The sequence below is a fragment of the Labrus bergylta genome, chromosome 13 (genome assembly GCF_963930695.1).
Source record: "Labrus bergylta chromosome 13, fLabBer1.1, whole genome shotgun sequence".
In the NCBI taxonomy this organism is placed as follows: Eukaryota; Metazoa; Chordata; class Actinopteri; order Labriformes; family Labridae; genus Labrus; species Labrus bergylta.
Genome location: NC_089207.1, coordinates 17,231,186 through 17,353,081, shown reverse-complemented (window position 1 = coordinate 17,353,081; position 121,896 = coordinate 17,231,186). Strand labels below are relative to the sequence as shown.

The 121,896-nt window shown below is 39.5% G+C and overlaps 3 protein-coding genes across 3 annotated transcripts; 2 read left to right on the top strand and 1 right to left on the bottom strand.

The window, feature by feature from the left end:
- Positions 1–433: 433 nt before the first annotated feature.
- tfpia (tissue factor pathway inhibitor a) lies at positions 434–38,065 on the top strand. Its single transcript, XM_020636580.3, has 7 exons — positions 434–613; positions 22,236–22,436; positions 32,659–32,835; positions 33,665–33,736; positions 34,555–34,614; positions 36,756–36,944; positions 37,152–38,065. The coding sequence occupies exons 1-7, from the start codon at positions 451–453 to the stop codon at positions 37,214–37,216; spliced, it is 927 nt and encodes a 308-aa protein (XP_020492236.1). The 5' UTR covers positions 434–450; the 3' UTR covers positions 37,217–38,065.
- A 910-nt stretch (positions 38,066–38,975) lies between these two features.
- Positions 38,976–72,592, top strand: calcrla (calcitonin receptor-like a). Its single transcript, XM_020636552.3, has 13 exons — positions 38,976–39,220; positions 59,493–59,601; positions 60,032–60,185; positions 60,308–60,418; positions 61,174–61,286; positions 62,084–62,175; positions 62,264–62,390; positions 62,663–62,816; positions 63,109–63,169; positions 64,344–64,410; positions 64,999–65,217; positions 65,872–65,913; positions 67,887–72,592. The coding sequence occupies exons 2-13, from the start codon at positions 59,527–59,529 to the stop codon at positions 68,106–68,108; spliced, it is 1,437 nt and encodes a 478-aa protein (XP_020492208.1). The 5' UTR covers positions 38,976–39,220; positions 59,493–59,526; the 3' UTR covers positions 68,109–72,592.
- A 43,178-nt stretch (positions 72,593–115,770) lies between these two features.
- si:dkey-10c21.1 (uncharacterized) lies at positions 115,771–118,752 on the bottom strand. The gene is made up of 6 exons (XM_065962593.1): positions 118,595–118,752; positions 117,863–117,899; positions 117,518–117,622; positions 116,558–116,686; positions 116,435–116,469; positions 115,771–116,306 (listed from the first exon to the last, which is right to left on the bottom strand). Exons 2-6 carry the CDS (start codon positions 117,894–117,896, stop codon positions 116,019–116,021), a joined length of 591 nt encoding a protein of 196 aa, XP_065818665.1. The 5' UTR covers positions 117,897–117,899; positions 118,595–118,752; the 3' UTR covers positions 115,771–116,018.
- Between the last annotated feature and the right edge of the window lie 3,144 nt (positions 118,753–121,896).

Below are 121,896 nucleotides of genomic sequence, written 5' to 3'. Positions count from 1 at the left end.
GGCTCCACAAGAACATTTCTCATCACTGTGAGATGAATTGCTGCAGATTAAAGTGTCATTGAAGGGGCTGAAATAAAAAGCTAACAGCAGGTTCAAGTTTTCTGCTGGGATGCGGTTGAACCTTTTTGTCTACAATCCCGTTATAAAAATAAAATAAAAAAGAAATAGGTTACTTATTCCATGTAAAAGGGGATAAGAAAATGAAACCGACCAGTAAGATAATACATTTAAAAAAAAACATGGTCTTTCTGTTTCAGTGTAATTCCTTGGAAAACTTAATGAGTCAAGGGAAAGATTATTTTTTATCGTTGATTAAAAGGTCCCTCCAGGAAATGTTAAGGAATTTCAATTTCATTGCGCCGGCAGACTGTCATAGTGTTATCAAAAACGGAAGTACGTACCCACGCACACACTCACACACACTCCTACACACTTCAGCTCTTCAACTTTATGAAGTTTCCCTCTAAACTTTACACACACACAGCGCGGACCAGCCCCCCGTTAAGCAGCAGCAGCAGCAGCAGCATGGCTCTCTTCAACAAGTGGTGGATTTTGTGCGCAGTTTCTCTCTCCTGTTTCGCCCGTTTTGGGTCTTGCAGACAACATAGGGCAGGTAAGATGATTGAAAAAGTTCGACATGTGTTGTTTTATTTTTACAGAGTTCACTCGTCCTCAAAGCTCGCTTTTCCGTTGAGAAGGGGGAAAAGTTTTCATCACGGAATTCGTGCGTAAAGTTGAAACAAATTATATCTCTTTTTATATTCTGCCTCTTGATTGTTATAATTTGGACGTATGCGTCATCTCTATAAAGTGTTATGTTAGATGTGTTATTCATATGATATTTACTTTTTTTGCTGTTATTATTGCTTTGATTTAACATTGTGTAAAATTAGTTTGGACGCGTAACATTTGCGCTTTGGAGGGACTCTTTTTAGACTATACAGACATTAGGTATTGCATTTTTGTTCAAAAAACACGATCTAATGTATAGAGCTCTGTAATAACACCGCAGTTTACGAAACACTGCGTTTGTTTTGTTGTGTTGGAATCCTGTTTAAATCCTTTATTAGTGAACAGAGTGTGTGGCGTCAGGCTGGGCCAAAGTCCAAACCAACAGTAGTTCTCACACGGGCCAAGACCCACACCTGAACCGCCTGGCACCTCCTCCAGTCCTGTCATGTCGCAACCGCTTCTCTTGGGCGGTAATGAGGCTGTGGGGATTGGATGTCAGATAGTCAGCAAGCTGAGAAAGGTCTTAGAAGAGGCAGTTTCTGGGGAGAGACTGTATTAGTGCTCTTTTACTCCTCATATCCTGAGAGCAAAGGAAGAGTTGGTTTGACTTCACTAATGAAAGCTCCACAGTTCAGAGGGAAGTCCAGCAAGATCAACCTAAGTGTGTCAGGTCAGATATTGGCTGAAGGCAGTTGAGAGGTTCAGTGATGAACTAAAACATTTAATGTCAATGTCAGCCTTCTCTTATCTTTAGGAGACATACAGCCGCTTCTATGCATCATTTCCCCTCATTGGTGGAACATTTAGAGTCTGTGAGCAAAGTTTGTACAAAAGCTGGAAACTTTATGTTGCCAGAGTGTTATCTATGTGTTTCATACTTTCCTGACATTTCAGCTGGGACAACCATATATGACTGTATTTGTCTGAGAAAGCCATTGTCTAGTCTGTACGGTGTTCAATATGTGACTAGCCCTATGTACACAAGTCTTGTTGGGTATGGCCCACAGCATAATAAATCTCCCATTTCTATAGGCTTTTACTTTAAGGATATTGGACACTTCTGACCTTGACAGATATTAGTCCTTCATTCACAGCCAGTTCTTGGCAGGTGTATGAGAGGTGTATTAGCCCAAGCTGCTGTATATGCTGTGCAAATGGTTCAGAGACGGACACTTATATGCAACATGGAAGTATCTGTTATCTTGCTTATTGTTATCTTCAAAGGCTATATTTGGTTAGGTTACAGAAGACTGTGTGTCTTTCGTTAGGAAAGTACATGGGGTAGGTTACTTCAAGGTTACTTTTGGTTTCACATTCACACATTTTTGCTTTATTAAATCAGCCAAATTTAACAAGGTTTTTGACCTATGATTGATATGTGTGCATGCTTTTTAGAGACTATCTTACCTGATGTTTAAAACATTAATGCTATGTCACTGAGCACTGGGTGTGCCTGTGGCCGAGCGATGTAGAGAAAAGACCATCTCTTTATCATCAGACGATTTGATATCATATAAAACCCCCAACCCAGTAACATTAGGCTTTGGAAGCTGCCAGGAATGGTCATCTTAAGTTACCAGCGAGAGACTCTTCTTGAACTTCCTCACGTTTTGTAAGCATGCAGCGGAGTGTGACTGACGATATCAGTAGAACTTTAATTGCCTAATTATTTCGCTGCAGTTTTGTTTTCATCAGAAATTAAATCTTGACATAATGCTCTCATCCTTAGATGAAACTGCAAAAGAGCAGCAGTAAGAGTAGTTTGAAAGTGTTTCTTTTATAGACCCTTGAAATCATTTTAATATTGCAGTGCATTGGGTTGTAAGAGGACGCATCACACGTTAAGTTATTGTAAGTTATAATATACTTTATTTTCCAAACTTTCCAAACTCCATTCGAGTCCCTCTGCACCTTTAAAAAAAAAACAATAGACCCAGCTCTTTCATGAATACCTACTAACTTAATGATGATGGTCTCGATATCATTGATGATGATGATGGTTGTGACGATGGTTTTTGTTTGATAACGATGACTTATAAGATGGTTTCTATACTGATTAGAGCTCTCAAGAACTGCCGTGAATGTTGTGCTTTGCCTCTGTGCAATGCCTGTCAGCACCTGTGTGTCCAATCGGACTCAAAGCTGATCGTTTGCTCTTACTGACATTGTTCCCTTTTTTTTTCTAGGTCCTTGCTTGTGTTGTACTTACTCTCTGATGTACGTCGCTTTGTATAAAAGCATCTGCTAAGTGAATTGTAGAATTGTAGAATTTTAATCTGCTTCAGCATTTATTTTTCAAGATTTCGTATATTTTCCTTTTAACTAAACAGTTAACAAAGTTTGCATTTAAGATGCTCAGGTTCACAATAAGCCATTTTCTCACATGTATTGATGCTTCACATTTGCAAAACACATTTAGCCTTTAAACCTTAAAAGAAAATGAGGACAAATATGCTGAGTATTTTAATGCTCTTGTACAATAATCAAGCCTCCAGGCAGTTTTCAAAACCACATTACTATTTGGAAATTAAACTGTGGATCCGTCAAAGATGCTTCCAGACAATCCATGGGTAAATACAAAGAGGCAATTTAAGCTACTCCACAGCGGCCTTTCAATTGGTTTTTATCCACAAAAGAACATTAGATCTTAGCATTTGCATTTCGTTTAGGTATGGGTGAGAAGGAAAACAATAAGGGACTCCCTAAGCCTCTGTGAAACCTAGCACCAGTATCAGTATTACACGGCCTTGCTAGCTTCACTAATCGTGTCGCAGAGGCGTAAACATTGTGTCTCATTAATTTGCGGAGAAATTTAATTAGATGCTCACTTGCTGTTTGAAGTGGTCCTTTTATTAGGGAGCCTCGGGCCATAGATAGAGAGGAGAGTGTGGAGCGTGTGCCATCTTAATTAGCAGTTGCAATGAAGAGAAGACTTAAGAATAGTATTCTCCTAAACTGTCACTAAAAACCATTTGAGTCCATTAGATCAATACACCTCTAAATGGAAGGTGTAGACACTTCCCTTCCTTCGTAATTAGATGTTTCCTAAAGTTTTCTGCACCGCTATGGAGGCCTTTGGTTTTTTAATGATAATGTCTGTTCGGTCTAAACATGAATCTCAACTTGAAGAAGTTTCACTGCAGCAAAAGTAGCAGCTTTTGCTTGAGGCAACACAAGCATAATAATACAGATAATTAATGATCTAACTATGTAACAATGTTTCGTTAATGATGTAATTCCTACCAAGTGTTTTTGCCGTTCTTGAAGTAGTCAGTAGTTGGAAGTATATTTCATGGCTGTATCAGGAAAGCCTTTTTTCATGAGAGTCAGCACTAATTATTTCTTCAGGGCCTCCACCAGAAATCTCTCTTTCTCACACCAAACAAGGAATAATCAATGGCACATTATTTAAGGTCAAACCATGATCTTTTCTTCAAACAAGCTGCATTTCTGTGCCGTAAACAAAGAAAACAAGGCTGCACTTTAAGGCACCAGAAAAGAAAGATTGTGTTAGTTAAAAAAAGTTATACTAAAGGAACTATAAAAGAAGGAAGTGCACAGTAAATGTACATCTGTTGTCACTAGAGTGTGTGAATACTGCTGTTTGTTTGTGTTCTTTTCTTTTTATTAGATAAATTGGTAGGCTGTAAACAGAGTTCCCCGTTTGAAGTTGTCTGAATCTGATGCTACATCCCTGACGCTAAGCATGTGGGGTAGTCTACTTGTGTCACTATATATGTGATGCTATGTTGTGAAGCTAAGCAGATAATGCTGCACATTTGACACATATGCCAAGTACATATGTGATGCTAAGTACGTGATGCTAAGTACGTGATGCTACGTAAATGACGTTACATATGTGACACTATGTAAGTAACGCTATGCATGTGACCAGCATGTGATGCTATGCACATTTAAGGTTCTGTATGTATTGCAAAAAAATAAATGACATTTACAGCAAAATAATAACTTTCAAAATCTGGGTAGTCATATGTCTCTGTCTTCACTCTTGTTTATCATTCTCTCAGACACGTGTTAAAGAATCCTGCTAGTTCTGGCTCTGATCGTAGACTGCATGGATTAAATAAAAATTGTGAGCGATGAACACGAGTTGTTTCTGTGAGTCATATAAGCAACAAGAAACACATAATCTTCACTTCAACAAAGCTTCAAATGTGGCCACAAATTAGGGCCTTCAAAGTGGCTCTTCAGTCGTCGTCTTTCTCATCATTACAGCCTTGCACGTTACTTAGAAGCTCAACATGTGACACTGTTTTGAAATAAAAAAGCAGAACTTCATTGAATCCCATAGTTGCATGTGGCCTTGTATTGACATCCCCAGCTTGCTTCCAACACAGCACGCCTGTAGCTAATGGGCGTCTTGTCTCGTTATCTTGTGTTTTTGTCACTGTCTTTTCTGCCCACTGTCTCATTTAATTACAGGGAAAGTACAATGGTTGCTCCACTGATGTAGCTGATATAGAATAAGTGCGCTGACACTGTACTGAGTAAGGATGCCCCCCAGCTGAGTGGGATCCATGAACTCATTATGACTCTCCTTCTCATTATGTAATGTGAGTGACTGTGAACAACTTGGGATTTCGTGCGACTTAAACAATTATAGAGTGCTCCAGAGTTCAAAAGTCCAAGCTGAATCATCTGCCACCGAGTATGAAACAAGAGTCACCGTCGTACATAACGTGACAGAGGGAGTGCTGCTTTAGGGTTGTAATGTTTTTTGGGGCGTGAGTGCTGAAACAAAGACAGGAATATGAAGCCTGCTAATTTAGCCAGTGAACTCCCAGCTATTTTCTGAACAATACAGAATAAACAATAGACGGTGACACGCACTTTCCACATGTTAACAGTATTATAATGTAGAACAAAGATGCTCAACCCAAAGACTTTTCTCTGGGGAAATTGATCTTGTTGAACCTCTGAATCACTACAGTTCAAGATAAGGAGATGATTACGTAGCAGTATGGTGAAGCTATCCGCCTAGTGTGAGTAAACGCCTGTCCAATCGAGGTCGACACAGCACTTGAGATGACAAATGTGTACGTAGGAGCATGAGCCATATAGGTTAATATGTGTGTCTTGTGCACTTCCGCCAAAGGAAACATCCCTGGCTCTAAACTTAAAGAAAAAGGATTCTTCCCCAGTTCATTTTGACTCTAACTTGATATGATGGTTGAGTTAGCGTTTTTCGTGCTGCTAGAGCAGTGTAGCCACAGAAATCAAGGCAGTTCAAGAGCAAACTTGTTTCCAATACAGACAACCGAGAAATCTTTGTGCTATCTTATTTGCTCACTAGTAGAAGAAGATAGCACAGCAGGCCATCGGCTAATATGTTCACATTTGATGGTACTGTTGGAATAATGTGGCTGTACACCGAATTGTTATTTTTCTACATCTAAAATGTCAGAAAAAAAAACATTTTGCATTTTCATCCCTAGCTTAAATTACTGTCACATTCATTGGAAGTAACATCTCCTAAAATAGGAACTCTGCATTGACATTTGTTTGCTTTAGCAGCATGCCAAAAGACTACAAGAATCTAATGGAAAGTTGTGTTTGGCAGATGTTTGAAGAAACTTGTGCATTGTTAAAGCTCCTACCCTGCTCACTAATCAAATGTTCTCTTCATGAGAAAACTTTTTGGTAGCTCTGACGTGAGCGGTAAGTTACATTTTTTTTGGCTGCCTCATTTTCATTATTATGTTGGGCCTTCATCAGTTTTTTTAATACCTCCTTGCTGGTGATGATCACAGCTTATTTTTTGGTAGAGAGAAAGAGACACCGGCTTATCACAAACTGATAAGGTTTATGGAGGGATATAACCTTTAAGACAGTCGTTATAAATGTCTCTTATCATTGTTAATTTGATATCTTTGGGTTTCTGGCCATTGGACTATTGAGGAAACACTTTTGATTATACATTGCCATTTTTTGACAGTGTCTGGCACTTTTTTTTATTAATAATTCATACTTGAAAGTAGTTGATTGAAAAAACTTTTGTTAATTATGAGATATGTGGCAAATACCCCTGGATTGACCCTTTGGTTCACATTGCGGAACGAGGCCTCCACACGGTCGAGAAAATGTCAAGATCTACTTTCTTTTCCTTGTATGTCAGTGTGTTGATTATACTGCCTGTCTGTTACTTGATGTTGGTTTTATTGCTGTAATCTTGACCAGGTCTCTCTTGAGAATGAAATCCTCTGGTCCCAATTAGAAACCTACAGGTTTGAAAAAAAACAAGAATTAGATTTGAATCAATGAACCCTTTATTGCCCATAGGGGAATTTGCCTTGCATCGAAAGCGTAAAAAAAAACCACAATATAAGTGACAAAAGATGTCGAAACCATACAGGACAGCACATAACAAAAAAATAGTTTAAAGCGTCACATGATGGGATTTCAAGTAGCTAGTTCAGTAAAGTGCACTGAACTTAAGATCAGAACTGGTTGAGCAGCTGAATGTTGTGTGGTACAAAAGATGTCATTGGTACCTGAAGTCAAGAGTTCTAACTCTTAATATACACTTTCTCACACAGAGAAGAGACTTTATTCTTTTTACAAATCCATGTCAGTCTTTGTCAGATGCATGTGTGGTACCCACAAGTCTATCTTTTTGAAAAAAGGATGGCTTGGTTAGTAACATTACAGAAAGGCCAAACAGACGGTAAAAACAAGCCAAAGTGTGTTAATGGAGTTTCTTCTTATTTCCATCGACTCATTGAGCAATGAAGATTTCCTAAAGTGATTTGTGTTATACTGGCAACACATTTTTTTCTATTTTTTTGCTGTAGACTTTGGTTCTTTTTTTTCATGTTTTAGTTGGGAAGATTTGCACTTTTGTCTAATATTACACTGATACTGATATTACTGATACTACTGATATTACGGTTTGGGTGGATGAAAGCACTATTATAAAGTTTCACATTTTAATGAACTTGAACTGTTGGTTGTGTTTTGTTGGGTGCATTGTATCCTGTGGAGCCTGTGTGACTTATATACTGTCTGTTTTTTTTAGTTATATTGCTTCATTATTCCAGCAGCACAAACAGACCAAAGTGTTGAGCACAGATGTCCCTGCATGCACAGTGTGTTGTATCTTAATGGACAGTGTTTGGACATGGGAGTCTGCAGCTAATGAAACATTGTTAGTGTGTTTACAGGAAACTCTAATCTCTCTGTGACACCACATAATTGTATAAATATTTCACATTTTGTACAGAGTTGAATGATATGACAAGGAAACTAATTAGGGATACAGTCTTGTGTTATACTTTCCTTAGTAACTGAGAAAAGATACTGATATCTTTTCTGAGCCTGGGAAATTCAACCGTCCGTCTGCAGATGGATAAGGCTATGTTAGTTTTTCCTGTTTGAGTCACACTTGTGATAATTGTAAGGTTCATTTAAGGAGGAGAGTTCAGGAAGTGATGTTTCGTACAGGATACTGAACTTGTTGAAGATAACTGTGAGTCACTTGGAAATGAGTGATGTTTATATGCTTAAAATAAAAATAAAGGAATAAATAAAGAAAGGTTTCTTTGCTTATGTTATCATTTTATATGTATATTTAAGCTTAGGAAAAAAACAAAAAAAATGAAGGATTGCTGATGAAATTGAGCGGAATAATTCTTGATTTCATCCAGCAGAAATCACCTACCTCCCGTCAGAAGAGGGTGTGCAGACTAATTGTAAGCTTTGCACTCAACAGTGGCAGCTACTGTCAGCGTAGTGAACAAAAGGTTTAGGGAAGAAAAGAAAGAGGTGAACTAAGTCTGAACTTGTTGAAGGAGCGCTCAAAGAAAGTGTGATGAAAGAGTGATCATTTTGTCTTAAGCTTCGTGCCAGTTCAGAAGAGGTGGGAGTGGATGGCTTCTTGTTTTTAACAGCTTGCTGTTGATTGACCTTGACGTTGGGATTTCTGCAATTCTGTGCTCCAGAATGAGTTGATTTGCTGAAAGTGACGCATAAAGGCCTCGGGCTGGTGTATGAAACCCAACACGTTGAGGTTGATTTAACATAATGCGTAACTGAATGAGACAACTTCTATACGGGCTGCAGATGCTTTGATAATTGATTTTTATCATTTTTTGTTTACTTTCAGCTCTATGATTTATGAGTGGGTTCAGGTTCAATGCAAGTCACAAAAAAGACATATTGCACCACTCATTTCCTGTGCACAATCTTTAAATACACAAAATACACTTTACCATGTTTTTCTAACTCTGATATGTGTCCCTAATCTGTCTACAAACCACCCAACTATGAGAAAAGTCCACCCTCTCCATCTTTTGACTGCTCCACTTTTCAGAAAATGTGCTCAAGATGCTAGACATGAATAAAGCACAGGCCTACCTGCCTACCTAATTTGAGCACCTAGCTGAAAGTTATGTAAGTACAGCTTACAAAGTTGCCACTACATGTGGTCAACATGTGTTGCGGCAGACAGCATGTCAAATACCAGCCATGTCTTGTTAACAACCAGTACAACCAGCTGTCAGCTAGCTTGAAACGGACATTAACGACCATTTTTGTGAGAATGCATCTTGCTGTTTTTTTTCACTCTCCATTAGTCTGACCCAACTTTGAACTTATATGAACTTTACTGTTTTCCTTTCGCCTTCATCTCAGCTTCGAAGCAGATTGATACGTTTCTAGCAGCTCTGCAAACTCTATACTTTTGTTGAAACATTTTTCAACTCGCACTCACGCGTCTCCCCGTCAATTTGCGGCACCTCTGGCAAATTATCATCCTTCCACTGAAGTTTCAAGCAATCGCACCACCAATAAAATTCACATCTTGTACTGTCAGAGCACATGGTAAGTCCTTTTTTTTTAATCTGTAATAATAATGTGCCGCTCAGCTGTGATCCAAGCAGCAGCAGACGCATGAAAGCCCACTCTCAAGCTCAACATTCACTCTTACCAAACCTCACCGATTGAGAGTGAAAGGAACACACACTTTTTCTCATTTATATTGTTTGAAAGATAGCCTGCATTGCAGAAAAGGACCGCTGTATTGATCTGCTCATCTAATCAAGAGTGCATCTATAGCACAATCGGCAGAGGATGACATTTGCACAGACGGGAAATGAGCCACTTGCTCTTGCATTCTCTCTGTATCTCATTGATTCAGCAGTGTAATCACATCCACAGCACGGGGGAGGAGGATAAGACACTAACATCCATGTCTGCAGCCTGTAGAGTCCTTGAGGGTCCATTCAATGCTTGACAATTGATGGCTTTATTGTATGCGAGGTATTGATGATGTCTTTTAAAGAATATCTTGGCCTCTCAGGCTGCACAGAATAGCAAACTGCCACCCTGCACTGTGCAATACAACAAGTAACATTTGTCCACATGGTAAAAGCATATTAGGTATTTCAAAAGCCAGTGGCATGGTCTCATCCTGTGGGAGTTATTGACTTGCAAAAGTGTAGTCTTTGGCGTATTTTCTGAAAGCAAATAATGACTACTCGGGGGAAAACAGAGTTCTCTGGAAACACTGCTCACACTCATCACAGTGGTGTGATAGTGTAGATAGTGAGAGAGCCTTCATCAAATTCAAGATGTTGCAATATGTGATAACCCAATATCCAAGCATTGCAGTCCATATTGCAAAGGCTGCAAAATATATGCTTTGAAATTCCTGTTTCAATGAATCTTGATGAAAAACTTAAAACCTCGGGTAGAAAAGATCTGCGGATGTGTCTCACTGGGAGCATAATAGCCTTTATGGCACACCTCTCTTTGTGTTGCTGTCCCACAATCTTATTAAGTCAACAATCACTGTATTTTGTGTTGTTTGCCTGCATTTCAAGTACTGCTTATAAGTTTGTTTTGGCTCCAGGGAAAATGAGACGGCAAGCATTTGTTTTGGGATTATATCTTCAGTTTTTCTTTTTTTTCTTTTTTTTACCCTGAACAGCTCTTTGAAACTGACTTCTTTACTGTGTTTGTGCAGTGTTAATAATGTATGCGAGTTAGTTCAAACCAAGCCATCTGATTGGATAAAAGGCAATCCCTCCTCCTTATCCAGGAGTTCTGGCTACTGTTAATTGACATTCACAGTTGAAAGAGTTTTTTTATTTATTAATTGATTTCATACCTCAGGATCACATAAGACAATTATTTTCTTTTAACATACAAGTAAAGGTTCATACTACACTCATACTGCTCTGTGGTATTGCTTTAATATCACACAAGAGGGAGGGATGTTATACTGAATATCAGCACTGAATCACAGCAGGGCTGATATTCAGAACAACATCACTCCCTCTTGTGTGATATTTTTTCTGATTAACATCTAAAGGCTAGAGGATAAGTTGGGGCTGCTTGATTAAGCATTTTTTTTTTTTAAATCAGGATTATTTTGATTGATATTGGGATCATGATCAATAAACACAAATACTCAATGGTTACACAACACCTGGAAAAGGTGTTGTGAAATCATCAAAATAGAGAAGTGAACATTTAAATATATACACATTTTTACATATGATACTACATAACTGAATACACACATATTTACTGTGTTTGTGAGGTAGTGGTGATGTTCTCTTGTGGTCAAAATGTAACAACAAACTTGTGTTTTGAATGAGTGGACTTAATTGAGATTGTTTAGTGTGTGGATATTTGTATCTTTAAGGCTTGTATACTAATTTATAGTGTTGGATTTTTTTTTACAATATATATTTAACTTTTGGAGTAACTTGAGCTCAATAGTCCAATTATTGTCATAATTAGAATAATAGAGAATACTTTTACATTTCAGAGTACAAAGGTAGCAACTTCCTTTAAATACATTTGTAACAGGTTTTTGTAACAGCTGCAAGTGATTTAGTTGCCACATAGCAAACTAATTTGCTGAGTTTGCATACACATCTTGACAAATGTGCTTTCACCTCTGCATCTGATCCCTGATCTCTTAGGGAGTTACAGAGGGCATGGTCGTTGTGGTATCGCTCCTAATGACACAGTGGTACATGGAGGTGAGCCGCCTGCAATGCTTTAAGGTTAACTGGAGATCAGAAAGGGGCATTTCCTTGACATCCCTTCTTTGAAAGCTTTAAATTCCGCAATTAAAATTTACAAGGAGTTTTATGTGACTAAAGTCTTACAGTTTGAAGGATTTGGGACATATAGGTAAGCAGGGCTAAGAAACCTGAACAGAAGCCAGTAGCCTAACCCCCCTGTATATGGAGAAATATCCCAAATGATCAAGAAGCAGATATTACTGGAAGGCTTCATAGACCCTGTAAGAAAACCAGAGTACAATATTTTAGAAACTGTCAAAGATTTTACTGCCTGAAGTGTTGAAAGTATAGTCCTTAAAAAGTCTGTCAGCCTGGCTGGCCAGGGACTGAATCCCATTGGGGCTTTTCTCTCGACTGTTTCATCTATTCCTCATCGCTCTCGTTTGTGCCGTTTAAAATAGTTCTTTGTTTTGTGGGACCAGGATTTGTTTAACATATTCTGCTGGCCTACATTTCTAAATGTGACACTAATTATATTAACAACTGAATTGTAAAGCTGCTTTAAAAAGACACTACTGTGCTGACAGAACACATTCCTTGATACATATGATTTGAATCTTGGGGTTTAAAAGACGTTCCTGCTTCATTGCTTCAACTTACAAACAAGCAGCTGCTCACAAATTGTTACTTTCCCGTAGTGTGTAGGAATTGAAATCATGTAGTTAGATTGCATGCAACACTGGAATTTCTTAATTAAAATCACAGTTGTTCAGAGCCCTTGTTGCACTTCAGGCAGCTGCTGAAATATTAATTTAATCACATTGCAATATACTTACACTCTTTGTATTCAAAGCCTTTTTTTCCACCCTTGAACATTTTCTATTAGTGGTTTGAACACCTCTACTCTTGTGAATCATTGCACTGTTATTGCATGTGACGTGATGAATAATTCACTGAGTGTTTTGTAATTGGGATCTTCCCAAATTGGCAGATGGTGCCTTGGTACTTTCTCCCCCTTCAGGCTTGTGCAACTTATGGCAAACTTATGCCCACATCATTGCTTGCCATATGCTCCTTCTGGGCTGACAAATCGCCATCTTTCGACGAATCATAGGGCTTAAACATTTTGCTACTACAGATGCATGCTTGATTTCTTGTGAAGGCATGGCTGGTTTTTAGGATACGTGTCGCCAACCTGCAGCTTAGCTAGTCTGATACACACTGCCATTAACGTGCAGCCTGGAAACGAGTTTCGTCTAATCGATTGTCTGAGAAGCAGTCGAGACAAACTTTAATTGGCACTGAGTAGGATTGTTCGGTTCACCAGCTCCCGGACTTTGCAAATGTCAGAGCCGGATTTGGCAGAATCACTGAAGCGAGAGGGATTGCAGGTTCCCACTGTTGTTTTGTTATCCAGACCGGATGGGAAACAGGTAGGGGCTCAACTTAGATATTGCCAGGAAAAGATAATGCCATCATAAGGGGAGAGTGTGGAGATTTCCTTCACTGAGCAGAAATAAAGTCAGTTGATGAAAGCAGCTACTCAAGTTTGCAGCCGCTGGGAAGGCGAGTCGAAGCCATGAAAAGGCAGACTGAAAATTAGATTTATTTTTGTTCAAACATCCAGAGCCTCCTGTTTGAAGGAGCAAAGTGAGAAAAGCTTCAGCGGTATGTGTTGGAAAGAGAAAGTTGAGACAAATGTTTAATCAATTTTAGCAAGGACAAATAGGTCTACAAAAGCTATCGAGTTGTGGAGCCACAATTAACTCGCTCATTGCATCGCTCCACCTCACCACCTGCCATACCAACATGCAGGAGCTGATTAAAAATGCATTGGTCTCACAAGCCTTTTATATAATTAAGAAGGTTTCTCTGCAGTGCTACAAAACAACAACAGAAACACAGTCAGTAATGGCTTGAGTTTAAGACCTGAAAGCTCATTTTATGGTACAAGCTGGTTATCATTAATGGAACTGTACAACAAGTGCAAAGTTTTTTTTTCCATTTTGCTGGCTCCAGCAGCAATCAAACCACTGGTCATGGCATAGTTTGTTTCATGATTTATGTACTGAGCTATACAACACCAGGCTTAGATTTTTCCCAAACTCAAATACATCCACTAACCACCCCAGTCTTCAGGGTAACCCCCAGTCTGTTTCCGGACACTATGAGCTCCCATTGCTCTTATTGTGAAGTGGCAACAGATTTCCCCCAGCCGGCACAGTTGCTCAGTGTTTCAGGGGGATTTCTTTGATCTGTTGGAGAAAGTGCTTTGGCAAGTGCTTGAAGCCCACTTTGATCTGCCATCTTCCAGCGCTATAGGAAGTGCTGTCCTTGTTTGCAATAATTCTACAGGAATGAGGTCTATCCCGTTAACTTGCCTTAATGAGCTGCATTTAAGGGTGTACTGGATTCAGGGTCATCCTTGTTAAGCTGATCCTCACATTTGTCTCTCTCGCATAAAGAGACCAAACGTCCCAAGTCTAAAAAATGTGTGTGAATGTAGAGGGACTTAGGTTTGAGAGGGTTCTTACTCACTTACTCCCTAATGCCGCTTCGTTAAGTACCCTGCAATGAGAATGCTGCATTTATTGTATCCATGGTGTTGGAAAAGGTGCTTTGAGGGAGGTTAAGCACTCACTTAAATGTCCTGCACAAAATTCCTGCACTGAGTCCATGAGCACATAGATGGGCACATGCAAGAACATCAAGGGTCCTAGCATAGGTAACGCCTAGAACAGTTTCCAACAGATGCAGTTTTCATGTTTATGCCCACAGTAGCTTATTAATAAAAGTACTTGCTGCCAACTTTGCCCTAATGGATCTGATAGTCTTGTATAAATGGTGGGCTCAGATGAATGGGTGGTGAATCCCTATCTTGAGGTATCAGAAAAAGATGATGTCATTGTCCAACAAAAACCTTGGCCAAACCCAATGATGCAGTATTCTCCTGCCATTAAAATGGCACAGTATTAGGCTAGTCCTCAAAGCAGTTCAATTCTGCTTGTTTAACATGTTGCTCATTTTCCTTAGATAAATATTAAGGATGCAGGATTCGTCGACTAAACGATAAAAACATGTCACCCTTCCTAGTCACCTGCAGAATTATTAGTAGGTTAAGCAGATTGTGAATAATTGTGTAGGCCTGAAATGCCAGTAAATCTTGTGTGTAAACTGTAACAGCCTCCTGCAACTAACCGGGGCCGTAGACTTGATTGATGGTCCCACTCGCCTCCGCTTTACTGTCCCAGATGTAAACCAGCACAGTGACTGGATGGTATCTGAAGGGTGCAGATGGGTCAGGTTAAACTGGCATATAAACACTCACGTGCTCACGCTCTGAAGCCGCTCGGTTTAAAGAGATAACACAGCTTATCATGACAATGGCTACTCGTGATATATGTTGTTTTCTCACTATAGTGAACTAGTCTGAATTTAAATTGCTGTTTAATCGACCATGACATTAGTGGTGTGGCACATCCCTAATGGATATTAGTGTATCTTCTGATGTTAAGTTAAATAGACAGAAGGCTTTTGTTTCACCCATCTCCTGAGATCAGTTTACTTTTGTTCTTTTGATGCCAAAGTATGACATGCTCCCCGCCTCCTCTTTCCTCACCTGGTTCACCACAGGAAGATCCTACTCTCTACTCCAGCCCTGCATGGCTAAAAACATCTGAGACCGAGACCAAGCACTCCCTCATGAGAACTCTCTCTGATGCTTTGTCTCTGCTACACACACAAAAGAAAACACATTTTTTAACACATTGTTGTTGTTGGGTTTTTGAAGATAGTTTTTTGTGCCTCCGCCAGAGAGAGAGAATGGGGGATGGAGTCGGAAATCGGTAAGACAGAGAGTGGGGAATGACACGGGGAAAAGAAGCGACAATTCAGATTCAAACCCAGGCAGCCCGAGTCCAGGACTTCAGCCTCTGTACACGGGGTGTGCAGACCAACCCCTTGTCCACAGGCACCCCTTATCACATTGTTTCTAAGTAAAGTGAATGTGAGAAATCTAGTGGTGGTCATTCTTGCCGCGGTTCATTTTTTCCAGTCACATACTGTACTTGCTCTCCTGACCACTCTTAATCATTTCTGGAGCAGAGGAAAGATCTGACAGACTTCCCGAGTGGGCCTGCCAACCTCTAACATGATATACAGTGACACAGTATTGGGACTCTTGACAGGTGACTGTGTCCACTAAATATCTGAAGTAATAAGGTTGGGACACTATCCAGTTTTATAGATGCTTTAGTTTTTCCTTCACTGGACCTTCACTTTTTGTAAAGACTAGAAACAGTCACACATTAGTGCACAAACAGATGGAAACTAGTGAGCAGGGCAACATTAAGGCTATAAATAACTTTTATTCCAGCTCTATTTTAAAGGAAGGTCACTCAATAACACAGGAGTTTCTTGTACTTTCTTAATTAAAGATTTTGTACAGAGAAATATCTCGTCCTTGAATTCAATAAAAGCCTTGTCTTTTCAACTCGTCCATGAATAAAGAAAGAGAAAAGAGAAATAGTGTGTTCCATTTAGAGTTCTTTCTGTGTTCTACAAAACAGATCATAACCCTTTTGAGTCCTTCATACAAATACATTTAATAAAGCAGCAGATTCAAAGTGTGCACAGAAATAACAAGCCCACACTCAAACACTCAAATTCATATAATAAGGGTGGCCTCGTGTTCAGCTGTTAAACTTGGGACAGGCTGTGACTCACTCTCAGCCCTTGGTCCGCTCAGGGCTCGTCTCTGATAAACACGCACAGCATTTCTTACATTTCAGGACTATCTACTCTGACATGGACGATGCACTCTCGGGGACACGCGAACTGTCCTTAACAAGTTTTGCAACCCAGCTTACTTTTATTTGGTGTAGTTTGTACCCCTTGTTTCATAAACCATTTAGTGAAGTGACTAAAGAAATTCCAGTAGCGGTGACTAACCTAACTATTAATATATAACTAAGGGATACTCCTTTATCTTGGAGTTATTCAATTTCAGTGTATTGGCAAATACAAGCGGAACACCACTTCTGGATTAATCAAGAAAAAAAAAACTTCCATGTTTCTATTGTCTCACTTCTTGACATGTCAATGATGTCATTGATTTGGGATTTTTGAATAATGATGTTTAAAATGTTGGTGATGTTAAAATTAAATCAAATTTAAATTTAAGAGCTTAACTTGTCCTCCTGCGTGATCATTCCCATCGCTTTTGGGAAAGTTAACAATGTGCAGTTTCTGTTCGCCTGTGTAGCTCTTTCTAGTACCATCTGTGGAGTTTGCAGTCCTGCTAGCTACTCAAAAGAGTGCCACCATTTCCTTCAAACACATGTTTACGAGCTAACGAGGTAGGAAAATATTTTCCAAAGTGGCACCCCCGCATAGTCTGTGTCGCTATGTATCCAAGCAAGTTTTCTGCAGCCATGACGGCACTTGCAATACACAATGAATGTTGGAAAAGTTTCTACCTTGGCAGCACATCTCAGCTTTTTATACTTGTATATATGTCACAGCAGTATTTAAGACGCAGCCAACTTAAAAAGTAAAAGTGCATCTTACACCAGAGTTTACTTTTCATTTACTTTTTTTTTTATACTTCTTCAACATCGTCAGCATTTAATTTTTGCTAACGTGCACTTTTTTTCCATAGTGTTTTGTGCTCAGTTTTTCCCTTTCACTTACACAGCATGGGGAATGGAGAGAAGGACACCCTTAAAAAGCAAAAAAAGAATGTTCTCTTATGGAGTTTGAAGTCGTAAAGTTCAGACTGCAGATGACAAGAGCACTTTGAGCCGTCAGACTCTGGCATTTCTCTATTATTTTCCTCTGGTTCTGTCTGAATGTGTCTCACTTTCTCTGGCCGTTGTATCACGCTTATCTGTCAATCTGATAACAGTGTGCGCTCTTTGGTGTTTTGTTTTTCCCTGAGTCCTACATAATAGGTTTGTTTTTTTTGTTCTCTGCTGATCCCTGGCTGCTGTACATTTATCTTTTTAATTCCCTTTTACTAAAATACCTAGAAATGGAGCTACGGGATTATCCTCTGGTGCAACAAACGTGCCAGGACTGGGCCTCGGTCTGACTCAACCTGCCCATCTCGGGAATTACAGAGAGGTTTGGCACGGTTCACATGTTGAGCAACTCAGATCTTTATCCAAATGTGTGAGTTTGTGTGCAAAAGTTGCCACAGCCGAGCCCGTCAGCAATACTCTGATTTTAGGTGCGTCACATTTCCATTGGCAGGTAGCCTCCTGTTTCCCCATTCAGCAGAGCCCGTATTTTAAGGGAGCTGGCTGATTTGTTGATCTGCTTCCAGGGCTTTTACTGATGCATTGTCTGAGTAGGAATACATTTATTTACCCTGCATTCACCAACATACAGGAGTGCTGTTGTCGGGTCTTAAGATTTGGCTTGCTTTGACTCAGCATGGTGGTTTGGGTTCAGAGATATTGCAGAGGTCATGCATACCTCTATTTTATTTTTAACTTCAAAGAGTAATTTCTGGTTTGCAAACCTCATTATGCTCGACTCCCTCATGCCCTTTTCACTATTTGAAAAAGCTGTGGTTCATGCAGAAGAACTTCACTGGGAATAAAGTGTTTTAGCTTAAACGTCTCTCCTTTCCTGGAGAAGAGAATGCATTATTAAAAGTGTACTTTAGAATTAAAAATGTGTGGGTGCAACATTTCTTTGAGGGTGTACATGTTGGCATTGATTATTTCTACAAGGTCCATTTCCATGCTTTAATTTGGCTCCTTTATTGTCTGATTTTGTGTGTCTTTCAGACTTGCCTCAGTACAATGCCTTTGTGGGGATATTGGACACACAAGAGGTCGGTCTTAATAAAGACAAGCAGAAATCAATAGAGAGAACATTTTTTTCTTCTCTTTCCTAGGTTGGCCCAGCTATGGCTTATTAAACTGTGTTATTGAGAAGATCCACATAAAAGAACTGAACAACATGTCTGTATGTTTTATCCACAAGGGGGATGGCTCTGTTTGTTGCCATGGTAGCTCCAGGCATCCATTAACAAAGAAAAGAGAGATCTCAACTTGTCAATATTACTCGCTGAACTTTGTTCATTAAGCTTAACAAAAGGAGCTTGTGTGTTTGGAGGGTCGGTTACTAGTTGCAGACCCAGATTGACTGTGTCGCTGTGTAATATCTCCCCTGCTAGACAACCCAATCTCCTTCTGCTTATCAGACACGGCAGGAAGAACATAAATAAAAATACCGCAAGTCTCTGCAGGGACGACCTGCGGCCCTCACCTTACCTCCCACATGCAATAGCAAAAGCACAGATTGGCTGGAAGGAAGGAGATTGGGAGTATTTGATTGGTGTCCCCAATCCCTGAGTGTGGAGGAGGTCGAGGTAATGGAGAGCTGCTGCCCTTATTACCTCGCCTGGCACTGGGAGTGTTAACTGTTTGCTGTGCTGATAGAACAGTTCAGGGTGGTTCCCATCAGAACATGTGCTTTACTGAACTTTGAACCTTACTGGAAAGGGACAAGTCATTTGTTTTACATGATGTCCAATCACACCAGAAAAAAACAAATAGCATTAGATAATGATTGAACTGCCTCCAAGCAAATGATAAAAAACAACAAGCTATCAAAATAGTGTTTCCTAGTGCACAAAAGCTCATTAGGTATAATGAAAATTGGTAATTCAGAAGGTAATTCACACCGGTATATAAGAAGCTATCTGTTTTTGAAGGGCTAATAGAGGGTGGAAAAAGGTTTAAACTGTCCACAAAGTCCACAACGTACAGTTTCTGTGCATGTGTAGCTAGTTCAATTTGTTATCACCATGTAGAGTTTGTAATCGTGCTAACTACCCGCTCAGTCTATAACGTTGAGGTTACAACAAGACGCTAATTTGCTTAGAGTCGCGCTGCCCACCTCTGCTGGTCTTTAACTGAGATCTCTCTCTCCACCAGCTTTATTTGCAAAACACAATGAATGGGAGTCCGTTTTGTGTTGTGTCAGCTCCAGTAAAGGGAGTGATGGTGGCAGCTGAATTTGCAACTATGATGGCGCAGTCTCAGCGTTTTAGACTGGTACAATGGTCACACCGGTATATATTGTAAGACGCAGCGCACATTTTGAAAAATGAATGAAAAATTAGGTATTAAAAGTGCATCTTATACGCCGTATTTTATGGTAAGTCAGCACAAATGGAAGAGATTTTTCCATATATCATGTACCCATTAAAACTCATGTGGTTGATGGATTGATTGATGGACAACCGCTGCTTTTCATAGATTCATTAACAGTGCTAAAAAAAGACCGAAGTAACAGTCATCTCATCACATTGATAAGCCATCCCTTCTAAACTCCTTTTCTGTGCTTTTTCACTAAGTGCTGTGAAGTCAAAATCTTGAAACATTTGATGGCTGGAATGGAATTGAAATCGATGGTATTAAATATTTACTAGTGCCATGCAGGAAGACATGTTTAAACACTGTCGCTCAGTGTTCTGGCCATCTGCAAATCCCGGTAGAGAGAGAGCCCCTCTCTTCTCAGTGGATTTTGAAGTAACTGCACTGCCACAGGCGGACACAACAGAGACCTGACCCTGACAGCAGGGATGGGGGCAGAGAAAGCCATTTCCCAGCAGCACACTGAGACAGTAATGTAATACTGGCAACTGTAGCAAGAAGAACTCAAAGATTTTTTTTTGTCACCTCTTTCCTGGATTTCACCAAGGCAGCTTTTGTGAATGATAATGACAGTGAAGAGTCTTTATGTGAAGCTGATGCTTTGTCCACGGTGGTATACAATGGTGGGACTACTGTCTTTGTCCTGCAGAAAAATAACTATACAACCATGCATCAAACATGACTCCACTACAGGGCAAACTATTAAAAAAAAAACTCTCTGATTTTCGAGACACAGTGTGCAGTTTGAGCCGGCTCTCCCAGGATGTCAAATACAGCTTGGTCAGTGGCCCAGCATGTCAAAATATGACTCTTGGTACCCCTCCAGGGTTAATTCTGAATCGTATATTAGCTTCTAGTTTTGATGTGTCATAAAAATCTGGTGATGTAAGAGCACAGAAGTTCATATGAAGTTGAGGTCTTGGGTGGTGTGTTTTATTCAGGATACTGCCATTTGATTTGATGTGAAACAACAGTTATCACTGACTTTTTAGAGAAGATGATGAAATTAAAGTTACAGGTGCTTAGTTATACCTGTAGCCTTGTTAATTGCCTCATTTGTACCAGGCTGTAAACATGTTCATTTATGCAGGCTTTTTTTTGAATAGGGTGTCTTCTGTCTATGTCTCTAGTCGGGTGTGAATGTAACCCCAAGAGGACACTCGACGAACTGCAGGATTTTGACATTCTGCATTGGCTTCATTTTTCAACACCGGAGGTTCCCGCTTGTTTCTGGCCTATGTATGTGAAGTGTGCCTCACAAAGTATATAGAATAAAATAAATAAATCCAAGTGACTGCATAGTTTAATCAATCAATCAATCAATCAATTTTTATTTGTATTGTGTCAACTCATAACAAGTGTTATCTCGAGACACTGTTCAAAAAGCAGGTAAAAGACCTTACTCTTTGTCTTTTAACATTACAAAAGAGCAGGAAAAAAGACCTTACTTATTGTTATATTACAAAGACCCGGTCTATCCATCATGAGCACTTTAGCAAAGCAGCAAAAGTTACAGTGGTAAGAAAAAACTGCCTTATTAAAAGGCAGAAATCTTCGGCCGGATCCCCGGCTCATGACGACACAGCCTAGTTTAAGTGGATGTATAAATATTTTTAAAAGCTAAACTTGACTACTGAGCCCTGCATGTGCCTTATTGATATTAGAGATGTACTAAGACCGTGATATTTTGAAGCTTTGGGCCACAGACAGCTGCTCCATTTGAAGAGCTGAGAGTGAAAATGTGTTGACTTTATATTTCCTTATCTTGCTTAGGTTCAAACTATTGCTGTGTGCTGCATCCTGTGAGTTTTCCCCTGCTTTCACTCGCTCTTCTCCTGCCTGCTGCCACCTACCTGCATCTGCTTTTGTGTACCGAGGGGATTTAGGAGCTCCCTGAAGGTTCCTTATGCTCGGCGCAAGAACAAAAACACACCTGTAGGCCTAAAACAGAATCGAGCTATTTTAGTTAAAAGTTATTTTATAAAAATGGGTAAATAAAAGTTGAAAATCTTGACTTTCAAAATGTCATATTTGTAACTTAACATGTAAAGGTTCAGGCAGGTCACAGAGTTCCTCATACTTTGCAGCTAACAAATCCATCACAGTCTTCCTCTGTAGTGGAGTCACTCAAAACAGTGGGTTGTCAAACTTTTCACTAAAGTCTTATGGAAATTATACAGCCATGCAACTTTACCTTATCGCAAAGCCCTGGGTTAGAGTTTGATGCTGTGACCTAATTTCTCCCACTCACACACACACAAGCCAAAAAAATCCCTTTGAACAAATGCCAGAAAAAGCACGGCACTAAGACTTGTCTCTTTCTCTTCGACCTCCACAGATGGAGCACAATCCCAGCTCTTAATCTTCAACGAGCTGTGCGCCCAGAAGGACGATCCGGGGCCCTGCAAGGCCATTAAGGGGCGATTCTTCTTCAATGTTGACGCAGGACTCTGTGAGCTGTTTGAATATGGAGGATGTGGGGGAAACGCCAACAATTTCAAGACCCTCGAGGCTTGTGAGGAGGCGTGCGTCGTCTCAGGTGGGTGTCGATCTTTGGCCGACGCACACAAAGCACACACACTTGGAGAAGTTCCCCTTGACATCCCCACTTGAAGTTAACAGCAAAAGTGCACAAAGTCTTGACTTTTTCATGAAAAAAGCTCAAGACATAGATGTATTTTTTATCGGTTTACATTGTTATGTTGTTAGCAAATGATAAGTTTGGTTTTCAAGGACGGCTGTTCCTCATTAGACTTTATTGCCACCTTGGGCATAAAATCCTATTACAAAGTCATTCTGTTGTTGTGCAGCTAAAATGGAACAATGCCAACACATTAATTCTCGACAGTTTTCCTGGAGGCATCTACTTAATGGAAAAATATGGCTCTTCTAAGGAGGGAGGCCACTATTGTATTATTTATCAGCTACATTTACTAAACTGATGATAAACTGAAGTTATGAAATTAGCTGATAATGATGAATAACAGAGTCTTCAAACAATTTGATTTCCCATTTCTCATGTCCCAGCCTAAGAATGGAATTTTAAATCATAAAACAAAGCTAACAAGATATCGTATAATGTGAAATTCTAAGTGAATCAAAACTACTCATAATAGATTTGGATTTGTGGCGCCCTGTGGACACCATCAGTGTTGTTGAAGCTCATTTGAATGATCTCTTTTGTCTAAGCTAAACGTCCCTCTGTGAGAAGTAGAATCAGTGATGCCCCCACTGGGGAAAGACGGTAGTTTGGCAAAATTAAACTACTTTGTAAAAGTACTTAAAACTTCAATTATTGCCCTTCATTACCAAAAAAATGATCTACCTCACTATTCATAGGAGAATGCAAGAAATGTAGGCTTGATTTTGTGCACTTTGTTCATTATTTAGGCTGGCTACACACTACACAATTTTCAAATCTCAACCAATTTTAAAAACATGGGAGACCCAACGACACAAGGACAATTTAAATCAATTTTTAACATAGCTGGAATAGTAAGTAACGTCTGGATGGTGATTCTTCACAATCCGCTCGCTCTCATTGGCTGTGGTAGGTATTCCGAGGCTACTTGATGAGGCTCAACGATCATAACTTGCTTCATAGGTTATCTTTCTCCTTCCAAGCAGATCAAAGCTGAATACCTCAGTTAAGTTCAAGCATGTCAAGTGGCAGCTGTAAACGTTTCTTTGCTGTTTTGTTGAGACTGATGTATAAAGTTTCAGCCAAAGAAAGCTAAATCCTAGACTACACCCCTCGTTAAAATGTGATGTTTTTAACAACACAAAAGCCCCTTGAACATAACTGACAGAGTCCTGACAGAGTGTTTGTCAGTATGATGTAAAGACAGACTTTAAAAGAAGACTTTGCAACATCTTATGGGTCATGTCTGCTTTGTGTAGTGTGGAGTGTATGTGACTCACTATGCAGCACTTCACTTTTGTTTTGCAGGATTTCAGTAACATATAATAGAAATGCTACTCCTTGAAAAACAATCAAAAAAGCAACAATTTGATCTTTTAGCGCTGGTACCGTATCAGTATATCCAAAGTCAGAGGACTGACTCGACTGTCAGTTCAAAAGCACTTCAGGTGAGCCGAGAGGAGCAACAAGATGAATATGGAGGAGAAAAAATAGACAACATGTCTACAGCAGGAAACCAAACCATAGTAGAAAAAAAACACCTTTCATATTGCGTAACAGCTGCACAGATGCTGTAATGGGATCTGTCATCCGGAGCAGGAAAACAATACATCTTTAATTTTCTGTGCAACATGAAATATGCCCTCACATATAGAACCATAACACATCGATCAATGTATCTAACATGGCGTGGTATTCTGTGCTGTGACTAAGTGCTTTCTCCCACTGGCAAAGAATAACCTTCACCTCTTTATTGCATGCCATGGGATACATTACGCAGTCAGACAAGAAGATCATAAATAAATTTGCATCCTGAAGGCACTGTCATATACAGTGGATGCATCCATTTTTTTAAGTCACTATTCTGTTTGCACACAAGGAAATCTGCAATTCAAAGAGAAGAGGTGTTTCCTCTCACCCATCCAAAGAGGACTGAAAGTGAATTCTAACAGTGTCACGTTTTAAAGATGCTCTGTTTGAAGTTTTTCTGTGTGGAAAATCGTACTCATTATGTAAACTTGCTGCTTTTTAATTGCTTGTATCCACATGAATCACACTTCCATCTGTATATCTTTTTTTTTGCAGCATTAGGTGGTGACTGGCTTAATGGCTACGATAAGAATCCCAAGGGAAAAAAAAAAAAAAAAAACTCCATAGTTACCCCAAAACACAGCTGAGTGTGTTCAAATTGAAGGTAACTAAATTGAACATGCCATGTGGAGCTCTGGCCACTTTGAGAGCTATTGAACATTTTTTTAATGAGCCAGTGCCTTTTTGTTTTATGCTCACACTGTATGTGAACGTGCAGCTGCATGCACATGGGCATGTGAGGAACACAATAAATCTTCCTTCTAGCTGCTGCTGATTTGATTCAACATAACAGTCTGTGGTCTTGTAGGGAGGTGTTGAAATAAGCCAGCAAAGGGAAGATATGAAAAAAATGTTGTTAAAAAATGATGTTTGCAAGGGTAAGGGTACACACAGTGTCTTTTCCAGGAATCACTGAATATAACCTCATTGGACAACATTGTTCACAAAGCACAAAGAATTAAGGGCTTCGCACAGTTATAAAAAATCATACAGAATGTAGAAGGTATGGACATCTGCCTTAAAGGAACACAACTCGGTTGTGTATAATGACCTTCTGGCTTAATGAAGTATGATTGATTTATTATATTTACTTCTCGCGAGACAAAGTGCCCAACCCTCATTGGGTTGCAGGACACCAGAAATATAGTTTCAGTGGTCCAACTATTCAATTCAGAAATGTTTCGTCTTTGAAAGCACAACTCTTTTTTTTCATAATCATCCAACCTGAAGAAATCAACATTAACGTAAGACATCTTCCTAGAGTGCATCCCTTATGTCATCATAAGTAGGACAGTTGAACAAGAAAATCAATCTTATTCTCAAATTCCCCTCACTCCCACATTAAACAAACTCTGCCCTCCTCTGGAGCGGCATTAAACCTGCTGATCGCTAAACTAAAAGAACTAATGGAACTTCTGGATTAATCACATTATGCACACTGGCACAAATTGTGACAGTGCCAATCATTTAAAAAAGGAAGCAGCTATAAAATGGTGTAAAACATTTTCTGATCATCCCATGCACCCTAAAGTAACCCCTTTCATCAGAATGTAATGCATTTGCTCCAAAACATTTAGAAAGTCTAGAGGAGTTGTATAATTTAGTTATTTTATTCCATTCCTGCGTACAGGGAGCCCACAGAAAGTCAGCCAGTTCTGCCAGTGGAGTCTTGGGTGTGCATGCTCTAAATTGGGTCTGCAGGAAAGGGAGCTACATAATACACCCATGGGTGATAGATAGTGAAACAAAGATCTTTGGAGAAATATAGTGTATGATGTATTTATCTTTATATATATATCATAGATAAGCGTAAAGCACAACACATGTTAACTTCTTGCTATCTTGATATGTGCCTTAAATGGTTAACTGTATGATTCAGTGTACTCACACTGAATAGAAAGTGAACCCGACTTTTTGAAGAAGGATTTTTATTTAACAGGTACAGACATTTCAAAATGTCACCACATTTCTAACTGACAGAGAGAACGGATCTTTTGCAGCAGGGCTGATTAAATCAGTGACATTTTAATTTTTAAAAACGGACAAAGAAAAATATCTGCTTGTTATTACACACCCTTATTTGATATATGCCACCAATCTTTAGTTGTATCCGTCCATGTTTTGTACACATGATGTCACGACCTCTGAAAACGTAACACCAATGTTCTTGTAAAGGTCACCAACCAATGTGAGAAAAAGGGATGTGTCAGGGATGCTTTCGATCTCTGAGACTGTAGACTGTAGACCAGTGAGTCATAACTTCTGTATCCCAAACTCCTTCTCTGATGTCCACTCTTACAGCTCGGCCTGCAGAGGTCTGAGACAAACACAGTGCTCTGAAAAAGACAGTTGGGGCAGAAGTGCAAACTTTTTGCTTCAACCAGCTCAGTTGGGAAATTTGCCGTTTTCCCTTCCAAAAAAAAAGTTAATGTTTACTGAATTACTTTAAGGTTGTGTTGGAACAGAAAAAAAACGTCTATTCCTGTCCATAATTATCAGCATTGCAGTGATTAACCCCATTAAGTGTATAATATGCAGCTTTCAGAGTAGATGCCAACGTCCCACTTCAGCATCAGTTTCTCCGACCAAAACAAAACTTCTCTTTGGCTGTACCTCCAACAGTTGACTTTGTCGATAAAAAACCTCTTCTCTGAATCAGTCGTTTGGACATTCTGTAACAGATACTGTACACATTGGCTACCGACTTTGGTTCGTGCAGTTACTTGCCAGCTGGCCAATTTTTGTCAACAGGGCCAGAATCTGCCCATCTGGATGTTTAATCAATGCATCGGTGAATCCCTGCTTACAATATGGAATACAGCAGTGCTGCATTTTATGACAGTTTGAGTGTGAAGTCAGTGAAACATGGACACAGTGTGATTCAATCAGTGACCTTTCAAGACAAATGAAGACAAATGGAACATAATTCTGTGATATTTCACAGTTGTGGTTTAGTTACAGCCATGATAACGTATAAGAATGCGTTCAATAAATATGCCCTCAACTTATCCTTTTGAGAACTGGAATAATGGAGAACATGACAAAAAGAAAAATACAATCATAATTCTCAACCTTTAAATTGCTGTTTAGCACCCACCAGAGGGAAGAGGGTACAATCTGGAAAAGGTAGCACAGTAATCTGAAATAAAATGGTCCTTTTTTATACCTGCTTGGGCTGAGATTACTTCTTGGGTCAGTTTCTTTCTAAGTTATTGGATACCATCTGTCTCCATCCAGTGGCAACATCTATTTTTACGCCTGAGTTCTCTTATGTTGTTGAAATTTATATTCCATCTGGAGTAGGTTGTCTTTTTCTTCCACTGGAGGCCTGACCAAGTTGGTGTCAGTGCATTTGGAAAAAGAACAACCAAACTGAAAAACATGTTGACATATATTAAAGACAACTAGCCAGAAAAGCGTAGGACAAGATGGGGAATGGTTGATACAGAGTGTAGTCTAAACATTGGCTGTTTTCAAACGGTGCATTATTGTACATCATCCTAAAATCTCATCTCTCCCATCTGTTGCATGTATGACCTGTTGAGTGTATGACACTCACAAGGGCCAAACAACATAAAAGAAGGGTTTTATCACACCCACAAAGAAGTTATCTGAGGACATCTTAAATGTTCACTTCTGTTTTGCTGAAAAATTGAGTTTCTCTCTGGAAAGCAGCCAAAGCTTTCTGGAACGATGCACTCTATGATTCTGGGGCTTGAAAAACAATTGACCGATATCTCTCCTTAAAGCACAGATCAGCTCTTCCACCTTCACAGCTTTGACGGAGAACTGTGTTCCTGAATTATTCATCATTGTATTGGTCTAGAGAGAGTGCTATGGACTAGCCTTTGACATGTGTTTGCCCAAACTTTTGAGTCAAAGTCACCCCTTTAAAATGTATTCAGATGGTACCATGATAACGTTAAATTGTGGTCACCCTTCTGTGGATTGTGGTTACTCAAAGACTTAACAGATAAACCAAACAGAGCGTGTGAAGCAGGTGTGAAACCTCCTCATGCAACCCCATTAATTTCCCAGATGTTTGCATTTAGACAGGTAGCAGCATTTCTGTGAACACAAGTCAGAGGTCCCATCACAATTCTTATTTAGCTTCTTACACTTTGGATTGATTTTGTCTTTTGTCATCTTGTAAGCCAGTAAATCAAGCTCTCTGGTCACACGTTTTAAAGAAGCTAGTGGATGAAAGTGACAGTTTAAAGCAATGATTGATCATTCGGGAGAACATGCTATTCACTGACTTGTCAAGAGTTAGTTGAGAAGATGTATACCACTCTGACATGGGTCTATTATACATACGACTAAAGCGAGCAGGTTACCTTAGCTTCGTTCAAGGACTGGAAACTGTTTATCTCATTAAACTTAAGTATTTCCCAAAGGAGGAACTATTAATTTGTTTAATTATGCTAGTGGGCCAGTTATGTAGAGGCTCTATGTATAATGAATCATCAATATAGCAACAGAGACCTTTTTTTTGGTACATTTGATTTTGAGCAATGGAAACTTGAGCATAGCTTCCAGTTTTTCCCAGTATATAAAGTATTGCAGTAAACAAAACCAATCCAAAAAAAAAAATCCTTTCTCCCGAAGACAACCGCAATAAGAGAGTCACCTGTAAAGAGTGTTGACAAGATGATTTTGGAATTTGTGTTGCATGCACCTCTTGCATGTCTGAGAAAAGATGGATGCCCCCCATTGTGCCTTGGCATCAGGTGCAGGTGCAGTAGAGAGGAAATGATGTGGGGTCGAGAGGGCATCATCAAAGTGTAAGTGATTTCTCCTGAGGCAATCTGAAAAACACTCCAGACAGCACACAAAACAATCTTGTCAAATCTTTGACTGCATACTGCATAACCTTTAAATCCCGAAGCATGGTGGTGGTTTTCGATTGTTGTAAATTGTCAAGGCCCTAGTCAGAAAAGTCATAATTATTTAAGAACTCACAACTTCAACTGTGCCCAATCTAGAAAGTGGTAATGCAGCCAGATAAAGTTTTGTGTGTTAATATCAATTTCTGCTGCATTTAACAGCCTTAAACCATTCGGCAGAGAAAAGGTTTGCGGTGCATTCCACTCTGTGAACACACATTTAAAAACCTCAGTCTCTGACAGCCAAAGACGGTCTGTTTAAAGAAGCTAGCAGAACTAAGCCCTCCCTTACACAATAAAGATGAGAAAATCAAGCATCTCTTAACTTAAAAATGACTGTGATCGCAGGGCATATTCTGTTTTCCCCTTCATGGCAACTCTCATTATGTGTTAGCATCAAGCTAACAAACTAAGATGTATGTCCTGGTCCATCTGGACTCCGATCTCCATCTGGAATAATGCACCAGCAGCCACTGAGTGAAAGCCATCTTGTAAGAAACGGCTTTAGTTTTGGGTATAACATGATTACGCTCACGTAATTCAAGGAGATGTGTGACACATTTATGACTTTTTTTTTCTTCAAAATATTCATTCTTGTCTCCAGCTTAATGCCCCATTGGCAAGAAAGCTATTAGCACACCTCACTATCAGACAGGTGTTAAAACTGAGGAACACAGCGCTGCTCAGATATCCCCTGGCAAGTGGTTTCTAAGACGATTGGGAACAGCACTGTTTGTCCCTGTTATGTTTTAACGTGGCACACCTGCATTGGGTAATGACTGCATCATTTCTTTCTGAAGCTGTTGTTGTCATTTTGTTCTGAAAGTTCTGCAAAAGTTTCCAAAAATGCCTGCTTGAGGCCTTAACGGAGAAATGAACAACAATGTAAGTGCTTAAATTTCCAAAAGTTGGCTGACATTGTTTAGAAGTCTGATTTGTGTTGTGTTCCTTTTCAAGATTTATTTGAGACTCAAACTTATAGCTGGTAATGCTTGGCCTTTGTGTGACCATGACAGATGTTCTGAGCTGTTTTCGGAATCCTTGAAGATTTCCTTTTTCAATCATTCTCTGTGTGCTGTTGACCTTTGGCTAAGGGCCAGTGATTTATTTTTCTTCCTGTGTTTTATGACTCAATATGAATTTTTGAACCTGTGTCAGTCGCCATCTGGATGTGGCAACAACAACAAAAATGTGTCTACTTTACCAGAAAAAAACTGAGATATTATGATAGACCGCCAGATTTGGGCACTTGCGACCCTTATACCCTTATATTTCAATCACATAAAATAGCAAAGTCATTACCAGAACTAAACCTAGTGGGTAATGTAGTAATAACAATGTGAGGTTCAAAATGTTGTATTTTTAATCAAACTACATATTAACAGAAAGAAAGCCTTACTGTTGTGTTTTTAAAATGTGAAAATCCAAACTTCAACTGTTACATATCACAATGTCCACATTGTAGGCATTGAAAGAATTTCATAACTTTCATGCTATCCTTTTTGATGAATAAATCATTTTCCATCTGTGTGGGGGACCATCGAAGCCATTACACTCTCTGTGGTTGGACGCACTCTGATGTTGTTGATCATGCAGTCACGGCCTGTCAGGTTGCACCTGTCTACTGAAAATGAAGTCTGTTCAAAACAGGGCCAGTCCACTGGAAGTGATGCATTTCACACCGATGCTGTGATTGTGACAGAGTCAAATCAAGCAGGAGCCTGTCACTAGCTTTATTTATTTGTCATTAGTTTTCGAAATGGCTCATTCAAATAAACAGCAGGGTTTCCTGACAACCCTCGACAACAACTCTGCTGTCTTTGCTGTCAAGTGTTTCAAAAATAAAAAGGAAAACCCCTAAAACAACCTTTCCCCTTCCATTTTCATGCCAAAAATATATTTTTTGTTTATATTTGAAGCTGCTGCTTTACGCAATGAGGTACACCTGGCCTCAGTGCTGAGATCAGGAGGAGAGAGGATTTTGGAGTTGGGAGTTAGGCAGCGATCGTGTGTTGTGGTGTTTTGTTAAATTAGTTTGAGTTATGTGGTTTAGTTGTTTGTCAGTAGGTGGATGTAGCCCCATAGGTCCGCCCTAGTGTTAATGGTAAATGGACTTGAGCTTGTACAGCACTTTTCGAGTCTTCTGACTACTCAAAGCAATTTTACACCGCAGGTCACATCTACGCATTCACACACTGATGGCCGAGGCTGCAGTGTAAAGTTACCATCAGTATTAACTAATCCCATTCATACACACTCACAAGCGGCTGACAAAGCAGCGGGAGCAATTTGGGGTTAAGTGTCTTCTCTAAGGACACATCCTTGAGATACGACTGAACCGACTCTACCAGTGAGCCACAGTTTTGATTGTGTTACGGTGTTTGATGTGACGTATTGGTTCTTGTTAGCCCATTAGTGTCACCTTAGGGTAAAGCGTAACACATGTGAATACATAACACCACTTTCTTATCAAACTATTTCCTCACAATTACCATCCCATTGCCGTGCTGTACTGTAAAGTGCTGAAAATGTCAAATGTACATTACATTTTCCTTTCAAATGCATAGAGATTGGATTGCCTGATAATAACATTTACCTTCAAGGAAAGGCAGACAAGCTGCAGGAAAAGTGGTGCTATTACACAATGTTACAGTAATCATACATAATGTAAGATGCACAATGTAGATGAGGACCACACACAGAGCCCTGATCCCAATGCTGCAAAACCCGAGGGTTATAATGAATGCAACGACTGGAAAGAAGTGAAACAGGGGGGGTGAGGTTAGAGAAAGCAGAGAAAAGAAAGCAGAGAAGAACATTTCAGAGGAGGGGATGTGTTTGACTGGGGACAAGATAAGAGAATAAAGATGTTCTAGCTGGAAGTGTTGACTTTTTGCTCTGGAGAGGATGTCAGAAGCTGAAATGTCACAGTACTGCTGTGGACATGAGTGGGCTGGCTGTGACCAAGTGGCCAGAGATTGTAATGTCATGGTCTGACCTGATACTGTTCAATGGACAGTCGCTCCCTTTGTCTTTTTTTTGGTGCATTTTATGTCTTTTTTAGAGAGATAGGACAGTTGGGACAGTAACCCATGGAAAGAGAGCGATTTGGGAATAACATGAGGAAAGAAGCCACAGGGTTTGCCCACTTTGAGGACATTCTTTCAAATGTGACATTCAAGCTTAAAGCCATGAGTCATATACATATATAAACCAAAAACTTCACAGGCTTTGTTTCAAACTTTGAAAATACATTTTATTGATGGGAATAAAGAGTCAATCATGGCCAAACTGAAAACTTAGTCAGGGTGGTGAAAGTACATCATCCGTTTTTTTTTCTTCTGTTCGTTTTAATTTCACTTTCTACAGGAACGTCAATGTTAAGGTCACTGGTGCTTAAGTTTAGAAAAGACAAAGACAAAAACCGAAAAGCATCATTAATCCAATACAAAGGGAACAAGGAAAGTGTATTATGAGGAATTTAGAGCCCAGCTTCACTAATCTGACTCTCATTCAGATTTTTAAAGAAGTAGATCTATTTTTAGTAGCAGAAGTATTGAAGTCAAATTTAAGAAAAACATCTATTTTTAATTCAAGGCAGCTTATAGTCTTTCATACCATTGTTCTCCTTCTACCTTTCTTAGAGTCCAAGAACCCGTGTCATCTGGCTGAAGCTCCTGGACCCTGCCGAGGCCTGGCCACACGTTACTTCTTCGACACAGCGAGTCAGCAGTGCAGGCATTTCTTTTACGGCGGCTGCTTCGGCAACGCAAACAACTTCAGAAGCATGGCGGATTGCCAGGCAAAGTGTCAGAACCCAGGTAAGCCAGGTACAGCTTTAGTTCTTTTACAGACTGCAGACTGCAGCTCTGTTAGTTAGTAAGAAAGCTGTGAATGTTGAAAAGATGTCTTCATTTGGTGGACATTTTAATGCACAGTTTTTAAAGAGCCAACACACATTTGCACTTTAACAGTAAAATCAGCAACACATGCCTGAACAAAGAACTTTGCCAGTTTTACCCAGTAATGTAGGTTTTTTAATTATCCCAAACATATGTAATTACTTTTCCTGCCTTTAACTCAGAGCAGTATCCAAAGACTAATTTATATACCTCTGGGTTCATGGACAGCCAATGCAAAGGTGATTACAGTGAAAACTAATTTCAGAGCAGGGACATAATCAAAATAGTTCCACCTCTAGAAAATTAACTTTCTGATGAATTTTTAGCTGACCATGAAATCACATCCCAGCATGCTTTAGCATTTAAATCGCTTTAAAGTGACCAAAGCATACCCAATTATGCCTGACTTAGGCACGCCTTAGAAGCCATTCAGATATTGAAATTGTCAAAGAAAATAAGGCGGAGTCGCTCAGCTGTGAACAAGTCGGCCCGCGGTGCATTTTGAAGTGAAAATCAATTGGAAAAGCTTTGTGTGATTTCTCTTTTATGGATAACAACTTCAGATGGATGACTGTGTCTGCTTTCATTAGTGGGTAATAATTGTTTGCAGACCAACACCCTCTCTGGTCCGATACTAATGATATTAAAGCTAGTTTAATTATGATAGATCACTGGGATTTTAATGAGATCTGTTTCTACATGTAGGTCGATCAATCTGTGAGTCCCTTTTTCTTCCTTTTCTTCATAGTTAATCCCACTATGGCACCAGAAGTCCACACTGCTAGAAGAGTCTCAATGGTGCAGCCAACCATCGTAGCTGGTAAGACTGAATGCACACTACACTTTACCTTAATTATAATATATATCTATATACTGTAGAATCATATGAATTATCACACATTACATCAACTACTTTCAAAAGTGTACATTTGTTTACTTGCTAAATAAGCAAACAACTACATAGTCATTTTTGCATTACTATGTGTCATTCAGGTTTGAATTTTGTCCTTTCAAACAGAATGTGAAACCTTTGTTTGAGGTTTTTCTGAATGGAGGATGACATGTTTATCCCCACTCTCATGTTTAAGTGTGGCACCAATCTTCCTATCACCCTCATGGACCGGAATTTAAAAAGTGGATAGCCACTAGGCTTCAGTATTGGAGGTCAAAGCACAGGAGCCTTAGACCTGCATTGTTCCTTTTCAACCAGCAGGGGGCAACCATAATGGTTACGAACAGAAACTTTCCTGCTATACTTGTTTGGTGTACTGACTCTGTGAAAATGCTCCCAATGATTTATTTTTTTGTCTCAGTTGCGTGTTTTCAAGTCTTCAACACAGCACAATGATCAATATCAGATTTTCAGTCAAATATACAAAAATCAAGGTATGACTTTTTTGCATGTCTGTCCAGTATTTTCCCTCTCATCCAAATATGGTCATTCCAGCTCAAAAAAATAAAATAAATATGGCGACAGCAAAGATGCCAAACTCAAGACCTCATGCTGTTGTCACACTTGTGTTTACACAGTCTTTAATTTACTTTAATTTGGGAATCAGAGTAATTAAACACATTTTTTTGTCAATTTTAACTGATTCTGAAAACTGCTGATCCCTTGCAATGTATTTTTTTTCTCAGAGCGATTGACTGCAGGTGAACCTGAGATACAAAGGAATGAAACCAATCAAGCGCTAAAAGGTAAGGATACATGACTTTGTTTCGATGCAATCTCTGAACCTACTGGCTAAGCTCTGAAATAACAAATATCTCAGAGTTCAAGTGTGGCAACGGGATACTCAGGTAGTGGATTTAAGATGTTCAGAACAAGCCCTCCACTTCTGTCTGCTACACATTAACCTCAGACTGACTAACTTTTTAAGACCAGAGAATGGAGTTTTTGTTGAGAAAGGACATTAATAACCAGATTTTTTTCTTCACCCATAAGCAGATGTCCGTTTATGAAAGCAAATAAAACAAAACATGTTTATTGTCAGATGACAGCAGATGGGTTCCAGGATTGTATCATGGCAAATGCATTCTGTCTCTTTTTTCATATTGACTGCTTTCCTGCATACAACCAAAGCCAGTTTAAAACTGAGGGCTCAATCCTACACTGATTTCAATCACAAGGCCTGTCTTAGAGGTAGTGTGATTGCATACTCAGCCAGTGGAGACATACAGTATGTGGGCAAGAATGAACCTAAAATGTACTGGTCAGTAATTCACTGGTGTTTTTTCTAACTGAATGACACAGAGGTATAGCCATCTTTGATCCTGTTGTCCTGATTCAATGATTTTGTCGTTCAGTAACCTTGTTCAGTGAAGAAAATAAATGTTTTTCTCTCAAAATGAGACAGAACATCCTTTTTTTTTGCCCCTATTAATAAATTGCAAACAAATAGGCAGAAAGCCAGAAGAAAAGCATGCAGTGTTTGTTCAGTGAAGAAAGAACAGAGCACCAGGCATGATTAAATCAATCATCCTGTCCTCAGAGGAACAACCAGACCAAGCTGGAGGCTGAATTATGCCTAAACTCTGAAGTAAGCAAATTGAGTTCAGTTATTGAAACAGTGTGAGTTGCCAATAACTTGAGCGTGATAAAACAAAAATAAAATGTCAAATGCAGTGATGCATTGAACAGTTCGGGAAATTGCTTCTGTTTTGTGAGACAAAGAGCAGGAACAGAGTGCCACAGTGTCGCCCCCCCCTCCCCCCCCCCCCCCCCCCCCCCACAGCCCATTTGTCACAAAGTCCCACTTAGTAGTTTTGGGTGTATTGGGATCGATGGGTCATATATCACATTAGTTCTGTTCCAAGGTTCCTTTGTGCAGCGGCAGGAGAGCAGAGGGAGAGCTTCAACTGCTTTCCTCAACTCTTTCAAGAAGTTATCATTTTAAGAATTCAATTTCACTCTTTTTTTCACACAGAGAAGGAACGATTGCACTCGAGTTAGCTTCAACAGTACTGCCTCCATATCGATCATTTTTTTAAATTTCCCTTATAAGATCTTGAGAATGTGACAAAACAACCCACGGGAACAATGCTGGCACAGAAGTAATCCCCCTCAGTGTAAGAATAAATAATCCAGATCTAACATTAGACAGTTACTGAGGATGATATCTGGAAATGATTCACTGATAATAAATATCAGGTTGGATCTGTTTCTCCCTACTGACGATAAAAGGTGCAGTTTCAAAGTCACAAAATTGTGAAAAATGACCATAATAAAAATGTCATGGACATATACGTATGATGTCATTCTAACTAAGTTTGTGTTGACATTTTAATATCAAAGAGGGACATCTTGTGGCCAAAAATGGATAAACACCTATAATGTCACTGGGAGAAGTTTGTATTGACAACCCATTTGCTTTGTAGGCAGTAGGTAATACATACGTTGCATAATCGTGGTGGTGCAGAGAAAGTGAGGAGGGCATGGACCAAAACAGACAGAAGTAACCAATGGGTGACGTGAATGAGACTATGTCCATATTTTAGACAGCTGACGATTTTTTTTACTGAATTTATAGACACACAAAATGCTTAAATTCTAATAAAAGCTTTTTGTTACTTAATAAGTTAGTGGTTGAGTTAATTAGTAAGTTAGTTGGTTTGTAGGTATAGTATAAGACCTTTAAAGTCATAGTTTGTAATGATGGAAATCAATGTCCTACAGCCTTCAGTACACTCATGATAGTTACAGTAACAAGCTTTCTTACACCACCACAGCTGAGTATCCAAACAATGGGACTTTATAATTTAAAGAGGGAATAATTAAAGACACACCGGTGATAAAAATGCAGTCAAACTTTGACCTCTAATCTCCCTGTGTTTTACAGACATGAGGCCCACAGATCCATGCTCCCGGCCCGTAGAGATAGGAAACTGTGAGGATGCGGAGAAGAGGTTCGCGTACAGCCCACAGAGCAGGAGGTGCCACATTTTTCGCTACAGCGGCTGCGGCGGAAACGAGAACAACTTCACAAGTCGGAAAGAATGCAGTATCAAGTGTGCTCGACGCAGAAAGGGTAAGAGTATCTCACGATGTCATATTTGAAATACACACTGTCAACAAATGTGCAATTCATTGCTTAGCTTTGCTAAACTGTACAAACATTTTAAGATATTGTCCACAGTAAAGGCTAGACATCATTTTCATCGTAGGTTTCTTTTGTAACTTTTGCTTTAGCAGAAAGTCTCTGAAATCAACTCGTGTCTTTTGATTTCTGTTGCAGCTCATGGGAAGAAGATGATCAGGATAAGGAAGAAAAACCTGGACATCATTCAACGCTCAGTCTGAACACGCTGCATTAGATCCTGCTCTGCTGTGGAGCCACCTTGTATTTATGTCCATACTTTATTTGTAGCTTCCCTAAAATCTGACGTTTGTCATGCTATTGTGGAAAAAAAAAGATGATTTGCTGTAAGGGGGAATTAGCATTTCAGTGGCTGAATGAATATATCATTATCTACAATGTGCCATGTATTAATTTCTCATTGACAACAAACAAAATTGTTAGGCTGATGTCTATAACCTCCATAATGATGCTTTTGTATAAACAATGTCTTTGTATGCTAACGTTTTAAGGCTATGATGTCATAATCAAACTTTTGTTGTTAAGTGAAAAACACCAAAGTTGCAGCACCTTTTTCTTTAAAAATTAAATGAATGCTTCACCTTCATATTTGTTGTGTATATACAGTAACTGATGATATTCTGGTATAGCTCCAATCGTATTAATCAATGTAAGCTGCAGCATTAGCAGATTAAACATCTGGACAATCTATCTCCCAATGAAACAGTATACAGAGTGTTTTCACAGTAAACACATTCATCAGGGTGACCCCTGTCCTCATGACTATAAATCAATGTTTACAAGGCACTGACTGCTTTATTTCTGTCAGATTAAACATGAACACTCACTTCTTACTCTTTTTAATCCATTGTATGCAGTTCTATAAATCACTTGAACTGCAACACTGACCCGTGTTGTCGGTGTGGAGGAGGAACACAAGGGGGCAGTGTTGTGTCATGGAAAAGGTTGTGTGCTCTGCAAAGGATTTTTGCTTTGAAGTATTTTCTGTTTTATAACCACGGCTGTGATGTATTAAACTGTAAGAGTTATATAATAAAGCTCAACAATCATAATCTCTAACTCCCATCGGTCTGATTTAACAGTTTTGCAAAGCAAGTAAAAAAAAAAAAAAGAAGTGAGAAAGTCTGAACAAAGAAAGATCTTTGTTCACACACTGAAATGTGATTACAAAGATCACCAAGTCTCCAAATTCAATTTATAGCGTACGTGTAGGGAAACTAATGAATGAGAATAACTGTATAATTCTTAAAACTGTAAACAATGGGGATTACTAGATGTAGGATCAACTCATAAAAAGATATGACAGACAGATAGATAGATAGAAAACTTGCTTTTTCACACACTTTTTCATTAAAACTTTTTTTTCTCCCAAGAGTTACTAATGACATGATTTTTAATGTATGGGGAAAATTTGGTTTTAAATGTGTGCTGGACATTATAGGCTCGGAAATTGCTGTGCTAGTGGTGTTGTTATTGCTGCTTATGATGTGTTGGTTGAGAACGAGCAGACTCTATGTGCTGACTCTTTTATGTGGACGATGGGAGCTCCTGGCTCCTGTGTGAGAGCCTTTTTATTTGATTTCCCTCTTTGTTCAATCCACGATAGAGTAAAGGGCTGATCTTTTCTCCACATCACTCGGCCCAAGGAACAACCAGTTTTTTTTTTTAACAAACATCATGTAACATTAAATGGTTTTATTCTGGGAGTTATACTGTGTACAGTAATACAATATCAATGTCAGTAAAATACAATCAGCCAAAATTATACCAAATAAAGATTCGTTTGGGAGCCGAAAGAGTTGGCTCTTTTTACTGAGCTGAGCCAAATGATCCGGATCAATAAAAAGAGCCGGAATTCCCATCACTAATCTACATATTGTACTGTAGGCTTTTTCCACTAAAGTTTCCATGAGAGTGTGGGAGTTCATCGGCCACCTCTCCCTGCACACTGCAGACTGCAGTGTGTGTATGTGACCACAGCTCGTCGGTCCTCAGCTGGAGCTCTCGCGCTGTGATGTAACAGGAAGTAGTGGGTTGCCTTCCAACGTCAACCTGACAGCCGCTTCAGCCGCGCTCTCATTCAGCGCCGGAGATCCGCCGTGTTCGCTGCCCCTGTGCCGAAGCCGAAGACTCAACACACTCTGGGGATTGCCTTGAGACTTTATTCCCGTTCCAAGCTCCGCGCTGCTGGTGGATTTTATTCTCTGGTAAGACCGAGTGTGAATGTGTGCCAAAGCGCTGTGTTAGTTCGGTCCACTTTGAGCTCCAAGCAGCGTCGACTAGAATTAACGCACTCAGTTGACAATGCATTTTGTCCATGAGTGTATGTTTAACGAGGTCAGTTGACTTGTATCTGCGTGGATTACAGAGTCGTGGCATGTGCATTAACAGACTAGGCTGTAATGTCCTGAAGCCATTCAAAAAAAAAGAAATCGCAGGAATAACCGGTGTGAGCATCCATAACTGAGTCCAGATAATCTGCAGCGTCCTTCTGCCAAGAGCTGCATGTAAAATATGGATTTTATATGAAAACACAGGGAAGCAGCAGTGTTTTGTGGGTTTTAGACATCATCATGCCATTAAGAGCGTAGGTGCATGATCATAGACTATATCCATAGTTGTCAGAGATATTTGGACTCATCTTCATCTGTTTCACGGAGCTTTTATTCAAGATGTGTTTGAATGCAGCCATGGGTCTACTCAGAGTTCACTCAGCTGCTACCTGTGCATGCATGCCCGATGGCAATGTGTAAATAATCTATTTAATGTTTCAAATACACCAGCATTTGCCTTTTTAAAACACAGAAAAAATAATATTGTAGATATTTGAACTTCAGCTCCCGTGCATGGCTGACTCAGCCGAATATTGCTCAAAAATACAACCTTGCACAGAACTGCAATCCATCCTGTGTAGAAAAGGATCATTATTAGATTGGAGTGTGGGGCTTTTCAGGCTGACTGAGCGGGACAGCAGCAGTGATTCAGCTCCATTCAGCTCTGAGGCTTTGATGAAGCGGTGTTCACTCTCTGCTAAATCATCTGCAGGGTTACATAAGCGGCATATTTGGACATGCTGGAAGTTTGTGGGCTGGGCAGTAAAAAATGATAACGGTGGTGATGATGAGGATGGCGTGTAGGTGGAGGATGTGAAAGCGGCGGTCACTGTGGTGCAGAGTAGACAGCATACAGTGCTGCTGAAAGATGCAGAGAGCAGGAGGAGGATTCACAGCCAAGTTTGTGGACTTTTTTTTTTTTTTTTTCTGTCAGCACCACAAATAAGGTTGTGCTGCAAGCTGTTGATTTTTTTTTTTGGGGGAGTTTTACAATCATGACATCGTTTCCGGGAAGATTTGATGAACTACATGTTAATTGTTCACCTTTCAGATGAATAAGTTGGGAAACTGTTCAGTCTGAAAGAATCGAATAGATATCATTAGATGGACTTTCTTCCAAATAGTTCAAAACCAAAGAAGAAATTATAAAAAAAATGTTGTGGGCTACTGTGCCTCAGCTGGTCGAGTCGTTCGTCTCCTAACGGTTAAGGCCGCGGGTTCGATGCCGAGCTCCTGCAGCCACATGTCCGATGTGTCCTTGGGCAAGACACTCCTGCTGCTGTGTCTGCTGCGTATGAATGTGTATGAATGTGATTAATTACTTCTGATGGTCACTTTACACAGCAGCCCTTCAGGGTGTGAATGTGTAGTTGTGACCTGTGGTGTAAATGTGCTTTGAGTAGTTAGAAGACTGGAAAAGTGCTAAAAAAAACCCATTTACCATACTTAAATATGTTATTTATATATATCTATCTATATATTTCCTGACTATGATTAATGATGGCACAAAAATAAACCTTTAACAAGAGATCGTGTTCATTGTTAAGTATTGAAAAAAGGACTAACTGTATTTGACCCTTACACTTGGTGTCAAATGTTTCTTCTAGGAAAACATCGTGTCGGCTTAATAAACAGCAATCAAGAGTTTTAATAATACAAAACCACACATTGTAACTTATCTGCTGCACTGCTTTATCAGAGCGTGCGTGGGTGTGGTTTGATCAGATTTAATTAACTGTTGCCTGGCAACACTAATGTTCCCAAGACTGTCATCATCGTTAGAATTAAACCATTGGATACCAAAGGACATGACATCACCTCATGATTCAAACTAAGAAATAAACAAGTTTCACAAATAAGGACACCTCATGAGAAGTAAGCAATACGGTTTCTACCCTTGGCATTCACTTATTTAAAGAGATTTTTTTTCTTTCCAAGCCTTTAACCCTTTGTACCCTGTAATCTAAATGATCTGAAGTATCATCAATTACTGTGCGAGCCTGTAATCTTCACAACCTAAAGCTTGTCCCTCTTTTGTAAGTGATACTAAAGCTATTTATTTATTCTTTGCATAGATCTGAACAGGATTCAGCAAACATGTCCTGCAGCCAAATTGGAGTCGCCTCCGCTGACTGCACATTTCTTAACATGTTTGCGTTGCTCACATTAGCTTTGGCACGTTAGCGTTTTCTGCAGAAGGAATGAAGGCGCTATAGCTTCAACAGTTTTATCATCATTTTGATCAATTAAGAGCCAGTAGCAGAAAAGGAGATTGTGTTAATTGAGTTGGAGTGATGCAGCTTCGCCCTGCAACCTCCATCACTCGCTGCAAATGGAACCGAGAGGTCTGCAGTTACATTGAATTCGTTTTTAGAGGCCTGAAGAGGGGTAATTATCGGGTAATTGACAAAATAAGAAACAACTTTTAGAAGACGGTCCGGAAGAATAAAGCTTCTTTAACTATAATCCGTTGATCATTGCAGGAATCAATGGAACCAATCTGCAGCTTTACCTTTCCCTTTCACGGTATGTGATGTTCAAAGGTCATGCCTCTTCACTGACACACAATGCTGTCAGTGAATAATAATAATTTAATAAATGTTTAACCACTTGCTTGTGATTTGTAAGTTGCAAAGTGACACAATTATTCATCAAAATCAAACAGCCCAGTTAAACTGTTTTCACTTTACTGTCCATGCATGTCATCCGACAGGACACTTTGGACCGCAAACAAGCTGAAGCTGCCAGTTGGCAGCACTGTCAGATGAGTCTGTGAGGCTTTTTCCTCTCCCTCTCTCTGACATCTTCCAGTGGCTCAGGCCTTTTCTGAGCACATGAGCCGATTGTGCAGTGAGAAAGTCATGACGCAACCCGTCAGATCCAGCCCCAAAACTATCACGCTGTGTTTACAGCCCGAGTCCTGAAAACAGCTTTTAAATGCGGGATAGACAAAGGTCTTGGCAGCACAGCTCCCAGAGCTCTGCCACCTCCATGGTATGGTGGGTCTGCTCCTATAAAGTGATGGCATTTCGACAGTTGTGCCAGAGGAATCTCATTCACACTGAAGATGATACTGTCACACTGTCTCTCTGAGCTGTATTGGGGCTAAATTCAGGAGCAGTTCTGTGCAGCTAAGGGGGGTGTTGTCATTTTACTTTCCACTTAGCAGTTTATGTGATATTAAAAAAAGCTGTGGTGACACCGTGGTGGAAATTGAGCAGTGATTGCATTTGTATTTATTGCGACTGTGAGGGATTTGCCTTCCCACAAACACCACTGGCAACAAACTGCCGAAGCGCAAAGGGCACCTGATTCAAAGCCACAAGAGTTATGAAGATTCTGATGAAAGTCAACCCCTCATAAATCACAGAGGCATGCTGGGCTTTTGTAGCCTGCGTCTTATTGATTTATCTCCTACACTCCTTGTCCTGTGGTAAAAGCTCTCACCCATGTTTATTGATGGGTGCCATTGCCAATTCCACACTCTCCTATCATCTTTAACCCTTTGAGACTGACCCATGAGGATCCGGTTTAAAGCAATCAGTAACAAGTTTGAAGCTTTAGCCTTTAGTCTTTTATGCAGCTGTGACCTGAGACTTCCATCTGTTGCATCATCATATTGGACACATTTTATTAACCATGCACGGACGGTTGCAAACAGAACGGCAAAGCTCCTCCCTGTGGTCATGTTGTACGTTTCTCGATGATGTCGCCGCATTATGTTACATAATGCGAGATACAAACAGACACGCACGGGTTGTGAGAATTAGGGCTGATACCGATAGCAGTCTTTAAAATAATAATTTAGCCAATGCTGACGTTTTAATGGTTTATTATGTGTAAGACTCCCAAAACTGCCAAGATATGTCCTCATATTTTTAAAGATTTATTTTAGGCTTTTTATGCCTTTTTGTGGAAATAGGACAGTGGATAAAGTTGGAATTCAGGGAGAGAGAAAGTGGGGAATGACATGCAGAAAAGGAGCCACAGGCCAGATTCTAACAAAGCAGCCCGCTTGTAGGACTACAGCCTCTGTACATGTTACAGAGTTCAGTCCTACAGGTGACTTCCGATGCCCAATTAAAAAAAAGCCCTATTTTCCAAGTCAGCATTTAGGAACAAAAGCTCGCCAGCTTAAAATTGATAGGACACAACAAAGACACACGGCTACTGACAACTGTTCATGCTACTTTTTTTGCAGATGGGTCGATGTCTGTCAACATGGCTGATATCTGCTAATATGTGAAACCGATGCATCTGTGTATCCACAATAAAAGCCAGGAATGTGAAGCATTTCACAATAAGAAATGACATCACAATGGGCAAGGACAATAATGTTGGACCTCTCATTGAATCACAGATAAAAAATATGAAAACAACTCAAAATTCTGCTCTTAAAATATTTTTGGGATTATTTAGGTTTCTTTAGCAAAAGCTGATTAAAAAAACATATATTTTATGCATGAGAAAATGTCATCATTTTGTCCATAATAAATGGCTTTATGGCTAACATACATTATCTTTTAGCTTAATTGCTCAGATTCTCGTGTTATAAAGTGACATCGACTAAATGCTTCCCCTCTAAGCTCATATAAAACATGTATCCCCTGGCAGACTCATTCATACTGCATAGTTTGAAGTTATCTTCTAACTCATTCGAGTTGATCCCTCATTGTGTTTCCGCTCTGATGAAATCATCAACCTATATATACATTATGTATTTATTTTCCCCATTTGCTTCCCTTAGGCTGAACTTATCATATTACACAAAAGCACAATGATGTACACACGCACCGGCCTCAGAGGCTCCCCTCGAGGTTCTGGGTTCAGTTTCGGGGTTGTGAAACCCTTTGAGGTGATTTTTTTTTTCCGCTCATACATTATGGAGGGTCATTTTTCTCCACTTTAATCTCAACACACAGGGTGGCTGACAAAGCTGTCATGGGTAAGCCTCTTGAGAAGCAGTATCTGAGGAGCGCTGTGTGGTGTGTGGTGTGTGTGTGTGGCAGTGTGAGCTGCAGTGTGAGCTACAGTGCTTTCCGGAGGATAGAGGACAGTGGAAAGAGGGCTGTATGGTTTCTAAGGGTGTTCCATGTTTGTGTGAGCTAAACAAACCGTCAGTGACACAGGCTTCCTGATTTACTGTGTGGGAGGGGGCCTCTGACACACGGAATTAGGAAATGGTCCCTGGGAAGATCTGGGTGTCTTTGTCTTCCAAAAGGTGAACATGCAGTGCTGGATAGTCTTCTCGTCATTTTCACATGTTGTTTGAATCTTTTTTTTGTGCTGGGAAGAAATAAGTGTAGCATCTCTTTTTTTTTTTTTTTTTTTTCTAAAACAATTATATCCATTCAAATGTAAAACTGCTGTTGAATAGCTCATTTGCAGGCTGCTCTTCCAAGCTGCATTTTCTGCTGCGATGAGCAAATGTCTGCTGCAAACATTTCTGTCGGATCTCCAATTAGCTAAGTTACTCTACTGTGAAAATGGGACTATTATTATTGTCAAACTGGAGCTGCCGTGAGCCGTGCCAAAATCCTCTCCATATGATTGCAGTTAATTGGTTTCCAAGGTTAATTAATGTGCCAAATTACTTTGTACCCTTTAAAAACCACATTGTGTTATTGTCCTCTCCATGCCAGTCATTAACACAAATCATTGCGTGACTTGGATGTATACTCCATTTTTACTGCTATGAGGGTCCCTCTTATTATTGTATTTAAGTCAGAAAACTCTTGCAGGTTTATCTTTTGCCATAATAACACTTAATATCTTTGTTATAATGCCTTTAAATATGTTGTCATTGCACTCATGCAATGTAAGACGATCTGAGGTAGAAGAATGAAAGATGAAAGTCACATTTGTAAAGAAAAAATGATATTGCATTTTTTATTTCTACTGCAGAAAAACTTCTGAAAGTCACAGATCTGTGTGCAATTTATCACATTTTGGCAGTAGCTCACTTATGTTTGCAGCTAAATGTTTTCGTTAGACAAACTCAACCGAGCAACTCGAGCCTGTTAGTCATGACGTGAATAGCTCCCTTGGAGGTCAAGTCTAGGGCCCTCAGCGAGCACATGGAGGATATTCCCTCGCTTCCTCGGGGGGCCGTCTTAAAGCGGCTGTGAACTTGACCACGTTCCAGGGGTTATTTTAGTCACGGCAATTCCAGTGGGGAACCTCTCATGTCAGTCCCGGAAGACCCTGTGTGTACTCTGTGGTCACAATAAGCATACAACCAAAAAGAAAATCCTTATCCTTTCGAGTATAGTTTTTATATTCATGATTACAGCTCGTTAGATGACTCTCTAAATGCTCTTAAATTGAAGTTTAAGGTTCAGATTGGTGTCTGTATGGAAGCTGCAATGATCAATTAATTCCAAGACAAAATTTAGTCGGGAACCATGTAGAATATTGAACAATTTAGCCATTTTTCAAGCAGATATGTCCAACATTTGCCAACTACAACTCACTGAATGCGTGGATTTGCCACTTTTGCTCATCAGGTATGACAGTAGATGAAGAGATTTTAGATTGTTGGTTTGGACAAACAAAGTGATTTGAATATGACACACTAAGGTCTTGCAAATTGTGGTGAACATTTTTCACAATTTTTGGGTGTTTTAAAGACCAAAAGAACTATCGATTACTCGACATGATTAATGGATAATAAATTTAGTTAGAGATGCACCAATTGTGAAAATCAGGGACGTAACAATACCGATGTTTGAAATAACAATTTAGCTGATCGCCTATTCTGATGCCAATGTTTGTGTCATGACTTCTTTAGGAATACGACTCCAACAATGCCACCATTTTCACTCATGTTTGACAATAAAAACAAGTCAGAGTTCATTCAGCAGGTGAATTCCTCTGCCAAAGAACTCTTCTCTGAAGCAGTAGTTAGATGTACTGGATGCCAGCATTAAATTGATTTGGCACAACAAATAAACATTGGCTAGTGACATTGGTTCCTGCCACTTTATTTGCGGCTGTGCGGATGTTTGTCAGCAGGCCGATTTCGGCAGATACCGATATTAAACCGACGGATCAATGCATCCCTAAAAGGAATCGTTATAGTTACAGTGAAAGAAAGTATTCCCACATACCTGGCTGAAAGATCCATGAGTATAATTTAGCTTTTAAATGTTTCCAAAGCCAAGGGGAGATAGCTGATATAATAGAATATCAGAATAGTACCTGTTCGAACTCTCAGGGCAGGTTTCACCTTAAAACCCCTTACAGACCACTAATCTGTGAAACAAATAGAGCCATGACAATATAACAGAGTGGAACAGATACCCTCCTGAGGGAGCTTTTGTGAGGCCGGCAGCCTGTCAGTGCCCCTCATACCCTTAACAAAGAAAGTTGGGTGACCTGTGAAAATGTGGATCCTTGTAATGGAAAGAATTGGTGGAATTAGCCACACTTTCCCACCAGACTGTACAGTACGCCCCAAAGTAGTCCAAAGCAGCAAGCACATACTCAGGAGGTTACGCTATTTTAATCACTGCCCGGAAAAGGTCTATAGCTCCATCAAAACATTTACAAGGAGAATCACTCACAGCTATGCAGGTGCAACGCAGGATGGAGCCTGCTTTATTTTTAACCTGTGTATATTTATCAAAGTATTTGTGCTATTTTTTCCTTTGCGTAGACTAGAGGCCTCTGGAATAGGATCCTTGTCCTACCGTAAGACCTTTAGCACTCTTAACCTGCTTATAGCGTAACCAGAGAGGGCCATGCCGTTCGCAATGTTTGTGTCCTGCTAAAATAATGATGATGCATTGAATCTAATGCAATCTAAGATTAACAGGGAACACTTTCTGCACCTTTGCCCTTTGTCATAGAGCAGCACACTCAACAGAAACAGTTAAAGATGAAGGATAATGCATCTTTACATTACATTTGAACATGCAGTGTGGAGACAGTTATCTTAGCATTAAGACTGGAAACACGGGAAAACATTCAAACTCTGATCAAAAAGTAGAGCAGCCGTATCTGCCAACCCGAGCTTCTAAAGCTGATAAGCAGGTAAAAGTGTATAAACATTCACCTTTGGCTTCATGGAGGGTCATGTGCTGGACTATAATTGTTGTTTTTGGTCTTTTAATTTGATTGGATTTAACAGTTAGAAACAACATGCTGATAAGTCTGCAATAGAGAGGCTGACAGGGAACATTTGGAGCCTCATGGACACAACAGAAAGAGATGTATTCATATTCTTTACTCAAGTACAAATACAAGATATAAATGCACATATATACAGTATACATAATATATATATATATATATCAGAGAGGTACATTTAAAACCTTAATAAAGTGAAAGAACAAAAGTATTGTCAGCAAATTGTACTTCTGTATCAAAAGTTAAAATATAGCAGAAACTCTGTGAATGATAAATAAAACTGTTGTTTTACTGTAGCCAGTCCTAGTGAAACTAATTTTTCAGTACTTTATGTCAGGCCCCCTCCAAAGGATCATAAAATAAACCTCTGGATCTTTAGTTGCTAAATGGGTGTTAGAGAAAAGAAAAAGAAAAAAACACCAAGTTCAGAATTTCCTCCACTCTGCTTTTTCTGTAATTGAATGAAGTTATTTTTTTTTTTTTTACTCTTTGGCCTGAAACCAGTCATTTAAAAAAAAAAAAAAAAAACTATCTGAGAATTAGGGAGGCTGCAACAAACATGAGACCTGTGACAAGTTCCAAGAGGACACAGTTTGTTTACTTTTATTAAAGTAACCCATTAATGATGACAACCCTATTTGTTTCTCCAATGATTAAATATGAAGCTTGTTAATAAGGAATCCTCGTTAATTTTGACAAATAAACACGCTTACAGTCTGGCTACAACAAACTACGGTATCAATAGCTTGTTTCTTGTTTCTAAATTATTTTTTATTCAGCAAAGTGTATTTATAAATTTGCATAATTTGGGGGAGTGGCTGAGTTGACTGGCAGGTGGATGTGTTGTAGCTGTTTTCCAGGAGGCTTAAGGCACCGCCATAGCTCCACCTCTTTGCCTGTGTCTAGATCAATCAAAAGTTAAGCTGAGATAGCTTTTCAAATTTGGCTGCCATTGTTGGGCTTCAAAACGTCTCTTAAGAAACCAGAAAAAGGTGACGTTCTTACAGATGCCACGTGTAGGTAGAAGAGTATCATTTCTCCCAAATGTACGATGTAGTGAAACAATACAAACTTTGAATAATGTGCTATACTTCAGAAGGTGTACTTGTTTTCATACAGTGCAAGGCTAGCTCTTTTACCTTGTTTTCGGTCCTTATGCTAAGCTAAGATGACAAGCCGTTGGCTCCAGCAACTCGTGTAAATATCTGCAAGAATGTGGATAAGTGTCAAACTGTTTCCTCGGGAAATGTTTGTGGTTGGAGGTAAGTTGAAAGCTGGAAGAAGATGAAAGCGTTTGGATGGTGTAGGGATAAAAGTGAGGAAATGAGCCCATACTCGGGCTTTACAGGGGCTACTTTTTTCTTCTAGCATTTCGGATTCCATACCAGTGAGCTGTGACCGCTGTCCACTGTTCCTCCTTGATGCTTTGTTTGGCAGCTTTCCACACTCTCTCCCCTTAGAGCATGAAATAGATTCAGGTTTTTTTATGACTCACCTACTGTTGAGATCAGACACTGAATACCTGGCATTATTGGGACATTGTTAGCTGATCCATGATGTTTTCAGATCTCTCATTGAACAGGGGGAACAAGTGTAAAGCTGAAGGATGCTTGACATTCAGCAAAGGATGACTCACCTGTGTTTGGGCCTTTTTTTTAAGGATACTTGAGAGGGTCCTATTTAGTATTTTGGACAACTTCATTTCCAATGTTCTTGCTTCTGTAGTTGGTGTAACAGTGTTAAACATTGTTTAAAGCATACATGTGCATCACTTACTTCCACCTTTATTTTGCTTGTTGTGTTATCGCGAGACGCTTTACAAAAGAGCATAATGGGGTAATATGCAGGAAGGATTTCTCCTTTGTATTCCTTGCATTCCTGTTGTCCACACTTCCTTGTTGCTGAGGTGGAGGTCGGAGCATGAATGAGGACGGTGGTGGTTGTGGGGACGACACAGTCCGATGTTGGTGGCTGAGCCTCAGGTACGTCAGGTGGTAGTAGTGCCAGAACACCTCATGAAGTATAAACTTCACATACTTCCACATTGTTAAAAAAAACTAAACCGGGAGGTGCAAGCAGTTATGGGCAGGCATGCGTTTCTCTGCATATTACTGTCATACTGAAAACATGTTTCTCGATTGGCTGAACAGGACAGTGAAACATGCAAAAGAAGTTCATGCTCTGTTGAAATGAGTGCACATAAAGTATTTTGTGCATTTATTTTGGAGAGGCGGGAGGTCAGGTAACGTATGGGAGCAGAAAAACTGCATGTGCATGCAGACTTTGAGTGTCATCGCCAAAGTTGTCACATTTCCAGTGAAATATAAGAATCCAACGCTGCAGATTTATTAACTGATGGAAACGTTTCCTCCCTGTAGCATCATCTCTAACGTCAGGCGTAAAGAGCACACAGTTCCCCTGTAACAGCTCTCCAGCTGGTTTGAAGCTTTCCAAAAACACCTTTTTTTTCTCATAAAACTTTATTACTAACAAACTAAGCTCAAGTTTTTAAATGTCACAGCTTTTTACAGAATGAGACAACATCAATAGAAGGGGTTAGATTTTTGCTATGAATCAGGGAAATACAAGAGATGTCTTTAAGGTTAACCATAAGGTTACATAAACAGAAAGACGTATATGATACCGTATCAGTTTTGTGTTTTGGGCTTGTTTCACTCTGTGCACAAAGCAGCCTCACCAATGTAAGGGCAGATATTCTGAGTCACTGTCACAGTATTATGAAGGTTCAGGCCACAAAGGAAAAATGTGCTGACCACAGTCCAACCTTTCTTCAGACGGTGCATCGATATTTGATGATTCAGTGAAACCAAGATGTCATTCCATTCCTGCATTCAATGTGAATAAAATCTCTACGAATCATGAGATGGCTAATGTTACAAAATCTTTTAAAAAATAAAGTTGTCATTATTAACTAGGGTATAAATGGACAAGAACTTCATTGACGCATGTTATCGTCCATCCACCAAACCCACCCTCCACACATTTATCATGTACTTAATTACTGAAAAGGGCACACTATGTTCTGCTCTGGCATGGGAAGAAAACCGAGTGTAACAGAATCTTTCAATATTCATAAGTCCTGCAGACATCAGGCCGCATCATCCGTCCTTTAAGCGTACAGCCTCAAGGCCTTGACTGACCACTGCGAAAAGGCTGTATCTAAATATCTCACGTCTTCCATGTTTACCACCAGAATGAGCTCTCTTCTTTCTCCTTTCATTACAATCCTGCAGCCTTTGACTCATCCGAGCACCATTGTTGTAAGCAGATCCATGTGCTTGCCCTGAGAACGTTGGCATGACGGCAATGAGGGCGTGAATGCAGTGACATGAATTGTCAGGCATCTGGGTTGATTTCTGCACTGAAGCACAGCCGTGTTTAATGCACAGAATATTGCGTGCGTGGGTCAGAGTGGTGGTAGGGGAGAGGAGGGGAGGGATTCAGAGTTGAGGAGGTCTTTTCATGCAACAAAGAGGACTCCTCCCTCACATCTGTGTGGGATTGTTATTGTTTTCCCTGACATCTGGATGTGCCCTTGGCAACTTGGAGGCCAGCATGAGGTCTGCTCTAATGTCCTGGGCCTTTTGGTAACATCTGGGCCTGACATGTACGACACTAATTCAGCTGATTTTTCAGTCACATGGGAAACGATTTGTATTTTAAATGTACCGCTGGCCCCACGGCGAATATGCACATGCTATATTTGGTCTTGTTGGTCTTGTTGATTGAGGAAGGAAGCTTCAGAGGGGCCATGTTTCCACACTATTCTTAAAGAAAATGTTCTCCTTGTGTTGCTTGGGTTCACATGGCCAACATCTCTCTTTGCAGACAGCGATGGGTTTGTTTCTAAGAATTTCCTGTTCCATAGATTCTCTTCTTTCTTATTAGTTCAATCTTGGGCTCTCTTGTTTTCACAGAATGACAGAAAACAGTGGGAGACCAAGCAGGCGGGAAACAGAACTCGTTCTTTCCTCCCTCCTCCCTCTCATGTGCAGACTTCCTCACTTATAAATCTCCCAGAATTTATATTTTTTTTTTTTTTAAAAAAACAAAAAAAACATCATAACTGGAGAGAACTTTTGTATCTTTTATATGACGTCTTCTATCTTTAACACTTGTGCATGTGCAGACAGTTGTGTCAGGTGCAGGATGTTGTTTCCTCATTACTTTGAGGTGATACTGCACTAACACCTGCTCTCATCATTGCTGTTTCCCAGTAAACCGTGTGGATAAGGTCCCGTTACCTTCCCTGATAATAGAAGGACTCAGAACATGTGCTGCATGTCAAGCGAAACGAGGCCTGTTGGTGTCAGAGCAAACCTTATGATACAGACTTTGATAGCCTGTGGCTTTAGAAGTGAAAGGACAGTCTGACTATTTGTATAGGTTGTCGATTATTATTTCGACACATAGAAATCAACATAATTAGACGCAGCATACACATACAGAGTGTTGAAACCCCCTCAGTTGGAGCGGATTAGGATACTGCCAAAAGGGTGGTGTACATTCTTACATCAACACATTTTGTCCAGTTCAGATATTTTCTTCTATAGATTTTTTTTTTTTTTTTCTCAAACTTGTTTTGTCACATGTTTCTGTATCTTAAATCACCAAGCCAGGTCAAAGCCCTGCTCTCTGAAGCTTTTATTCCCCCTTCATTCATTCACCTGTTGGAGGCCTGATCCTGGACACTTTCCCTGCTACTGAACCGCTCACTGTGACCTCTTACTATTTATAAAGGCACAATCAAAGCTGGATTTTGACTGATCTAGACTCATACAAGTCTTTGAATGTGAACACATAAGCAGCACAAACAAGAGTCTTGGTAAGAAATATCAGCTTGTGAGTCTCTGGTTGACAAACTTTGTAAAAGTGACATTGTTGTAAGATTACCTCAAACTTTTATCGGCAGGTCTGTCCTGCATCTCAGGCTCCGTGTCCACCTAGCGTTTTTTTTTTCTTTTTCTGAGCGCCAGCGTCTTTTTCAATTGTTTTCAATGAAAAGAGAGCGTTCTCAGCAGAAAGCGGCTGCCTGGAGAAGAAGGATTCTTTTCTGACCACTCCCGTCTTTTTTGTTGAAAATCGTTCAACCTTTAAGAAAGGCACTTTTGACATCACTTGGGCTCTTTTCCAAATGCATGATATTCCCCGTAGGGGGTAGCAGAGAGAATCACTCCCATGATACCCCGCCAGCATTGATGTTACCTTTTGTTATTGTTTTGATTGAGAGCCTGAAATTTACTGTACATACCGTGTATATATCTTGATACCATGTATCAGGATATTTTTCTTTGAGGTTCTGCCTGCCCTGGAAAATGTGAGGTGCTATTTTCATCTGCTTATATGAATCAAACTGTACACGTGACCTGACCCTGAACCAGAAGGTTTCCTGACTCCCACTCTTTGTCTCTTTATGATATAAGACTGCAGGTCATCTGCACCACAAAGCACAACTGCACTACTTATTCTCAGAACCAAGTTTTTTTATTCTCTTGTTTATACAACAAGCTCAAGATACTCCAGTGACCAGTATTTGATGGTCTGGCTTTCTGGCTTATAAGAGAATCAAGTAAACACTGCGGTGCAAAAGTGTCGTGTTTATGTTTTGCCTCCTCGCCAAGAGCTGCTTGATGGATCAGAGGAATTTAAGATCAGCTGAGAATATCTTAGCTTTTAAGGGAAGAGGAATATTTTCACAATGAAAAATAGGATTTTAAAATTCAACTGTTGGAATGCATGGCCAGAATTACGAGATCATGAATATGAGAAATCAAGGTTATTAGAAATGTTGATACTGTTCGATACTTTTGATACAGCATGTTTTAAAGATACAATAAGATACAAGAAATGTTGAATTCTATCTTAACAGAAAAGTGTTCGAATATAGAAGGAAATAATGCAATCTTTGTTTGAGAACTAAAATCATTTTACTGGCTAGATGAAATATGTAAGTCTGTATCTCGATGGGGGCCTTATCGGTTCCCCTGGCTCCTCCCGTCTTTAGTTAGGCTCCCGTCCTGTTATAGAATGTGGGCAGTAATGTTACGTTATGTTGTTTAGGCCTTCACCAGCCTAATGGACATCCGAATGCCACTGAGCAGAACTTGGAGAATGGGGCGCCAAACATCCTGTGAGGGCTGAAGGATGTTTACAGCTCAGACGCAGCACAAGATCTCTCTGGGGCAGCGATTAGTACAGGCTGATCTCTGGCTCTGCAGGGCGAGAACACACCAGCTGTTACAGACAGGCTGTTATGGGGTTTTTCTTTCCCAGGTATCTTTTCTTGCACGCTGACCGACGTAATCGATGATGTCAGCTCTTGAGCAAAGTCGACATGACTAACCACTTATGTGAAACACTCTGAGGCACTACACATAATAGTGGACCACCCACAGTTCACGCTGCATTGTGGTTGGGTGAAGTTGACCCAAACAGACCAATCATCAAGTGTTACGCCTTTGTTGAGGTTGCTGGATTAGCTCTGAGTTGAAAGTAGCAAAGGATTTTATTTTTTTTTATTTTTTTTACCATCATGGGCTTTTGTTTCCAGAGTCTTTGGTTTGTGGACCATCGTCTTTTAATTTGCTCTTTTTTTTTCCTTTACATATGGACTCCAGCTGATGAAGATACACGCTTACTTACGCAAAGTGTTAGAAGAAAAAGGTTACATTTGGTTAACTTGTGTTTGTATTTATTATGGCTGCTTAAAGCTTAAACTAAGTTTGGTTTGATGAGACATTCAGATGTATTTCTTCCAATAATTGAAAGTCATAGAAATGTTTTATTTATTTAATTGTATTTGTAAAGAGACCATGTACTGTTAAACATAAATGTTGCCGTATGATGCATTCTACCAGAGTTACCTTACATCTGCAGCTCCATGGCACGTCAAAATTAAAACATCATATAGTAAATATTATGTCCTCTTCCAAAAGACTTTTACAGTCATCTGCAGAAGGTCAGGGGAAGCAGTAAAGCTTAGGATATGTAGCTGTGTGCAATACATGCAACAAATAGTGTTCTGTTTTCACAAGATTTTAACAGCAACATTTCTACTTTTTAAACTTCAAAACAGGAACGTATCACAGATAAGAGAAGTCATGTATGTGCATTTAAAAGTGGCAGTAAATGCAGCATGACCGCATATTCTATAAAGGAAAAACCATCAGTCTATACAATGTCTCCAAAGTCACTGAAAATAGCTTTAAATGTATTCCATTTCCTGCAACTTTTATCTTAAAGACAAGAACCTTTCAATAAGCCAATAGTTCATAAAGTAATAATGTTTTTTTTAATCGTTCTGAATATCTATGTAAAATATCTCCTGTTAACCTTTTTTTAAACCCATTGCATGCAAACATTGAACATGCAAAATGTCAACATGACTGAAGTCTACTGTTAGCAAAACTGGTAAAAAAAAATTACATTTCATTTGTAGCGCATGTTTCTTTAAAACACATCTCAAAGTGCTGAAGAATTAAGAAGACACAAGTAATACAAAAGTAAGGGCTAGAAGAGAGTAACAAACAGGTGGCAGAGAAACATGAGTATCAAAATGAGGAGTGAAGCAAACATACAGTAAGTTACTACATTTTATAGCAACATGATACATCCTGTCTGTATGTCGGTCAGCTAGTTTTGGAGTTCTTCCACCTCTGAGTCGCCAAAAAGTATTTTAATGCAGCTCTGAGGTAAAATAAATATTATTCCGTTGTTTTAAAACTTTACAAAAATATGTTAAGGTTGGACTAGGACATCCAACGGCTTGCTTTTCTGGGACTTAGTGTTGTGTCTATATGAACATTCACAATAAGTGCTGGCAACATTGAGCACAGGTTGCTTTAGGACACAGATAATTGAAACCACTTCTCTAATGTAAGGCAGAGAGTCAACTAATACAACTATTCCAAACATGATTTCAAGAGAAAAGAAGACTGTGAGAGTATCTCTGACTAACGTTCTCCCATTCTTTATCGCTCTTTCAAAGACACTGTTCTGCTCTTGTTTGATACCAACAATTATGTCCAAGCTGTTTATCTACATGTGTATTTGTGCTCTACACTGACAGTAAGAGTGACAGTTCCATCATAAACAAAAGAGGAAGTGATGACAAGGTCATGCTGGAAATCCCCACCATGACAGATGGGTCAGGGTGTTTTCTTCACCACTAGGTTTAAGATGAGTTAAATGTAACTCCATTGTTCCTCATGTAAAGACAAGAAACAAAGCGAGACGACACAACTCAATTTGAGCAGGATTCAAGCAGCTATTGGGATGGAAATTTGTAACTAGGTCCTTCTTCTAGAAGACAAGATATACTCTGTGTGTAGCGGACTGCTGATGTATGACAAACAGCCTTTGCCAAGAAACAGCTGGGGGACTTGGCAACAGAGCACTGTGTGTGTGTGTGTGTGTGTGTGTGTGTGTGTGTGTGTGTGTGTGTATGTGTGTGTGTGTGTGTGTGTGTGTGTGTGTGTGTGTGTGTGTGTGTGTGTGTGTGTGTGTGTGTGTGTGTGTGTGTGTGTGTGTGTGTGTGTGCGCATTTTGCATATGTGACAGAGCAGCTGATCTTTCTCCAGCTGTTTCTAATTTGCACATCGCCATAATGTTTTACAACCCCACTTTCAGTATGCACCCACCCCCTCCCCCTCCCCCTCCTCCCCCCTCCCCAGTGTGATGCCGTTTTAACTGTGAGCACACTGGATGACACATGTTAGGGATCTGCCGGGTCAAATCTCTATCAGCAATGAACAGACTGATGCCCACCCCCCGCGTCCACTTTGTCTGTGTTTTGACTGAACTACAGTTTTGTAAGTGATTTGTTTTGGCACCCAAAACAATGGGTATTCAGGGCTTCGGCAAAGCTTATGAAGCTGCAGCTTGTGCACAATTAGTAGCTTTGGAAGTAGGCCTGCACAAAACAATTCATATCAAGTTGATGGGCAATTACAAAAAATGTCTTCTGTTCTGCACGTTTTACCCGTGTTGGACATTCATTTCCAAGGAAACAACATGTGTCTAAGAGAGCAAGGGCTGTGTATTATCACAACAAAGCCTTCATCAACTTCATATTTTTTTTATCTGACCCGCAATTTTCATAATATAGTCCCTGAATGCTGCATTCCATTAGCAAATTGCTCCCTATCTAGCACGCGCAGCGGTCGGTCTCTGAAGCGTGCCAGCAGCACCACTTCACTCCACTTCGCTCCACTTCGCTCCACTCTGTTTCTAATAAGAGCCGATTCTAGTTTCTAAGTAGCCCATTGCAGGCATGTGTCAAGCTGAACAGAGTAGATCGACTGAAACAAGAAGTCAGACAAGGGAGCGCTCAGAGCATTCGGTCAATTTCAAAATAAAACACAGTAGAGAATTCTGATGGTAGCCCACATTATTGGCCTTTTTTTTTTTTTTTTTTAAATGCAGGTCCCATGTATTCAGGGCACCATTTTATAGGTCAAATCTTATCCATTCTGATCCAGTCAGTCTTTTGCAGTGTGTGCCTCTAGGAGTATATTAACCATATTTACATAATCTACTTTAAAAAAAAGGCAGACTTTTTTTCTTGGGATATTAAAAATTTCCCCCCTGATCTTCATACTTTAGATTCAAAGGCACATAGAGCTCCTTGACAGAACTAATAAAAAACAATTTATGATGTCATTTTTGATTGCATCCTGTTCACTCTGCAGCACCAACAACAACTTGCATAGATACACCCCTCGGTTTCTCTTTTTTTTTTTCTCAGTTCTTCATTTAGAGGATGATTGAAAAGATTTGACAGACAAATAGCTGTGCAGCTAAAGTGAGCACACAGTGCATTATGTCTACAGCAAATGAAGCAATTTTTGTGACCTTTTTCTCACAATATCCCTGTTTTCTTTTACAACAATATTTTTTGTTGAATAACTAGATTCTAAAAACAGAACTAAATACATAAAGTGTTCAAAAAGCAAGAACCATATGAAGGATGTGCATAAATGCTTACACCAGTGCTTCTATACTTGCACATACATTGGGGGCTACAATCCTCACAACATAACAGAGTTTCCATTCGTCTTTTACAAGCAGATGATCTATTAAGTGCTTAAGAACTGTTTGAAAATTGCTATCCACAGTGGCCACCAATTGCAGGGTCAAAGATGACCTTTCCATTTTGTCAGAAAGCTAACTGGTTACGAATTATTAGATAACATTTAACGCTGCACCTAAAATCACATCTACTTCCATATACTTCTACGTGTACAAGCTTCAAATATTATATGCTTTAGTCACCGCTCCTTCTGAATGCTTGCCTCGTAAGTGCCTTTTAACATTTTCCCTTTGCAGTGCACGTTAAGCCGTTCCATTCCACTAAATTTAATTAGACTTTGGATGATGCAAATACACGCATGACCCGGTTCCTTTGAGATATGAGACACCTTATAAACAGTCACTTCTGAATGAGGTGTAATCCTCTCCTGAATACTGTGTTCCTACATTTATGTCATCCTCAGGTCCTTCCTTCTTTTTTCTTATCGTTTTCGGTTACTTTATGTTCCTCTGCTGCTAAGAAAGAGAAAGAATGCTCGGTATACAGGTTCACAGTTAAAGCAACGCTGCCTAAAGAGCCTTTCTTTTATTAGCCTGCTATAGGGTACCTTTTTATCTTGACAGTATGGAACTCTCAGGTCAAGCTGTGATACATTTATGGCAAAAACAACAATAAGAAAGCAGGATACAGATTGCTTGAGGCAAGTAGAAAGGCACTTCTATTGTCTACAAACAACAGCCAAGAAGAAAACAGGCTTACTTAGCTGGCAGAAAAAACAGAGGCTCCATAATCCAGGGGAAAAAGAACCAGAACAGTTTCAGACCTTAAACTCTTTAAAAAGTTGATCGCTAGCTGTAGCAGGCAGGCTTAAGCTAACCACACATTAGCTCACCCACAATTTTGCAGAGCAGATCGGTACAACCTGGAGGATGTGTCTCCATTTCCATTTCGACTCATTGACTATGCAGCAGCAGCAGCAGCAGCAGCAGCAGCAGCAGTGACATGAAATCCCAGCGGCCTGAAGCCTTGCCGCGAAAAACTCTCTGAATTTCTGCTCTGATGAAACACCAGCTTCACCTTTTTAAATGACAAATGTGCAATGGATCCACTGAGCGATTCAAAATGCGGTCACATGATAGAGAGCTAAGTAGATTTGACTGAATCAACAGACGGTGGTGCTGAGAGATTATACGTCTCAGGTGTTTGATCCAAGAAACAGAAGTTTACTGAGATCTGTGGGGGTTTTGTTAGGATGGTAGGGAAGGAGGGGAAACGGTGCAGTTTGTTATAGACTGAGAGAATGGAGCTTAAGTGTGACATCTTTGAAGGATTCCTTCAATTGTATATTTTGTGTTGGCCTAACATTTCCATGCGGAGAGACAGCTCAAATGAATGTCACAGTTTACTCCCTCAGCCACAGCTAAAAAAAGGAATTTGTTTTCACACTTTCTTGACACTGAAGCCTGTACTAATCAGACAGACACTGTCTTTGAGAAGTCACACGGCATTTCAGTAGTTGCCATAGTGACCAGACTCCGCGGTAGTCCACCTGCCATTCATCGTGCTGTCCACTGCATGAAATCACACATGGCCTTCTTTCTAAATGTCAAGGCTGAGATGGAACCAGAAAGTCCTGCAGACTAAAGGTCACCTTAGTTTACTTTAGCGCTGTGACAAGATTTAGAGTTTTTTTATCTCCCTCCTCTTAGAATGATCTAATAATCAGTATAAGATGACGCAAATAAATGATGTGCACTGATGGCCCCAGGTTTCGGATTCATACCGCCTGCTTACAGCTTCATTCACGGTCATGGCAAATGTTACAGCAGCAACATTTCAGAAGATTAAAGAGACAAAGGAAACATTTATCAGCAGAGGGGAGATATGGAGGGTTGTGAAGTGGCCTTTATGAGGGGCTTTTATTGCAGTTTAATGGCGGGGCTAATTGTTAATCCTCTCTTCCAGATCTGCTGTTGGTGGATGATCAAGCTGCTTGGATATGGCCAAAAGGAAGATGGAGAGCATCGGACGGAGCTGGATGGTGGTGCTTGTACTGCTGTGTAATCTGACAAAGGTTGGTTTGTCTGTATTTGGTCGAAGAAACCTGTTGGTTTCTTTCGAATCCTAATTTTGGAGAATAGTTTTCCATTAGTTTTTGAGTTTATTGTTTAGCATTGACTTAATTTGACTCATTAATCATGAAGTGATTACAACAGTTTATGTTGGAGATTCTTTGGAGCTTCAAGAAGCTGCTTCAGGGTGCTGTGTACAGTGTAGTAAATTGGACATATCTGTTTGGCAGCATTTCTGCATAGATGTCATACTTTCCATGAAGATTAATTGCAATAATGTTTTAATCCAGTTCCTGGCTTTCTAAGAATCCTTTAATGACCGTCTTACTTCAAAACCTCCTGATTGAGTATAAACTCACTCAAAAAATGGTCTCTGTTTTTCAACTTGTTATCGGAAATAGCTGCATCTCTGCATCTCTCTCTTCTTTGCAGATCTTCGTGAAGGCAAGTATGGACGCAAATGAAACCCAACAGCAGCATCCCACCAACGTGTATCATGACATGGGACTCACCAGGAACAGGATAGTGACAGCTCAGTTTGAGTGCTATCAGAAGATTATGAAAGACAATACCAACAGCAGAGAAGGTGACTTGTTAACTGTCATGCTGGGCTTGGTTTGATGTATTCAGGGGTCATCTAAGATTGTCCATACAAGATAACCACATTCGATTCATCTGAGCACGTTTCCACCTTTTCTGTGCTTTCAGAGGCGATGTGTAATCGCACTTGGGATGGCTGGCTGTGTTGGGACGACACCAGGTCGGGTTTTACATCAGAGCAGCACTGCCCGGACTACTTTCAGGATTTTGATCCTTCAGGTAAGACCTGTGACTTACAGAAGCTCTAAAGAGTCACTTGCACCAAGCTTGGTTTGGTTGGATCTTAAGTTAGTACCCAAACATCTACCTAAGTATTATCCATCATTGTTAAACTTGAAGCAGGTAAGGGAGGGTTATTCTGACATCGTCTTTGGGCAAAGATACAAAAACTGTGAGTCCTGCAATTCCCATAATCCAAATTAAAAGTAGATATTCACAGCCACAACCATCATCATCAACAGACAGCTGCTAAGCTCCTGTTAATTTTAAATACATGTATTTGTTGTCTAGTAGTAGTGATGTTTATGTACTGTATGGATGCCTTTAAAAAAAAACTGTAAATTATTTCTAGAGAACTCTGAGTGAAAACCGTAGAACAGCACATCCATTAACATGATGAGCAGATACAGAAGTAGTTTCAGTCCCTCTTATGACTGCTTGCCGAGGTTCCATGTTTATTGATGTGTTTGTTTCTTTCATGGAGTTTCAGAACAGGATTAGGACTTTATTGGGCTTTGGGGGGAACTACAAATGAATCTCTACTTTCACTTTCAGGTTGTGTGTGTGTCATACAGCATCTTCATTTTCACTTTGAAATGTTTGTGTCACAAACGTACCCCCTAGTGTTTCCACCTGATTTGCTGGAAATAATACATCCTAAAAATGTTTCTGTGAAATCACTGAAGTACTTTAAAGCTGACAGTTCAATTGGAACCTGCTAAATCCTAACCTTTGTGTATTGTTTCGCTGTGCAGAGATGGTGACAAAGATTTGCTCTGACAACGGTCACTGGTTTCTGCATCCAGAGAGCAACCGGACTTGGACCAACTACACTCGCTGCAATGAACACACTAATGAAGGCAGAGTGGTAGGTGACTTGGTAACTTTGCATCCAATGCATGCAGAATATAAATGAAGGCTATTTTTAGCACTAACCTTTCACGGATGTTTAGAAAATGTATGTGTATTCACAATGCTAAGGGCTCTCCAGTGCTGGGAGAATAGAGGCTATAGAGGTTTCGATGGCTCAAGTAGGCGCTTAAAGCCGTCTCGTATAACTATTGGTTCCATACCAGGGAACAATCGTGTGAAAGTTTAGAGTCACAAACAACTGAATGCAGATGTGCAGTCATTAATACCAGCATGTTCACCTTCAATTTTTTAGGGAAACAATTCTAAACTGTGAGCTATCACAGTGAAGTTGGCTTGCATGCTGATGGCTGCCATTACTATTAATGGAGTGTGAAGAACACCAACCAAATCTTTCAGCAGGAGAAAAGCAATCACTTGCAATATGCAATAAACTTACATCCCAATAGATATTTTAAATCTAATTATTTATCAGTTTAGCAACAAGCTTGTCAGTTTTGCGTTGGGGTCGTGCAGCACCCTGTTGAGATTTATCTTTGCTGTAATCCGACCCTCTCACTTCAAATCAATCCAAATATAACAAACCCAACCGTTTGTCTTGTGTCACACATTTTCTGTAAAGAATTACACAAACTTAAAATACACATCTTAAATTATTGAATTGTTATCCTTAGAAACTGTTTGAGTATTATAAGATTTATGTTTCACTCCATTGGTATGTTAGTCTTATAAGGAGATGTTGAGTAGTCAACAGGTTGTCCTGATGACCTAATATGTCTCCTTATTTTCTTCCAGACTGCGATGAATCTTTTCTACTTGGCTCTCATAGGACATGGACTGTCTCTAACATCTCTCTTAGTCTCACTGGGAATATTCTTCCATTTCAAGTGAGTCACGAAACGTCATCTTAGCCTGCCTTTTAGACAGTTCTTATCTTCTGGAGAGGTTAATGATGTCCTCCTTCTCTTCTTGCAGGAGTTTAAGTTGCCAAAGGATCACGCTTCACAAAAACCTCTTCTTTTCTTTCGTTCTGAACTCTGTGATCACCATTATTTGGTTGACAGCCGTGGCAAACAACACAGAGCTGGTGCAGAGGAACCCAGTGAGTTAAATGGATTTATTCATATATTCTTTTTTTTAAATCATAAAATGAATGTTTATGCATTTGTTGTAGATTTCTTTTTGTTCCTTTTGTCATCCTAGTGTTTAAAGATAATCAGACAAGAGCTGCTTAGCTGTACTTTGGGCATCAGGATTTCATGCAATTTAGTTAAATAAATGCATTCATTTCACAATAGCTAACAAAGAAGTGCACCTCCCAGGGAAGTAACAGAAGTTAAAAAGAATGAAACATTCTGTGTTTTTCTTTCTCAGACCAGCTGTAAAGTGTCCCAGTTCATCCATCTGTACCTGTTTGGTTGTAATTACTTCTGGATGCTGTGTGAGGGAATATACCTGCACACCCTCATTGTGGTGGCTGTGTTTGCAGAGAAGCAGCACCTGATGTGGTACTATCTCTTAGGCTGGGGTAAGTCACTATGAAGTGATGCATCTCTGGCAGTCACTCTCTCTTCTGTGATTTCTTTTTTTTTTCATGTTAAGTTGCAGTCAGTTATTGCTCTTCTTTGACTAACTGTGCATGTTTTCCCTGTGCATCGTTGAACATTATTAAAGACATTTTCAATGCATCCATTTCAAGCTGATCCTCTGTTTAGGTTATCTGGGTAAATCATCAGCTTATTTACAACTTCATTGCTTGCAGTAACGTTGCTCTGTTGCCTTCCTGCAGCAATTGTAACTTGTATTTTTTGTTTCTGCAGGCTTTCCTCTAATTCCGGCTTCCATTCATGCCATCGCGAGGAGCTACTACTACAACGACAAGTAAGCATGAAACTGCATGAGAAGTTAGTGGTACGGCTTGTAATAATATATGTTAAAAAAAAAAAAAAAAGCCAAGAATAATATGAATAAGGATTAACTGTATATAAATGATGTTTGCAATGAAATACTGGTGTCAAACCTTCATACTTTTTTGATACTATGCGTTTTAAAACGATACAATCTCCATTATTTGAATCATCAAAAGTACGGAAACTGAAGCGACATATCTTCAGTCATATTCTTCAGCAAACGCTACCCAAAGAGAAATAAGAGAGAGAGAGCATCGTCTTAACACAAAAAATATTGTCAGTGTTTCGGTAACGTTCAGCAGTTGACTCTGGGTAACTAAAAACAAGAAAGGGCAGAATATCTGGTGCCTATGACTTCTGTTTTTGTTGCCATGATATAAAAACAGGTATCAATTTGATTTTGGTATTGAAGGTCAAAATTCTGCTTAAAATGTACTTTAATGTGAGACGGAGGTGATTTGGCCAAAGGTGAGGTCAGTTATTTATTCTGTATATTTGATGCATATATAAATTATATGATTGCATGAAACATTGTGCCTGACCAAAGAAATGGCTGGGCCCCTGAAAGGCTCAGTGAATAGGTCCACCCCAGTTATGATTTAATAACATCAACACCTCCTGGCTACTATTCCTGGCTTCCTCAGATTGGCTCAGATCAGCTTTTGGAGCTAAAGAGTTGGTCAACAAGTTATTCTTGGGGTAAAATTGTCTCCTTTTCTTCCCCTTTCTTTTCTGAGAATCCCAACTGTTGTGCAGCTACCCCCAAGGCTATACACAGTCTGACATTGTCAAATGGTTTAGTTCACTGGGACCTTACAAAGAAAGGCTCATACCGTTTCAAGCAGAGAATGTTTATATTTTCAAACAGGCTACATTTGACTGAAGCAACAATAAATACAACGTTGCTTTAATAAGAATAGTGAGTTTTTAGGTTTAAGGTGGTCATTATTCCTTAAATTCAGGATGGTCGAGGATGTTTTTTTTGCCTACCTCCATGGGTCCCCCATTCGGCTGGTCCCCAGAAAGCTTTCCTCTTCCCCCCCCCCTTATTTGGCAGCCTTGTCAGCACTAGTCCGTCATCCTGTAAAGAATCCATGCTGTTGATTTGATTTCATATTCAAACTGTCCTCTCCTCTTTGCTGTAGCTGTTGGATAAGCGCCAAAACATCTCTACTCTACATCATCCATGGTCCCATCTGTGCTGCACTTCTGGTAAGACGTTTCTATCAGTTCTCTGACGCCAATCAACAATGCCAAAGTAAATCACTTCAATGTTTATCCACTGAATAAACTAAGTGATTTGACTGGTTTTATCTGGCAATGAAGAAAAAATAAGAACGGGGGGCAGTCTGCTTTTGTGTTCTTGTGAGAGGAGGCTGTGTGGCGGGGCGGAGCTGGAAGCCGTTTCATAGCAGGCATAATCATATTTATCTTGTGGAATCAATGCATCTGCCTCTGTGAGGGTCAGCCCACTGGTCCCCTGGCCAATGTTGTTCTAGGAATTCACCTAATCAGCACAGGCACACATGCTTCAGAGAAAACTGGTCCCTTAAGTCTCCCACAGTACATGCAAAGCACTCAAACAACTTTTTCTTTTTTCTGTTTTATTCTAGGTTTTGTTTACAAGTATTTTTAACCTTTATACTAGATACTTATGAAATGGACCTTCTTACAGTTATATTCCCCACATATTTGGAAGGATCTAAGATGTTTTATTTGAAACCAGCTGATAGAAGCTAACACCCAGACCAATGCACAGATGTATTGATTTATGTTGATTTTGCTGCTGTCCCCCCCTAGGTCAATTTGTTTTTCCTGCTAAACATTGTGCGAGTGCTCATCACCAAACTGAAGGTGACCCACCAAGCAGAGTCCAGTCTCTACATGAAGGCTGTGAGAGCCACCCTCATCCTCGTGCCCCTGCTGGGAATCCAGTATGTCCTGCTCCCCTACAAGCCGGAGGGACGGGTCTCCTCGGAAATCTATGACTACATCATGCACATACTGATGCATTACCAGGTGAGGTTGTCACTATTGCTTGCGACTCTTTCATTTAAGTCGTTGCTGGGTCATTTTTACCAGCTTCTTAGAATGTTTCCATTTGCTAAATACACAAACAGCTGTACATTGTGTCACACTTTTGAATGCATGCTTAGAGTATATTCTTAGAATGGTATTTAAAGTTAACGGTGTGTGACATGCACCGCAGTGCTTCTGTGCTATATGTGTATAGTCCTTTTGTCCTTGTCACATGTATTTCTTTTGTAGTGAAACCTCATTCCATGTTTGTGTTCCTCTGCTGCGATGACAAACATATTTATGATTCTAGAAGGAACTGTTGCATAAGCGGTGCTATTTTCTCAGCTTTCAGAAGAAGCTGAGAATTAGCCAGAGATGTTTTGTTTGGAAGGAACAGCAGGAAGGAAGGCATGAATTATCTGAGCTGAACGGGGGGTGAAATGGATGTTGGGGAACGTGTTATCTGATTGTCCTGTGCTGTCCCAGCATGGGCAGCGCAGGGAGAACTTCTTGAGCAACAGGCCCAATGGGTTGCTTAAATGAATTTAGTTAAACCTTTTAGTTTTGTGCCTCATAGTCCCACAAAAAACATAAAGTTAATGCTTAAGACAAGATATTTAGGCGTAAATCATCTTTCTTTCTTTTTTATTTCAGGGTCTGCTGGTGGCCACCATCTTCTGCTTTTTCAATGGAGAGGTAAGATTGAACCCTAATACTCTTTTCTCCTATGAGATCTGTATGCACATATACTGCACACATTCTCATCCACACTTCCCTTTGTGACCAGAGATTAACCATCCCTCTGTTTTCTGCATGAGCCTCTGAGCAGAGGGTTTAATCGGTGGGATGTCATTACAGACTCATCCCCCCAGGGCTTTGCTCAGGACTAAAGGTTATTTACAGTCATCGACTGTGCACTGATTGCTATAAAATATGGAAGACATTGATCTGCATACATAATGAGTTGTTTGTCCCTGATGTGAATGTCTTGAAAGAGCTGTTCAATTATCTATTTTCACCTTGAAAACACTTAACCACAAAGTGGAGCTTCTATCACTAGTTTATAGATTATAATCCCCAGCTCATTAAACATTATAGAAACAATTACATTAAGCCCATACATAGGACGGGGCAACATTAATGGTATGTGTACACTGTAGTTCTTTGATCAAAAAATAAAATAACACTTTTTGTTTAGAGGTCACATATTATCCTGCTTTTCAACAAGTTTAAGTCTCAGAGCTCCCCAAAACATGTTTTTGAATTTGCTTGTTCTAAATTCACTCTGATCCTGTATTTGATCATGCCTATAAACCCTATTTCAGCCCTGCTCAGAACAGGCTGTTTCTGTGTCTGTAGCTTTAAATGCAAATGAGCTGTGTCTGACCACGCCCCTTTCTGGAAGGGCTTGTGCTTTCTCGCTTCATGCCCTATTGTTTACGGTCACAAGGCAGACTCAGAGGGCAGAACAAACAACTAACTGTGGGAGTGTCACCCACCTGGGGGAGGAGTTACTGCCCTTTGTGATGTCATGAAGGGAAAATCTCCAAACGGCCTGTTTGAGCACACATTTCCTGAAAAGTGGAGCAGGCAAAAGACGATAGGAAATACTGCTGTCTATGTTTTCTGCTCTCTCTCAGTTTTTAAAAGTTACTTATTCCAGCTGTAGGAACTCTGCAGGGCTAAATAGAACAGAAACACAAGAACTCAAAGTCTACATGTTTTTAAATGAATGCATCACTGCGTGAAAATGTTCCTGATGAACATAAAAAGAGGACACATAACTAAATCAGAATTTCAAAGTGGTGAGGAAAACCTTCAAATTGTTCATAAATATTGATCAAATTGAGGGAAAGACATTTCTGTTGCTAAAGATGTTCTGGGTGAGACCTCCAGACCACCTACAAAGATGTTTTTCAAATAGATTAAACTTGTCAGCACAGTTTTTGTGCATTTAAAAACATTATACAGGGAAATAAGTTTGGTTGAACTGGTCAGCAACTTACAAATTTGTCTAAAGATCAGTATGAAAAAAATTGTGATAAAATTGTGATTTTGCCCCCAAAAAAATTGTGATATGATATTTTTCCCATATTGCCCACCTCTACCTTCAAGAGTGGGAAAAAGTAGCGAATGCTGAAATGATACACTGGCTATAATGCATGCAGTCAATATGACCGCTATGAAATACTCAAAACTCTATTGTGTTTTGTGTTTTTGATAAAATAACAATGCCATAATAAAATATAGACACATTTAGGAAAAGTCATGGTCCTGTAGTAAGTTATTACATTGCAAAATTAAAAAACAGTCAAAATGACTGCCTTGGTCTTTGTAGTGTTAAGCACAGAAACAGAGGATGTGTTGTTCTGTGGCACCTGAGAATCATTTCAACACATTCCTGTTAACTATCACATATGTGGGGTCAGTTAAGGTTTAACAAATATAATATTGGCAAATATACTTATTGCTTTTACTCTGAGACTGAGAAGATAATCACACACTTTAGATGAGTATTAATGCTGCACTTAAACACTGGACTGATGGATTCATTGTTTTATGCCAATAATTAGATCGAAAGACACATGCAGGTAATATACAATATATATAAATATATAATGATTCATAAGCAGTCCCATCAATATGTGTCATGTGGTTTCTCTGGTTAGGTGCAAGCAGTGCTGAGGAGACACTGGAACCAGTATAACATCCAGTTTGGCAGCAGCATAGGAAACCACTCAGACGCCATGCGTTCAGCCTCCTACACAGCGTCCTCCATCACAGAGGTACAGGGCTGCTACAGCATCGACGGCCACTCAGAACACATGAACGGAAAGGGCTGCTTCGACACAGACACCCCCATGTTAAAGTCAGACAGTCCCTTCGCCTGACGACCACACCCCAACCAAGAACTTTCCAAACCATCGTCCCTTAAAGACTGCAGCATGTTCGGACCTGTAGATGAATTGTCAGTGGCAGCCATGCAGGAAAAGGATTTTGCACCTATGCTCTCAACTACCTGAAGGACATTCTCACCTCTCTGTCACATTTGGAACATAACTGTACGGTGAGCTTGATACAACTATTCTTGCGCTGTGTTCGTCTACAATTTGCAACTGAGCTGCTTGACTTGGACTGAGATGCATTTGGAAAACCACAATATATTTCTGCCTGACGAAATTGTTTTTATATGGACGAATATTTACTGCTTGACTGTCTTTTTGGCGTCATGCTGTGCACAAAAAGCCTTTGGTTACACTGTAAATTGTTTTTACATATTTAGTGCCATACTTAGACATCCCTACCTGTCGCATTTTTATTTTCTCATGATGAATCAGAACAGAGATTGGTCATCTATCTGGTGCATTATATTATATCAGAGTTATTTTGTATCTTTTACATGTAAACTTAATTTATCTGAACATATTGTTTATCAAATAAATAAGTAAATAAATACCACACAGTATTTATTAAAGTTGACATGCTACATTTTCCAAAAGTAGTTAATTAATACTGATAGGACTTAAGCTTCATTTTTACTTCTGTGTGGAATCTACACCGCAGCCTGACGTGCACCTCCTGAAAAAGTTAACTACGAGCCCTGCGATTGGCTACAGGCTTATTGTGTGTTCTCATGTGTAAATGGCTGCAGACGACGAACCAATTTGTCAAATCTACTTGTTGTCATCAGTGGCTTAACAAGGTTTCAGTAGCCATGGTTTCATGTTCACAAAAAAGCAGAGAACATGGCCTAAATGGAAACTGGTGATAAAAACCACCATAGAAATCGCACTGCACACCAACGTCTGTAGGCTGAGTGACACAGACACACCAAGGTATGGCGTGCTCATGGCCACGTTGGCTTCTACGGCAAATGGTGCGTTCAGTTTACATTGGAACTCTCATCTCACAGCTGAAAATGACGTCACACCCGAGTTAACCTCAATCTTGCATTATTCCAGTTGCAAGTCGGACAAGCAACATGGACGCCTCCAGCAGTACCTTTTGTTGTGTTAGCTAATACATGGCTATAACAACACACTACGTTCATAATTTGCACAAGAAAATAACTTGACAACATGTCTACAGATAGAACTTGAACGGTACTATCGGTGTGATTGATTTAATTACACAAGACCAAGATGTTGCTAATAAACACAATAGTTACAGCTTAAACGTGATTTATTGATGCATGTTGCAGCTATATTGGATTGGGGGCGGTCCTGCTGACTTACCAGGCCGGCAACTTGGAATTTCCAACTTCTGAGATCAAATGGAACGCACCAATAGCTACGGCGTCGACTGGACTCAGAAGAATAAATCAGGCTTCAATGCCAGCGTCATGTTAACTTTCTATGTACTCTGTTTGTTTCAGTGTTTGTGTTGCAATAACAGAGATGGTTGACAGAATCAAAGCTTTCAGCCTTCTTTTTTATATGATGTTATTTGGATATATCATCAAGGTAATGTTTGACTAGTTTTAAAGTGATCCTTATCCTTACTGACATGGACATCATTTGTATTATCACACAGAAGCCATTGTGAAGTGAAATACTCCAATAGACCGACTCATTACACTTGAATGTAACAGTTAAAGACTTGGATCAGTTCATATATGCATCACATTCCCATTCACTCCTGTATTTAGCCTTACTCCTCTCCTGTACTCTCATAAAACCACTTTACAAGAACTAGCAGGCGTTCAGACAGACAACAGCGCTGTTTTACATATAAAGGGGTGTGTGCTGGTGTACCACTTGAAAAACCTAGAAAGCCATATTGGTTACTTTGAAAATGGCTTGCGTTTGCACCTGCTGTGAATTAATTGCTTTGTGCTGCAATGACATTTCTGACAAAAAGTAAAACACAATGATGTCATCTAATTATAAAAAAGGGTGATTTTCAACAAACCTGCCCTATTTGGTTTGTGTCAATATTGTTGTGCAACAAAACGATTGCTGCAAAGCTAGCATGTAGGTGGAAACTACTTAAGCAACAATAAGCCCCCTGCAACACACGACTGTCTATAAGACGTGGACGTAGCCTCTTGGATTCACGAGTGAAGCCAATGCAGAAGAACCTTAATCCTGCATTATTTCTAATAGCCAGCAGGGGGCTTGTTTTCATAAGGAGTTTATACTCTCAATCGCCAGCCCAACATGAAATGATTACAATTTAAAAGTTTCTGTCCCATTAAGGTTAAAATAGAAGATAAAGCCAAATATGCTACAGTACAACAGTGATTGAAAAGTCACCACTTAGACAACAAATGTTTTATTACTGTTACAAAGTCTAGCTATCCCCAGATATCCAAAAAAAGTCACTTCTGCCTCCACAAACCAAGATGGACATAGCCAGTGAAAGACTGGAGGCTCCAAAACTGCCGTCCAAAAACCATTGAGGGACATCACGGCTATGTGGCTACATCCACTTTTTATTATAGTGTAAGGCTGTGAGAAAACAAAGCCAGTGCAGCAGTTTTACATGAAGTCTGAACACGTCGACATGTGATGATTTCATCATGCAAAAAAAGTCTTTGTGAAGCATTTAGCTAAAGCAGGCTGATATCTACTCTTGGTCAGAAATCGTTGCACTTATAGTCAGCTTTCATTTCATCCACCTAAACACAAAACCTCTCTCCACTTCTTCTTAGCTTAGAACATTTTTAACACACAGTCCACAATGCTGGGAACATAAGTCACTATCAGCTGATGTAAATATATTTTTTTATAAATCTAGAGTTTTTGAAAAGTGGACAAGTTGAACTTGTGAGTGTGCGTGCATGATTTATCTTTACAGTATTTATGAGTATGTTCTACTCTGACTTTTAAATCGTATGTGACACTGTGTGTGGCTGATACAGACATGTATTCTACTGATGTGTTGGAAAAAGGCAGGGGTGGGTAATGCGTTGGGGTTGCCAATGAAGGCCTGTAACAAGCTTCTGTGTTTGTCTGCCCATGTTATTTGTCACTGTCAACCTTTCTAGTTTGCCTGTGTTTGAAAGTCTCTTTAAGTTGTCTGTACTGCATCACCAATGAAGAGTATTGGAAACAAATTGTACATGTCCTTTTCCCCCCCATAATCTATCTGTCTTTATTTAAAAGCAAAGCAGAGATCCAATAGAGGAAGTTCATATTTAGTGTCTCTTGAAACCCTAGCGATTATTCTTCTTGTTCCTCAAGAGATAACATTGTCAAAGGTTGATGTCACTTAAATTTCATCCACATGTATTTATTTTATATATAAGATATGATTAAGACAATGAAATATAAGCATTTAAATGTCCTACCTTTCAGAGTGAATCACAGAAGGTTTATTTCTCCCCTGCTCCACTGCCCAACCAGCACTAGCTGCAAACTTTCAGGGATTATTGAGAGGTTTGGAGATCCGGTATTTCAGTATAAAAAAACGGTTTCGAACCTGTTGATGCAAATTCTTACATACAGTTTAAAATTGGTATTTTGCAACCAAATTTCAACAATTTTTGATCTTTGCATGATGATTCAAACCTGACCTACAATAAGTGGCTTTTCTGGTTTTAGAATATTTATAAATCTCTCAATTTCATCTTCAGTCTGTTAAACATTTAAGAATGCTTTAAGGCGTTAAGGCTCGTCATTCTTCACAGAGCAGGTACATTGATCTGTTTTCAAGAAACCCATATTCTATTTTAACCCTTGAAAAGTATTCTTGGCTGCCAGTGTTCGAGTGGGAGACACAGGGATGTTTCATATTAAACAAGAGGTCGAATGAACTGAGGCTGCAGATGCATGCATACAATGTTTGTTTGTTTTTTGCATCACATCTGCAGGACAGTGTCTCCATTCATTCTTCTCATATATGATTGCCACACCTGTGTATTGCATCAAGTGATAGATGTCAAATGCAGCATTATGACGTCTCCATAAGCCACACCACTCACCGTGCAGTGATGCATCATGAACAGTAATGACACTACAGTCCAGTCAGCACAAGCCAGAGATGATGACCCCGTGTATTAACTCCATTTAAGTTGTGTATTTAGGTGTGAAATATTTTTATGTGTTTCTCCAAAGGGTTTGTGAAGTCTTAGTAACACTTTGGTGATGTGTATGAAACGTATGACAAAAAACATTATGGATGATTTCTGTAATTGTTTTTTGTTCATGTAGTTCTGTAATTGACTTTTGTAGTCTTGACACATTGACTGCACACTGCTGTCTGAATGTAACTGGTTGTGTTTTATTCTCTGGATGTGTAAAAACAAACATATATATATATATATATATATGTAGATATATTTACATATAATGTCTTTTTTTAATTTTTTGACTGAATTAGACAATGTTGCTATCTTGTGTGTATCTGAATACTAATACAGTTTAGCACAGCACCAGCTCGTCACCTCTAGTATTTTTATTTTTGGCTCGATTCTGAGAGTACTGCACATAAATGCACAACCCTATGCCTTGGGGCTTTTTTCTTCTTCTTTGGACTTCATGTAAGGCTGGAGTGGTCTAGATCTGGGCGATATAGACCAAAAATCATATCTCGATATTTTTTTTTTTTTTTTTTTTAAAGCTGAATGGCGTTACGCGATATATATCTTGATTTATTTTTTTGTGTGTAACGAAATAAAATCAAAGTCGGTTCTGAGTCAAATCCACATAGGCCAAATGCCACACAAGCACTTTTATTAGATCTTTTGTTTGGATCTAACCTGTGGCTCTCTCTCTCTCTCTCTCTCTCTCTCTCTCTCTCTCTCTCTCTCTCTCTCTCTCTCTCTCTCTCTCTCTCTCTCTCTCTCTCTCTCTCTCTCTCTCTCTCCCCCCCTCCCTCCCTCTGGTTTCTTCTCAATCCACCATCCTCTCTCTAAAAAATAAAGCCAATAAAATCCCTAATTCAAATCTTTAAAACTAACTACCTCAGGACAGTGATTGCCTAGCGGTTATGTCATACGCCCCATATATAAAGGCTAAACTCCTTATCGCAGCTGCCGTGGGTTCGAATCCAACCTCAGCCCTTTTGCTGCAGCTCATCCCCCCCATCTCTCCTCCAAACATTTCCTGTCTCTCTTCAGCTAGCCTACCAAAGAAGGCACTAAGAAAATGGCCCCCAAACTTGCAAAAATATATAAACTACCTGTTTGTGAAATACAAAATAATCTTAAATAATAATGCTCCTCGAATAAAATAAAACAAATAAAAAAGTATGTTCCTTTCCTGCATAACAAAAGAAATACAGCTGTATATTTTGCAGGCGGTTATCAGTGGACTTTCAGTAGAGAGGGAAAGAGGCGGCGCAGGGTGAAGGGGGACAGTCAGTGAGAAGAGAAAAGGGTATACTAGCAGCTATACAGAAGAAACGCATACAAGTATTTTAATGCAACATAAACTTTATGGATATAAAAGATTTAGTCTTACCCTAGATCATGTTTTAAAATATATCGATAAATCTTTAAAACTCAACATATTGTAGGTACTACACCATAGCAAATCTGGAAGTAGAAAAAAAAAAAGTCTCTCAAGGTCAATCTGCCAAAGAGTCAGGAACACAGTGTAACTGTTTCTTGTTGCTGAATTGACACTGTGGTAGCTGTACGGGGCGTTGTAATGAAAAACATCTGTTATATTGGCAAAGAGGCCCCACAGTATGTGTCAAGTGGAACAAACAAGATTTCATGTTTCTCAGGTCCCCAGATCCTCTTTGTAGTAAGCAGGTTGCAGAAAGTACTCAGAAAAATGTCATTAAGAGGAACCTGATCTATTCATATTACTGAACGTATATCTATACTGTCCCACTACTGAACCATTTGTTAATAGGAGGGTTAAAATGATCACTACGACTGCTCAGTGTTTTATAAGTACTTCTTTAAACTTCATCTGAGTTCTATATGTCAATGGTAAATATTAGTAGCTCATACTTTCATCATTCTCCAACAGGTATTTTAACAGACAAGATCAGGGTTAAGTTCATCTTTGTATCCATTACAATGTGAACTATAAGAAGGACTTTTAGGGCACACACACACACTACGCAATCTGTACAGTGTTCCAAGCACGCTTCAGCCCTGAATTCCAGTTTGTTTGATTAGTGTGAGTGCTCCTAGGTACACTTCTTTGGCCCTGGCAGGCTTGGAAGATGTGTGCTACGGCACAGTACAGTTCATGCAAGAGCACAAGCACACAACACTGACAGCCTTCATTATGGAGAAATCCTGGAGTGTTAAGGCTGTATCTGACTAAAATGACTCAAAACAAGCCACAAATTCAGTGAAGTAGCTGTCATGTTCTCGGTGTTGTTCTCCGATTTGCGGACGCGGACTCAGCTGCGCATTTTGAGTAGATTTTTTGATTTTCAAGTCGGCCTGTCTTGTAAACTAAGCACACTTCATAATTACGTCGAGCCATGTGTTGTATTAAGACGTTATGTATCTCAGGTTTGCATACAGTTAAATAAATGAATCCATCTTATGCCAAAATCTTACAAACCTATCTCCACTAGCATGTAATTAATTACTCTCTCCACTGTAGCCATTTAGCCACAGCCCATAGATACCATGGCAACAGTTGAATACAAATACTCCACATGCAAACAGTTTGCAAACGACAGACTTTCAGTCACATTTGTAAAAAGAAAGAAAGAAAGTTAATATGTCTGTACCTTGTCAGCAGACATGATTGTTTGGCTTCTCACACAGCTTTTCCGGCTTTGGACCTGCATCTGTTTAAGACAATGAAAAATAGATGTTGTCTAAGAGGGTGAGGAGTTACAGTATGTTATGTATGTTACGACAGTGCAGTTGCACACAGAGACCTTCGGTGGGCGCACACCAGACCAAATGTATCGTTACTTTAAGACTATGTAAACAAAGATACGGTAAAATACACATAACACAAAATAACAATACAAAAACCAATATGAATCAGAAATCTAAAATACAACCATATACAAATGAGAAGGTACGTGTATGTGGTAGTTTGGATGTGTCTCTACTGTTTATATGAAGTTAAACGGGTTTGAACACATGCAACACACATGTTTTGTTAAAACATGGATGGATACTAATGTTCAGTATTACCATAACAGGGTTTTATTATTTTAGCATCATGACATCATGAGCGTACCCCCTGTAGAGAGGCTATAGTCCTCCTAGCAGACGGCCCAGGTCCAAGTCCGACCTGCGGCCCCTTTCCTGCATCTCATTCCCCTCTCTCTCTCCCAATGTTCTTCTCTATCAGATGTTTCTATCAAAATAAAGGTAAAATGCTAAAGAATTAATAAAACAATATATTTTGAATTACACTTGACAAATATTCAGTCAGAAGATAAATTAATAAAACAGGTTCTTGTTCCCTTGGAAGCAGAAATAGCTTGACCTCTGGGATGAACATACACTCAAAGATTCTCCACTACAACAAATTAATGGAAATATTGTATACTACTAAAAAGACCTGACCCACCATGTATAAGAGCCACATTATAACATTGTCACTCTTTGAGTAAAACACCTCATTGAGTTTCCCCTTGTTGTACACAAGTTAGAATTTTGGAAAATATAATCCATTTAAGTGTTTCACAGTTACTGCCCGAGTGCAAGGCTTCACATCAATAGTACTGTGCCTGTGATGAATCTAACTCCACACTGAAATATACATAATTGATGAAGATTTAGAATGAATGTGATCCTTACAGAATATTTAGTATTGTGATATTATTTATAGGATCGTAATAAACATAAAAACAGGACAGCTAGATGATGCACTGGTAGCAGTTTTATCATAACAGATACTAACCACATGCTCCTTCCCCAAGCTTCACAGACTTCATTCACAAAGGGGTCCTAATGGTTTGTTGTTTATTTTTCTTTCCAGTTTCTGCTTTAAACCAGACATCCACCCGCACAGGGACAGCACAGCTCCTATCCAATATTCTTAACAACAATGTGTTCATCCTCTCATTTCGCCAGCTGCTCTCCGATGAGTTCAAAAGTTCATTCACAACTCTATCAGTACTTTGCAAAACAACACATGGCTAAAGACACGTTACTACCAGCAGCCCCCCGCTGTATACCATTCAGTCCAATTATAACTCCCTGTACCACTCACTTACTGCCGCTCCACTGCCTCCAACCAGCCTGAGCTGACATGTGGAATTTCTTATGACCCATATCTTGCCTTCAAGAACAGGCAGCTTATCTAACACACAGCGTGTCTCCTCGGTAAAAGTTGTAAATTGTAAGAAATTTCACTCACTGAGGAAAAGGTTGTAAGGAAACAGACAAGCCACCGGCTGCTGGTGGCTTGTCTCCCTCTTACGTGACCTGAAGAAGTAAGTCTGAACTCCACTGGCTGGTTAAATACAAAACAAAAAAAGAAGCAAGGAGAGGCTGCTTAAGGGCGCTGTCGCCTGCACTTAGCCTCAAAAGCAGTGATACATTTGTACAGTGCACAAAATGCAACACAGGGCTATTACATTGTTCTCTCATTTATACTTTCTGACTGGAGAGGAATATTTTTTTTGTGACTCAGAGTAAGAAATACATTTCTCACAAGGATTATAGCACCAGAAATTGTCGTAAACTATCCCTTAATGTACTATTTCAGATTCAGTGTCATAACATTTTTTTCTGCAGTTTTGTTGAGTGGGACACAATTAAAAAATGTACAAATCTCAGATCCGATCAGCAATCGTTATCTATCATTGTCTGATAGATAATATACTGTATGCCTCTGGGAACAGATTCTAACTACTTCATAATTCCAGTGATGCCAGCGGTTAGCGTTAAATGACCTCCAGCCAAGACTTCCTTGTCCTTGTCCAACAAACCTTGACCTTAATTTCATCATTAGAAGTGATCAAACCTTTCATGTTTGTTTTCATATTTACTGATTACCCGTTGTTCAACACAAACTTTATCTGATTGGAAATCCATTTATTATTATTGTGCTCTTTGGTTGATTTGAAATAACTACCAATTAAAAAAAAGATGCATCAGCCTTGGAGTGTTATTGGCTCAGTGGTAGAGTCGGTTGTTTCAGTCGTTCCATACCCAGCTCCTGTAGTCACATGTTGAAGTGTCATCGGGCAAGACACTGTACCCCAAAATGCATGTAACGCGTAGTGTAAAAGTGCTTTGAGTAGTCAGAAGTCTAGAAACGCACTGTCCATGGCCATTTATCTGTGCCAAGTGACACTCATATTCGTTTCAACAAAATGATTGCAGATTATTTTATCTGATCCTCCATCACTGAATCAGAGGTAGGAAAACTACTCCCAGGCTCAAACCATGTTCTTTGCTATGTTCCAGTCTGATTCCAAAAGTATACAGTAGGCATAGCAGTAGGAGACATTTCCTCTTGGTAAACGTGTTTGGCCTAAAATGAACTCTCTTAGCCGAAATCATCAATGAAACAAGCAGTTGGGATGGAGAAATTATTTCTGGGACCTGCTCTGGGAAATCGTTATTTCATTCCACACAAGGGAAAAGAGAGCTATTTTGCAACTATTATTACCCCATCAGACAAAGACACTCTGCAGCAACAAGACATTACTGAGAGAGCTTGTAACAAAGTTTGTGCATGAGCTGTCCAATAAGGGGGAAAAGGTGCCCACTTGATCAGTGGTCCAGTGGTAAAAATGTCTTGTTTTATGCCAACACAACAATGCAGGCTCAGCCTTTCACTGTACCACACTGAAGGCTGCTCCACAGGATGAGAAGGCGCCAATGTGTGTACTTGTCGCTATCTAATCACCCCATCCGGCACCCCTCCATGACAGCAGAGGAAACAGGACGAAGGGAGGCCTTTGGCTTAATGAAAACATTTACCCTGTCTTGTATAGATAGCTGTTGTTGTGTATAAGTAGGAGAAGAGCCAACTTCAGTGGAAATACGCTGAGCAAGACTGTTTACGTTTGGGGAATCTCGGAAATAAGTGTCAACAGGTTAGACAATCTGACTTTTAAAGAGTGCAGGCAGAGTTTAGGGAAGATGTGAGTCAGGGAACCATGACTAGCTGATTTTTTTTGTCTTCTAATCGAGATGATCTTTTTCTCGAAGATGCTCCCTTAGGCCAGGTTGTTTAATCCATCAGGATTAAAGCTAACAGACAGGAAATCTTGAAATCTGAAAGTCAGGTTGTTCAAAAGGAAAAAATAAAGAAAAGTATTACGAAATCGGATAAGATCGGGTAATCCAAGGTATGTTTTCTACTTGGATAAAATCTCCAATTAGTTTTGTTCAAAACTCATGAATAGGATTAGGGTTACTTGATCCAAGCAGAGGGTTGGATTCCAACTGGTTTACAAAATCCAGGTTTTTTTTATCTGGATAAAACAATATGAACAAAACTGGCCCTATAGTCAGTTGGATATACAGAGGGGACTCACTGGGGTATTAGTGTCATTTTGAAACAACATGGGACTAGTTTAAGAAATGATTCAACACTTAGACATGATGTAAGCTTAAGTGTATAGAAAGTGTTCTAATTCAGAAATATTTTATTTTGTATAACAATCATGTGGCTTTGAACCCTTTCTCATGTGTTTATACATAAAGGTATCTCCAAGGTCAGTCTGGTTTATCCCAGTTCAGTAAAGGAAGTTCCCGCAAAGCCACTCCCTGAATTTGCAATTCCAGTCCCATCTACATTCGATCTGCAGAGTCCCTTTGCACCTTTAAGAAAAAGCTAAAGACCCAGCTCTTTTATGAACAACAACGCACTTAATGATATTAGTGATGATGATGATGATGACGAGGACACACACCAAAACGGAGCATTCTGAGAGAGCTGGTTGATAAAGGGTCACAAACCTCCTCTGGTGCTTGATTCATGTTATATTCTGACCAAAGCACAGCCAGGATGTTTCACTTAGACCACAGGGGACTGTTTGAAAAGGCAGAAAAGGGAGTATAATATGTCCTCTTTAAAGCTCTTTATTTGCTTTTACTGACGTTGTTTCCTCCTTTCTAGATCCTCGCTTGTGTTGCACTTACTCTCTGATGTATGTCGCTCTGGATAAAAGTGTCTGCGAATTGAAATAAACATAAATCATAATCTCCTTCTGAATTCTATAGACCATGATCTTTACAGGTGACTTAGCTCCTACAACAGGATCCAAAGATTCTGTGTAATCTTAAAGTGGATTCAAGCTGCTAAAGGCAGAAGCTAATCTTTGTTCACTTCAAAATGTGCTTTGATTTTATGTTTCTGTAATTCTGATAATGTAATGTCAATGTCCTGTCATGAAATACACAACGTTCATACCACTGCATGTTATACAAAGGGTTTCATCTAGAGTGGCTTGACTGTTTTCAAAGAAGAACCAAAACTGGAAAGTGATTACTTGTGCAACAACACACACCAGGAAATTGAGTCTGACTTTGACTGACCTCTTCCCAGAACTCTTTCTTTGCTCTTGGTCAAAGTATTCCTCTCTTAATACTCCCTAACTTAAGAATCTATCCTGAAACTTCTCAGCAGGGGGGCCTCCTCGGGATCCCAGCATGGACAGGTGCAGATGTGTGGAAGTCTTTATGTGGCTTCTCTCCCTCCGACTGTAACTTCACATAGCTTGGGGAACAACCAAAGGGGGAGGGGGGCGATTTGTTTACAGGATGTTAATTTTTACATGAAGAAAATAATGTTCTTCACTTGTCAGAACTGTCTCTCACAGAATGGGGCATAGTGTTTTAGTGGTATTAACATGGAGTGGGAAAAGCCCATACCTCCACAGTTTTACGTGTTGGTGTGGGCAGGAATTTACAGTCAGCTAATGTGACACTGCAGATGGAGAAAAAACAGTGTGGAAAGAAGAGAATGTGTCACTAAGAGGTGCCCCAATGGTGTGAAGTAATCCTAACTGAGGATTGGCTGACTGAGAGCGAGAGTCTGCGACAAAACAGGCAACAGAGACCTTATTATTACAGGATTTTGGAGGCTGTGACATAGATGATACTTGTGCGTTAGCTGAGTCTAATGCATCTAAATCTGTTTGGGCTAAGGTGTCAAATGACTATAACCCAATACATAGCGCAGTGTGAGAGAAAGCAGAAACATAAGGGCACTTAAGGAAAATATAGCTCGATATCAGTTGCAGAAATGCTTTCTATTCTTTTTTCAGTGCCGTTTACCTAAATCCAAACTGCATGCATACGGCTGCGTCAGTCAGTATGCATGCAGTGTTCACTCTGCTGACGTTGCAATCAGCACAACAACATTTTCTGATTCAAATAATACAAGTTTCTCTAAAACAGAGGGAGGTTATCATAAATATCCCCGAGATAACTGGCTTCATACCACCCACCCCTGAGTACCTCTTTTGTTTAAGAAAAGTAGCAGCTGGTAGTTTCAGCGGTCAGTCTGTGAAAGTGTGATATGTCTGTGGGTCTATATCCAGCTTGAAGAGTTTCCAGGAAGCAGCTAAAGCACATCAGCCGGAAAGCTGTGTGTCAGCTGATGTGGGCAGTGTGATGACAGGTGTACCGTAACAGCAGCACGAACGCAGCAGCGAGTGAGAACAGAAGGATAAACTGTGAAAGAGCTTTTTGCGTGTGTGTTATGAGAGCCTTGTGTGTGTTGGTGCGTGGGATTATTCTAGCATGCTTCTTGCTTATTTGTTTGCATATCGCTCTATATGTGCATGGTGTAATGCATGTGCATGTTGCAAAACCGTCTAGTGCAAAACGACATGCCAGCTCAGAAGTCTTCTGTGCAAAGCTATATTAAGTCATTAAGAATTTCATCTTCTGCAGTTTTGCAGTCCATGCATGTTGTGTATTTATGTCCAAGGCAACAAACATACACTCACTGTTTGCTGTAACCGTCATACTTCCTCTGCCCTTGGACCTGACACCAGAGGTTTAGTGATTTAACTCCTCGCTAAATCCGTCCCCTGGAACCTGGAAGAGCTCAACACTTCAACCGACTCCAACAGCCTCGGAACTAGTTTATATTCTGACAGAGAGCAGAGTGATTCCAAATCTGCTTTGCAGAAGCTATTTCAACTGGTACTACTTCTATTTACCTCTGTTTGAAAATATAATTCACAAGAAGAAGACACCCTATACATTTCTTATTTCTTCCAATAAAGATGCTTTCTTTCTTTGCCGCTCTTCCGCTACAAAATAGCATCAGCATTAGCAGGCACTGTTTGTAGTTCTGCGAGGCTTGTTAGTCCATCCACTACTTTGATCCAGAATAAGATTTCTAGATGGAGTGCAATGGAATTTTTCCGCAGTTTCCACAGGATCCATGTGCGTACCACCATCGGACTGCGGCGTCCCAACCACCAACATCGTCCTGCTCCGACCTCCACCTCAGCTGCAAGGAAGTGTGGACAACAGAAAACGCAAGGAATACAAAGTAGAAATCCTTCCTGCATATTATCCCATAATGCTCTTTTGTAAAGCGTCTCGAGATAACACTTGTTATGAATTGGCGCTGTACAAATAATGATTGATTGATAAATTGATTGATTGACCACGCAACATGCCAATCTGCAGCTCTGCTCCAAAAAAAAAAGTATTTTTTTCAACAGAGCCCATTGTAAGATTGCATCAGGCTGAACAAAGCAGATCAACCCTGACAGGAAGTCATGCATGGGAGCATGTAGAGTATCCGGGAGCATGTAGTGTGTTCCATCACTTTATCAACTTTACGTCACAACAGGCAACAAATAAAGAGTAAATCCTAAAAAAGGCAAGATTACATGTTGCTGGCATGTTGTTCTCTTTATTACCGTGTGACGTTGTAGTTCTCCGCTGGCAGAGACCGAGACTGGAAACCACCAGCTACTTAACTTTTGCAACATCTTTTCCATAAAAGTCAAAGTTTAGATTTAGTCCATGGATGTATTTGCACAAAACAAGGTTATTCATACTATAGCACGACCTGACAGAGATGTTACATAGATGCAGAAACTTTTGCTCAACCTTTAATCCAGGAGAGCTTGCTCACATGAAATTTGGGAGCTGCCTGAATTCCAATAATGTGCTCTGAAACCCTGCAACACTGCTCCTTTCTTCTGATTTCTCTTTATTCTACTGTATGATGACATGAGTCACAACCTTCTCCACCACAGTTGGTCTACCCACACACAGCTTGTCTTCATATGTAAACTGCATTTGATTGAACAAAAAAAAAGGTGTGGGATCACACACATTCCATCTATTTGTCATTTAGATATCGCTCATTTACAGTATCTCTTTCCAGACATGAAGTTGGAAAAGGACAAAAAGACGGATAAGGATCAACAAGCATTGTGCAGCATGGCTCTCATCAGTGTAGGTATGAGCAGTATGATTAGCATCATGGATCATTGTGCCGCAAATGGCTTGACAATGGATTTGAATGCAAAAGGTATTTCCTAACTTAATGGCTTTTCTTGGTTGTTTAACAATGTGTCCATCTTTCTTCATGCAGACAAAGCAAGGTTTCCTTATGAATGGTATGTCACTCAGCACGCCTTACAGGAATGTTCGACAGTTTACACCAATCCTCTCGGTTTTGTGTAGAAAAGAGGAAGACGTGGCTTGTTTGTGGAGCCGACAACTCAGGACGTCTGCTAACAAGATGGACTGCAGAGTGCAGCTCTGCTATCACACGAGGAAACGTCTGCCCAGGCTGCACACCACTGAGAAGGCCACGAGCACTCAAGAGTCTTCCTGCTATTGTGAGAGACAACTGCCTTCAAGTGTAAAACCTCTTTGCTTGTTGTCATAATGACAGTTATTTTTCTCCACCCAAATGTTACCCAGACCCACTGTGTTGTTGGGTGGTGATTGGAGGGGAAAAAATACATTAGGGAAAGCAAAACATACAATTTACTACTCTCGTTTCCCAAATGAAAAAGACTGTGATTGTCTTAAAGGGGGCTTCCTTGCCCATTTCTAGAAAGCATCAATAAGGTGTGTTGAATAAGACAATATTTCAAATTGATCATGTGTGTTTTAGTCAAATAAACGTCATAAAGATGATATCTATAAAGCAGAGACTGTGTTTAATCAGTCAACGTAACCACACAGCATCAGGCAGGCGCCTCTTTAGTCCTGCAGACACTTTTAATCAGATAGAGTTGGAACAAATAGTTAATGCAGTTGTCTGATATTTATGACTCTGCACTAAACGGCTGCCTGCGCTGCAGGGACTTTATTCAAACACTCGGCACACCACAGAGCCGGAAGATCAACATAACCGGAGGAGACAGCTCTTTATTGAATTATGGGCTGATCAGTAATAGCAAGATCAATGTGCTCAGGCCAGCTTGTAGTGAACCTCAGTTATTCATATGAGTCATACCGACGAGCGACAGGATACAAGCATGAATCCTAATTAAGCTCCATCTATCACCGCAGATAGCCAGAAGATACAGAATGAGAGACGAGGGAATGCTAGCCTCTCATACTAATGAAATGTTTACCTGGTGTTATATTAACCGCTACCGTCACAATACAGGGTGACGGAAGGTCTATTTTTACCCATACTCAAGGAAAGGTTTAAACCTCACATCTGCTGTTACAGAAGTATAATCTGCCTGATTGACTATTAGTATTTTTAACTTGCTTTTAACTTAAGACTTGTTGGAAATTCTGCCTCTGTGACTAAAACAGTCAAATTAATACTAACATACTGATGCTAATGTACATGCAGCAGTTTTTAAAACCTTTAGGCAGTGAAGGTCAAGCTGTTTTTAACTGCTTTATGGCCTGTGTACATTTACGTCTTTTTTGCGCCGGCAGCACTCACTACCTCAATTTCAGACTGCGTCTCACTCGTACCTTTTGTTTCTAGCTGCAGAAGGTGGCTCACGGCACTTCAACGTCCCTGGGCAGAGATCGTAAGATCAGTTTTAAATTGCTCCGTATCCTTAATGTTGACTTTAATTTAATGAATTTCACAGAGGAAAAAATCTCCTGAATCCTGTCCTGGCAGAAGCAGCATCTTTACCCCTGTAAATTGTATCCAGGAAAAGACGGATCACTTTCTCTTCCCCCATTGTGGTTGACTATGTTAAGATCCTAATCCCAACCCTTCATGATTTTGACTGGTCTGAAAGGGAAAAGTGACACTGACAAGAGTTACAGCCTTCCCAAAGTTAAACTTTTCTCATTTGAGAGCGCTGTGAGCTCAGCAACAAAACACAGCTGACTGAGGGTGTTTTTACGCTAAGGATACCGAGCGGAAAGATGCAGAACTGTTTTGTACAGAAAGAGGTGCTGCATTAATGGCTCTGTAGCTCAGTCCATAACCATCTGTCATGAGATAAGTCAACATTTTTCTGTCTTTGCTCTGTTTTTACTCTTACATGTCCATCTGTTTGTTCTCGTTATTACTCGGATGTTTGATTTTTATAAGCTCTAAACTTTCATTACAGGGAAATAACTTGAGTAGTTCATAGGGGAAATGTTTTTTTGGTTGATCTGCTGGTAACTTTTCATGATGAAATATTAAAAACTATTGACATAGCACTCTTTCTGTCATGATTTGGTACTATTTAGTTTTGTATTTTCAGTGTTTAGTGTTTCTTTATGTTCTAGTGTGTTTTGTTTATTCTTGAGTTCTGTGTGTCTTCAGTGTTTCATGTATTTTGTTTTGTAGTTGCCCTCAGTGTTTTTTGTGTCCATTCCTTCCTCTGTGTTTACCTCCAGTGTTGATTGCCCTCATTGTCTTCACCTGTGTTATTAGTCTCACCTGTGTTTGATTACCCCTGTGTCTATTTAGTCTCTGTGTTTCTTCCCTCCTGTGTCAGTTCATTGTATGTCGTATGTTGTTATGTCAGATGTTAGTGTCAGTTTTCTAGTGGTTCCTTGTTTTCTCCTGTTGGATTTTGTTTGTAAGTTTTTTTTGAAGAATAAATATTTTTTGTTGATTCTGCATCTGGGTCCTACTCTTGGTTTTCTCGATCAGTGACACTTTCTAGAGATTCATTTCTCTGGTGTGTTTTTTTTTCACTGCTGGCTTAGTTTTTCTTTGAAGGCATTACATTTTTTTAGGGGAGTACAAGTTTAATGTATATTTTTTTGTTTTTATTGACAATTAAATGTCAAGAAGTAGAAGGTTGCTTTGTTTGTTCTTTTCTGAAGATAACGTCTAGATTCATTTTTACTTGTATAGCTGCAAGTCTAAAAATGTAGAAGAATAATGCAAATAGGCCACAAATAAGCCAAAACTAAAGGCTGCACAATTCATGCAATTTTATTCATCCTCATATGAGCATGCCTCATAAATGTTTTGCAATCAGTTTCCTGAATAACTATGACTAAAAACATATTCCAGTATATGCTGCTCCCATTGACGCAAGAAAGCTATTGACCAATCAGAATGAAGCCTTTGATACATGGGCCATGCATTTCGAGGATTATGCAGATCCAGTGCAGCCCCAGCTAACCACAAAACACGAATAGAGGTTTCCTGTACAAATGAATGGCAGCACCTTCAGAGATCATTTCTGACTCACTGCGGTTTGGAATATTAAAAGCAGTGAACCAGTATAAGTGATTGGCAGTTCCGTTAGAGGTCAGAGCAGCAGCAGGTCTTAAAAGATCCAGTGTAAGAGCAGGTCATATTAAAACACTGCTGTGTCATAATAATGAACTGTGATGAGTGTGTGCAGCAGTCAGCTAACCAAGCATTATGTATAACCAGGGGCGGCTGGTGCAATATTCTCCAGTGGGGGCACAATTTCTCACAGATGGACCGAGACATACAGCTTGTTAGCTTTATGCTAAGACAAAGGAAATTGCTATTAACTAATTAAATAATTAGCATTTCAATCCTTGTAATTTGCGCTGACATGCGCGTTTCGTTTCTTTGAGTTTCGTTGTATTCAACTAGCGGTTCTCTTTCACCAGCAGAGTGTGCTATATGGATTACAACAGTTATTATCACTCTCCAGAGTGTCACGTGGTGTTACTTTCCAGTTGAGTGACCATCTCGTCTACCTTACACTCTATATCTTTTCCAAAATAAATCGGTATATTGATATACATTTATCTTTACAGAACTAACAAAGATCTAAGAAAGATATCTGCTGATATATCGGTTTTGCATGCAAAATAGATTATAGAAGTAATCAGTGGTATCACTGATGGTCCCATTTGCTTTCTTAGGTCAGACAAAGACATCACTATTTATTTCAGTCAGTTTCATAGCCAGTTAAAAATCACCTCTCACAGGGGCTTTAACTTACAGAGATGAACTTTATTGTTGTGTTCTTTATCTTCACATCAAATGTGTTGCATGTCATACAATCTAAAGTTGAAATGAAGGATAAATGCAGATTTCATTTTTTTTTTAAAGATTATTTTTTGGGGCTTTTTGTGCCTTTAATTGAGAGATAGGACAGTGGATAGAGCTGGAAATCAGGGAGAGAGAGAGTGGGGAATGACATGTGGGGAGGAGGCCACAGGCTGGATTTGAGCACGGGCCGCCTGCTTGGAGGACCATGGCCTCCATACATGGGGCGCACGCACTAACCACTGCGCCACCAGCGCCCCCAGATTTCATATTTTTAAGGTTCACAGTGCTGTCAAAGAAGTTAAACAAAGTCTGCGGTATTTCACGGGGAAAACGGAAATGTTGAGGAATGCCAGAAAAAATAAACGTAAATTATGATTAGCAGAAATGTTTTGTCTTCTTCTTTCCTATCGTGTTAATCATCTTGTGACACCCCCTCATATTTGTCTTAAAACCTTGTGACCCCAAGCTGACAACCCCCACCCCTACCCCCTCCCCACCGGATCGTTGGTTGACTGCCTGCCAGAACAACCCCTTCTTCAATTAACTGCATGTCTTAAATATAAAAATAAAGTTGAAGGGTGACCTGTAATACAATGAAAATATGTTCCAAAACAATGTGGAAGTAACAAATTGAAACCTGCAGAGCAGATGTCATGAATGAATTGTTTGAAAAAGCACCGTCGGAATGTAATGTTTACGATTAAACCTACCGCTTCAGTGAATTGCAGCGTCTTTTCCTCTTCCCAAACAACACATATCTTGTTTAATCTGCTGCACATCCCGTGATAAGAATTTCTGTAAACAGAGGAAGGATTGTTTACCAAATCCCTGCGTTCTTGTTTGTCCTCTGCACGAAAATGAATGCAATTAAGGAAATGATATTGAATTAATGTTGACTTAAGTGTGGGAGTGCTGCCGGGCTTTGCAACAGAGGGCTGACTGCAAAAATAATTCAAAGTTTATTACTGCTCTGAAACCTCAGACCAGAAAAAGGTTCAGGTTGACTCAGTTTTGGTTCATTTCAAATGCATCATGGATTATCTGGAAACCTGTGGCAGTGACGTGTTTGCAAATAATTCTCCATATTTGAGTGAAGCAGAAAGGTGGAGTCTTAAAAATATACATGCTGACGGGGAAGGGCTTTTAGAAATACACAGAAGAGGTGTTCATATGTCTTCAGAGCTTGTTTTTACAGCGCTTGGTCAGGAGTAGTGCTGTACATGAAAAGCCTTATCTAACCCCAAACTCAATTCTTTTTGAATTTCATCAGTTTGATTTCAGAACCTAAAGACAAAAAGAATAATGATGCAACTCAAATATACTCAAGAGATGCTCAGCAAAGTTTATTTAACGGATTGACTTAAAACAGATAAAGAACCTATTAGTTCCCCTCATAGACAGCTTATCATAATATTTTCAAGTACCCTCTAGTTCCCTTTAAGAGGCAGTATGTCACTACTTACTGCCAAAACAGCTTTCATCTTAAGTGGTTTGTCCCTTAAGGGACACTAGCTTATTTACACCAGGGAGACACATAATTATATAACACGTTTTATTTTGTGTGTGTGTGTTTGTGTGCGTGTGTGTTTGTGTGTGTGTGTGCAATCCCTGGGTTTGGTTTTAGGTCTTATGCTGCCTTCACTTGCTCCTCTGTAACATCGTATACTTCCCAGTTGTGTAGTCGAAATGACGACATACTGTACATGAATTCAAGGGCTCTGGTCTTAAAAAAGCAACAAAAAAGGATGTAAGAAGTGAATTTGTTTTTTCAAGCTGATGTTTAATTATCAAAAGCAAGAAGCACAGACCTAATTTGTGCTTTAACACAAAATGAAGATGAACACAGAAGATCAGGTAAACGTTATCAATGTTGCATGCTTTGTGGTTAAAAGTAGCTTGATTGCTCTTCATAGATGCATGTACTAAGATGTGCAACTACTACAAATAAATGAGAGCTAGTAAATAAGAACAAAGATAGAATAAAATATGTAATTTTTTGACTGTCAATTGTTGACACTATTTCAAGCTTTCCACAATTTTTGCTGCCCTGAAACGTCACGCAAACGCCACAACTCGGCAATTTGGGTATCATCAAAATTTCCCAGTTTCATTATTACTTTGGAGGGGGATTCATGTCGTCATGCACTTGTTAATAATGTAAATACCATATTTTCTACGAACACATGAAGGCAGCATTGAATGAATAAATAATGCAGACTTTATTGGTGATGACATTATACATAAAAAAAATGTGCAACATCCTGCACTACAAGCGTTCAAATTGTTCTTTGTATTTAAGCATTTAGAAATGATAAAGCAGATGTGCACACAATGCTTGTCTTGAAAGAATAGGTCATTCTCAGTGATCGAAGGGATCTTGCGATCAAGAAAGCCTAACTCAATTTCCACTTTCTAGATTTTCCTAGAGCAATTATGGATGGAATTACCTCTTTTGTCATGGCGATCTGTTTACATGCAATGATTATTTCATCCCCCACAAGTCTGATGAAGGCTACTCAGCTTATAGGTCTGCTTTTTTATCTGAAACTGATCACAATCTACTGAACAGCCATGTGATATGATTGAAAGCTCAAGAAAGAGCAAGTTGGAATTCTCTGAGTCAAGATTGTTTAATTAAAAAATTTTCAACATGACTGACTGGATGCTTTATAAGCGTGAGCACCCCTGAATTTTTTCACCTGAGCCCATAGAAGACATCAAAAATAGATATCTATTGTAGTGAAGTATCTGACGCAGAGTTCTTTTCCCGTTTGTTTCAGCACTGCAGCATGAATGAGTCATCATAACAATGACTAACATGACCTCTGAGCCCACTTAAAGTGACAGTCAACTTGCTGAAAAAACTGAATTTGCTCTCACACTGCTGTATTGTGCAAAATAAAGGCAACTCAGCCTGCCCACGATTTCAAGTACTCAACACACAGGTTCTGATGGGTTTCAGGAAAAGTCCGGCCTCCCCCACTTTATGCTCATGCTCAAACTATGAAATGATGTCCAAAAAATGTATTTCTGGTTTTGTATAACTTCATGTGCATTATCAATCCCACCAAAAAAAAAAAAACGTTTTATTTGTAACTTAAAAAGTAATCAAATGCATCCGACTGTTTCATGCATTAAGATGTTTTCTATCAGGAGCGTTTTATTTAGTGGTATGTCATTTCTGTACAATAGTTCAACCTTTTTGATGCTTCTTCTTGCTGAAATATTATCTAGCGAACAGATTGCTAATGTAGAGTTTAATGGATTGAAATACATATATGCGTGCATTTTCAATTGATAATCAACACCTTTGACATCATTGTTGTTTTAATGGATGCTGCACTTTACCAAACAGTTTCAAAGTGTTTTAGCATCAAAGCAAAATGTAAATTAATCAGAGATGCAATGCAAAAAAAGAAAAAAATACAAAAAGCAAATAATTACAGAGCACTATCTATGATGTCTGAAAAGATGAAGTGGAAGAATAAAATATTTAGCTTGAACGCGTTCCTCCTGCAAGGTGTTTTGAAAATGACAAACCCAAAAGGCAAAGGCCAGATCATTTGTCTTTTATCTACTGCCAACAAAACAGCTAAAAAAACTGTTGGAGGACCTGAGGCTACAGTCAGGCTCATCTGGAGTTTAACCAGCTGCCTCGTCTTATTACCCTGCTGTTAACTTTAAAAGGAGCTGCATGCAGAGATGTCCATGGGCCATGCTAAACTCAGCACCTGCTTTGCAGACCGCATCCACCATCCATCAGGTTGACCTGAAGCAGATGTGAAAAGTTTAAGTTTTGATTTTTTTTTTTAATGTCAACCACAAAGCCTGAACAGCCATGTGGCTCCAACAAGCTGTACTTAGGCACAGAGGTGTTGGAGTTCAGATGTTCACAAGAAATGTACCAGCAGAAAACATCTGTAATGTTGAGTTTGTTTGTCATTTAAGTAAGCAGCATACTAACAAACGCTAAGGATCGTAGTGACATTTTGCAGGTATTACTCCAGATCATCATGACCTCGACAATGCCACCTTAATTCTAAACACTACAAGAAATGATCACTGACCGGTTCAAATCAAAGTGAAGGGAGACTTGGGCTTAAGGGTATTGTTACATTGTTCTCATTAGACCCGATCTCATAGTTTAATGCATATTGGAGCAACTTAAGGGTTAAGTGTCTTGCCAAAGGACACACGGCAAAGGGCAAAATCTCCCATTCTCATGACATCAGCTTTGTTCTTGGCAGCCTTGCCCCACTATGTTCATCTAAACTTTTTGTCACATACAAAAGACAATGAATCAATTCATGCCTTTTTGTTTCACAAATAATTGTTATGATAAGATTTACAGTAAGCATCATTGTGTTTGTCACAATCTGTTTCCTGCAACCACTCTTTGCTGATTTTTTTTTTGTTACAACCTTGATCTGACAGCTACAATAAATAGATAAGATCTGAGAAATACTTTTCTCTGTGTGGGTCCGATACTACATTTTCTAATATTCAGGACTTTGCTTATATTTGAATTGCGTAGATATTTTGAAGGATCAAGAATATATTTGTCTGCTCTCTTGTTATTTCCCCAACATATTTGTATTAATCAAAGGTTTCTACCATGAACTTAATGACATCGCCCATTGGATTCTGAAGCAGACTTTTGAATCCCATATAAAATACTCTCTCAAACTAACTTTAAGTAAACCTAGTAACGGACCTTAAGCTTTGGGACAAACAGCTAGAGGTTAGATTCTTGGCCCGAGCTCCAGACCAGCCCAATCTCTCCTCTACAAACAGCTACAATATGCCCACCTGTCAGTCAGATCAATGCCAGGGAAATGTTGTGCCGAAGCAGCCGCTTCCACTAGTTAGGGCTGTAGCTTCTATTAATGGCTACTGCTTTACTACCTGGATGTAAGACCAGCACAGTGGACTGATGGTTTCTCATAGTGTGGATTGGTTTGGCTGTATTTTGATTTAGATAATGGCGATAAAGCTGTAAGTAGGATGTGTCAGGTTAAAGCAGTATATAACCACTTGACCAGAGCAATGCGTATCCAACACAGGCGTGATGACATTAACCTGCAAGGGGGACCGGAGGCTGATGGTTCTAGCACTGCTAATGTTAGCCAAAATTGGACAACCAATTGTATATTGTTTACCTGCAGATGCTCTGATCACATTTAGCCATGTTAAAGTAATTGTACTCAGGTTTTTGAGTATTCTCTTAACTTCAGAAGACTCAAGTATAGTCTGAATTTAAATTTTTATTTAATCTACAGTAAAATTGCTTATAAAGAACATCCCTACAATAGACTATAAGTCCAGGTAAAAGTAACAGAATAAAAGACATCAAGGACAGACACCTTGAATGGGTTTCCTTTAGGTCAATGATCTAGATGTCCCATGCCATTCTCCTTCCAGACTTACTTATATAGTAGAACAGTAAAAAAACAACTTTCTTTTAAATCTGTTTTATAAATTCAAACACATTTTCCTTCCTATTTAGTTCTAGAGTCTTACAGTACTCATTGCCTGCGACTTTTTTGCAATGGGGTAAAACTTGGAAAAAGTAAAAGGTTCATGAACTGGATGGCTTAAAAAATGACATGGGCGAGCCTGAAGTGGAAAATACAAACTGTTCTGCCGCAGTAAGGCGCAGAAAGATGAATACACTTTGGCTGTAAAACATAGGTGTGGTGGGTGAAGATGAGAACGTTGTGTGTCCTCAAGCTGCTGGGTAGGATGGGCAGGAAGGATAAGGTGGAGCTAAGACAAACTAAGAGACACCGACACACAACCAAGTGAACGTCATACTGAAGTCAAATGTGTGCGTCACCTGGTGCAATGTGGAGCGCATTATGTGTTGCTCACATAGCCACAAGGTATCAGTGATAGAATAGAAGGCTTCACAAAATACTGCCCAAGTTCTCCCATGGCTGTTTGAACATGAAATCATATAACTGTCCAAAAAGGAGTGCCAGTACAACAGTCTGGATCACATAGACCTCTCATTTTCAACATTTTCAGTTTCAGCCTTGGACTATGCATGACATCTACCCCAGAGATGAACTGGATCCCAAATCCCTCATGGAGTGTTGCTCTGAGTGTCCTGTGAAACCAGATCCAGCGAACCAACCCAACCTCTTAAACAAACTCACAGCAAATGTTGAAAGGAAATGGGAGTTGGTGGAGGTATTAAAGGGAATTAACAGCCTTAAGTGGTGTGCCTGCATTGGGGATGGCCTCTGGAAACTTCCTGCATTTGTTGAAAATGTTCCTGTGCCCTTGATTTGATGGAATTCTGCCCCCTACCCCTACCCACACTACTTTCTCCTTTTCATGGAACAGTAGCCTCCCATTACTGTCCCTTAAGTATTGGAAGCCTGCTTTGTTCAATGACACTGATAATCAAATTGCAATGGAGTAAAAATACAGAAATGAAATTCATATATTAAAGATATTTTTTGAAATTGTATAGTATTAGAGTAGGTGTAGTTATTTTAATTTAGATCAAGTTTGAAATTAAGATTGGAGGGAAACTATCAAGTTTTCTCTGAGCAGCTCAAACTAGTAATCCAAAAACCTAGTTTTGGAAGGAGGGTTAACAGACACTTGGGGCTTTTTCTTGCATCGGTTGATTTTCCTGGCAATACAAGTTCATAAATTCGGGTGTGGAGCCTCTAAAGGACCACCAATTGGTTTCAAATGAAAATCATACCCTGGTCTCCTTGAGCAAATAAAAACTTTACTTTAAAAGGGGTGACCTCAGAAATGATGCTAGAGGTGTACGTCCGAGGTTATAATTTAAAGCGTCCAATCTGCCATGCCTGATGCATTGAGGGAGAATTTCCAGGAAGCACTTCCCTCTTATCAGGGATCTTTAAGGGAGTTGAAAAAAGTTTCCAGGCTTTATTTAGATCCTGGTCCCAGAGGTAGAAATGAAAAAGTACCTCTTAATGTCCCTTGTCCCTTGGGAAAGTTCACAGCTGTTCTGAGCCCTGCTCACAAGAGGTTCCTGAATTCTTCCCCTCCCTTTGTGAGAAGGGCCCAGTGCAGCCGCGTCTATAGCCTTATTCAGACTGCCAGTTCAAAGCACAGCATTTATGCCCCATAGACGTCTATCCTTCAATATAAATATAACAGGAGGACAAAGTGATCCCACCTCTGTACCTCCATTGGAGGTAATAACAGAGGTGATACAGGGGTGAGACGGGATCAGCAGAGCCAGCAGGGGCCAACAGCCCTGTGTGTGTGTGCATGTCCATGTGTGTTGAGCTCCCGCTGTTTGTCTACATGGCGTGCTTTTGCAATGCCTAACTGAATACATTCATAAACTGGGTCACTAATATTATGTTTTTGTGCAAACAATAACACTGTACTAAGACAAAATGAAGGAGGAACTATGTTTTGGTCTGGCTCTATAGCATTTTGCATACCTCATTAAAACCTTCTTTGATGCCAATTCTTAATGTTTTAAAAACACTCCTGCCACACTTCAGCCCCAATTAACTACTGTAGAAACTGTCAACTTGGCACATATTTTCAGTTTGTGCTTGTATTGTGTATTCCATAGACCTTTCTCTATATTTCCGTTGGCCCGTCTGTGACCTCTGACCTCAGAGCTGACAGTCCCCCAGCTGTCTGCACTTGGCTCATTTCAGTTATTGTGCAGCAGTGAACTCTCACCGCCCTTCCAACTATTCTTACAGCTGTTATTGTTTAATCCAGTCAACAGATAATTTCACATGGCCATCCCAAGTAATGAACAGATTCTTTTGGTTTGTGCATTGTGGCAGAACATTGTAACTGACGATGCGTAAATAAATACACAGCGATTGTGTTTGTACAAAAACACCTTGTGTGGAAAAAAGGCCTCAGTAACCCACTGAGTACAGCACGATACAGTACACATTAGTATTTAGTTCTATGTGTGTGCTTCATATCCTGTTTGCATGCTGAAACATAATTATTGCTTACTCTCTCTGATGTACATGGCTTTGGACAAAAGCCTCTGCTAAATGAATTATAGATTTCATATTAGTAAATTAAGACTTGGTGACTTAATCATTAGTGGATATGTGAAATAATTGTCTTTAATCTTGGGTTTCTTGTTTGAGCTGAACTAATGTCTCCAGACTAAGTAAAGGTTATAGGGTTTTTCTTTTCCATCTGCATTTTCTCTAAAGGCAAAATCTGAGCTTATCTCATTCTGAAAGCTCTGATATTATGTTGTGTTGACATACATTCTCAAAAATAGAATAATATCCCAGTGGAAGATTGGTCCAATGTTTTAGGAAATATTTTGGAGGAAATCACTGCCTCTCACAGTTCAAATATCTTGGCTCTGTTGTTAATATCAGCAGTACTTTAAAAAAAAAGGCAACTTCCTCCGATCCGTGCTGGACACCAACAGGTGCATCCACTCACTCCAAAAACAGATGTCTCTGGAAATATTTAGGAACAGAAAGGAAGTCCTAAAATATAAAACCTTTCAGTCCTGAAGAGGAAGATGACTTAAAAAAACAAAGCCAGATACTGTGGCTTTGGTTGGCAGGTTGAATTAAGGAAACGTGTTCTTAGCTCAGCTGTGCAACTTCCAACCTCAAAGCAAAATCATTTTCAGCCTGCTCCTACATCAATTCCTCGCCCTTAATAGAGTTGGCACACCTAACACTGGAATGAAAAATTTACAATCGGTCGTCAAAAAGTGGTAGAGTCGGGTGTCTTTCATCTACAGGGTCGGGGGTTCAAACCCCAGCACATATAGTCACATGTCGATGTGTCCTTGGGCAAGACTGAACCCTAACTTACTCCTGCTGCTGTGTCAGTGGCTTGTTAAAGTGTATGAATGGATTAGTCAAAACTGATGGAGACTTTTCAAAGCAGCCTCTACCATCAGTGTGTAAATGTGGTGTGAATGGGTAAGTGTGACCTGTGGTGTAAAAACAATGTTTTTGATTTTATGTTGAATTTCTGGAGAATATCAAGTCTACAAGACTCCTGCACACTTTGATGTAATTGGGCACAAATAACCCGAACCAAATTCATTATTTCTCAACATTAACCATGTGTTGATTATTGATTGTCCAAAACTAATTCACCGTTGCAGCCACTTGCTGGATGGCTTAATTTTCAAACCCCCAGACAGACCTGACAAATGTACTATCACTTATTGAACTGGGCAGCCTTTTTTTAAGCAAAAGGCTGTTGATGGAGCTGTTTGTTTTTGCTTTTATTGAAGTAATTGTCTTCCCTTATTCTTCCTCGCCCACAAATATCAAGCATTCTGCCCAGTCTGCTCCTTCTCAAGACAGGGCAGAAGGTACAATGAGTGCTCAGGGCGATGCTGTATTATGAATGACCAGGCTTGTCCCCAAACTGCGAAAAGGGAAAATCAGATAGAACAATAGAAATAGAAAGTGTGGAAGTTAGTGTTTCCTGTTCTTTTGTCCCCTCTTCAGGTGAAAGAGACTGTCACAAACAGACTCTCGGTCTGCTTTTTTGGAAGGTTGGCAGTGGAATTTAGAGGTTGAAGACTCACACTTTTACCCTTTGAGAAGGCATAAGATGCAGGAAATGGTCTTAAACATTTGTGAGGGTGTTTGGAAGACAGCGTCAGCCCACAGGATGTGTTTCAGCATCCCCCTTTAAAGACAGGGTAAACAAACTGACATTGTTAACGTACGTTGCAAGACAACATCAGTTGAGAGAAAGAAGAAAGGAAAGAAGTTAATGGAGGAAGGAAACGGTCATGGTGCCGACAGTCTGCTGACGGGATTGTTGCGCAAATGATACTCTGTCAAATTGTGGAGAAGAGGCTTTCAGGGTATTTTTCAAATAACATTATATTCTCAGCTAGGCCCATTATGCATGGCTTAAAACCCCCATCATCCACCATTAGCACTCATACAATGTTAGACTTCAAGCCCTAAAAGCATTTCAATCAGACATATTATTCAAGTGGTATTTTATTGTCTATATTTTTAACTAGGGCACATCTTTGCTGTGACATGAAAAAAAAAAAATCTTGCATTAGTAAAATAATTCCTTTCTTTGATTAAAAAAATCTTCTGAAGGACTTCTGCAGACGTAACTATGGAGTCCATTAAGTGGAGGTGATTGTTCCATGGATGATATAACATGTAAGAAGTTTTATCTGGGTGGTGGTTGGACCAGACAGCCTTTGGACAAATCCAAGACAGCAGCTTTCCCATCTTTGTGCTAAGCTAAGCTAATTAGCCAATGGCCCCAGCTTCAAATTTACCCTATACATGTTGAAAGTGGTGTTGATTTTTTTTCATTCATCTGGGTAAGAAAATCAATCTTAGACCTCATAACCTCAGACTGTTTGTTTGTTCAAACAATCATGAATCATGAATCATGAATCCAGAATCGTTTTGAATCGAAAAATAGATTCTGAATCGAATTGTGACCCCAAGAATCAGAATTGAATCTTGAGACACCCAAATATTCACAGCCCTATTAAAATGTTCAACAAAATTTAGATTTCTTTATATACTTCTTGTGGGATTTAAAATAATTATATGAAATACAAGATATCAGAACAATCCTAACTAAATCAGTGAATAACACAAAAAAAAAGACTGAAATCAAACACCCTCTCGGCTTGTTGTTTCCAGTACTGTGTTCACACAGGATGGGTCTGTGCTTTCAGTTCGTTTTTAACATATTTAAGAGGCTTAAATATGTTTCACTCACGTGTACTCCTTCCTGTCCAACTTTTAGTCGTGCCACCACATGGGGGAAGAGAGACAGCCCCGCCCACTCAGGGATGCTGTTAGTAGAGGCATATTGGTGGAGTCAAAGAGAACCAGCAGACTTTTCAAACCTAAGGAAATACTTTTTGGGTATAAAATAGTTCAAAGACATAAGAACCAAATCATCTCTGGGCTGCATATCTGAATGGAGATCAGTTGTGAGTCGGCTGCACTCAGTCGGAACCCTGAGGGGGAGGGGAAGCGGTGCACTGAAGGGAGCCCTGAAGAAAAATGTCTGCATGAAGTCAATGTGAGCTGTTGTTTGAACTCTGCAGGTAACAGTCTGGAACATACACTGTAAGGGAGGGAGCGAGGGGATGACATCATTCATGTTGAGCTGTTTTCTCTTGCTTTAAACTCTTTACTGCTCAATTAGATGTCTGAATTATGTTTTCTGCTGCTGTGTTGGGTTTGTGGAAAAGTCCAGAAACACGTTGTATTGATATTAAACCACAAAGAGTCACCATTACTGAAGACTCCTCCTCCTACAAGTGCATCTCGCACTGACACACTCCCGCTGAATTAAATAAGGACCTTAATGTCCTGACATTATCTAGAAAACATGAGGATCTCATGTGTGAAAGTGGCTACATAGCTCAATACAAAGCCACAGCACTGCAAAAAAAAAAATGGTTACCATCTCTTAAGGAGTTCTCCTTTCATTTGCCATTCATCTGTATCTCTACAGAAAGGGCATCAGGTCCCGTCTTCAAAACCGAGCTCCATGAAATGATGTCCAGATGTTACCCCAGAAAATTCTCACAGAGGGAAAAAAATCTATGCTTCTCAAGGGGAAAACACTAAACCAAAGGGATATACCATAAATAATGGATTCTTCCTATAGGTGACATGAGACAACTAAATTTTTCTTCCCCAGCGTTTCACCGGGTCATTTGAAGTCTATTCAATCTCAGAATCTGTTTTTAGAACATTATCAAAATTTGTATTACTAGTGCTGAGTGTTTCCGACACATTATCACTCTCGACCATTTTCTAAAAACAGAGAGCCAATTTTTTTTTTTTTTTTTTTTTAAGTAAATGTCAGCACCTGAAACCTTTACAGCCAAAAGCACGGCCAGTGTGCTCTGTTTCCAGGACAACGGCTGACCTGCTTGCATGTGTTGGTTGAACCTTTGTCATGCTCTCTTCCTGTGAGGCCTTTGGGTTGGGGAGGAAACACATTACACATTGCAGGCTCTGAGTGGCCTCCACAGTATGAACAGAATCAGGTCCAGCACAGAATTTCACATGATACAACTTGTTTGCTAAATAGGATATCTGAATTTAATATGTCCTGTTTGACATTTTATACGGGAAAAAACACTTGTGATAAGTAGAAAAGAAAAACAGACAAGGCTCTAGAAAAATAAAGCAATAATAAAGTTTTAGGAATCCAAATTAAAGTATTGGTAAATAGTTAATGGACTTGAGCTTGTATAGCAAGTTTCTAGCCTTCTAACTACTCAAAGCACTTTTACACCACATGTCACGCCTACCCATTAACACAGTTATATTAGTGGTTTCTATGTAAAGTGACCATCAGAAGTAACTAATTGCATTCATACACCACTGACAAAGCAGAATGAGCAATTTGGGGTTAAGTGTCTTGCCCAAGGACACATCAAACATGTTGCTGCACGAGCTGGGTATCAAACCCTCGACCTTCCGGTTGAGAGATGACGACTCTACCAACTGAGCCACAGCCGCCCTGAATTCAAACCACAAAACACTACAATAAAAAAATTTTTTTTTGTGAGGTTGAACATCCTGGCATGACATTGACCTCTTGGCTCCACAAGCGCTGGAGCTGTTATCAACATAAACACAATCCTCCAGCTTGCAAAAACCTGATATGCAGTATTTGTTTGTATGTGCCTTCACTCCTTGTGCAAATATCAGGAGATTTAGATCGATGTCTCATTGCCTCCATTAGGAGCACACAGGAAAACAAACTACTTTGTTCCCTGCAGCGCCACAATCAATCATCCAAGATCAAACAGTCTGACACCACACCAGATCAATAAACATAATAGTATTTGGCTTAAGGTGCAATTACCTATAAATCAGTTCCTCTGATAAATGAATGCCGAATGAATAGACAAGATCACACCCAATATTCCCCTTTTTAATGCTAATTCTGATTTAAATTGGCTGCAGTAGCCTCAACCTCTGAAGCAGCAGAGCTCTGGTTGTGGACTGGCACTAAACCCTTCATACAAAGACAGGCCCTCTCTGCTACAAAAGATTGAGGACATTTAAAACCATTTCTGCTGCTTGTCACCAGCTAATTAGAAAGCATATGTTTATTCTGTTAGATTCAGTTTGATAGACTAATCTAGCCTACCTAATTTGAAGACTTACACTAGACTGTGAGGACCTTTTTCATGGGCTGTGAATCCTTCTGGTTCTGATGGCAAATGCATCACATGAGAGCCAATACACCATAATGTGCCATGAAGGCAAACATGTTTGGAATATATCAAGCTGAATCCTCTCTAGCGTTCTATGATGGATTCTTTAAAGTGACCTTTCTTATATGTAATTGGTCAAATATTAGATGTCCATTTAAATTTAAAAAACCCGGGAAACAGTTGACATACAGTCATCGAATGTTTTGTAGAGATACTGAAATAAGGCATTTATTAGAAAGTACACTTGACAAATGGTTAATACATGTAAAATATGCAAGCCACTCCTCTATTGTCTGTATTCTTTCATGCATCCCTTTTAGGATTAAAGACCAAACATACAAATCAGCAGATCCAGACTTTGACAACACCCTGCAAGCCCCGTTTAACATAGACTGGGTGCTGTCTGACAGAGAAGGTGATGATGTATGGAAGCCCTAAGCGAACATGCATCCATACATTTTATATACTCAGTTTTCCTGTGATAGAGAGTAAATCCGGTTGTTTACACAAGGTCTTAACATGTTTAATGTCAAATCCCCAGAGTTGCAAAAGTCAAAAACTAAGCACTCAACTAACTTTATTAGTGTGGGTAATGGCCACATGGCGTGTTGTGGTCTGGCCTATTTTTTTAATTCTCTCTATCCCCAGATAATTATCCTGTTATCCCAAAAAAACAAGCTTTATTATTTGAAATTAAGACATAAATGTATCTGTTGTAACGGAAAACAGCTTTGTTATCTCGAGAAAAGGAGATAAATGTCATATTGGTCAGTACTAGAAAAGAGAATAAATTAAATGTATGGATGAATGTCCACTGAGGGCTTCCATAATGTATTTAAGATATGTCTAAATAGTAATAGTATCAACAATTCAGGCATTTAATAGGAACAAGTCGCTCTTCTCCTGCAAACTCTTTGTAGGCACCAACCCTCATCTTAACCAAAGGGAGTATTTCCACTAGTTGACAACACATCTGGCACTGACAACCTAACACTTTTTGAGACACATGTGAAAGGGTGAGTTCAGAAAATGCCTTTACCTGTACATGATTTTACAGATTTTGAGTTTTTGGCATTGCTTCTCTGTTCAAATATTACTGTGAATGTCAGATAGACAGTCATGTAAAAAATGTGCATTATGAAAAGGTCTCCGCTGTAGTTTTCTATAGATTACCCCTTAATTTAATACTAATGTAAATTAATGACATAGCTTATTATCTCTTCATTGCTGCAATATGTCCAACATTCACAGCGGCACCTGTGAGGCAGCTGTGGCTATACCAGAAGAAAATAGTCTCTGGCAGGGAAACAAAAGAGCCTTAGGGCAGTAAAAATGCTCGACTCTGGGTTTGCTTGTACTCAGATTGTATCTTTTTCCCTTTTATTTCTTTCCCCCCCTCAAGCAACACCCTGCTGTCTAGAGATAACAGTTCAGTCTGGGAGACGGCGATGTCCTGAGGAGAGGGAAATTCAGAGAGACAGAGGTGAGAGATACATTTCAAGGTTGCAAAATTGCCAACAATACAGTCAGCATATCAGTGGCTATTTTGTCACACTATTCATTGTATTATCCCGCGTACCTGTATATTACCTTCAGGAAAGTGACTGTAGTTTTACCCCAGTTAACCACAGAGCACTTTCTGCTATTCTGTTTTAATGCTACATTAAGGGACAGGCTGGTATGACTGAATGAGATCATTGGGAGGCTGACATGCTTTATGACCATGGACCATTGGCTTACATTAGTGTTACATAAGAACATAAGTGTTTCAGTGATTTTGCCCGACAGGAGAGGGGAGTCAGATTGTGAAATGAGCTGTGTAGCTGGACCACCAACTCACATCACCACTCGTCTTTGGGGAGCTGAATGTTTGAGAGAGGAGCTTTAAAATGCAAAAGCTCTTGTTTTTGTACTTTGTTTCAATATATTCAGTTCCTACAGGGGTCATGTCAAGAAGCATTACAGTCTCCATCCATATAACTTAAAAGGACTTTACTCTTACTGCTTATGGTTTTGTTTCTACTTGTCATTTTAGGAAAATATCAGCTTGAATTAAATACACAGGCTATAGATTGAACAAGGGTTTTGCTTTTCCAATGTCCCGCGATTAGATTAGATTAGATTAGATTAGATTAGGATATTGTTACGAGATTATCCTGTAAACGATTCCATTCAATATCACGATGCATCACGATGGGTGGAATCTCTCACATTTCTATATTACTGCACATAGCTACTTTCTCATCAAAGATATGATGTCAGACAAATATGAACTTTTTTTTTTTCATTATTCAGTAGGTGCTTTAGGAATCAATGTCACTAAAATAAATGGATTACATAGTTCCAGTTGCGTCTGTAAAGTCTACAAGCAACATCATTATGCAATAAATGATTATATTCTGTCACTGCATCGATGCAGAATCGTCCACTTCAGCAACGTAGAAAGTATTTACTTAAACACCTCTACATTGAACCCTGTAAATAATGTGTTTAAAGCCAACCACATAGAGTCCAAAGTGAATGACAGTATAAAGGGCCAATCAGTGTTTTCCAAATTATAATGTGACGTTTAATCTGACGTATTAACTGCTGCATTGGTGATCATAAAGTAAACATATGTAGTGCAACAAAGATGTGTGCTATCAACAGTTATTAACACCATGTACTACTGTATGGTTGTGCTCATGCTTATTTAAAATTACAGAATCAGAGACTTTCCATCGATAAGTACCAATGGTCTATGTAAATGACGATATGAACAGACGACAGATAGCCAAAGAGAAATCTCCTCTGACTTAAATGTGACAGGACTTTACACACAGAGACACAGACTGTCAAAGAAACGAAAGATACAGATTGGGAAAATGGAACAGATTAAGTTACGCGTAATGTTTTTCATATGAGTTAGACTGTAACAGAAGCATAAGGGAAGGGCAGCAGACCAACTCTTCTTTTTCAGCTGATGGTGATAAAACCTTGTGGTTGTAGAGTTCCTCCTCTCCCAGACAGACACAGCCATAGGCTCATTAACACTACAGTGAAGGGTTTGTTCTCACACTTGGAGTGCTTCTATATTAATGCACACTCTCACATCTGAAGTAGAAAATGATGACTCACATTTGGGTTGGAAGAACTTATACATATCCATGCACAATACTGTGCATAAAAGCAGTATACAAATGAGACTCCAGGTCAGCCAGCTGCCGGGAACTCCTCATTAGGCTGTTTAAAAAAACTCACCACAGACAATTCTTAATACACAATAAAGCTAAGAAGTTAACCACACCAACTATAACAAGCAGCAAGCAGGTTCAGTGACGCAGCTGTGATGACAACAAGTGAAAGTGAGTAATGCAAGAAAAACTTGAAATAAACAAAAAGTTTCTTCCATCAACCGCATTCACACAGAAAGTATTTTGCTCATTTACTAGGTCTGGAAGTTCTTATGCTGACAAAATGCCGTACTACTGTCGTCCAGGATACCCAGACACTTAACCCCAAATTGCTTCGTCTGTGGTGTGTGTGACTTGGAATAGTTAATTCTGATAGTCACTTTACAGAGCAGCCTCTGCCTCTGTGTATGGGTAGGTGTGACCTGTGGTGTAAAAGCACTTTGAGTAGACAGAAGACTAGAAAAGCTTATAAAAGCTAAAGTCCATTCACCATTTGCAATTGTTAGCAAAAAATATGGAGTCCATATTTCAGTGGAAAAACACAAAACAACTTTTAACCATAACTTACCAACAGCTATCACTAGCATTCAAAGAGTTCTTAACGTACTGTTCAGATTGAATGTGTTGTATTACCATGGAAAAGGCATTCCGAGGAGCAGTAATGTTAGCTACCTACATATAATGTTAGCTTCAATTGTTTGTATGCCAATAAACACAATGAGTTGTGAACTTTGCTATTTGAATTTGAAGTATGGACCAATCAATTAAAAGTGAATAGCTTTATGCCAGGTTCTCTATTTTTGTACGATTTCAAATCCCAAAATATAGCAGTTAAATCTTGTAACAAAGTTTGAGCTTCCCCAACCTGAGCTTGACATCAGAGATAAATAGGGAATCACCCCCGTATTTGGTTATATTTTTCATCACTTTTTAGTCAAATTCAACAATTTTGTTCATTTTGAAGCTTAGAAAATGGTATAATGGAAATTGTAAATTACCTGTATATATAGCGCTTTTCTAGTCCTCTGACCATTCAAAGTGTTATTACACTATATGACATTCACCTATTCGCAAGCAGTGTTCCCCTCTGAATTAATTAATCCGATCCATACCCATTCATACTTAACCAAATAGGTATTTGGCATTCAGGGTTTTGCCCAAGGACACTTGGAGTGAGCCATAGACGCACGCCATTGTTCAAATGTAGCTGCCATTCAGTAGATTCAGAATAACACTCCTTTTCTAATTGACATTGTAATGCAGGATGTATATCTGAGTATTAGTCATTCTATTTGTAAAGTTACACCATTAGCTACCAGTGCATGCTCTTCATCTGCATTTCTGGCCGTCTGAATATAAAGAGACCTACTGCACAAGCTTGTATAATGATGACTGTTTTTAGTGCTTGATAATCTGCATGACTGCATGATTTAAGAGCTGATTTAAACTGCATTCTCCCTTATTTATCTGAGGGGAATCTAATTGAGAAGAAACAGACACAGTGGTGCCAGTGTTTCCCCCCGGGTTTGTCTGTTTGGGGTGGTGGTCTGGGTGTCTGGTGGCTTGGTCCCTGGCTCCTTGTTTTTGGAAGGAAGGAAACAAGATAAAAGATGTAATGTGCATGCTCTGATTAAATAAAACGAGTGCTCATAAATTCCTCAAATAAGGTATTTTGGGCTTTTCTTTTGGGGTGGTGGCCCATCACCCCAAGGTGATCTCCCACCGCCCCAAAAGAAACACATGAATTGTAGGGGAAACACTGGGTGCTAAAAAAGACCACACCCCTTTTTCACTGATTTAAATTATAGCTTTAACACTCAAACAGTATATCAAAAGTCAAAGCTGAATTAGACAGAATGGTACTGTGTGATTATAACTTCAGTATGGCCATACTGTTAAAGATAACCTCCATGACCTCTTGTTGATATCCTGAACTATATTATTTGGCTCTATTAAACTGACATTTGAAACTTTGCCTCAGACTCATATTATCCAATTTGGAGCCGCTGCACATACACACTATCATCCATGTCCAGCCACCAATTTGCAGTTCAGCCCCAACTCTGTAGCTTGAGGAAAGATTAATTTCCTATATTTTCAAAGCCAAATGCTTCCTGCATGCTTATTGTTTTGCCGATAAACCAGTGCTGGCTTGCCTTCAAAAGACTTAATTTATCTTCTATCTTAAAAAAAGCTCTAAAACAGATGTGTTTCAAACGGAACACATCCAGGAAACAAACACAGTTCTTATAATCAAACGTTGCGCTCTCCTTTTCTGACCCTTATCGCCCTCCATACAGGTGTCACACCACAAACATGGCAACTCAAACACACCACCGCAGCGTGTAGCCCGCTTCCTCTTATTTGTACAGCTGAAGCCCCAGTCGCCTTGGTTGAAAGGCATTGATGATGTACTTGCATTACCAAACAGATGAGAGACCTTTGCAGCCAGACGAGCATGAGAAAATCAAGTAAAACAAACATGTGTGTCCCGCATTTGACACGCCAATGTTATGACTCTTTCAATCCTTTACAAAGTGCTGTCGGCTGTTTGATTTTCAGAGTCGGCTTAACATGCTCACATAATTACATTTCTCATTTCCTCATGCCTCAAACTCACCTCTCTCAGAGTGAAGACAAGTTTCCATTCGAACCTTATTTAAATAAGTTAATGTCAGGCATAGTAGCGGAACAAGTGTATTTTGGCAATAAATAACAGATTATGCCCTCATGAGGGCAGCAGAAACAAGCTGGGAAGAAAAACCTTTCATACCGGGCTCCTCTTCCTGCATCACCCCCCCGAAGCGTACACTCAGTGCAGGGTTAGTGTGTACGTTCACTGCTTGTACCCACACTGCAAGTAACCACAAGCTAGCACAAGCTAACCACTGGTGTTTGGCACCTGCCTGTCCAACAGAAAGCAAGCCAACTCAGCGGACAGAAGCCAACACAAGGTTCACCCTCATTTTGGAACAGCCTTTATCTGCTTGGCATTTCGCCTCACTATGATTATATGTTTTCCTTCTTTGGCGCTATGTCCGCGTCTGTCATAATCGCCGGTTTGAATTGCTTCCAATCGCTAAATTGTATCCAGGTTGTATCCAAACTCACCTGTGCGCAGTCATTGGTTAGGAGAAACGCACCAGCTCCTCGCCCAGAAAAGTCCAGAGTCAGCAAAAACAAAACATCACAATTCAGGGAGAGGACAGGGTCTCTCTACACATGTATGGAGGCCCATAAGTGGTGATTCAGAATTACTTTTGTATGAGTTTATATTAAAGGTTTTAGGAAAAACTGCTACTGACTCTACCTTTGAGGTTTGATATCATAGAATAAAATAAGACATGTCGTTATACTGAAGCCAGATGTGACCCTAATTGGGCAAGAGGTTGGTGTTGGAGGCAACGTGAGCTAAACATCTACATCCGGGGCTAATTCATTATCATTGGTGGATAAGATAAGAGCAAAGCTTGTGGAACATAGGTGAGAGAGCAGTAGGTAAACAGTACAAAGCGGGAAACTTAAAATAAGCCGTCTTCTCATCACGTCAGTTGTTGGCCTTTCCTGACTCCCATACACTGACTCCAACAAATAAATCAATGTATGACAAGCAGCTAATAAGCCAGGTACCGTAAACACAAACACGTATCTACTAATTAATGCTAACATACATTTGAAACACAAATAGACTTGAGGAAATGAAAAACAGGGCTCAAGACTTATTGAAAGGACTGTGAGTACAATAATACGCTTGACAAAGAAAGCCAACTAATCATCCAATATTTGCTTTTTTTCAATGTCCAATAAGCAAACAACACAACACAAATATGGATGAGTGTAGGTGCAGAAACGGAATTATGTAAGGCAGTGGTTCTCAAACTATGGTACGCGGGCTCCCTGTGGTGGTACGCAAAGAAATCTCCACAATATATAAAAAAAAACCCTGTTCAGCATAAAACGACATTTTTTATTTTTGTCGTACTCCTATGTTTTCTGTCTTGTATCTTTGGGTTGTATTAATATCAAATGTGTTTTCCCCTCCAAATGAATCTAGTTTGTGCAACAAACAACTTTAATCTGCTCAATTTATGCTCGCACGCGCCCAGACATAAAAGAAAAGTTCGCCCAGAAAAGTTCCACTCAATATTCTGTTATATTTCAGTCCTGAAACAACAGCAAGCAGCTGTAGGCCTACATTAACAGATATTCTGTTATTTATTGGAGTTCAGCACACAATCCGCAGCAAGCAGCTGTACATAAACATTTTAAAAACGGAGCCAGGAGAAGCTTCAGTTTGGATGCATGTACGGACAGTGGAACTTATCGCTCCCCCTCCCTCTCTCTCTAACTCTCTCTCTCTTTTGCTCTGAAGCTGATGTGATTCTGCTTTCTTTTGTTGTCTTAACACTACGCAGGAGTCGAGAGGGATTTTTAAAAAAAAAGGCAGTTTTGATATGAGGGCGCGCATGCACTCTCTCCATGCTCTCTCTCTCTCCCCCGCTACCTCTCACTCTCTTAGGCACGCAGCAATTTTATGAATAAATGAACAATTAAATAAGAACAGGTCGGAAATATACTTGGGCCCAGGGATCGTCTTTGTGGGAAACACTGGAGACTAAATATTCTAAAACATGTTGTTGGTATAAAGTTGTCATTTTTATTGTGCTGCACTTTTTATTTTATTTGGGTAAATGTCAGAGTTGTGTTAGTTTAAGTGCCAGTTCTAGCCCGTAATAGTCCTATAGTGTGGCTGCCAACAGTCAATAATAAATAACCTCCTGCCTAAAATGTGTGTAGAAATAGGCCTACAGTGTATTTTAACGCCTACCATAATGGTGGTACTTGGAGAGCCAAATATGTTCGGAGGTGGTTTGCAGTCTAAAAAGTTTGAGAACCACTGATCTAAGGTGACATCAACGAAACAGCCCATGGCCCATCTGTCACTGAAAGCAACCAAATTGATCCCCATCAATCAAAAATGAGGCTATAGGTGCCAACATTTCTTGGCCAGTTGAAATGCCCAACTTCTTTAAAGCAGACATCTTTACAGCCTAGTCCCAAAAATTGCTCTCTTTTCAGCTATGTATTTTGTAATTTGGATTATTAATTTCTCTTGCTGATATAAACTACACTTACATAAGCAGTTAGTCACAAACTGAAAACATATCTCATAGTTGTTTCTTAGAATTATGTCAAAAGTGAGAAAAGCAGACAGGAGCACTTTGAGGTCGTGTCTGATTTATTCCATTTTATTCTCATCATTCTGTCAAAGTGAGACATTTTAATTAAGCAATAGATTTAATAAAGAATGCAAGACTTGCCCTTACAAAGACTTTGAAGTACAAACACTCAAGATACAAACACATAGGAACAGGATCTGCTACTCTTTGACTAAAATGAAGCAAACAACAAAAGAAGGGAGTGGAGTAGAACCATACACACCATCAAAACTAATACCACACACCAGTTTGTCTGTTGAGTATTTAATCAAGGCAAGACGGAGACAAAGTCCTGACTGAGCAGTTCTTGTGACATACGTTGGAACCAGAACAGCATGAGAGACAGCTGCTCTGCCTTTGCACCCCAAGCCAAACAAATATTGAAACTCTTCCAGCCAAACATTATAAGCAACATTGGCCTTCAGTCAGTGCAAGGCCAAATGTTTGTTGGTAATTCAGTCAGCTTTAAAAGGCTGAAACAGAAACACCACCAGCTATCTTTGATCCTCCCTGTCTGCAGAACACATGTCCCACTTTCTATTGTTCACCACAAATCACACTCCCTTTGTTTTTTTGTGTTGAAACAGCACTAATACGACCAGAAGTTGTGCAATTACATGAATATCTAATTGTTACAGATACTCTGTCATGCTGTACAAGTCTTCAGCCTCACTAGCAGCCATGGATGGTATTGTTGATGAGTGACACAGTCCAGTGCTGTCAAGAAAACCTCAACAACTATGAGATGGATGCAACTTCTAACACGCTTTCATGGTCCTGTGAGAATGAAAATCATGACTGGTTCTTTGACTCTTTTCCCAGGAAATATTTAGCCTTTTTGCAAAATCTCTCAAAAACTTGTGAAAGATGCTATTAAATTGGGTACAGGTGTTCAGGCTTACAAAGGGGTGTATTGTAATCATGATGGTGTTTCTTAATCTTTTCAAGTCAAAATGATCATGTCTCAAGGGTTTGTTCGTAACTGAGCCCACTTCATACATCTCACACATCGATCAGCTTCAGCATCAACCTCAGCTGTACTTTGTTGGTGTTGCTGATGTTGTGCTAAGCTAAGCTGGTGAACATGGTAAACATTACCGGCTACGATTTAACACGTTAGCATTTACATGATGAGCTGCTTCCCATACTCAAGGGCACCTCAGCTGTACTCGGGAGGTGACTAGGCAAACCAGGTACCAGACCAACTACCATACTTTCTTTAGTCCATACACCAGGACTTGAACAGGCAACCCTGCGGTTCCCAACCCAAGTCCCTGCACACTGAGCGACTGCCGCCACTAAATATCTCGCCATTCTTTGCTGTGTTGATGCATATGTACAGAAAAAGATCATGGGTGGCTTTCCTAGCCAATCACAGCACAGTAATAGTGGTACATAACAGCAAAGTGAGGCGGGATGAAGGGGAAGTGTTGCCTTCCATAGGGCCTCATTAAGTGTCAATTGTGGTGACAGGGGCTTATTGCAGTATATATAACGCTAGCTTTAAGAAGCATGGGAACACATTTAGGTGAAAGGGTTTTTATTACACTTGCATGTATACCCACTGCTGTGAGTTTTCTGGTTTGCTTACTCCTTTGTGTTTGTGTTTTGCCTAGAGGATTCAGGTTTCCCAGAGTGACCTCAGATTTCAACATCTTGACTGCAAACCCTTATCACATGTTGAACTGAGCCAACTAGCATTAAGTATTTAATGAATCACATCCAATGGTCTGTCATTTCCCTCCTTGGCTGTATTTACTACCTTCTGTTTAGTATCTGTAGTTTTGTATTTCTATTTTATGAGATAACATTAATGTATTCATTTTTGCTGGGTTTTAGAGGCTTATTCAAAGGGACTTATATGACCAACTATGAAGAAATAGGGGATTGGCCGATCGAAATACAGATGATAGAGGTAATAACCCACAGGGTGCATGTTCTTTACAAAGAACTTGTGTTTCATGAAAAATGTGTTTCATGAAAAAAGAATACAGATAAGAGAATTGAAGGACTTTGGCCCCCTCTAAAAATACAAGGAAGATAACACATTTGAGTGAGCCCTGTTTAGTTGTTTATAGGCGGTCAGAATAAGCTTGAATCTAAAAGTGCAGCCACAGGAAACAGGCACCTGTGTATACCCAAGTCTGTACATTGAGAGTGAGATCCTATATGCCCTGCAGCACTATATACATGTGTGACACAAACAAAATGAAGGAAGTGAGATGACACTTGAGAGCCAACAATCTCTCAGGGTATCCATGTCTGACCCTTTTCAAGTGAAGGCTATTTCTGCACCCATTTACGCCAAGCGTTGCTATTTTCAGACAACTGGGGGACTGGTGTGCCGTGTGTGTGTGTGGAGGTTATGTTGGGGTGATTCCAAAACAAACTAAGTGTACTTAAGGACATAGATTGATCTACTGTATATTATAGAGAAAATAAGAAAAAAAGAGTAATAAAAAAGAGTAATAAAAAGCTAAATTCAATTCAATTCAATTCAATTCAATTTAACTTATAAGGGACCATTTGCAATTAAAACATGAATGTAACCATTTGATGTATTGCACCAGAGTTAGCCATTTACATCTGCAGTCCCTTGGCAGGTAATGGATGTGAATGTTGTAGGTTTTAACAAGTGTCCCAAAAAAGGCAAAACACAGGATAACTAAGTTATGTTCAAATCAGTTTGGTTGATTTTGTGAACATTTCTAATTATCTTAGTATAGACGACTGTGAATTAAAATGAGAACACTTAACAACTTTCATGCTTTGATGCAACAAGTGTACATCTTACTGTGTTCGTATAAATATCACTTTGGGAAGTTGGTTCAAACATTCACTGACTGTGGGACAAAAAGATGGTCCACAAGGCCAACAACACAGGTCTTGCTTGTTGAGAGCGTGAGTTAAGTTCACTCTGGAGACTGGAGTCTACCACCGCTTACGTTCTGAGGTGCCTGGACATGCTGCCCTGGCCCAAACAATGCCTGGTTTTATTTTATTTTTTATTTATGACCGGAGTAGTTATTTAGTGAATTTTAGATATACTTTATTAATCCCTGGGGGGAAATTTGGATTTACATGCACAAACAGGACCTGTGGACATGCGTTAGTGGAGAGATCTCAGAGTGTGGCTGCTACAAGCTGCTAAGCAGAGAGCGCACCAGAGCAGTTTGGGGTTCAGTGCCTTGCTCAAGGGCACCTTGCCAGTGCTTAGGAAGTGTCCTGGCCCCTCTCAGTCTCCAGCTACCAAACCAACTTCCATATCATGGTTCGCATCGGGACTTGAGCCCGAAACCCTCCGGTTCCCAACCCAAGTCCCTATGGACTGAGCTACTTCCGCCCCGAAGGAACTCACTTATAACAGGTGGCTTTGGCTCAGTTGGTAGAGTCATCACCTTTCAACTGGAAGGTTGTGGGTTTGATCCACAGCTGACCAACATGTGATATATCCTTGGGCAAGACACATAACCCTGCATTACTTCCATGCTATCTACCTCTCCCTCTCTCAGCTTAAAGTTGTTCTTCACCCCTGTATGATAAGCACACAATTATCATTTAATTAAGATATATAGAAGACATAGATAGATCCTTATAATATTAACAAAACATTGACATTTTGATAGTGCACAGTTTAGAGCCTTAATTTGGGTTAAACTAAGTGAATGATGACTAGAAGTCAGGATGGAAGTAGAGGAGGCTCTCCTGAAAAGAGACTCGGTGCAGCTTCAAAGAAACGGATTAACTTCAAAATCTAAAATCGTGAACAATGAACAGGAATTATCACTACATCTGTGTGATCTGAACTTTAAGCTAGCTCTTTTTAAGAGTGAACTTTCTGAACACTGTTGTTAAGTTCTCTTAGTGATCCTAACCAAGCACACACCCTCTCATTAGTGTAAACTGTTGCAATAGTCTGCACAGGAAGTTAAAAAAAAGTCTGAACACCAGTTGTGTGACTGTCTTTGTTCCGGTGGTGATGTTGATACTCAGTCTTGATATGAAATGGTTGAAACACAAAAAAGACTCGAACCCTTATCTTTCCTACTGAGCAGGAATTTTAACACGATTGGAGCCTTGTAAATAAACAGGACAAGCATGCCTGCTAATAGCCTGCTGCTAATACAAACGGTTGAGCTGGCCTCTTGCCTGTGTAACAGATACCCCCTTTTTCACCGCCGTGTTGCATTCGCTGTCTGGCCTGGCAGGGGGTTCGTGTTTCGAAAGCTTGGCAGTGCAGTGGCATGTGAAAAATGTCCCCCATGTTGGGAGTGCAGGGGAAAAGTGGAACAATGGGGCATGGCGGTGAATTCTGATATTTGGTGCCACACTATTCCATTCACACTTGGTCCTGGTCAGCAACAGATTCGAGTACATGCTAGATTTTTTTTACAAACACTTCAAAAATGTAATCCATGTAATATGACAAAATGTGGTTGTTTGGGGAATAGGTGCACTTCACATCATCAGAAAGTCTTTGTGAAATGTATTAAGTGTATGAAATGTATAATTCCACCTGATGAAGAGGGTGTCATCATGAAATGAATAATGTACCAGCACTGTCTGCAGAGCGGAGGAGGGCCTGGGAAAACTCCTTATTTAGAGCTTCTGCTACAGCAAGCATTTATAAACAAAGTGAAGGGAAAATTTAAAAAATCATTTAATCATCGTTTAATCAGAGGCCATTTATCTTTAAGACAACTCTGGGAAAACATAACAGAATGTTAAATTAAACAAGCCTCAATGGTTAGTTACAGTACGTTGAGTCTTGATTTTTGTTTTGTCCTAAAGTTCTTGTGTGATCTCAATTCTCACTTAAAGAGAGCTACATGTATTTTACACAACACAGTCTGCTCAAAAGTCACAGGGGGTGTGTGACTGAATATGTGATTTAAGTTGTGTTAAACTCTCGAGGTTCCAGAGTGAGCAGTGTCAAGTCTGATGAATGAGTCTTCATGTGGTGTCACTTCACCTGAGTCTGTGTAGGTCACGGTTACAGACTCAAAATGCTAAAAATGAAACCAATGTGTAACTATGGAGTATGAAAAACTGAACCTAAGGGGTCCTCTGTGGCCTTCCCAGGGCTGCTGGATGAGGAGTGAGGCTGTCATATTCACATGTTTGACTAATATTGAGATCCAGATTATTAAACCATATTATTACTCGTAGAATTTACACCATCTGCATCACATGCATTTATCAGACCAAAGCACTCTGAACACTTTGAAAAACAAGCAATAAATGACAATAATGAAGTGAAACAAATATATGTACATCATAAAATATGATACATTTTGTATTTTTATTTTATTCCTATCTATTCTGATTTTATTTGCACTCATATGCATGCTCTTCTTCTTGTCTTTTGACAGCTGCAACACTTGAATTTCCCCCACAGGGGATCACTAAAGGATTAACCGATCTCATCTTATCTTAAATTAATACATAGATTAAAATCAATCAACTATGAGGAGTGGAGTACTCGAGGCCACAAGAATTACTGCTAGTATAATAAGATGTAGGATGGAATTTATTTTCCCCCAAAATCACATTTCATTGTGGACCTTTAAGCAGGAACAGAGGTCCTCTATATTCTCTGCAGAAAGCCGAAGGTAGGGCTGGGATTCTTTTGGTGTCGCACGATTCGATTTCAAGTCTTGGGGTCACGATTCGATTCAGAATCTATTTTTCCGATTCAAAGCGATTCTCGATTCAGAGACTGGCTAGATTTCTTGCTGCTCCATTTGTCATTCTACTGAGTTAAAGAGCTAGCATTAGCACGATTTTTGGAAGTTATGAATCTATTTAAAATCTCAGAAGATTAGAATCTCGATTTTGACAGTATCCAGAGAAGAACCAAAGAAGAGAAATGGGGTTTACTACTAATCTTTGGGGAGCAGGGAAAAAAGCCTGAATCCTTGGATTATTTTATTTCGCCCTGAGAAGACTGTCACAGTCGGGGGCCTCAGCCTCAGGAGACATTATGTCCATAAAAAATAGTCGTGAAATCTGTGGTAGTGAATCATGCACACAGCTCTAGTTAAGGTGTAAGTGTGTTTGTCATTCTCTGTCCCCCAAAGGCCCGCGCTAATCCTGCTGCCGTTTTATGATCTACCAAGTGCGTCAGACTATTTCCATTCCAGAGGGACGCTTCAGCCACCTTTCCTCTGCACTCTTACTCCACACATCCACGGCTCCTTGGTCCACAGCCACATGCACAAAGCCTCTTTTCCAGGCCCGAGAGGCTGAGGGGGCAGCGAGTGAGTCAAAATATTCTGATTCATCTGTTCGATATCTTTATGTAAACAAGAGCAGAAGCAGTTGCATCAGTGCGGTATCCATTAAAGGTTAAGCCAAATTAAACAGTCTTAACATTTCTAACTGAACTACTGTAGAAAAACACAAATAAGTCAAAAGGTCCATCTGAAAGCTGTCTTCATCCGGCTTATGTCCGAGCAGTGAGACTAAGAATCCAATAAAGTTCAGTCAAAATGACTTATCAGAAATAAAGCTCAATGGGATTTACAATTGTGTTTGTATGGATTTAAGAAATTTATTTGTAAACTGTGTGAATTATGTTGTTTATTATAGTAGTATACAGACTGTAACTTGTGCAATTGTGACATCTAGTGGTTGTGTTGACTACATGCAGCAGCCTGCATTTCTGCACATTTAGAAATGTAAGATGACCAAATACTGTACGACCAACCAAAACAAACAATCAAATCAAAATCTCAAAAAAAAAAAAAAAAAGACGAGAGCATCCACAAACAAAAAAAATCTGCATAAAATTAAACATGAGAATGAAACAATAACATACCTTTCTTCTGCCCTCTAGGAGACGCTTTAGGGTGCCAAACTATAAGAGGAGCACTATTTGATTCCTCACTCCATATCACTGCTGAACAAACAGTAGAGCAGAAACAGGTCACACCCCATCCTCACTCATTCCCACTCATTAGCCCCTTTTCGACCAATGGTCCCCAGAACTAAATAGAACATTAAGTACTCGTCAAGGAACTAAATCCTGTGGCCCATTGTTGTCAGCATTTCAACCGCTACCTGAAGTCCCGGGAAGATCACACAAATTAAGCCAATGACGTTAGGAAGAAATAAATGTAGCTGCACTACACCACCAGTCAAATCTCCTTACATTATCTAAGCACTGAAGCACTGTGATTTTATTGAAGTGTAACTTTTTAGGGTCTGACTTTCAAGGTCAAAAAAGTCAAAGTCATCGTTATTGTCAATTTTTTCAACATGTGCTGGACATCGAAAAACGCTTCTCTCTGAACCACGGTGCAAGCTAAGTATAAAAAGATTTTAAAATATAATATATATTATCCTAATATAATAACAAATATTAGGATAAAAGATTTCTGAGCGTGTAACCCAAGACAAATTTCTGTGCAAATGGGCACTAAAGTCTTGTCTTACTTTATCTCATCTTAAAACCCAAATGAAGTACAAATGATCTGTATTGTCCATTTGGGTACAAGCTTCATCTTGGATGGAAAAAAAAACACAAGAAATGACAACACATAAGCAGACAAGCTGTGAGACAAACACAAACACAGGGTTACACTGCACAGTAAGAACAGTAAATCTCTATGTCTGGTACAGAAGTCACATCAGTCCTTTAAACTACATAATGTAAATGTTTCCTTTCATAGGCAGCATAATCCAAGGAGAATTGAATGCATGTTATAGTTATCTCTTAAAGACGTATAACAAAGACGACAACAGCCAGATATGGTTCCTATCTGCTCAATTTTATTTCTCATTTACTTTCAATTTTCATCAGATAACACCGGCATTTGATTTTGTCAGGTAACTCCTTCAAAGAACCACCATGATGAATGTGGTGCTTTTCATGTGCAAAGGAGGGTTATATTTCATGAAGGGTAATATCTAAATTATTGGTTGGTTTATAATTTGTCCACAGTTCAAACACATCACAGCCGATTTCTTAAAAACAGATTTATTACTGCGATCATCATCATCTCATTTTGCTTGTCATCTCTTGGAGCTGGGGATATGTGCTGAGAACATCAGGCTCTTTGAGAAGTTGAAGAAAGCGAGAGCAAGATTCTTGACCTTTACCGATCATTTGATCAATTAGTTCAGTGACAGTCTGTTCGGGCTGGGATGTGTGCTTCATATTCCAGTACTGTCTATGCGTGACGATGTCTTTGGCATGCACATGCTGCAGAATGAACAAGTGGTCGGCCATCAGGCAGTCGATGAGCGCCACCTTGTGCTCAATGATGAATTTCACAGCAGGGTCCTAAAAGCCAGCAGATTATTCAACAAAGTATATTAGAACCAAATGAGTCATTAAATTACATAAAATGTACTTAGGACAAAGTCATGGATACCATAGATGTGTGTGTGTGTGTGTGTGTGTGTGTGTACCTGAGAAGAAGGTGCCAGTGTCTCATCTACTTGTCCTGTGTAAAGAGCAGAGTTAGGGTTAGCTGACATCATCATCATCAACATTTAACACATGATTGTATCTGTAGGAATATGAAACTGTACCTGCACGTACTTTGGATTTCTTCACAGAAACTGACAGATCAACGTCACCGTCAATAGTGCCGCTTATTTTATCAACACATATTACACTGCCACCCCGAGCAACGTAATCTGCTCCATTATCAGCATTCCCTAAACAAGGACATGAAACATGTTTATTTTATTTAAATCAATGTTGGTTAAATGATCAGTATTCCATAAGGATAATATGTCCTTTATTTTTCTAAATAAGTTGACTTGTGATATTCAGGAGATAAAAAATAATATGTTTCTATTGTACAAAGAGAAATGGTCTGTGGATATATGGTGCAAACCAAAACTAAGAACATACTGTCTCATAAAGGATTGCTTCAGCGTAAAAGCCGATGCTAAATTTAATTTAACTAAAAGACAAAGATCCCTCTGCGCTCAGTTACGTTCAGGAACATTGCCTTTAGCTGTAGAGATCGGCAGGTTTAATTCCATTCCAGAGGAAGATCGAGTTTGTTTGTTGTGTGAGTTAGGAGAAATTGAAAATGAGATTCACTTTTTGTTTTACTGCCCGATGTATGCTGACATCAGGGATGTTCTTTTTAAAAGAATGTCTTTAAATTATGTTGATTTCTTTTGGTTAGACGATTATGAAAAACTTGAGTTGTGTTTTAAAAAAGGAACCTTTGTTGTAGCAGATTTAGTTTGTAAAGCCTGGGAAAAAAGACAGAACACATTGTTTAAGACTGAACTTTGACAGGAGTTGGCAACTTTGTAATGTTATGATTTTTTGTGAACCACTGCAACTGAATTCTTCGGTGTCTTATAAGCCCATGAGGGTTGAGCACTTTGTGTGCATGACACAAAAATAAATTCATCATCATCATCATCATCATCATCATCATCACATCAATTCATGGTTTTTGGAATGAGAACAGCTACACCCTTTAATGTAGTAAAGCAATTTGATTCTTGAGAAATATTACTACTTACCAGACTTTGGTTCTGGATCGCTCACTGCTTCAATCTTCACCTTGAGGGATTTTGCGTTCACGTTTATATCTCTGGCAGTGACAACACTGCAGTCATCTGATGAAACTGTAAATATGGATGACAATGACCATAAATACAATTAGGATGGCATTAAGTCCAATTGTATCAGTCTTTACCGTCTGTGTGGAAACAATGTGGTAGTTTCTATTAATGAGATGAAGTTGCCTTGGAAATTCAAAGTTCAGGGAGATTTTATCATTTTAGAATTAATCTCAACTTTTCTCAATGTCTCTGTCTCGTTAACATGTCTCTGAATGTTTTCAGAGATAAAATAAAACCACATACCAACTGTTCCAACGGCTGGCATCACTTTGTCCATGACCTGCAACGATACAGAAAAACCAGCACACTGAAACATGAAGGAAGAGCAGCAAGCTTCATGTGGATTCAACGCTCCAATCTGTAATTATTATTTTTTGTTTTTGTAATTATTACAGAAACAAAAGTTAAACAGTTATCCTGTCTTTTTAATTCTAATAACATCAAGCAAACTATCACTGGTGGTATTACATATCAGTTTTTCCCCTACCATTATATTAGGGGGGCGGGCCCCTGACTTTTGAGCAGACTGTGTTGTGTCCCCGTGTCGGCATGTCGGCTTGTCCCCCCCCCCACCCAATGCTGTAAACCTCGGGGAAACACTGCATATTGTTTTCTTTTTTCTACTGTGATACATTTGATTAGATTTTCTGCACCTATCACACCTGATGACAAAATGAGAATCACTTGTGAGCACGTCTTGCACCCTTTAGTCCACCTTAACTGTCAAAATGTTTTCTTTTTGAAGGAATAGAAATATTTACACATTAAGATCAAACATAATTTACACATATACATAACATAACATAACATAACATAACATAATGTACACATATATATATATAACACATTTACACACGTGAGAAATATTGAGTCATAAAGTGACTAAAACTACAAGCAAACAAAATTTTCACAGGGTAAACATGACCCACATGTGGAGTCTCTTTATGAAACAACACACACCACATAAAGACTTACCTGTATGAGCTGTGGGTTATCGTATTATAGTTGGAAAGATGGATCCAAAGATGATATGTTGTTGTATAGCTTCAGAATTCCAGTAAAAAGAAACCAAACGCTTCCTGGCAAATTGTCACACTTCTGTCACACTTCAAACAAAGAGATACACTCCCTCTTCCTCTTACTCTATCTGGTTGGCACACGTGTACAGGAAGCAGGGGAAGATTACCCAGTAGTCTATGATGATGTAATCCTGCTCTGCAGCATGCCACAGTAAAGGTGCACATTGCACAATATTGCAAACATATCGTTGCACTGCTTTAACCTATTCATGATTAATGTTACTCTATCTTGCAGATCCAGAGTCTCATAAAAAATTATATAAAAGTTTAAGTAGGCTTACCCGCAAAAAACGATAACGGCATGCTCAAAGAAATAAGTGCAGACAACGTTTTCTTAGTAAATCCCAGTCGAACTGGATTTGTACACATGTGGATCGTACTGTTGCTTAACTCTGAACACACCACATTCAACTTTTAATAGTCGATTGCAAAGGTAAGCACCTTGGAAAATGAAATAAGCTGGCTGATCATTCTTCATGTTGAATCATGAAAAAGAAGTGGGTGCAGACATGTATCGCAGCAAGTGGCTTCAGGTTGTTGCTGTTTTCATTCACATCTCCAGCACTGCACTCAGGTCATCTGCAACTCACATAAATACTGCGCTCACACTCTTTATACTCCTGACAAGTCAAAGTAAGATGATGTGACCGTAGAATAGCTCTGAAAAGAAGATAGCTTCACCACAGGAGCAGAGTGCCTGTACTTTATGTCTTTATCACAGACAGGTTCATATAGGATATATCAATGTTAATGACTTAGATCTGGCTGCAGATATTCTTCTGACAAATCTTTGCTGTTTCAATCTTTAATATGTTCTTATTTTATCATATTGTATTGTATTTACTTATTAAATCATTTTTGTCTTTGTGTTGCTGCAACAACTGAACTCTCCCAGTGGGGATCAGATAAGAATCATCCTCTCATCTTCCTTGTTCTTTCAGGAGTGTTTGATCTCTTGTCATCAAGTATTATGTGTTGTTTACGTATGGTCACTCATATGTCAGAAACTTTTGATAACTGTCCTGCTGCCTGATGGGGGCCAGGACACTCTCCTGTTTAGATTAAGGTTGAATTAAAAAAAGAAAATCATTATGCAGAATTACTCCAGTGTTAATGCTTACAACTTATCACTTCTCAAAATGTCAAAATGTGTTTCATCAGTGTTTCATCCTGTGATATGAGCTGAAAGCTGGAGACTGTTATTCAAGGGCTGCCAGGTACACACGTCTCAGCTTGCCAAATGAATTAATCCTTTCAAGGATCATAAAAATGAAGCCTGACCCACGACAGTAAACAATGTCACGATGTTTGAAAGACTAGAGGAGATACTGAGCAAAATCACATCATTCTGATATTAAATCATACATTTGTGAAGCGCTCAGTCTGTCTTCTTCAAAACAGGTCTTTTCAAACAATTATGCCAATAGCAGACCCCGTAAACACGCCAGCGCACCGCCACACATCTCTACTCATCCATAAACAACATTGCTCTGTTCAGTTAATGAGGATCCAATGGAGTTATCCATAAAGAGTCAGAATGTGTTTCCTCTACCATTAAATGCATCACGTTGAAAACAAACCATGGGGGAGAAACATCCGCCTCTTGCCGTCAGAAGCCTTCATAACAAAACGATGCATCTGCTTTTGTGGTGGAGAGCCAAGCATCGCTGATTTACTGTTTAGGGCCTTCTTGTTCTCTCACTGGTTATATTCAACAGTTACTGGTTCCATAGACTCCACCAAATGATATTCATCGATGTTTTTTTTCAAACGACTCAGACCAATACAAACATATCTGTGTTTAAAACTTAATACAGTGACAGGGAGATTATCATCTCACACTGTATATGTAGATACCATAGTGAGGTCTTGAGAGGGATAGAAACACCTGCAGGCTACTAGCGTCAGTATGTCCCGGATGTTTGCTCCGTGGACTTCCACAGACGAGGCCTCTCCACTCACATAATGACGTGCATTAGTCTTAGGCCTATCTCTCATTGTCTAAAAATGTTATTGGGAGACATTGCCTGGCACCCTAAAAGTTCAATGTTTTACATGTCCAACTTCGCGTTTCCAGTGTGCCACTTTTGGGATACACCTGAAAAGTTGCAGTTTTCTTATCCGGAAGTAGAGTAGGCCCAAAGGTCAAAGGTTTGGTGCACTCTGCGGTGATTGGTGATTTTTCTTTACAATGATATGCACATAAACTCGAATTTAAAATTAGTATACAAGACTTACAAATGAAAAAGAATATATAAGCAACCCTGTTTCAAAAAATATTGTGTAAAATGTAAATAAAAAACAATGTGTAATGCAAAACATATTTATCCATATTTATTAGAAAACAGCACAAACACCACATATCAAATGTTGAAACTGAGAAATGTCCTTGTTTTTGGAAATGATGTTCCCATTTTGGATCCGATGCCAGCTAGGTAGAATCACCTCTTCTGTTAAATAAGAAAGTGTTTACCTCATAGGCCTTCCTCACTGGTCCCTTTGCTGAATGTATTATGACCCAATAACCTTGTGTCCTTCACAACACTCAGAGGGTTTGGGAACTAAAGAGACCAGTTGCTTTCATTTTGACTACTTTTATTAAAATAAACATTTTTTAAGGCTTGTTGTTCCTTTATTGTAGAGATAGGACAGTGGATAGAGTAGTATGGCGGGAGAGAGAGAAGGTGGGGAATAACATGCGGCAAAGGAGCCACAGGCCAGATTCAAACCTGGGTCGCCCGCTTGGAGGACCCTGGCCTCTGTACAAGCTCACTAACTACTATGCTACCAGCGCCCCAAATAATATGCTTTATTATTTCCACCTCACACCCACATCAGTTCAGTTTCTTCCTCTTGGTTGTTTTAATGATTCTTTATAAAGAACAATTGACTGTTTTTATCCATAACATTCATGGGATTTTGCAAAGCAATGCAAAGTGCCTTAACTCCTCTCAGGCCTTAAAACTCTCTGAACTTTGATTTCATGGAGTCATTTTCTCAATTTTGATTTTTTTTTTTTTTTTTCATTTGGCTCTCAACTTACAGAGATATTGCCCAGGGTGGGGAGGCGGGTACTGAGATATCACAATGTATGCCTTTTTCCTTTTATTGAAACTCATAAAAGGTTGTTTTGCCCATATTAAAAAAAAATCCAAAATATTGAACATAATATGGATTAAAACTGTTTATAATAAATAT

Bases quoted from the DNA above. Each gene is read 5' to 3' on its own strand.
- calcrla (XM_020636552.3), top strand. From the start codon at position 59,527: ATGGCCAAAAGGAAGATGGAGAGCATCGGACGGAGCTGGATGGTGGTG. The intron at 62,176-62,263 runs GTGAGTCACGAA...CTCTTCTTGCAG, and splicing joins GGAATATTCTTCCATTTCAA to GAGTTTAAGTTGCCAAAGGA. The intron at 65,218-65,871 runs GTGAGGTTGTCA...TTTTTATTTCAG, and splicing joins ACATACTGATGCATTACCAG to GGTCTGCTGGTGGCCACCAT.
- si:dkey-10c21.1 (XM_065962593.1), bottom strand. From the start codon at position 117,896: ATGGACAAAGTGATGCCAGCCGTTGGAACAGTTG. The intron at 117,623-117,862 runs GTATGTGGTTTT...CCATATTTACAG, and splicing joins GCCAGCCGTTGGAACAGTTG to TTTCATCAGATGACTGCAGT. The intron at 116,470-116,557 runs GTACAGTTTCAT...CTCTTTACACAG, and splicing joins GAAATCCAAAGTACGTGCAG to GACAAGTAGATGAGACACTG.
- tfpia (XM_020636580.3), top strand. From the start codon at position 451: ATGAAGTTTCCCTCTAAACTTTACACACACACAGCGCGGACCAGCCCC. The intron at 22,437-32,658 runs GTGGGTGTCGAT...TACCTTTCTTAG, and splicing joins GGAGGCGTGCGTCGTCTCAG to AGTCCAAGAACCCGTGTCAT. The intron at 33,737-34,554 runs GTAAGACTGAAT...TTTTTTTCTCAG, and splicing joins GCAGCCAACCATCGTAGCTG to AGCGATTGACTGCAGGTGAA.